The 144,179-nt window shown below is 37.8% G+C and overlaps 1 protein-coding gene, 1 long non-coding RNA gene and 2 pseudogenes across 4 annotated transcripts; 2 read left to right on the plus strand and 2 right to left on the minus strand.

Moving 5' to 3' along the window:
* The first annotated feature begins 17,241 nt into the window (after positions 1-17,241).
* Positions 17,242-33,338, plus strand: LOC110350788 (uncharacterized). Of its 2 annotated transcripts, none has more exons than XR_002397656.2 (4): positions 17,242-17,378; positions 25,568-25,673; positions 30,842-31,045; positions 32,248-33,338. It is a non-coding gene; the product is annotated as an uncharacterized LOC110350788 (long non-coding RNA). The 2 variants fall into 2 exon arrangements; XR_002397659.2 differs by having other exon boundaries at positions 32,253-33,338.
* Positions 33,339-73,806: 40,468 nt separating this feature from the next.
* Positions 73,807-74,333, plus strand: LOC101724934 (protein BUD31 homolog pseudogene; annotated as a pseudogene).
* Positions 74,334-78,978: 4,645 nt separating this feature from the next.
* Positions 78,979-108,554, minus strand: LOC101698660 (cell surface glycoprotein CD200 receptor 1). Of its 2 annotated transcripts, XM_087215463.1 has the most exons (6): positions 108,229-108,554; positions 94,918-94,983; positions 92,305-92,622; positions 91,934-92,185; positions 81,701-81,809; positions 78,979-79,223 (listed from the first exon to the last, which is right to left on the minus strand). In XM_087215463.1, exons 1-5 carry the CDS (start codon positions 108,293-108,295, stop codon positions 81,718-81,720), a joined length of 795 nt encoding a protein of 264 aa, XP_087071589.1. In that variant the 5' UTR covers positions 108,296-108,554; the 3' UTR covers positions 78,979-79,223; positions 81,701-81,717. The 2 variants fall into 2 exon arrangements, with proteins under 2 accessions (XP_087071589.1, XP_087071583.1); XM_087215457.1 differs by lacking the exon at positions 81,701-81,809 and having other exon boundaries at positions 108,229-108,553.
* Positions 108,555-113,266: 4,712 nt separating this feature from the next.
* Positions 113,267-114,882, minus strand: LOC101724580 (tubulin-specific chaperone E pseudogene; annotated as a pseudogene).
* Between the last annotated feature and the right edge of the window lie 29,297 nt (positions 114,883-144,179).

Raw genomic sequence — 144,179 nt, forward strand, 5'->3', positions numbered from 1 at the left:
TTTTTTCAGTACTGGGGAGTGAACTCGGGTCCTTGCACTTGCGAGGCAGGCAGCGGAACAACTGAGCTAAATCCCAGGCCCCTGTCTAAGAAATTTTTGCCTACTCCAAGGTAGCAAAAATTTTCTTCTGCCTTTTTTTTTATATTTTATAATTTTGGGTTTTATATAGAGAGTTGGCATACATTTTTATATAATTTTTATTATGAAATATGGTAAAACTGATTTTTTTCATATTGATATCCAGCATTAACTTTCAAAAAGACATTTTTCCTCATTAAATTGCCTTGGCACCTTTGTAATAAATCAATTGACCCTGTGTGTGTGGGTATCTTTCTGGGTTCTATTCTGTTCAATTAACAGGTAAATATGTAATTTTTTGGTAATGCCAAAATGTCTTGATTACTCTAACATTTTAGTAGATTTTGAACTTGAGTAGAATAAGTCCTTCAATTTGTTCCTCCTTTTCAAAAATTGCTTTGGTTATTTTAGGTCTTTTGTACATCCATATATAATTTCAAATCAGTTATCCATTTTCCACAAAAAAATTCTTGCAAGAATTTTTATTGGCATTGAACTCACAAATTTGGGGATATTTGAAATTGGGGTAGGGGACACTTCACACTGGGGAGATACGTTCCCAGCCCCTTTTTTCATTTTCTATTTTTGAGACAGGGACTCACCACATCACTGAGTTGTCCAACCCAGACTTGAACTCACTTTCCTCCTTCCTCAGCCTGTCAGAGTACTGGGATTGCAGGTGTAAATCTTAATAACATTGAGTCTTCTAATCCATAATCACAGTACTTGACTTATTTTAGGTCTTCTCAAATTCTCCAAACAATATTTTTAAATTTTCAGTGTAGTGATCTTGGATATCTTCTGTTAAGTTATATTTATTTAAGTATTTTGTATTGTTTGATTACTATTGTAAATAGGATTGTATTTCTTTAATTCTCTGGCTTCTTGAGAGTAACATATAAGAATAGAACTGATTACTGTATCTAACCTTCTATTTTGTCACACTGCTAAATTCATTCATTAATTCTAGTAGTTGTTTTGTACGCCTTAGTATTTTTACCTAAGCAGTCCTATCATCTGCAAATACTTCTTCCTTTCCAAATTTCTGTTTTTTTCTTTTAGTTTTATCATACTAACTAAAACCTGCAAAAAAAAAAAGGTGAATAAAATCTATTAGACTGACCAGGGAACTTGTTCCTTATTTAAAAGAATAATATAGTCCTTCACCATTAAGGGTGATACGTGGAGATTTGTTTTTAAAGATACACTTTATCAACATGTGAAAGTTTACTATGATTTTTAGCTTTTTATCATGAAAGGGCATTAAATTTTGCAAATCTTTACCTGAACATATTGAAACAACATGATTCTTCTCCTTTATTCTGTTAAAATAGTAAATGACATTGATTGAATTTTGAATATCAAAACAAACTTGCATTTTGGGAAAGAAAACCTCCTTGGTCATACTCTATTATCTTATTTTTAAATGAATTTTATTCGTATATTTCAGGTGTACAATATAATGACACTCATCATTGCAAATTTGCACCTTTACATAATCTCTCTTGGTTCTAATTTTTCCCCCTTCTCCTGCCATCCATTCAACCCCTCCATCTCTCCCTATTTATAAAGACTTTGTTTCCATTTTTTCATTTTCTCATATTAATTCCATTCCCTTCTATCCTTTCCCCTACCCCTCCCACTTCCCCTTCCCCTTTGCCCCTTTTCTTCCTATGTCACATTATCTATTATACATTTTAGTCCTTATTTACACTTTCAGTTTCTCACACTAAAGAAAATATTCAGTATTTATACATGTGTGTCCTATATATTTCACTTAAGAGTATCGCCTCAATGTGCATCCACTTAGCTATAAATGTCTCTAATTTCTCATTTTTTATGGCTGAGTAGTACTCCATTTTATAAAAAACCAAATTTTCTTTATCCAGTCTCCAGGTGATGGGGAAGTGGGCTGCTTCAAAGATTTAGCTATTACAAATTGTGCTGCTATGAACATGGGTGCACATATATCGCTGTGGTATGATTCTTTTAATTCTTTGGGGAAGATCCCCAGCAGTGGAATAGCGGGGTCAAATGGGACTTCCAGTCCTAGTTCTTTGAGGTATCTCCATACTGATTTCCACAGTGGTTGCACCAGTCTACACTCCCACCAGCAGTGGAGCAGGGTTCCTCTTTCTCCACAGCCCCACCAGCATTGGTTATTGGTTGATTTCATGATAGCAGCCATTGTTTCTGAAGTGAGGTGGAATCTCAGCATTGTTTTCATTTGCATCTCTCGAATGGCCAGTGATATTGAACATTTTTTTCATGTATTTATTTGCTATTTCTACTTCTTTGTCTGAAAAATGTCTGTTCATTTCAGATGCCCATTTTTGGATTGGGCCTTTAAATTTGGGAGGTCTGATCTTTTTAAGTTCTTTATACATTCAAGATAGTAGGCCTTTATCTGAGGAAAAGCAGGTGAAGATTTTTTCCCACATTGTGGGTTGTCTCTTCACACTGCTGGTGGTTTCCCTTGCTGTGAAGAAGCTTTTTAATAAGAAGAGATCCCACTTGTTGATTGTTTGTGCTAGTTCACGGGCAACTGAGGTTTTGTTCATAAAATCTTTTCCTATACTAATGTCTTCAAGAGTTCTACCTAACCTCTGTTCCAGCCAGTTCAACATTTCTATTTTAATATTTAGATCTTTAATCCATTTTGATTTTAGATTAGTGCATGGTGAGACATATAGGTCTAGTTCTAATCTTTGGCAAGTTGAAATGCAATCTTTCCAACACCATATTAAAAAGGCTATTTTTCCTCCAGTGTGGGTGTTTGGCTCCATTATCAAAAATAAGATGGTTGAGTTCTCTGGAATAGTTTCTGCATCTTCTAATCTGTCCCACTGGCCCTCTGTTTTGTTTCTTTGCCAGTACCATGCTGTTTTTATCACAGTAGCTTTGTAGTATAGTTGCAGGTTGAGGATTGTGATATCCCCTGCCGTGTCTCTGTTACCTAGAATTGCTTTTGCTATTCTGGATCTCTTCTTGTTCCAAATGAATTTTTGGATTGTTTTCTCAAGGTCTGTGAAGTATGCTGCTGGGATCTCAATTGGAATTGCATTGAATCTATGTAGCAGTTTTGGAAGTATGGCCATTTTCACTACATTGATCCTTCCTACCCAGGAGCAGGGGATGTCTGTCCATTTTCTGATATCATCTTCAATCTCTCTTTTCAGAGTGTCATAGTTTCAGAGAAGAAATCTCTGATTTCTTTCATTAGGTTGATTCCTAGGTATTTCAGTTTTTTGGATGCTATTGTGAAAGGAATTGTTTGCCCTATTTCTCTCTCAGTGAGTCTGTCATTTGTGTAGAGGAAAGCTATTGATTTTCGTGTGTTAACTTTGTATCCAGCTACTTTACTGAATTTGGTTATTGAGTCTAGAAGACTTTTGGTGGAGTTCTTGGGGTCTTCTATATAGAATATCATGTCATTTGCAAATAATGACAATTTGACTTCTTCATTTCCTATCTTTATTCCTTTTATTTCTTTCTCTTGTCTAATTGCCATGTGTAATGTTTCCAGAACTATTTTGCACAAGAGTTGTGATAGTGGTCATCCTTATCTTGTTCCTGATTTTAGTATGAAGGATTTCACTTTTTCACCATTTAGTATGATACTGGCTCTTGATTTTTCCCAGATGGCTTTTATCAGTTTGATGTAGAAACCATCTATTTCAATTTTTGTAGGATTTTTATCATAAATCCATGTTGGATTTTGTCAAATACTTTTTCTGCACCTATGGAGATAATCATATAGTTTTTGTCCTTGGCTCTATTGATATAGTGTATTACTTTGATTGATTTGTGAATGTTGAACCATCCCTGCATCACTGGGATGAAACACACTTGGTCAGGGTGTGTGATCTTCTTGATGATCTTCTGTATTCTATTTGCCAGTATCTTATTAAGGATTTTTGCATCTATGTTCATTAGTGAGAGTGACCTATAGTTCACTTGTTCGTCTGGGTCTTTCTCTGCTTTGGGAATCAAAGTGATGCTTGCTTCCCGGAATGAATTTGGGAGTATTGCTTCCCTTTCAATTTCACTGAAGAGTTTAAACAGTGTGGCAGCAGTTCCTCTCTAAATGTCATGTAGAATTCAGCAGTGAAGCCATGAGGACCTGGGCTTTTCTTAGTTGGTAAGTTTTTAATTACATTTTCAATTTCATTGATTGATATTGGGTTGTTTAGAATTTATAGGTCTTCTTCATTCAACTTTGGTAATTCATACATATCTAGGAATCTGTTCATTTCTTCTGTGGTTTCCATCTTATTGGCATATAGGTTCTGGAAATAGGTATTGATGATCCTGTGGATTTCTGCTGGGTCTGTTGTAATTTTACCCTTTTCATTCCTGATTGCATGGATTTGGGCCTTTTCTTTCCTTTTTCTGATAAGGTTGGCTAAGGGTTTGTTGATTTTGTTGATTCTTTCGAAGAACCAATGCTTGGCTTCATTGATTTTTGTATCATTCTCTTAGTCTCCATTGCATTGATTTCTCCTCTGATCTTTATAATTTCCTCCCTTGTATGAGCTTTGAGTTTGTCCTGCTCTTCTTTTTCTAGAAGCTAGAGGTTCAGCATCAGGTTGTTTAATTGGGCTCACTCTATTTGCCTAATATGAGTATTCTTTGCTATGACTTTTCCTCGTAAGACTGCTGTCATTGTGTCCCATAGATTCTGATATGTTGTTTTGTCATTGTCATTTAATTGAAGGAACTGTCTAATTTCTTCTTGAATTACTTCTGTGACTCATTGGTTATTCAGAAGTGTGTTGTTCAATTTCCACGTGTTTATGAAATTTTTGCAGTTTCTTTTGTTATTGATGTCCAATTTCATCATGCTATGGTCTGATAATATACAGGGGATATCTTCAATTCCTTTGCACTTACTTAAACATGCTCTATGAGTGTATAGGTGGTCTATTTTGGAGAATGACCCGTGTGCAGCTGAGAAGAATGTTTATTCTGACTTTGTGGGGTGGAAGACTCTGTAAACATCTGTTAAGTTCATTTGTTCAAGAGTTCGATTGAGTTCTAGTATTTCATTACTTATTTTTTGTCTAGTTGATCCAACTATTTGTAACAGTGGGGTATTGAGGGCCCCCACTATAATTGTGTTAGTACACATATGACTTTTCATGTGTGTTAGTATTTGTTTTATATAATTGGATGCAGTAGTATTTGGTGCATAGATATTTATGATTGTCATCTCTTCCTGTTGAATTAATCCCTTTACAAGGATATACTGTCCTTCTTCGTCTCTCTTAATCAGTGTTGGTTTGAAATCTACTTGATCTGCAAAGAGGATAGCTACTCCTGCTTTTTTTTGGTTCTCATCACATGGAGTTTTGTTTTCCACACTTTAGCTATCAGTCTATGAGTTTCATTTTGAATTAAGTGTGTTTCTTATATGCAGCATATTTTTGGATTTTGTTTCTTGACCATTTCTGCCAGTCTATTTCTTTAATTTTTGAATTGAGACCATTAACACCGATGGTTATAACCGATACAAATTGACTTATCATTGTCATGATTATTTCTTTTTGTTGGATTCTCCCCCTTTATATTTAATTTCTTGTTGCACCCAATGGGTTCATTCTGCTGTGCTTCCTGGGGTTCTGATCCTCATTGTGTGTTCCTAGGATATTGTCTAAAATTTTTTGGAGTGCTGGTTCGGTATTCATGAAGTTCCTAAGGTGCTCTTTGTCATGAAAGTATCTTATTTCTCCATCAATTTTGAAAGATAGTTTTTCAGGGTCCATCAATCTGGGTTGGAGGCTGTTTTTCTTTAGGGCTTGAAATATGTCACTCCAACTATTCTTGCCTTGATGGTTTGTGTTGAGAAGTCTGCTGTGATTCTGATGGGCTTTCCTTCGTATGTGATTTGTTTCTTTTCTCTAACTGCTTGCAGAACTTTGTTCTTCTGTTGAGTTTCTGGAATCTTAACAGTTATATACCTATGTGTAGATTTTTTTGATTAAGGCTAGCTGGAGTCTTACATGCCTCACTTATCTGTATGTGAAGTTCTTTTCCCCTCCTTGGGAAGTTTTCTGCCATTATTTCTGTGAAGAGGTTTTTTATGTCATCTCCACTCTCTCCTGATTCTTCATTGACTCCAATCAGTCTTACGTTATTCTTCTTTGCATCATGTATCCAGCAGCTGCTGGATTGATTTCTCATGATCCCTTACAATTTTGAAGCAACTTTTTTTCCTGGTCACTAATTGCAATCTTATCTTCTATATCTGAAATTTTGTCCTCACATTGGCTCATTCTGCTGTGTATACTTTCAGTTGAGTTTTTGATTTCCTAGAAATCTATTTGCATCTGTTTTATAGATTCCATTTGTTTCCTATGTTGGGATTCCACCATGTTCCTCAGCTGCTATCTAGATTTATCAGTCATGTTTTGCACTATGAGCCCAATCTCTGCTGTTATCTGAGAAATTATTTCTAACTTCATTTTTTCCAGATCCTCTTTTGTTACCAGTTCAGAGAGTCCAGGTGGTTGAGTATCAGAGTGTTCCATCTCATTTCCCTTTGGGATTGCTGTAGGTGGTCTGGAAGTCTGGTTTTGAGACTAGTTTACATGTCTTTTCATTTTGATCCAAGGGGTGGGGGGTGCTGTTGGCATACACGCAGCTCACCTTCTCTGGGCTGGGAGTGGTGGAATGGCAACTCAGAAGCACCTGCCTCTGGGCTAGGAATAGCTGGACTGACAGCAGTCAGAAGTCCCTTCTTCTGGGCCAGGAGGGGCAGGACTCTTTTAATTATTTTGGGACAATACCCAGTAGGGTAATAGCTAGATCAAATGGGACCTCTACCCCTAGTTCTTTGAGGTGTCTCCATACTGATTTCCACAGTGGTTGCACCAGTCTGCACTCCCACCAACAGTAGAGATGGCTTCCTTTCTCCCCACACCCCCACCAGCATTTGTTATTGGTTGATTTCTTGATAGCAGCCATTCTTTCTGGGGTGAGGAGGAATCTCAGCATTGTTTTCATTTGCATCTCTCAAATGACCAGTGATGGTGAACATTTTTTCAAATGTTTATTTGCTGCTCTTACTTCTTTGTCTGAGAAATGTCTGTTCATTTCAGATGCCCATTTTTGAATTGGGTCTTTGAACTTGGGGGTCTGATTTTTTTTGAGTTCTTTATATATTCCAGATAGTAGTCCTTTGTCTAAGGTACAGCTGCTAAAAATTTTTCCCCACATTGTAGGTTGTCTGTTAGCTCTGTTGGTGGTTTCTCTTGCAGTGCAGAAGCTTTTTAATAAGAAGAGATCTCAGTGGTTCATTCTTTGTGCTACTTCCCATACTACTGAGATTTTGTTCATAAAGTCTTTTCCTATGCCAATGTCTACAAGAGTTCTACATAACTTATCTTCCAGCAAGTTTAGTGTTTCTGTCTTAATATTTAGATCTTGAATCCACTTCAATCTTAGTTTAGTACATGGTGATAGATATGGGTCTAGTTTTAATCTTGGACAGGTAGAAATCCAGTTTTTCCAACACCACTTATTAAATAGGCTATCTTTCCTCCAATGAGGGTGGTTGGCTTCTTTGTCAAAGATGAGGTGGCTGAGTATGTCTGGAGTTGTTTCTGCATCTTCTAATATATTCCATGGATCCTCGGGTCTGTTTATTTGCCAGTACCATGCTGTTTTTATCACAGTAGCTTTGTAGTATAGTTTCAAGTTGGGGATTGTGATAGCCCCAGCCATGTCTCTGTTGCCTAGAATTGTTTTTGCTCTTTTAGGTCTCTTCTGGTTCCAAATGAATTTTTGGATTGTTTTCTCTAGTTCTATGAAGTATATTGTTGGAATTTCAATTAGCATTGCATTAAATCTATATAGAAGTTTTGGAAGTATGGTCATTTTTACTACATTGGTTCTTCCTACCCAGAAACAAGGGATATCTTTCCATTTTCTTATGTCCTCTTCGATCTCTTTTTTCATTGTGCTGTAGTTTTCAGTGTAGAGGTCTTTTCCTTCCTTTGTTAGATTGATTCATGGATATTTCTCCTTTTTTTGGATGCCATTGTAAAAGGAGTTGTTTCCCTAATTTCTCTCAGTGAGTCTGCTATTTGTGTATAAGAAGGCTATTATTTTTTGAGTGTTGACCTTATATCCAGCTACCCTACTGAATCTGTCAATTAAATCTAGAAGTCTTTTTCCCTGCTTTTTTCTGGGTTCCTGTCACATGGAGAACTGTTTTCCATCCTTTTACTTTCAGTCTATGAATTTCTTTTTGAGTTAGGTGTGTTTTGGGTCTTCTATGTAAAGTATCATATCATCATCAAATAATGACAATTTAACTTCTTCCTTCCCTATCTTTATTCCTTTTATTTCTTTCTCTTTTCAAATTACTGTGCCTAATGTATCCAGAACTATATTGAATAGGAGTGGTGTTAGTGGGCATTCTTGTCTTTTCCTGACTTTAGTGTGAAAGTTTTCAGTTTTTGACCATTTAGTATAATGTTGGCTATAGGTTTTTCATAGATAGCGTTAATCAGGTTGAGATAAAGACCATCTATTCCAGTTTTCTGTAGGATTTTTATCACAAATGGGTGTTGGATTTGTCTAATGCATTTTCTGCATCTATTGAGATGACCATATGGTTTTTGTCCTTGACCCTGTTAATAGAGTATATTACATTTATTGATTTATGAATGTTGAAGCATCCTTCCATCTCTGGGATAAATCCGACTTCATCAAGGTGTATGATCTTCTTGATGAACCTCTGCATTCTGTTTGCCATTATCTTGTTGAGGATTTTTGCATCTATGTTCATTAGGGAGATTGGGCTGTAGTTCTCCTTTTGGGTTGGGTCTTTCCCTGGTTTTGGAATCAAAATAACACTTGCTTCCAGGAATGAATTTGGAAGTACTGCTTCCCTTTCAATCTCCTTGATGACTTTAAAGAGTAATGGTGATAGTTGTTCTTTAAATGTCTTGTACAATTCAGCAGTGAAGCCATCAGGACCTGGCCTTTTCTTTGTTGGTAAATTTTTTATTACATTTTCAATTTCACTCATTGTAATTGGGATGTTTAGAATTTCTAAATCTTCTTCATTTAACTTTGGCAATTCATATGTATCTAGGAATCTGTCCATTTCTTCTGTGTTTTCCATTTTATTAGAGTACAGATTCTCAAAGTAGGTATTGATGATGTTCTGGATTTCTTCTGGGCCTGTTGTGACTTCACCTTTTTTGTTCTTAATTGCATGGATTTGAGTCTTTTCTTCCCTTTTTTTTTATAGGGTTGGCCAAAGGTTTATCTATTTTATTTGTTCTTTTGAAAAACCAACTCTTTGATTCATTGATTTTTTGTACTGTTCTCTTAGTCTCCATTGCATAGATTTCTGCTCTGATCTTTATAATTTCCTCTCTTGTATGAACTTTGGGTTTTTCATGCTCTTCTTTTTCTGTAAGCTTGAGGTTCAGCATTAGGTTGTTTATTTGAGCTCTGTCTGTTTTCCTAATATGGGCATTCACTGGTATAAATTTCCCAGGTAGAATAGCTTTCATTGTGTCCCATAGATTCCTGTATGTTGTACTTGCATTATCATTTACTTGTAGAAACTGTCTAATTTTTTCTTTAATTTCCTGTGTGACCCATTGGTTGTTCAGGAGTGTGTTATTCAATTTCCATATGTTTGTGGAAGTTTTGCAGTTTCTTATGGTATTGATCTCCAGTTTTATTGCACTATAGTCTGATAATATACAGGGGGTTACTTCAATTCTTTTACATTTACTTAAACATGTCCTATGAGCTAGCATGTGGTCTATTTTGGAGAATGACCTGTGTGCAGCCAAAAAGGATGTATATTCTGATATTGTGGGGTGAAACACTGTGTAAACATCTATTAAGTCCATTTGTTCAATAGCTTCATTCAGTTCTATAATTTCATTGTTGATTTTTTGTCTAGATGATCTGTCTATTTGTGATAGTGGGGTATTGAGGTCCTCCACTACAATTGTATTAGTGCTTATTTAGTTTTTCATGTCCATTAATTTTTTTATATAGTTGGGGGCATACATATTTTTCTTTGTTATTCCTTGCGCTTGGATTGTTCCGTTCACAAGGATGAAGTGACCGTCTTTGTCTCTCTTAATTAGTTTTGGTTTGAAATCTACTTGTCTGCAAATAAGATTGCTATCCCTGCTTTTTTCTGGGTTCCTGTCACATGGAGAACTGTTTTCCATCCTTTTACTTTCAGTCTATGAATTTCCTTTTGAGTTAGGTGTGTTTCTTGTATACAGCATATTGCTGGATTTTGCTTCTTAATCCATTCTGTCAGTTTACTTCTTTTGATTGGTGAATTGAGGCCATTAACATTGAGAGTTATAATTGATAGATATTGACTCATCCTTGCCATGATGTTTTGCTGTTGTTGGCTCTTTTATTTCTTATTTTTCCCCCTTTCCCTTTAGTTTCTTACCTTGCCTGGTGGCTTCCCTCTTCTGGGCCTCATGGAATTTTGACCTTCATTGTCTTTTTCTAGGCTATTGCTTGCAATTGTTTGGACTGCAGGTTTGGTGTTCAAGAAATTTCTCAGGTGTTCTTTGTTGTGGAAGAATCTCATTTCCCCATCAATTTTGAAAGATAATTTTGCAGCATACAACAGTCTAGGTTGGAAGTTATTTTCTTTTAGGAGTTGAAATACTTCACTCCAGGCTCTCCTTGATTTTAGGGTTTGTGTTGAGAAGTCTGCTGTGATTCTCATGGGGTTTCTTGTGTAGGTGATTTGTTTCTTTTCTCTAAATGCTTGTAGGATTTTGTTCTTCTGTTGAGTTTCTGGGATCTTGACTATTATGTCTAGGTGTAGATTTTTTTTGATGGTGGCTAGTTGGAGTTCTATATGCCTCAGTTATCTGTATGTCCAATTCTCCACCTCTGTCTGAGAAGTTTTCTGCTATTACTTCTGTGAACAGTTTTTTATGTCAATTGTACTTTCTCCTGTTTTTTTGTGGACTCCTGTCAGTCTTATGTTATTCTTCTTTGCATCATCTAGCAGCTGCTGGATTGATTTCTCATGGTCCCTTACTATTTTTAAGAAATCTCTGTTTTTGTGGTCCTTACCCACAATCATGTCTTGTATATCTGATATTCTATCTTCACTTTCCCTTTATCTGCTATGCATGCTTTCAATGGGGTTTTTAATCTCCTGACTATCTGTTTGAATCTGTTTCATGGATTCCATTTCTTTCTCATGTTGGATGATCATGGTTTGCATTTCTTTCTTATGCTTGGCATTCATGGCTTCCAGCAGGTTTCTGAGCTCATCTATTTTTTTAATCTGTTTCTGTTCTAGAGCCTGTAATCATGTCTTTCACTCTGTTCACCATCTCTGTAGTTACCTGGGAGAGTATTTCTGCTTTGATTTTTTCTAGAGCCTCATTCATCTGTTTTGTTACTTCCTGTGGTATCAGTTCAGGGTGTCCAGGTGGTTGATTATCAGAATTTTCCACATCATTTCCCCTGGAATTTTCCTTTTGTTGGGTGGAAGTCTGAGTTTGTGCCTTACTTAAATGTCTTCTCATTTTTGTTTTTGGTTCTTTCCTTGGTTTAATTCCTGGGTTGATACTTTGAAGTTGCTTATTGTAAGTATCTTTGTTGATGTATTTAGAACACCTATGGAATGATTGCTTCTCAGAGGTGTCTTCCAGATATAGCTGGTCTTTAGGTTTTGAGTTTCTAATGGCTCTGAGGCTATCTCATTTTCATTATACCAGGAAGGACAACTGATTAGATCAATCACAACACCTTAGCTCAAGTGATTCAGCAACACCATAGCATCAAGTACCTCTTAGAAAATGACAATTTGTGGTAGTTATTAATCTATCACCTTTGACTATGTTAATTAAATCAAAATCAAGTACCAACCCAACATATATTTATAGTGAATAAAGTCTTCAATAAAGCAACTTTACCCTTCGGGATGGGGAGTTAGAAGGAATTGGGGAGGGAGGAATAGGTAAGTAGAAGGATAGGGGAAGGTTAGCAGTGAGACCAGAGGGCACAGTCAAGAGAAGAAAAGAAAGATAAAGAAGAAATACAAATTAGGGGCAGAACAGGAACACATAGGGAGATGAAGAACAATGTGGGACAGCAAGGGAGCAAGGCAGAGAGAGAGAGAGAAAGAAAAGAGAAAAGAAAGAAAAAAGAGAAAAATAAAAAATTTAAAAGAGCAAGAGCAAAAAAAAAATAGTGGTAATGTTAAAAATAACAAATAAAAGATAAAAATGAAGGGCCTCCTTCAGGGTATGTCTCTGCTGTCACAATAGACAACATAGGCAGCAGTGTGCAGTTATAAGCCAATGAGTCTCAGCAAGCCAGTCCCAGACCTGTGAGATTCAGGCAGATTTCTGGCTGCAAGTCCCAAGTTGAGCTCCCTGTCCTCCTGCAGTGTTGAACTCTGCAATGTTCTTTCTTGAACTCTGCAAGGAGCTCTGCAGCTGCCCTTCCCCTGAAGATAATCCAGGTTCTGATGGGAGGTGATGATCCCTCCAATTTACCAAGCACAGTGGTCTGGTGTGCCTTTATTACAGAGATTCTCTTCACTTTTCCAGTGGGTTTCAGTTTTCATCAGGAAGCCTGAGAGAGGCCCTTTCTCTGTTGTTCACTTCTGCAGCTCAGGACAATGGCCTTTATGCTCCCCTGTGCCTCTGTAGTGTGGATCCAAGTAGCTGTACAGCCAAGAGCCCGGGGCAGTGGGGGAAAATCTGGAGGCTGATGGGAGTGCCCAGTGGTCCTCACTGGCTAGGTCTCTGGTTAGGTCTCTGGCTAGGTCTCCTGGTCAAAAGTCCCTGTCATGAGCTTTTAAGAAAAGCTAAAGTGGGAGTCCGCAGTATCCCAATCACTCACACGATAGCTGTTTGGGCCCAAGCTAGTTGGGGAACAGCAAGGACAGCTCAATTTATGGGCTGACTTGGAAGGTTTAACCTTCAATATGAGTGCTTAAGGTTCCAGGTGGCCTCTCTTGGGACTGATGTTCTTTCAGCACAGACCATTTTTCTAGCTTATAATGTTTTTGGTCACAATTTGTGTTGATTCAGCTGCAGGCACTCAGTTAGCACAGCTGTGTTGTCCTCTAAAGAGTGTTGATTCCCATATAAATGTAGTGATATAAAGCTTTGGTCTGGGTCTGTCTGAAAAATAAGTGAACAAATGTCCCCACTCCAAAATTAAAAAGGAGTCTCCTACTCACTAGTAGGAGCCTACTACTAAATCTAAACAGCTTGTGCTATTTAATGCTCTATGAACCAGGGTTTAAATTGTGCTGTTCAGGTTATTCTTTCTTATACACACCCCTCCTAAAACTCCCCTCTACTCTGCCTCAGACATTTCAAGAGTTATGTGGGATGCAGCCAGCAAGCACCTCCCTTTTGTATAAGGAATGACTTACCCAAAGTAAAGCAGGACCAGAACTCAGAAAGAGGAAGTCCTCATGCAGTGACCTTGGCTAGACACTGTGGCCCATGCTTGGCTAAGCTATGTAAAGTATGGAAATGGATGTGTCATTTCCACAGAATTGACAGTGTGTGTCAATCCTACAGAAATGTATGGAAAAAGAAATACTGTATTCTGTTTTCTGACAGTTCCCTATAGGTTCCATATACATTTGCTGCAGATGCCATATCATGCAATCACAAACTTGGAGGCTTAAAGTAACAGAAATTCATTCTCTCACCACTCTGAAATATTGAAGTCTGAAATTAAAGTGCCAGTGGTGTTGGTTCCTTCTGTAGCTCTGAGGGAGGATCAGTTCTGAGCTTCACTTCTAGTTTCTAGTGGGTGTTGGTAGTTATTAGTGTATAATTGTCACTGTGCACCTGCCTCTGTCCCCTCTGTGTGCATGTGTCTCTCCTCTATGTGTCTTTTTAAAAAACACCTGTTACTGAATGTGGAGCCCATCTGGATGATCCAAAATGATCTCCTCTGAAAACCCTTAACTTAATTACAGCTGTTAAAAAAAATCCACTTTAGGGCTGGGGATTTAGCTCAGTGGGTCCGGCACCTGCCTCAAAAGCACAAGGTTCCGAGTTCAATCCCTGGTACCAAAAAAAAAAATCCACTTTTTTTCCCCAAATAAAGTCACATTCACAGGTTCTGGGATTAAAACATGGACATATCTTTGTTATTTTGTGCGAGTGGATAGGCTCAGTCACCATGCTATAGATTCCCTGTGTCCTATTCCTTTGAATTTACTTGTGCAATATTGGACTTGCTATATATTAAAGTTAAGTAGAATACCAGAGTCCACCACTACTTTAATTAAGAAAATGTTTACTGAGTTTCAAATATGAGACAGAAATTCAACTAGGAGCCACGACATAAAAATAGATATGATATATCATTATCCTTCTTGCTGTAATCTACTATCAGTCTCACAGGCCACTGATGAAAGACACTGGCGGGGTCAAGTATAGCAGCAGATATTAGAGACTCATCCTACTGGGGTTGTACTTAGCACATATGAGCAATTTAACAATAGCAAAAATCTCTCTTAAAACCACACTCAGCATTAAAGGAAATGACATCATTTCCCTGGCCCTCAGTATGAACCCACCATACGAGAGATCATAGCACAGGAAGTGGATAGTTCAACATGCCAGCCCTAACCCTTTGAGGAGATTTCGTGTGGTATGTAGGAAAACTTTGGCCACTTTCATCTCTCTTTGATTCCTGAGGCCAGACACTATTAAAGTAAACATGGGCAAAAAACCTTCATTGTGTCAAGTAATCAACAACCTAAACTTTTTTCAAAAGGCAAGAGAGAATCAAAATATGGGAAATGCATTGGCCACAGTGAAAAATAACTGCTTAAGTCCTTTCTCCTGTGCAGCAAAGGAAACAAGAACAAATCCCCACAGAATACCACTTTCCTAGTTAAGAGACCACTCAAATTTTCTGTCAATATGGATTTTATAGTAATTCAATGACAAGACCCCTAAATCACCTTAATTTATAAGAATCAAGGTCATTTAATGAATTTTATCTAGAAATAAGAGAGTATCAATTATTTTTCCCCTGCTACTGGAGATAGGAACTTAGGCTTCAGGTATGCTATCCAAGCACTCTACCCCGGAGCTCCATCCCCAGCCTAACCAAATGCTTTTAATTCCACTTCATGCTCCATTCTCAGGTAGGGCATCTAGTATTTTTTTTTCTGGTATTCTCAGCTCAGCAAGCCTGTCTCATTTTAGGAGCAGACGCTTGTGAATTCTTTCACAATGTAATGACCTCCAAAAAGACTACAGAAAGGGAAAAGAACAATTTATGCCTCTGTGGATTCATATTCCTCAACTTTGCAACAACCATCAGAAAAGGTTTAAACCCATATAATTCTAGAAGAGTAAAATAAAAGCAGTGCTTGAGTAAATCAGTGTGTGGTACCACCAAGTTTCTGGCACAGGCCATGAATGAGATCAGGGCCCAGGACTTCTTGGTTTGGGCTTCACAACAGTTGGAAAAAGAGGGGAGGGAGATAGAAGAGCAAGGAAGATAAGGAGAAAGAAAAAGCTCTATAAGCAAATATCTGACCTGATTCAAGGCCCAACTTGCTACAGCAGTCAGGGCCAAGGGTTCAGAGACTGAAATCAGGATGGAGGTGCCCACAAGATAAACTTTGATTCAGAGTCCAATTTCAAATTGTATTAACAGATGAGAGGAGAGTGTACTTTTTGTTGGTTCTCCCTAGTGTTGGTATGACTAGACTTCTTTTTGTCCACATCCCTGTTTTATTAGTTGGTTACATTTGATCTTGAGGTCATGAATTCCACTAACTGATTATACCCTTTCAGATTCTTAATGGGAAATCCAATGTGGCATTACACCAAATGGGAAGCTGCCTTGTGGTATTTATTTCTTTTACTGCAATGGACTTCCTCCCCAAAAGTAAGTCTCCTATGTTCTTCTTAGTCTCCTTTATAATTCTTTGGCTTTTCTACTATAGCAGGCTTCCTATCAGTCATCTGGAGATTTCTTTCGGATTGTTTATCCTCAAAGTCACGAGGACAAGAGAGGCTTTTCCAGATCCTGCCCGCTTTCCCCTTCTCTAGGCCACACTCAGATATTCCTATCATACTTGTAGCTATAGCAGTATTACTTGTGCATGCAACACTACAGCTTTGACAGTTGCTTAGTAAAACTGCTTAGTTTTCTAGGAATATGTTCCAGATGATTTGTGCCCTCAGATTTGGTTTTTCAGTCCACAATAGATATGCTTCTTAGAACTGTCTGGGATTTTGCATTCAATGTTTTTCATCTATGGGGAAATTAGTGCACCTTGGGCCACATGAGATTCTCCCTCACCTATCCCTTCATGATACCAAGAAGTGTCCAGGAAAAGATTGGAAAAAGACTATCACTATTCCTCTCCCTATTACACATTGAGGCCCAAACTAGCACAGTCACAATAAAACTTTTTAGAAAGACAAGCTATAAAACACAACAGTGGAGGAAAGGGAAAGAAGAATAGAAGATGATGGTTTCATATGACAGAATTGTCATGCTGGTATGTGCCAATCTTTTTCGATCTTCATTTGCTTTCTTTTCTCCTTGTGTTTTCACATTAGTAAGTTTGCATCATAGTATAAGTTTTAGAGAGTCAGAGAAATGTCCTCTTGGATAACCTTTGAAGTCAACTAGCATGAAGCTGTGATCAGTCAATTCACATGAACATGGGAATAAAGAGAACATCCCAGAATTGAAGTCAGTTTTAAAAATCATTACAAAAAAGGTAAGTTTTTTAGTGTAGTCCCAACTTCTCCATTTTGGCAGCCCTCTTCCTGAACTTGTATGGGTTCCTTTGATTACATAGAAAACTGTCCTTCAGACATAGAATTTCAAAGACCAGAGCTCTTTAGTCACTGTGTTCTGAGCATTCTTTAACTTCAGTTATTAAGAATACTTTACTCCAGTCCACTGGGAAACTCATCAATTAAAAAAAAAAATGAACTTGAAAGCTCACCCATTGGGCTGGTTAATTTTAGATGTAAACACGAAGGGAATAAGGAATACCTCGGGAACTGGTAAAGCGTTACTGATTGGTGTGGTTCTGAGGGTGTTTGGAGAGGAGACTGGTGTGTGAGCCAGTGGGCAGAAAGGGGAAGATCTCCTCCAGTGTGGGCGGCACCATCAGAGCACAAAAGGCAATCTCCTCTCACAGCCAGGACATGCCAGCTCCTGCCCTTGACTTCAGCATTCCAGGCTCTCTGGATCCAGGACTTATTCCAGTGGCCCCTTCAGGTTCTGAACTCTTTGGACTTGAGTCAAGCTGCTGGCATCCCAAGGTATCCAGTTTACACTGCTTGTCTTGGGACTTCTCAGTCTCTGCAATCACATTCCCCTAAAAATCTCCTCTCCTCTTTCCTCTATTTTTATGCAACCATGAGCTGTACAGTGATGTTGCAGTCAGTGACAGGCCACATATATGATTGTGGTCTCATAAGATTATAATGTAGTTAAAAATTCCTGTTGCCTAGTGACCTATAGCCATCACAACATCATAGTACAGTGTATTGCTCAAATGTTTGTGGTGATAGTTGTATAAACATACCTACAGAGCTGAGAGTCATACAAATGGGTGGCATAACTTAGTTATGCACAGTATAGAATACTTGATAATAATGATAAATGACTATGTATTTACTACACTATGCATATTGTCATATTTTAGTGCTATGTATTTTTTTATTTTAATATAATATGCCATGTTATTTATGCTTGTCACAAGCTCATATGTCTCATGTTGGTTGCGTCAAGAGGCCACATTAAATGACTGACTTTTGTCATCTAGATGTGTGCAAGTACACCCTGTGATGTTCACACAATGATGAAGTAGCCTAAGGACATATTTCTCAGAACATATCTTCATAGTTAAACAACACAAGAATGTATCTATATGTCTGTCTATCCTAATGGGGCTCCTATTGAAGAACCCTAACTAAATATAACTGTATTTTGCCTTATATGAAGAAAGATAATGGGGTTGACCTTTAAAAGATGGACCCAGGCTGGGGATTTAGCTCAGTGGTTCTGCCTGCTTCACTAGCCCAAGGTCTCAAGTTCATTCCTGGGTACCAAGAAAAAAAAAAAGATGGACCCAACAGAAATCAAGTGGAAATAATTGCTACAGTAAGGAACTTCTCGTATCAGAAAGGTATTTCGGCCTTTTAAAAAAAGAGGGATAAAATAAACTCATACAAGCAAAGTAGTTTGAGATGGTTGGAATGCTATTTCTTCTCCTGACTGGCAATAGTTCTCTAGTGTGCAATGTTTGTTTGTTTGTTTTAAGTAGGATGTATTAAGTTCACTTTTCATTAGAAAAGCAATATAAGATCACTTGAAAAAATACCAAATGGGAGGAAGAAATTCCAAGGCCACCCCCCTGTACTCCCAATAGATTGGAAATCATTTGAGGAGTCCATGGAATTTTGTGTTAAGAACATGACATTTGGAATCAGAGAGAGCTGAATTTAAATACAGTTCCAAGTAGGAGACCTTGGGCAAATCCCTTCAAATTAGGCAGGTTCATAGCGAGTAGAAATTCAACAACAAATCTGATCGTTTTTACATATCCTAGTTACTGATGAATATATTCCCCTTTCCTTGTCATGTACCCTACTTACTAGGTTCAGGATCAATGCTGAACTTCCTTTAATATTCTTTTGGGGCTTATTTATTTTTCATTGTTGTAAGCTGAACTCCACATTCCTGGCACTCCCATTACAGGCTTATTTTGGCTAACACTTTTGTCATCGAAATTTGTGTTTTCTTCCTCTCATTCTCACTTTGAAAAGGGGCCTCTCAAGAGGCCGCAAGATCTTTTAGCTGTTCAAGCAAACAAAGATTAAATATAAGTGGTTATTATAAGTCTTAACAATGTTGTGTTTTTAAAAACTTCTAACAGCATTATGCCAACATGATAAAATGTTAATCCAGAGTTCAAATGTTGGAAGAATTACTCCACCTCTCCCTCATTGCACTCTCTAGTTTGACTTCTTGCTTTGGAAGAGGTCCAAAAGCTTGCTCCTTCCCACACAACTTGCAAAGCAGCCATAGGTCCTGGGGCTGCCCTTACTAGAGCAAGGAGAATGAAGATCTACACAGAACCTCTCTACCTAGGCTGCTAGAAAGCCTTCTAGAGCTCATGGATAAAATTCAAAAAGATCAAGCAGCACTGAAATCCTGAGGCCTATTAAAAACCAAAGTAAAGTAAAACAAGTCTATCTTGCTTAGCAATACCCTTCCTGGGATGAGGTGAAGTAGTATTTTCTGAAAAGTCCTGAATTACGAAGTTAATTTGGTAGATGTAGTTCACTATTTTTAAAATAAAAGCATAAAAATAAAAAGCTAAAATAGAAAATATAGTTGATATTCTTACTGAGCCAGGTCCATTTGCCTACTGCTTAGCATGCCAGTCATTGAAGGGTATGTTTTGCAAAAGAGAGTTTATGCATGAGACATAAATGTGTCAAATCAGGAGATCCAAATGTTAAGCCTGTCTTGCAGAGGACATGGTTTAGGAATATTAATGGGATAAAGAAAAAAGTTGGTTTGGAGTGTGAGGGAAGGTGACTGAGGGCAAGGAAAAGTGAAGTAATTAGATGCGTGTTCAGAAAACGGCACAATTAGCATGCTCTGATGGTGGAATTCTGATGCTCTCACATTCAATGAAGCGATTATAATTTGAACATAAGAAAATTTGAAGTTTTATGTCCTTGACCACCCACATCATGTATTCTCCAAACACTGCAATAGCCTTTCCTTCAGTAGGATCTAGTTAAACTACATCTATTTCTCAAGGCTCTCTAAGTTGATCAGGGAGTGTATGTGTGGTCTTTGGTCCTGCATCTTGGTCTCAGGTTGTACCTCAGTAGGTTGGAGTCAAACAGTGAGCTAAAGCCACAAGAGTCTCTTCTAACTCTTCTCATTTGGGTACATTTGACATTTCCTCACATATCTTAACATAGGAACTTCACAGAGAGAATGTGAGAGTGAGGTTGGGAGTGCTTGGGGAAGGAAAGGTGAAAAGGGCTCGCCCCTACCACCAGCCCAGAAGTAGGTTTAGTGCCAGGTAGCAGCAGCCCTGGGGTCTTTTCAGCTGCTGAGTTTCGTAGGCCTTCTCTAGCCACTTTCCCTTCCCTCCGAGGGGGCTAACAAAAGACTCATCCCTGTTCTTCGCTCTTCCTTCTCATTATCCCCACCACCACCACCACAGCCCCACATTTACCCGCACCAGGCAGATGTTCAGCTCACCTCCCCTGGGAAGCCTCTCCAGGAACTTTGTTTCTTCCATTACCCTCTGAAGGTCTTATTTCTGTTTAATTTTTGCCTGCCTAGTAGCACTTTTAATTGTTTGCATAAAGAGGGCTGCCAGGGTGCCAATATTGTTGTATTTCTTGATCTAGAGAGTGAGTCCACAATTGTGTTCTCTTTGTGTGAGAGTTCACTGAACAGATTGAGTACATAGGATTTTGTCCTTTTGTGGTCATCCGTTATATTTCAGTAAAAAGATTTTAAATATTTTTTATTTCTCCAATAGTCTATTCCCTGAGGACTATTCTCTTTACGCCCCATAACTTGCTTTAAAAAATGCCTGGCACTCAAAGAGTTATCAAGAGGCATTGATTTAAATGCTCATAACCCTTGTTATAGAAGTGGCAAGGTCAAGCCAAGAAAATTAAACTAGAAACATAGAGACTTGAACCCTGGTCCTAGGCCTGTTGTTATTTAGCTAAACTAAGCAACACTGGCAAGTTCTTTGGCTCCTCTGGATTCAGCTTATGCAACTGTAAAACTTATTCTGCTGCACTTTTTTTTTTTTACCTCACAAAAATCCTGCCAGGAATCAGATGAGGTTTTCTATATAACAAAAAAGAAAGGTGTAAAGTGCAAGGCAAACATGGGTGTGCTAGTTAATCTTAATTGTCAACTTGGCTGAATACAGAGACCCTCAGAGAGCTGGTTGGATCATGAGGACACTCTATACTCCTCAGTGGATTAATTCATGGCATTCATGGGTGAATGTGCTGCTAGGAGATAAGGCCTTGTTGGTGGAGGTGGGTCACTGGCAGCATGCCTTTGAAAGGCTCATCTCTTGCTGGCTCTCTTTCCCTGTGCTCTGCTTCCCAGCTGCCATGAAGTAAGCAACTTTGTTCCAACATGTCCTTCTACCATGATGTCTGTATGTTAGAGCCAGCCAGTCAGGACTGAAACCTCTGAAACTGTGAGCCAAGTCAAATCTCTCCTCCTTTAAGTTGTGAGCTTTTGGTATTTTGTCCCAGACATTACAAGGCTTTATCAAGAGCACCCTACTTACAAACATGTCACTTGGTCTGGATTGGATGGCAAGAGGCCAGGGATGAGAACTTTGTGCCTCTCTTTGCACAGTAGAAATGGAAAAGCATTTACTTTATGCAGGATAACCTTGAAAGAATGTCCCCTCCTCCACCAGCCTGGCTCCCTACATTGCTTCACAGAGCCCTCTTCATGATCTCTCTGAGCCCCCCAAGTTTGAGTCATGAGGACCCCTTCTGACCTTTCCCAGTACTTGCTCAGTGATTAGCCTGCAGTATTAGGGACATAGCTGGCAGGAAGTTCAGCAGTGGACCTTTTAGAAAGATACTGACAGTGGAGGGAGGAAAATGGGTATGTACAGAGGCAATAAAGATATCACAAAAGAAAGAGCCAGATCACCATCGCCATAGTTTGACATGTAAAGAAAGGGCCCCTTTAGACTGAAGCTTCTGAGCTTCTCACTCAGAAGCCAACTGGTCAATCAAAAAGTAATGCTAAGGGCTGTAGGTTTAGCTCAGTGGCACCAGTGCCTGCCTGGCAAGCACAAGGTCTTGAGTTCGATCTCTGGTTCCAAAAAAATAAGTAATGCTAAATGGCCTTGCTATCATGGAGAAAAGAAGTGGGACTCTCTAGAGCAAGGCTAAAAAGCCAGTCTAAGGACTGAGAGAAGCCATATAATGGGAAGGCTCAGGGTGCTAAATTTGAACCAGATAGACCTCACTCTTGGCTCTGGAGCTTTCTATCTGTGTGGCCTTGATCTCTTTAAGCCTCAGGTTTGCTCATATGAAAGTGCACTCTTAGGTTATTGCTGGATTTTTAATGAAATGAATGGCAGAATTTATGGAAAGTACTTAGCATAATGCCTGGCACAAAATAACCACTCAATAAATATTAAAAATAGTTATTATTATTGTTAAATAAAATTATCTGTGGTTCAAATGTTCCCCTCAAAACTCATTGAAATTTAACCCCTGCTGTGAGGCATTAAGAGGGAGGACCAGCTGGAACCTTTAAAAGGTGACTAAGCTATAGATTAATGGGTTATCGTGAGACTGGACCTGTTATAAAAGCCAGTTTTTCTCTCTCTTATAAATGTTTTCCTCTCACCATGTGATGCTGTGCTACCTCAGAACTCTGCAAAGAGCCCCCATTACCAATAAGGTCCTCATCAGATGAAACACACCCCCCCCGCCGCCCCAGCCTCCAGAACCAAGAGCTAACAAAAGTTTTATTTTTTAAAATAAATTATCATGTCTGTAGTATTCAATTATTGCAACATGAAATAGTCTAAGACAATGACCATTGATTTGAACTTAGCTCCTGAAGTAGGCCCCAACAGACCAGCCCAAAATGAATTACTCATGCTAAGGCTCCACATCACCAAACCAAAAGCTAAATTGTTTGCTGTAAGATCTGAATTTATGAGAATTCAGGGAAAAGATGATAGCTAAATCCCCAAACAGACCAATTTTACCCTTATAAGGATAAAAACTTGAAGTAACAAAGATGTTTTTGAACTGTTCTGTTTCCTTCTTCCTTACATAAATCAACTGTTCTGTTGGCTTAACGGTGTCTTTCTGTTTCATAGATGGGAAGCTGCCCAATTCATGAATCACTAATGAAATAGCTTAGATTTGCTTTGGTGACATAAAACTTCAGCATGAGTGACTCCACTGGGTTTAGTGCAGAAGCTCAATTCAAACCAATGAGCTCCTATATATCTTATTCACCAGAAGTATATGTGTTCTAGCTGTACGTATGCATACCCAAATGCCAAAAAGTCTACTCCCTAGTGCTCAAGAATAATCATACAACGTTGTTCACAACAGCCCCAACTGAAAATAGCCCAAGTATCTATTAAGAAAGGAATAAGTTAGAAAATTGTGATAAATTTATTAAGTGGAATATTATTTAGTGGTGAAAATGAACATACTACTGCAGATGAGACTCAAACATAATGTTAAGTGAAAGAATCCCAACACAAGAGAATTTCATTTGTGTACAGTTGAAATAACAAAAACAACCCATGGTGATCACATTTAAACTTAGTTATCTTCAGGAGAGGGAAAGGGTTTCTGAGAAAAAGTGGCTATTTCTATAGATGAAACCAGTGGCTTCCAGGACCATTACATGGTGTGCTGTAAACCACAGGGCTGAACCTCTGATATGCTGATAATTTGCAGTTCGCTTCCTCTCTGAACCACTTCTCATCTGTGAAATGGAGATAATTGAACTTACACCATAAGGTGGAGTAATACCCCAGGTAGAATGCACACATACTGCAGGACTCTGGGTTCACTAGATGGAGCCCTGAGGAAGAGAAAGCAAACATATATGCTTTTTCTGATCCTCTCTAAAGATGGGCTGGAACATTGGATTTAGTTTCATAAAGAAAATTATGGTGGGGGTGATAAATTATAGGAGAAAACAACCAAGTACTTCCAGTCATCCCAGATAAAGCTCTCTTGTTCTGTTTCATTGTTGTACATGTCTTCTTTATCCCTGGGCTCCTATTTGTCAGTTCTGGCACTCTGATACTAATATGTCCTTGGGTGTGTGCACATAGTATATATTTGAATTTTTATGATTTTGCATTATCTCTGTAAACATTAAACATATATATTAGACTATGGAACTCATTTTTTCTCTTGCTTTTCTTTTCATTCAGCACTATGCCTTTAAGATTGTCCATGTGCTTGATGCACACTACTCCAGGGAAGTCACAGGATAGACTATAATCCATGATCCCTGAGAGTGCACCCTTGGGGGCCAGACTGCCTGGCATCATAACCTATTTACCAGCTGTGTTAATTTATCTCATGCTCAGGCAGCTCCCCAACTCAGTTTTCTTATTTCTAAAATAGGGATATTAAAAAGATCTACTTCATGGGTAGTGGAGAATACATATTTTGTATCATAAGCATCTAGTGAGTGAAAGCCATTATCAGTATCATCATGATCATAGTTACCATTCCTATACCCGGTGCTACGGTGAACATCCTCACACACAGCTCTTTATGGCCTGAGGCCTGGGTTTCTCTAGAGCGTAGAGTCCAGGGAGGATTGGCTGGGTCATAGGGCGTAGGCACACTTAATTTCACCATGTACTGCCAAATTTCTCTCCAGAACAACTGCTCCAGTCTACATTCCTCATCAGCTCCTGAGGTCCTTGGAAAAGTTTCGCACCCAGTAAGAACCCACATTTTAACAAGTCTCCCTTCCAGTGTCACTGACATCATCTGTCTGTGGCATTTCTTTCCAAGTTGGACGGAGAAACAGCTCTACATATGGGCAATTTAGCAGTCTGTGCTAACCTGCACCCTACAACCCACTAAGCCCTTCAACAATTATCAAATAAGAGGGACTCATAATCACCGTAGGGTGGGGAGTGAGGTCCAAAGTGCTTCCCCAAGGTTTCTAACATACACAGTCTAGGAGAATGTAGATCTCCTCCCTTGCCTGAGTAAGAACTTCTGATCTAGGAGCCATTCCCTGATAAAGTTGTCAGCCAAAGACAAAAGGCAGACACCTACTGAGGAAAGGTCAAGGAGGCTGTTAATGTGATCTGGTGGGACAGGAGACACTGAACACTCCTTTGTGCAGAAAAGTCTCCTATTGTCAAATATCTCTCCAGGGCCTAAAGAACACCAGAAATGCCACTATTTAATTCAGTCTTTTGAATTAGGCCTGCATTTTCCCTGGAAGACTGTGCCCTATTGATGCCTCACCAGATAGGGCTATAGGCTCAACACCTGTTAGTCCCAGAGGAAGTAAGCATTTTAGCTGTAGTCCTCGAGGGAATAGGATTTCTGATAAATACTTGGGAGGTAAAGTATGGTAAATGCTTGACAGGGTTGGGAGATGTGTCTCTCGGTGTCCTTAACAATGATGAATATAGCTCCAGGGGAGATTCTGGGTCCACTTAAAGATGCCACTTATATCCAGCTTGACACTTGTCTCTTCACAAAGTTGCTAAACTTAATGGTTTCCAGTAATCCTGGATCTGGCTATGGAGTTCAATAACCTCCAAAATACTCTTTTTATGAGAGGTGTGTTCTGTGCCTTTGTCTCCCTTACAAGAATCCATTAAGATTCAAAACCAGAAACTAGATGATTTACCCATTGCCTCACACACTGGTGAGTTGTTTCTTACACAGGATTTGTTTCTCCTAAACTGCAGGCTGCCAATTGGGCTGAAGCTATGAGAAGGTGAAATTGACACTTGGCTATATGAAGGTGTACAGTCCTTGGGGATGAGAGGAGTAGAGGAAGAAACCCTGAATCAGGTAATGAGCAAGCAGTCTCCTGCCCAGTGAAGTAACAATCATATGGATCATGTGGTGCAATTTGGCTTAAGGATTTCACATTCTGGCCTGAGCAGTATCTGGCACCTAAGTAACAAACATTAATTTCTTTAGAAAAAAATTAAATTGGCATAATAGTGGGTCACTAATTTTTAAATATTGTTCTGTCTTTTTTAGTATTTTTATTCTAATTTGTGTGCATCAAGCAAATGACATCTGGTAGATTATTGGCAAATATTTGCTGATAAGTGGGTGATGAAGGACAAGACCTACTCTATTCTCAGATCTCTCCAGGGCTAAGATCACCTTCACCTCCTCATATGGTCTCTTGATACATTAAGGCATATGTTAGTTAAAATTCAAAACACAGTGTCAATATCTGATATAAAAATCTCACCTGGAGGTTGGTAAATTCCCAGCTGAAGATCTAGCCTGAGGTGGGGCGGGGTGGGATCTGAGGGCAGAAGCCAGGTCAACAGCTGGCTCAAGAGAAAGGTCCTGGGGACCAGTGTTTGGCAGTGAGTTAGGCTGAAAAGCAGTGATGATTACAATGGACCCCGGATGTAGGACACATGCTGCAAAGGCAAGGCTGAAGCAAGCAAAGAGTATCTGATGGAAGAACCAAGTAGAAAGGTGTTTGGACTTAGGGACAAGAATTAGGTGTGCAAGGGCCAAAAGGTGGTGGTAAATAAAATAAAAGAAGCTAGAACTTGAGGCCTGGGTCTAGAGGTCAGAGAGGAAGGTTCTACTACAGTTCCCCTTATCCATGTTTTCTCCCTGCACAGCATATTCAATCCCATTTCCCCTGCACTACCACATATGAAAAGCAGGACTCAAGCTAGACACCCTGGCATCTAGGGGAAGACATCTTCTGAGGTTGTGCCTCCCTAGTTTATTACAAAATCAGTACCACTAAGTGTCTCTGCCTCTGCCTTCTGGAACCAGGCTGTAATGGATCCCAATGTCCAGGGCCAGTCACATGAGATCTCCTCCAAACCTCCACCCAAAGGCTTTCTCTGCCCCAGAAGAAAGAGCTTTTCTAAAGAGAAAAATTTAAGCCAGTCCTACTTGGCTATCTTGGTCCTGTTCCCAGTCACTGTGACCTGAAATGTATCCCTGACTTTGATTTCTCCCCCAATTCTAAAACTTGGATCTTAGTTTGCATTAAAAAGAAATTTATGGAACCCTTACTATGAGCCAGGCACAGCCCCTAGCCTCAGGGAGACTGCAGCCTGGTGAGAGACAGGGCCCAGTGAATAGGCAGTGTTGGTACGAGATGATGAGTACTGGCACGGGGAAATGGAAGCATGTAGGAGGGCAGCTAACCAAACTGGAGGTGGGGAGGGTGGGGCAGGAAGAACTTCTGGAGGAACTGAGAGCTAAGCCCTGATGCAAAGGTCAAGTAGAAGTGAACCAGGCAGAGAAAAGGTCTGTGGGTATGGGTGGGGTAATAATGGAGGAAGGAACAGCAAGTTCAATGCCTCAGTGATTAAAGAAAGTAGGACAAGTTTGAGGATTTGAACATAATATGGCTGAAGTCACAGAGAATGCCCCACTTATTTGCTCTGTGAGCTTGAACAAGCTGCTTGAGATACTTCCTCAAGCTTCTTTGAGACACATTCTCCCATTTGAAAAACAATACATACAGAGTTGTGAGAAGTAATGACAGAACACAGTGATAGAATCTACCCTGGTGTCTATGGTGTCTAACTCATAGTAGATGCTCAAGGTAGTTTTTTTATATAAAATGAGAATTTAGCAGCAAACATAAACATGCATATATGCTAAAAGTGATTGGCTATTATAATACACCTCACAACAGAAAACTGTATATGTTAGAGTAACCTTGCTTCCCTACCACTAAACCCTGACAACCTTTGATTCTGAGTCTGCAAAGTGCTGCTTCATGTTTTGAGGACAACCTTGACCTTGTGCAGGAGGGTGGTGGTGAGTAATGTGGTCTGTGGTAAACCTTAACTATACATCTGTTCAATCTTTTTGGTGATCCCGTTCTTACCTTGGGGTTCTCAGGATAACTTAGGAGGAAAGATTCCGAAGGAGAGTTAATAAAAAGAGGATCAAACTTATCAGTGGGCCTAAACTTTGAATGGTGTCAACGAATCACCTATACCTTTGCAAGGCCTTCTGTGCCCAGTGTTTCATCCTTGTCTGACCGTCACAGGAGCCAGGCCCTCCACAGCGGGTAAAGGAAGCAGTGATTGCCCTTGAACTCTGTTCTCACCTGTCTCTGACATTTCTGCCTTGGTCTCTGTCATCATGCACTATTGCAGGCCTTTCACTGACAGGATACCTCTAATCTGGTGCTAATCTTAACTCTCAGAGCCAACTGCACCCTGTTTTTACTTCTGCATCATTCACCTTCACACTATCAGGCAGCTGGAAAGCCCAGCTCAGAAGCTGTTCCTTTTGGTTCTCAAGCCCTTTGGTTCTTTTGGATAGCTGTTTTTCATCTCTCTTATTTTCACACATATGAATCTAGGAGCTTATAAATTTAAGTGCATATTCCTTGTACACATGTTCTTGACTTTACTAAATTTACATTACATTTTCTTCCAGGGACTTGAATCATAAAAGTTAACTGGAGCTTTACCTTGTTCTCCAGAAATATGATCTATTGCTATTTCCCCTAGAGACCTTGGTTTCCTGCCTAAGAACCAGGATCACATGGCTCAGTCCACTGTGGTTGATGGTCTATTCTCTATCTACCCCTGCTTGCCTAGAAAATGTTCTTCCTATCTCACTGAGGCTTACAGTGACTCCATGAATCTTAGCATCAGTTTGGGTCTACAAACATACGTTGGAAGTAATTCTCCTACCTTCACACTAAAGAACTTATTGTTGTATGCTTCTCACACTCTCCCTTGGCCTTGTCTTGAAGTTTCACACTCAAGCCTTTACTACATCCTGACAACCTGATCTGCCATTCTTCTCTGATCTTATCAGTCTAAAACTGCAATAATGATAACTAAGTCAGCTTCACTTTTAGACTGAGAGACACAGATCCCTCCACTGTGATGTAGCAGTAGTGGTAACGATCCCATTGGCACTTTAGTCTCTGAAGACAGTGTCCTTTCAGTCAGGCCTCTCCTTAATTCACACTCTATGAGAGAATTTTTAAGTAAAGCCCAGACAATGATTCAGAAGGACTTGGCATGTCAGGTCCATGAGGTAGAAACTTCTTTGTCTTATTCATTACTATTTCCAATATCTTGGCCAGAACCTAGCACTGTTCAGTCAAACCACAATGAATGAATAAGAAGAGTGTCTAAAAGGATTACAAGTTTAGAAAAATGTGAAATAAACACAATAAAGATATTTGGACTCCTTGATTTAAAGAAAAAAACATTTTAAGAGAAATTTAAGGTTTTGATTTAAAAAGCTGAAGGTCTTCATTAAGGATAGAATATACAATGGACCTTTGACTTATGAACTCAATTCATTTTTGAGGGCTGGTTGTAAATCAAGTTGATCAATTGAAGTCTCAGACTCCTCTACACAGCCTTCAAAGTCTCTCTCCTGTATACAAGCAGATCTCACACAGGAAAGGGTGTTGCAATGTTCCTGATGCTAAACCTCAAGCTTCTAGAAAAAGAAGAGCAGGACAAACCCAAAGCTCATACAAGAGGGGAAATTATAAAGATTAGAGCAGAAATCAATGCAATGGAGACTAAGAGAATGATACAAAAAAATCAGTGAAGTAAAGAGTTGGTTCTTCAAAAGAATAAACAAAATTGACAAACTGTTAGCCAACCTTATCATAAAAAGGAAAGAAAAGGCCCAAATCCATGCAATTAGGAATGAAAAGAGTGAAATTACAATGTTCCTTCCAAAACTCTTTGAGGATTAAATCTGCATCTGAGACCATCTGGAAGCATAAGCAGCTGGCATTCAGGTCATAACTCAAGATTTTGGTAGTAAGTTAAAATTAAAATTCCAGTCATAACCCAAGTTGTTCATATGTCAGGCCTGCCATAACTCAGAGCTCCACTGTATAAGGCAGTATTAGATAGTGTCAATAGTTCAAGATTCAATTCAGACTGCCAGGGTTCCAATCCTAGTTTTAATGCATGAGGTAATACATGGAAGGGACACATCAATTCAGCTGCAGAGTTAGCCCCCATCATTGTTGGCTCTTGTCAGTAACAGCACTTTTTGCTAGTAGTGGCACTATTTCACCCCAACACTAGTAGTTTGGTAACGGTTTCCTAGAGGTCTGTGTGGAAATGTTTCCTCTGAGCATCTAGGTTTGAAAGGAAAAAAACAGTCATGTCTGCTCTGGACTAGATTGTAAATTTCTTGAAAGTAAAACTGTGATTATTCATCTTTGCAGCTAATAAGTATTTGGGTCTACCAATAAACCTTTGTTCAAGTGTTTATTCTTTCCATTGGATAACTAATAGTTTTACTCTGCCTGTAATTCCACATGATGAATCATTGCAATGATAGTAAATATTGGAACAAACCCTGGTCTCATTCACGTGGTAGTGGTATGTTAATGAATCACAGGCATCAACAAAATTGTTCCACATTCCATTAAGTTCCATACATTCCAAGAGGGATTACAGCTATAGCAGTATTCCCCTACATAGTACCACACGTGGACACTGATAATTTATGTCTCCCTCTTCAGAAGTTTTTTTTCCATATCCCATTTTAGTTACATAAAAATGCTTTGAGGGTATCGCAGTCTGGTAGCGATAATCTGGCAATGACTCAGGTATATTTCGAAATTAAATACCCTGAAAAGCATTATTCACAAAATTGCCAAAGAATTCCTCAGTCATCTTCTGTATGACCTATGGAAATAGCAATGCTGTTTTCTATCATCATCAAAGATAGAAGACTCGAAGAGCAGCTCAATTTTAAAAAACTATCCAACACCAAAATAATAAAGCAGAACTGAATGATCTGGTTTTTATATCTAAACATAAATCCCAGATTACTCCAAAATACACTGGCACTTTCCTGATTTACTACTAAGCTCATAAACAGAAGAATATTTCTAATAAGAGGTCTTAGGACAGGCAGAAAGTAGTTTTAGAAATGAGGCATTCTAAGCAGTGAACAAATTGAGTTGGAGTAACACTGTGGCTTTGAATTTAAGTGAGAATTGTTCTTTCTCTTTTCAGAAAAGAACAAGAACTCAGAACTCCAGGATACTCTGCTTAAAATTCATCAGATTCATCTGGTTACTTCTTCAGGACAAAGCAAGTAATATACATCTGCGGACCTCACACTGAATGTGCTGTGGCTGCTGGGTAGGACAGGAATAGATGTAAAGACAAGATCTTCTGGAGGAGTTGGAGTTGATGAAATCCAGAGATATATGAGAGGTAAGAGGTGGATATTCAGGGGGAAAGTCAGCAACACTTAGCTTTTGCAATAAAGCAATTGTCTTTATATAGTACCACCTTCTTGGTGGTGGTGGGTTGGGGAGAGAATTTACAGTACTCAGAAGATAAAAATTTTGAATTAGAAGAATCATGTGGTTAAGCATAAAATGAGGATGAAATCGGTGGTTGGAAAGTTTTCAGTTATATTTCTATTTCACACCAGCGTATCTATTTTAAAATTTTTAATTCAGAAATGTTTTGTTAAAGAACATGTTGATGGCAATTAATCAAACTTCAAAATGACTAGAATAAGCAGAAATTTTTAAAATGCTGAATGATTTAGCTGTTCAATATGCTGCCTTTGGCAATCTGGAACAAAATAAGCATAGAAATTCTGGCTTTAAAGAACAGAGAATTATTACTCTTTGAAAGAACTTTGAACCAAAAAACCTCTCATGACTGACCTAGTTACAAGCAAAGTGGGATGGTCCCTAACTATGAAGGTCCAGCCTGACTTTTTTCTGGAAGAAATAGAACCACACAAGTAAAAATCACTGGAGACTTCAGTATCAAAGATCCCTACACTGGATATCGTATATAAAATTGAAAACACCCTCACCTTTTCAGGAGACCCCAGTCCCTTTCACTTTGCTCTCTTTTATCCATAGCACTTATCATGTAACAACAGACTACATTTACTTTTTACTGTCATATGTCCTTACCAAATGTAAGCTCTACAAGGGTTAAGGACTTTTACCGGCTTTGTTTACTGGTGTATCTCAATTTTCTAGTAGAGTGCCTAGTACATAGTAGCTTGGATTAAATGGAAGTCAATCAGGTATATTGAAAAATAAAATTAATTTTTCTGGTAAATGAAAACACAGATCATTGAAATGGTCCTTTCCTCCTCTTCCTATCTGCAATGTGGACATGAATGCTGGTGACCCTCTGGTCATCTCAGATGCCTGAGGAAAAGGCCAAGGAATTTCAAGTTTCTCAGTCTTTACCTCATACACTGCTATAATCTGGATCTTGGAAGTCCCCGAAGGTCCATGTGCTGTAGCCTTAGTACTATTGGACAAAAGTGGTTGGATCTTTAGAAGATGGAGCCTACTGGGATAAAGTTAGGAAGTTAAGTCTCTAGGAGCACGTCTGTAAAGCAGAACTGTAGAATATGAATCTCTTCCTCTCCCTCTTTTCAGTACAGGTGGCCATGAGGTGAACAGCTTTCTCTGCCACATGCCTTCATCATTATATACAGTACTGCTTCACCAAGGATTTAAAAGCAGTGAGCCAACCAACTGTGAACTGAATCCTTCCAACCTGTGAAACAAAAAAAACCTTTACTCTTTCTGCATTGATTATCTCAACATTTTGTTACAGCAACAGAAATCTAATGCAGACATGAAACCAGCATTATCAAGTGTCTACCTCCAGATCTCTTATTAAGTAAGAAAAACAAATCCTCTTTATTTAATCCACTGTAATTGTAATTCATCTGTTTGTTTCCAGATTTATGTCACACTCTGGATATTCCAAATGATATTTCCAAACTCTGTGACCAGTTGGCTCTAGCTAGCTCAGCAGTAGCAGCACTAATGGGAAATTGGAGAATGCAAAGAAAAGAGAATCCAGGGAATTTCTTCCCTTTTTCCTCTAGTTCAGGCAGTAATTCCAGTATTGGTGTTGTCTCTTGCGTGATCCTAGATGAGCCCTCTTCCATGTTCCCAGCTCCCACCCAGCAGACATCTTAAACATCTTATAGATCCAATGGCTCTTTCTACTGAAATCTGATACACACCATCTCCTTCAGTTGTCCTTTCAGCATTGTGGGTGGTAGTGGCTTCCTGCTGTTACTAATCTCTAAACTGCTAATCTCTAAGAAGGCGTATCTGCTTTCTCAGCTCTTCTAGACCCTTAGCAGCTAATAATGCTCTGTACTAAATTATTTCTATTGCAAAACTTGACATGGTCTAGGTTGTCCCAACTGGATCCTGATTGATACAGTATCTTAGGTGAGTTTTCTATAACTTTCACAAACCACTTTACAAATTTATTCAAACCTTAGAAAAAGCTTCTTTATCTTGTGGAGTAGAAGTTTTCTACCATTTCTTCTATTTTTTTTTTTTTTTTTTGTACCGGGGATCGAACTTGGGTCCTTGCACTTGTGCAGCAGGCAGCGAAATCACTGAGCTAAATCCCTGGCCCTACCATTTTAAAAAAATGTAATACAAACCTTCACAGTTTGGTGTCAAAACTATAGGACTAAACATAATAAAGCCTGTTCATCCTTCTTAGATTGTTCAATTCTTGGGCATGATGTTGAATTAGGTTGAATTAAAAGCCATAGAAAAATTTTGAAAATTCATTTGTAGATTCATGATTTGGTTGTGAGTTTGAATCCTTAATCTATAATTCTGGCTGACATATGAAATATATGACTTCCTCCCTTATTGTTGTGCCAACTTCATGAATCTCATGCTCAGAGGAGTAAAACAAAAATTATAAATACCTCAGAGACATGTTTCATGAGCTTTAAAGGGTCATATAAATAAAGCAATTACAAAGGGCCTAGCATCTCTTCCTCTACTTCCCTAGTGAATGTGTGTATAATAAATTTATCATCCATGTTATGTGAATGTCCTTTTATTCCAGAGTCTCCAATCTAATCATAGTTAAGCTAAAAAAGGGGATTATAGCTTTATCAGAAGTTTGTTTTACAAGACTGCCACATAACTCTGCCAGATATGGTATCCTGTTTTCATTTTCCCACTACACTGACCCCAAAGATCACATTAAATAAAGGTGAAATCATTATGTAGAAATGTAAACAGTTTGCTCAGTGTAATTTGAAAATATGTTTTATTTTAGGGAAAAGTAATGTGCCGCAGACCAGCTGCAGTCGATGTAGGGTAGGAAGGGGAGAGGTCCTGGGCCGGCGATGAGAAAAGAACCTTCACAAGCAATGTTCAGGTTCCCTCTGAGAAGTCTCAGGGTCTGATTTATTTTTATATCTTTAAGCAATAGCTAAGAGGCATTGGGAGGAATATGTTTACATTTTTGGTTACCTTAGCAATATCTAGTGAGGTAAAGGTTATTTTTTACTAAACAGTATATTTTTTCTAAGCTGATTCATTTCATTGAACATCATGAATACATTTCTTAAAAATTACAATTGTCCCCTTATTTTCCCATACCTAAGTAGAACAAAATGTAACTTAATCAAAATCTCTATATCAGTGGGGGTACAAGCAAGATTTAATTAATTAAATGTCAAACTTGTGGTCACCATCTAGCCCTTGAGAAACTGCACAATGGTTAATATAGTTTGCTATTAGCTCTCTACTTTCCTATACCACTATTTATCTTACCTAAGTGTCATTCGGGTTCATAGTTCATGAGCAGGAAATATTTTCAGCACTGTGAGAAATATTGAATAACTTGCCCCCTTAATGTATTTGTCTGTCTTAACTTTCTCTCCATTTCTCATTTCCCACAATTACTTACATCTAAAGTCTATCCTTCTAATTTCTTCATAAGACCCCTTTAGTAAAAGGAACATCAGCAATAAGAGGGGGAGTTATAGTTAGTGGGAAAACAGAGGGAGTTTTAGGAGAGGTTTCTTTAGAAGTAGATGAGGTAATAGAACTAAGAGAAACTGGAATTTGGGACTTTTGAGCCAGATCAGATTTCAATACATCATTGCCAATTTGCCTCATGGAGAGTTTGTTGTTAGTCACAAACACAATGACTCCTGTGACCAGAGTAACAATTGTAAACATTATGGCATGAAAAAAATAAAACATGAGGGTGCGATGTGTTCCACCCTTCTTTTCCCCCAGCTGGAACTTTGTCAAGCAACCTTGGAGGTCGGATGGGCTTCGCCAGTAATGTTTTAGTACTAAACACTGTTGACCTTATAGTACAGAAACCTGAATAGGACTAGTTTGGTCCTCAAAATGGTCAGATAGATGGTCTGTGCCCAGATATGATTCAATCTAATCAGCCACTTTAGCCAAAGTAAAATTATTCTCACTTCTGTATAAACTTGTGGATGTAAATATCAGGAAAGGGATCTGTTGTATCCCTTCAGACTTCCATGCACTATCTTTCTACTGATAGTCATAGGAATTCAAGTCGAATTTCAGGTGAAATTTCTATGAGGCACTGATGCATGATTTAGTAGGAGATGGTGGCTGTGGAATAGGCTCTTCCAAAGGACATTAATAATCTCATTAACATAGCAGTTTTGTTCACTAACATGGTGGCTACACAGGCAGCATGGTTGATTCTCTCTACACGATTAGAAAGGCTGCATTTCCCAAAATGACTGCAACAGTATTTTCCAAACTTTTATGTGAGCTGGCCCCTCCTCCATCAAGAAAGGAGTCTAACTCCACTTGGTTTGAATCTGGGCAGGCCATGTGGTTGCTCCTACTAGCAGAATGTGACAAAAGTGATGCTCTGTAACTTCCAGGACTGGGTCAAAAAAGGCTATGTGATTTTGCTTTGTTGACATTTGGAGCTCAAAGCTGCCATGTAAGAAGTTCAACTTCCCTGAGGTCACCATGCCATTAGGAAGTCAAATCCATGGAAAGCCTACAACTAGATACTAAATTCAACAGCCCCAACATCATTCCCAGCAGCCAGTACCAACTGCCACTCCTGTGAGTCATCTTGAACATCCGGCTCATTCTGACCTTCAGATGACAGTGGGCCCAGTGACATCTGACTTCATTGCTTCAGAGATCCAAACCAGGACCATCCAGCTGAGCTCTTCCAAATTCATGGCTCAAAAAATCAGGAGCAAAACAAAATGGTTGCATTAAGCCATTAAAGTTTTGGGGTAATTTGTTATGCAGCAGTAATAATCAAAACAGAACTAGTTCAGAATTACCTTACTTTTACTATTTTGTTTCTTAGGCTGTTTCAGAATCTAAGAAAATCAGAAGATTCTGATCACTCTCAGGGAAGGAGCATTTTCTCTGGGATACTTGACCTCTGAACTTTCTAATATCCTGGCATCTCTACAATTTGCTAACATTGAATGACCCTGATAAGCAGCCACACTATTATGGAATTAGGCAGGGAAAATTATATTTACCAGCATTCTTTTAAGAGAATTGTTCTACATATTTGGGAAAATACACTATAATCTACATAGTGCAGACGAGATGAAGGTAGAGGAGAGTATGAAACTCAAGTCCATTTTCAAGTAGTTATAAATAGTTGCTAAACTTCCTTCTATGGGGTGAGAGAGTCCCTTTTTTGCTTTGTTAGCACCTAAAGATTGTAAGCATAGAGGACAAACTGAATTATTCAAAAAAGTAAAGAAGTTTGGACCTTGCTTGGAAAAAGTAAAAAGAGGAACACTCCATTGCTGCAATGAGAACTTTGGAGAACAAAGGTATTTAACAATGTTTTGAAAGTGGAGTGCATAAGGAAACTTTATCCTATGTCATCTTTGGCAAGTTTCAGTAAATAATATATTGCTACATAATTTTCTTGTTATTAGTGATTAGGGAAATGGAGAGATGTAGAAGTTAGCAAAGAGAGGAAAGGAACTAACTACATTCAGAGACCATCAGAAATCCAGGATACCAACACATTGGTAGAGCTGTAGCAGGGACATAACATTATAAGAGAAAGGAAATCACAAAGAAATAATAATTCATTTTAAGTTATTACCCAATCATGCAGGGCCTGTTTTCAATGAAAAGTCTTCTGAAGGTTCAGAGAGAGGCTAGGTGTACATGCAGGAATTTCTAAGCACTCATCAATATTTTCTACCCAGATGTTAATGGTTGTTTAGTTTTCAAGGAAAAGAAATGTGTGAGGAAAAGGTGGCCAGCAGAGGGACAGATAGGGACAGACAGAGGGACAGACAGTCCCATGCGAAAAGTCTGATGCTTTTGGCAGCTCTCCTAGTGAGCCTTCAACTCTTGCTATCTCTTCCAAAAGTTTCAAGTTTCCCTTACTTGTCCATTTGATGAAAAAATCTGCATTGGATTGTTAATAGTTGATAATAAATGAATGTATTTTATATATCTCAGGATCATTTGCATCTATAGCCTATGTGAAGTTTACTCTCATAAATTCAGATATAAGAGAAGCATTGTTTTCTTTCTTCAAATTAAATCCAAATTTGAGCCTGAAATGTATACTACTATGTGATGTACTACTATGACTATACACTATGTGATGGTTTTTCTGAGCTATCCTTATCTGCCTACAATCAGAATCTCCCCAGCAATTCAATTGTCATAAATTCTCTCCCTGAAAGTTTTATAGCTAGGGAAGATTGACTCCTATGGCTGGTGAATAGAGGTGGCACTAGGTAAGAAATCACCTAAACGGACACTGCCCCACAGCTCTTGGTGTTTGCCACCTATTCTCCTAAGAACCCTCTTCCCTTTCCTAAAAGTCACTTGCTTTCCTTTAACTGCCCTTTCTCTCTCTTCCTTTCCCCTCTTAAAATGGTATAGGAAGCTTTCCAACAGCTACCAGGACAGGATGAGGAAGACACCCCCCCCCCCGCAACCCAGGCAGGCCCACCAGCTGAGGGCTAGGCAGAATGGAGCCTGCGTGGCTGAGAGGGGCCAAGCGGTTGCAGGCTGACTGGGACCTGCTTGCTCGGGCTTGCTCCACCAGCTTTCTACCAGCCACCAGGACAGGGTGAGGAGAACCCCCACCCCCACCCCGGGCAGGCCCACCAGCTGATGGCTGGGCCATGCCAGGGCCTCCAACAATACTCCGCCACCCGGCCTCTGGCCTTTTGGCTGTCCAGCTACTTGGTTACACACTGCAGAGGCACAGGGGGACAAAAGCCATTGTCCTGAGCTCCAGAAGTGAACAACAGAGAGAATGCCTGTCTCAGGCTCCCTGATGAAAACAAGCCCACTGGAAAAGTGAAGGGAATCTCTGCAATAAAGACACACCAGGCCACCGTGATTGGTAAGTTGGAGGGATTATCAGCTCCCATTGGAAACTAGACTTTCTTCAGGGGAAAAGCAGCTGAAACCTGCAGTGGAAACTTGCAGAGTGCCACCCTACAGGAGGACAGGGAGCTCAACTTCGGACTTGGAACCAGAAATCTGCCTGAATCTCACGGGTCTGGCACTAGCTTACTGAAACTCATTGACTTATAACTGCACACTGCTGCCCATGTTGTCTATTGTGACAGCAGAGACACACCTTGAAGGAGGCCTTTTATTTTTTAAAGGTGAAAGATTAATAACTACCACAAATTGTCATTCTTTAAGAGGTATTTGATGCTATGGTGTTGCTGATTGTATGACTTGGGCTAAGAAGTCATGATTGATCTAAACAGTTTTACTTTCTGGTACAATGAAAATGAGACAGCCTCAGAGTCATTAGAGACTGAAAACTTAAAGACCAGCTATATCTGGAAGACACCTCTGACAAGCAATCATTCCATAAGGGTTTTAAATAGACCAACAAGGATACTTAAAATAAACACCTACATAATATCAATCCAGGAACTAAACCAGGGACAGTACCAAAAACAAAAATGAGAAGGCATTTAAGAAAGTCACAAACCCAGACTTCCACCCCACAAAAGGCAATTTCTGGGGGAAATGAGGTCTGATAAAAAACTACCTGGAAACCCTGAACTGATAGTACAGGAAGTAACAAAACAGATGAATGAGGCTCTAGAAAAATTCAAAGCAGAAATAATCTCCCAGATATCTACAGAGATGGTGAGCAGAGTGAAAGACATGATTAGAGGCTCTAGAACAGAAACCAATAAAAAGAAATAGATGAGCTCAGAAACATGCTGGAAGCCAGGAATGCCCAGCGTAAGAAAGAAATGGAAACCATGATTGCCCACTGTAAGAAAGAAATGGAATCCATGAAACAGATTCAAACAGATATTCAGAAGATTAAAAACTCCATTGAAAGCATGTAGAGCAGATTAAGAGAATCTGAAGATAGAATATCAGATATAGAAGACAGGATTGTGGTTAAGGACCATGAAAACAGAGATTTCTTAAAAATAGTAAGGGACCACAAGAAATCAATTCAATAGCTGCTAGATGATACAAAGAAGAATAACATAAGACTGATAGTAGTCCAAGAAAAAAGAGGAGAAAGTACAATTGACATAAAAAAAACTGTTCACAGAAGTAATAGTAGAAAACTTCCCAGACAGAGGAGGAGAATTGGACATACAGATAAGTGAGGCGTATAGAACTCCAACTAGCCATGATCAAAAAAAATCTACACCTAGACATGTAACAGTCAAGATCCCAAAAACCCAACAGAAGAACAAAATCCTACAGGCAGTTAGAGAAAAGAAACAAATCACTTTTAAAGGAAAGCCCATCAGAATCATGTCAGACTTCTCAACACAAACCCTCAAATCAAGGACAGCCAAAAGTGAAGTATTTCAAGCCCTAAAAGAAAATAATTTCCAACATACACTGTTGTATCCTGCAAAATTATCTTTCAAAATTGATGGGGAAATTAGATACTTCCATGACAAAGAACACCTGAGAAATTTCATGAACACCAAACCTGCAGTCCAAACAATTCCAAGCAATATCCTAGAAAAAGGCAATGAAGGTCACAACTCCATGAGGCTCAACAGAGGGAAGCCACCAGACAAGGTAAGAAACTAAAGGGAAAGGAGGAAAAGGAAATAAGAGCCAACAACAGTAAAACATCATGACAAGGATGAGTCAATATCTCTCAATTATAACTATCAATGTTAATGGCCTCAATTCACCAATCAAAAGAAGTAGACTGACAGAATGGATTAAGAAGCAAAATCCAGCAATATGCTGTATACAAGAAACACACCTAACTCAAAAGGAAATTCATAGACTGAAAGTAAAAGGATGGAAAATGGCTCTCCACGTGACAGGAACCCAGAAGAAAGCAGGGGTAGCAATCTTATTTGCAGACAAAGTAGATTTCAAACCAAAACTAATTAAGAGAAACAAAGATGGTCACTACATCCTTGTGAAGGGAACAATCCAAGCGGAAGAGATGACAATCCTAAATATTTATGCACCAAATATGAATGCCCCCAACTATACAAAACAAATATTAATGGACATGAAAAACCAAATAAGCACTAATACAGTTGTAGTGGGGAACCTCAATACCCCACTATCACAAATAGACAGATCATCTAGAAAAAATTAACAACAAAATTCTAGAACTGAACCAAGCTATTGAACAAATGGACTTAATAGATATTTACAGAGTGATCCACCCCACAAAATCAGAATACGCATTCTTTTCAGATGCACATGGGTCATTCTCCAAAATAGACCACATGCTAGCTCACAGGACATGTCTAAGTAAATGTAATAGAATGGAAATTACCCCTTGTATACTATCAGACCACAGTGGAATAAAATTGTAGATCAACAACATGAGAAACTGCAAAATTTCCACAAACACCTGGAAATTGAATAACACCCTCCTGAACAACCAATGGGTCACAGAGGAAATTAAAGAAGAAATTAGACAGTTTCTACAAGTAAATGATGATGCCAGTACAGCATTTAAGAATCTATAGGACACAATGAAAGCAGTTCTATGCAAGAAATTCATAGTTGTGAATGCTCATATTAGGAAAACAGAGAGAACTCAGATAAATAATCTAATGCAGAACCTCAATCTCCTAGAAAAAGAAGAGCATAAGAAACCCCAAACATGCACAAGAGATGAAATTATAAAGATCAGAGCAGAAATCAATGCAATGGAGACTAAGAGAATGATAAAAAAAATAATGAATCAAAGAGTTGGTTTTTTGAAAGAATAAATAAAATCAATAAACCTTTAGCCAACATTATCAAAAACCGGAAAGAAAAGACTCAAATCCATGCAATTAAGAATGAAAAAGGGGAAGTCACAACAGAACCAGCAGAAATCCAGAGGATCATCAATACCTACTACAAGAACCTGTACTCTAATAAAATGGAAATCACAGAAGCAATGGACAGATTCCTAGATACATATGAATTGCCAAAGTTAAATGAAGAAGATATGGAAATTCTAAACACCCCAATGACAATGAGTGAAATTGAAAATGTAATAAAAAATTTACCAACAAAGAAAAGGCCAGGTCCAGATGGATTCACTGATGAATTCTACAAGACATTTAAAGAAGAACTATCACCACTATTCTTTAAACTCATCAATGAAATTGGAAGGGAAGCAATACTTCCAAATTCATTCCTGGAAGCAAGTGTTACTTTGATTCCAAAACCAGAGAAAGACCCAGCCCAAAAAGAGAACTACAGACCATTCTCCCTAATGAACATAGATGCAAAAATCCTCAACAACATACTGGCAAACAGAATTCAGAGGGTCATCAAGAAGATCATACACCCTGACCAAGTCAGATTTATCCCAGGGATGCAAGGATGGTTCAACATTTGTAAATCAATAAATGTAATACACTCTATTAATAGAGTCAAGGACAAAAACCATATGGTCATCTCAATAGATGCAGAAAAGGCATTTGACAAAATCCAGCACCCATTCATGATAAAAAAAACCCTACAGAAAATTGGAATAGAAGGTCTTTATCTTAACCTGATTAAGACTACCTATGAAAAACCAACAGCCAACATCATAGTAAATGGTCAAAAACTGAAAACTTTCGAGTTAAAATCAGGAACAAGACATGGATGCCCACTATCACCACTCCTGTTCAATATTGTTCTGGAAACATTAGCCAGAGAAATTAGAAAAGAGAAAGAAATAAAAGGAATAAAGATAGGAAAAGAAGAATTTAAACTGTCATTATTTGCTGATGATATGATACTTTACATAGAAGACCCAAAAAACTCTGCCAGAAGACTTCTAGACTTAATTGACAGATTCAGTAGAGTAGCTGGATACAAGGTCAAAGCTCAAAAAACAATAGCCTTCTTGTACACAAATAACAGACTCACTGAGAGAGAAATTAGGGAAACAATTCCTTTTAAAATAGCTTCCAAAATAATGAAATATCCATGAATCAATCTAACAAAGGAAGCAAAAGACCTCTACACTGAAAACTACAGCACTCTGAATAAAGAGATTGAAGAGGATACAAGAAAATAGAAAGACATCCCTTGCTCCTGGGTAGGAAGAACCAATATAGTGAAAATGGCCATACTTCCAAAACTTCTTTATAGATTTAATGCAATGTCAATTGAAATTCCAACAATATACTTCACAGAGCTAGAGAAAACAATCCAAAAATTTATTTGGAACCATAAGAGACCTAGAATAGCAAAAGCAATTCTGGGCAACAGAGACATGGCTGGGGTTATCACAATCCCCAACTTGAAGCTATACTACAAAGCTACTGTGATAAAAGCAGCATGGTACTGACAAAGAAACAGACCTGAGGATCAGTAGAATATATTAGAAGATGCAAAAACAACTTCAGACATACTCAGCCACCTCATCTTTGACAAAGAAGCCAACCACTCTCATTGGAGGAAAGATAGCCTATTTAATAAATGGTGTTGGAAAAACTGGATTTCAACCTGTCAGAGATTAAAACTAGACCCATATCTATCACCATGCACTAAACTGAGATCTAAGTGGATTAAAGATCTAAATATTAAGACAGAAACACTAAACTTGCTGGAAGATAAGTTAGGTAGAACTCTTGAAGATATTGGCATAGGAAAAGACTTTATGAACAAAACCTCAGTAGCACGGAAACTAGCAGAAAGAATCAACAACTGGGATTTCATCTTATTTAAAAGCTTCTGCACTGCAAGAGAAACCACCAACAGAGCTAACAGACAACCTACAATGTGGGAAAAAAATTTTAGCAGCTGTAACTCAGACAAAGGGCTACAATCTACAATATATAAAGAACTGAAAAAAATCAGACCCCCCAAATTCAAAGACCCAATTCAAAAATGGGCATCTGAAATGAACAGACATTTCTCAGACAAAGAAGTAAAAGTAGCAAATAAACATATGAAAAAGTGTTCAACATCACTGGTCATTTGAGAGATGCAGATGAAAACAACACTGAGATTCCACCTCACCCCAAAAGAATGGCTGCTATCAATATCAAATGCTGGTGGGGATGTGGAGAGAAAGGAACCCTTCTCCATTGCTGGTGGGAGTGCAGACTGGTGCAACCACTATGGAAATCAGTGTGGAGATACCTCAAAGAACTAGGGCTGGAAGTCACATTTGACCCAGCTATTTCCTTGCTGGGTATTTTCCCAAAAGAATTAAAAGAATCATACCACAGTGATATATGTGCACCCATGTTTATAGAGGCACAGTTTGTAGTAGCTAAAGCTTGGAAGCAGCCCAAGTGCCCATCAACTGGAAACTGGATAAAGAAGATGTGTTTTCTTTATAAAATGGAGTACTATGCAGCCATAAAGAATGAGAAACTAGAGTCATTTATTAGCTAAATGGATGCATATTGAGGCCATACTGTTAAGTGAAATAAATAGGACACACATGTGTAAATACCGAATAGTTTCTCTAGTGTGAGAAACTGAGAATGTGAATAAGAACTGAAAGAATTAATAACTAATAATTGATACTTTTAAATAGGAAAAGGTCCAAAGGGGTAGGAGTGGTGGGAGGAGAAGGGGAAAGGAAAAAATGGAAAGGAAAAATTATGAGAAAAGAAAAAAAAATGGAAACGAAGTATGTAAATAGGGAAGGGTTTAGGGGTGAAGGGCGCACAGGTAATGGGGAAAAAATGAGAACCAAGATACATCATATACAGGTACAAGCACCCAAAGATAAATATAAATGTATTGTATACCTAAAATGTACCAATAAAAGAATTTAAGAAAAAAATGGTATATGAGCCCCAAATTCTAACACCTCCTTGAGTCATTTTTCTGTGAACTCCTGCATACATACATAGCCAACAACCTATATTGTCTCTCTTTTTAGAATTCTTTTTTTTTTTACTAGTACATGTTTGCAGTACATGCAGTTTGTAATTGTCTTGGGGAGTGGGTACATGTACTTAATATAGCTTGATTCTTTTTTAATCTCCTTCCCCTCCTCCTGCCTCCCTCTCTCCTCCTTTGAATCCCTTTCCCCATTTTCATTCTTGCTGATATTATTAATCTTATCTCACATTTACAACATATTTTTGTCAGTATAATTTGCAGGCCTGTAAGTGCTAAACCCATGAAGGTAGAAGAAAATTTTTCCTGTCCAACAAGGCTATTCCCTTCTAAGGTTGTAGAAGAATTCAACTCCAATTATTACTGACATCAAGGTGAAACATAGCTCTTGCTCCAAAGAATATAAGAGACAGTTTATTCTGAGCAAAACAGACACAGATTCAGGTTGCCCTGAATAACGGGTTCCACTATGCATGAGGTCACAATCACTTGTACAGTCCCAGAACAAAAGAAAGTTAAAAATCAGTTCATTTACCAATTACATTGGTGGGTGCCCTGGGTAAGCAGGCTATAGTAAAGTGAGAAAATATTTCCACACATATCAGATGTTACTTCAGAGCATTCTTAGCATTGGTATTGGTATAGGGTAGAGGTCTGCTAAGCTTAGCCATACATTCCAGGAGTTTTACCTAATAGTTACAAGAATGTTAGGTCAGACACAGAGGTTGAAAGTAAATGGCCATTAAAAACCCTAAGATAGCCCAAGATAGTTTTGGCTCTCAACTTGCAACATTCCATCTCTCCATAGTCATGATGTTTTACTGGCCAAGGTCAAGCAGTCTACAGGATCTCTAAAATACATGCTGCTTCTTCAGAGAACTTCAGCTCTATGCTAGGATTGGTAGGGAATAGACTTCTCCTCAGGCTCCTGCTATAGTCTAGCAGCCTGATGTGGTTCTTGGAAGTAGAGAAGAGTCACCTGCCTTTGCCCATCCTTCTGCTGAGATATACTTATTGTTCATATAGCACTGCTCCTGGTGTCCTCAAGATTCCCCTGCTGTGTGTGGGTAGGGAAATTGTAGCTAGGGCAAGAGCCCCATGCAAGTGTCCAAACTCCGTAGGAACAGCTTTCTTCAATCCTGTCCCCTCTGAGTCTCTTCATGGTGCAAGGAGGACATCTTGTCACTCTTTGTGCAGATTTCCAATTCCTTCCAGTCTTTGTAGTTACTCTTCTCAAAGAATACTCACTTCTTTCCCATCTCCTTAGCGTATTTCTCTCAAAGAGCTCAGTTCTTGGAGACAGAAAAGCCAGAAAAAGCCATTGTCTATAGTAATTTGCTTCCTGTATCTACAGCTCAAAACTGCCCAGTGGCAAAGGTGGAACTTGAGAGAAAGCTGCCTTCCTAGGAGAGAGAAAAATCTTCTACACAAAGATAGCATTAAAATCTCAACAAAACACAGAGACAAACAAGATACTGCAGGTATAGTAAATATAGCTAAAAGTAGGAGCATCTGGAGCCAAAGGAATGAGATTTTTAGTGCATATTACTTATATGGAGTAGTAGGTTTCATCTGCTATATATATATATACACATATATACATGTATGTATGTATACATACATATATACATGTATATATGTATGTATATATACATATATACATGTATACATATATACATGTATATATGTATATATACATATATACATGTATATATGTATGTATACATATATACATGTATATATGTATGTATATATGTATATTTTGGTACCTCGGTTCACAAACTCCATTCTCTCCATGATTCTGTTTGCTGAACTGGACAAAAACTGAATCAAATTTTCTCATAAGGTCAACATTAAACCTAACTATTGAATTTGATTTAGTTTTCATCCAAATCAGTTTGTGACCAGAATCATGGAAAGAATTAAGTTCATTAAATGAGTACATATATATGTATATATATAAACTATATATATGTATATATAAACTATATATGTATATGTAAACTATATATATGTATATATATAAACTATAAATATCCCCTTGATTACCTTGGCATTCATTTTTATACAGAGGCATGAAAAGAGTATATCCCCTTGATTACTTTACTTTTACATTTGTTTTTGTACAGAGTGAGGCAGAAATCTAATTTCTACCTTCTGCACATTGGCATCCAGTTTTCCAGTACCATTCATCAAAGAAGTTGCCTTTTCTCCAATGTTCTATTTTTGGCAGTTTTGTCAAAAACCAGATGGCAGCAGCTGTATGGATTTGTTTCTATGTCTTCTACTCTATACCACTGGTCAATGGAAAATGAAATAAATCAGATACACAAGCTTAAATATTGCATGATTTCTCTTAATATGAGAAACCCCAAATTTTAAAAATTAAAGGACAAAATAAAAGATAATAGGAAACAGAGAAAGAGCTTTTGCACAGCGGAGAGGGACCATGAAATGGAGGAAGGGAAGGGGATGAAAAAAAGAACTAAGTTGTGTTATGTACATGTACAAACTCCCCATAATGATGTAATAGTAGCACAATTTTGTACTGCAAACATGTATTAAGCAAAATTTAAAATTTTTTTAAATCAATGACATTCTTTAAAGAACTAGAAAAAACAACCCTAAAATTTATATAGAAACCCAAAAGACCCAGAATAGCCAAAGCAATCCTAAGCAAGAAGAGCAAGGTTGGAGGAATAAGCTTCTTAAAATGGGTCTTGTGGCTCTTCAGGTTGTACGGTGGCCCCAAACAGAAAGACCAAAGGATAATGTGCTTGAGAAAGTCTGAATCTACATAAGTTATTCTGAGACATATTTCTCATCATACCCAGCACTCGTGAGGATTTCATTTCTTCCCAGCAGAAAATTTGGAGCTGAAATTCTCACTTTAAAAGTAACACCACCCATGGCAACCTGCGCTCTCTGAGTACAGTGTCCTTGCTCCTTTCTAAGCCCGGATTTGCCCACCTTCCCCACTGCGTTGGTTTTCCCTGCCCACCAGGGCCTCGCCCCTGAGAGAGGAGACCTTCTTGTCAGGAGACAGTCTAAAATCTCTCAGAAGTAAGTATTTAGGAGGGCATTTTCCTGCCCCACCCTCGCCCTCCGGGACAGAGCAGCAGTAAATTGGGGTTAGTGAGCCAAAGGGAGGTCCTGTCTTCTTCAACTCCTACCAGAGACAGCTGCCTTTCAAAACAGCAAAAAACAGCTTTTCCTGTGAGGAGAAAGGAGCTCAAGCCCTGGCACTGCGGGGACTTCACACTTAACCTCAAACCACTTTTTTTCAGGCGGCCAAGGGGAGGGGAAACAAGGTCAAGGAGCTGCTGCTGCTGCCCTCCTCACTGGGCCCAGGTGAGCCGTGAGACAGCCTCCAGAGCCAGACAGTTTGTTCGTTGTCCCCTCCCTGTGAGACTTAAACAAGGACATGTAAGGTCAAAGAGGTTCTGCCAACCCCTCCTTGCCTTTCCTGCAGTGGCACACTGAGAAGGAGGAAAGGATGTAGATTTGCATATCCCAACTAAGAGAAAGAATCTAAAAGAATGCGAATTACATTTTCCAAATGATACTTTTTTGAATTTCACTTTGGTCCAGCTTCCAGCATCCCAAATCCCTCGTTTCTTTTAGAAAACCCACTTCACAGAATAGGTAAACTGAGGTTCAGGGAGATTCAGTGACCATTTACCTCAGCGGTTCCAGCGCCTGCCTCAGGAGCACAAGGTCCTGAGTTCCATTCCCAGTACCAAAAAAAAAAAAATAGATGCTTCAAAAATACTAAAATTTCCTAATATTAAGAGGGGCTGAATTCCTGTTAGGAAAACTAGACAAAGTATTTATGAAATTCTAAGCAAATTAATATCTTTGAGAGACACCAACAGATTACAGTTGGCAAAAAAAAATTTAAACCAGTCTATTATCTTACACAGAGTTGCTTTCTGTTTATAATCTGTTAGTTCAGTTTAAGCATTAGTGTACGTATTGGGTGTGCTTGTGTGCATGTCTTAGAGGTGTCTGTGGGGTAAACAAATAAACTTTAATATAGAGCAAGGTAAAACCAAAGAATAAGCATACTGTATACAACAGAACAACTAGAGTGTTCTGCAGCCTTGAAAAACATTGTGGCCAAACAAAATGTTCTGCCAGGGGCAACATGGGTTAGCTCTCCATCATCTCAGTGGGGGCAGGTTATATTTTCTACTGGCCTTCAGGACCTAGCCAAATACACTAGGTTCTTGTGTGGCTGAGTTGCCCTGTAAGACCAACAATTCCATTTAGGGGCTGAGAAAGGAGGAGCTAATTTAGTTCCTTTCACAGACCTGTATCTTTTCCAAAGAAATCCTTAGTCCTCAACAAGTGCCTCTAAAGAGAAGAAAACGAAGCATGTTTTCTTAGAGAAGCTCTAGCATTTTAAAAGCTTTTTTTTTTCAACTGGATGAGGGTATCATACAACCATGTATTGGTAACTATCCTAATTGAAGGCACAGGTATCATTCAGATGTGATCTCATTTAATCTCCAAAGAAAGCTCTTGATAAAGGTAATATTTGTCATATTTTCAGATGCAGAAACTAGGGTTCAGACATTTTAACTAATTTTCTTAAAAAGACTCCATGGAAAGTAAGAGAGCTCTTTTGACCCCAAAGCCTTAACCACTGTGCTACACTGGCTCCCAACACAGTGTAAACTAGGATAAATTATCCACAAGGGATACATGGCAGTCAACACTAGTGCCCCAAAACTAAGCTGTGAGCAGCCAGCCTTGTAAATTAGAGGACAACTTAAATATTGATCTTCACTTTGAGGGCAACTCTCCACCATAAACATATTCAGTATTTTTCTAGTTTTTAACCGGATATGGTTTTTTAAAAGATAATAAAATTTTGGGGTAAAGGTGTAACTAAGTGATAGCATACATACCTAGCATGCGGGAGACTGGTTTCAATCCACAACGCTGAAACAAAAAAAAGGTAATAAATTAAATTGCTTTGTAAAACACATTACTTCTTTTACCTCCTGGTGCAAGAGAATGTCACTTAAAATTATATACAAATTATTCACAGACAAAAACTTCTAAGTTGATCACATAAAGATTATTTTGGCCTATAGGAAGATTGCGTGGAAGTTCAAATATACTTAGAGACCTCTATGGATATATTGCTGCAAGTATCAGTGATATTGATAGTTTTAAAGTACAGTAGTCTTCACAGAAAGTCCATTCCAATGTTCTTGAAAAGAAAATATGGTGGGATCAAAAATTATAAAATTATAATTAGTTTTATTTATTTGACATTACCAATACTCAGGTCAAGATATAAAGAAAACAAATCACAAATAAAAATTATTTGCAATGCATACACAGACAAAATGATTATATCCAGAGCACATAAAGAATATCTATAAATCAATAAGAAAAAAACAGTAACCCAATAAAAATATAGACATAAATACAAATGAGAAAAAAATGACTAATGACCAAGTAAAAGCCACTCAACATCACCCATAATCAAGGATGAGCATTTTAAAATCATAAGATACTCTTTCAGTTCTTCAGATAAACAAAAGGTAAAAAAAATCTAACAGTATTAGATATTGAAGAAGATATGGAAAAGATAAAATTATGGACACAGCCAGTTAGAAGAACTGGAATTTAGGAGAATGTGGTTATATTTATTAAAATTGAGATTTTTTTCCTAACAACTTCTAGGCTTGTCCCCAAGAAATCTTTATATACATATAACAAGATACGTAGAGGATTAGTAGTATTTTTGTCAGATAGAAATGTGGGAGATATCCACCCATTGTAGAATCTCTAAACAAATTCTGTACAATTTAGCTACAGCTACACACGTCAACATGGATGAGTAATGTATATATAATGAGGAGCAAAACACAAATTTCAGAAAAATACATCAATGAGTCCATTTCTATAAATTTCAAATATACCAAATGAAGTAATCTGTACTATAATTATACAAACATGTGGAAGATCTAGAGCAGTGGTGATGAACCTGTCTCACAGGAGCTGCTGTAGGCTCACAGTCGGCACACCAGCCAAGTCTTCCCAGCAGCAGTGGAGCATTGGATATTCAGGTTTAATTGCAGTGTTGGCATTTTGCAATAAGTGTGTTTTGGGTTTCAGCTTGAGCATTCGATCTCTAAAAGGTTCTCTATCACTACTCTAGGAAATTTCAAGGCAGTGACATACTTTAGATTTGGAACAGAGGTGATCTTTATAAAGGAGAAATATGAATCAGGGTGGGGCACACCAAAGGCTTAAACTGGGTTTGTCAAATTTTGTCTCTCAAGCTGAGAAGTGGGTGAGGTATTTCTCTTCTATTGTTCACAATTTTTGGTTGTTTAAAAAAAAATGATTTCATAATTTGTTACAGGCACCCCCCCCCCAAGATCAATACCCTTCCTCCAAATAAATAAGCAAGGAAAAAGCCTGCTTGTTACCTTTGGAATGTAATGCTTTCATTTGACTGTGGTTGTGACTGAGCTCCTGAGAATTTACATTTCAGATTGAAGACAGAAGAGAATTCAGAAGCTCATTGTGTATGAATGAAAAACTACCCGAAATTTACAGCCTGAGCTTGTCTCCACCACCACTTGGGAACCCCCTTGGTGGATTCCATGTTTTGTGCTAGCCTGGCAGCCAGCATAGGAAGGAGCACTAATTTTAGAGACAAAGATGGACTTAGGTTTTAATTCTGGCCTTGCCCAGTTTTAGCCTCAGTTTTTTCCTTATACGGTGGAACGAATAAGGCAAACTACCTCACTGGATTTTTATAAGGATGGAATTAGTTACTTCATACAAAGTGTCTGACGTGCAGTAAGCATTCATAAATAACATGGTCATGATTTATGCAAATCCCCAGTACAAGAGAGTCTGTTCTGATTCTTTTTTTTTCTCCCAGATGTCTGCCATTTCAAATTTATCCTATAGTTAAATATTCTTATTCATATCACCTTGCTGAAGCTTATGGTAACATGTAACCTACCTCATTGTTTAGATAATCAATTTTCTAGTTATTTCTTTAAAAAAAGAAAAGAAAAAAAGTGTTGTACTTAATCATGTTTCTTTCTTCCTTAAAAGCACTGGCTGAGGTCATGAGACCATTACCTCAGAGTTCTCAGACATTATTAAAACAAATTACTCTGCATCAGTATGAGGGGGCCCTAACACTTATTCCAGCAGAGGGGGTGGGGGGAGGCCCTGAGGAGTAAAAGAATAGATGTCTTTTTGGCTCACACATGACATTATTTAGAAATAGTTTGTTTTGTTAATATGACCAGATGGGTCCCAGGTATATATATAAACACCCCAAACCACCAGATTTTCCTGACAAATGTTCCATAAAAGGCAATTAACCCAGACTGAAGGGCATGAGTCTATTTAGGGAAAAATTTTGTTCAAGGGTTATATCGTCTACTGACAAGAGCTATTACTTAGCATTACTAAAATCCCAATGAAAAGTACTTGGTTGAGCAAGAAATTGTAGGTTCTAATGTTTACTCCTCCACTTCCTGGTGAGGTGGCATTAGTAAACTGCTTCATTTCTTTATTCATAAACAGAGACAATAACAGCTCACAGAGTTCTGAGAAGATTGAAAACATATTACAAAAGACTCTGGAATGGAGCCAGATGCCGGGTAAACATTCAACATGTGTTAGGTGAAATATTAGCTGACTCAGTAGACCAATTTGGACACGTCTTCAAATTTTAGATCCTAGTTTCAACATGGTAAGGATCATAGTAGAGTGTAAAAAGCTTTAGACTTACAGTTGAGGAAAAAAGCTAAATTGCGCTTATTTGATAGATAGCTTCTGTCAAACTTCTCATGTTTTTTGAATCTATTTTTTTTTTCCTGTATTGGGGATTAAACTCCAGGCCTTTGCACTGAGCTATATCCCCAGCCCATCTTTATTTTTTCTTTTTTTTGTATTAAATTATTTTGTTGGTACATTGTAGGTATACAACCCACTTACATTTCTCATTGGGAACTTGTACCTTTACATAATGCATCTTGGTTCTTATTTTTTCCCCATTCCTAGCCCTCCCTTGACCCCCTCCACCTTTTGCTATTTACAAAGACTTTATTTCCATTTTTTCCATTTCTCAGCATTTTTCCTTTCCCTTCTTTCCTTTCTCCTGCCCCTCCCACTACCCCTACCCCTTTGGACCTTTTATTCCTATTTTACATTATCAATTATTCATTCTAATCATTGGTACATTTTAGGTATACACCATAATGACATTCATCATTGGAAATTTGCACCTTTATGTAGTCTCTCTTATTTCTTATTATTCACCCTTGCCCAGTCCTCCCTTCCACCCCTCCATTCCTCCCTATTTACCAAGATTTTGTTCCTATTTTTCCATTTTCTCATATTAATCCCATTCCCTTCTATCCTTTCCCCTAGCCCTCCCACTTCCTTCCCCTTTGCCCCTTTTCTTCCTATTTCACATTACCTATTATACATTTAGTCCTTATTTACAATTTCAGTTTCTCACACCAGAGAAACTATTTGGTATTTACACATGTGTGTCCTATTTATTTCACTTAAGAGTATTCCCTCAATGTGCATCCACTTAGCTATAAATGTCTCTAATTTCTCATTTTTTATGGCTGAGTAGTACTCCATTTTATTAAAAAAAAAAAAAAAACATTTTCTTTATCCAGTCTCCAGTTGATAGGCATTTGGGCTGTTTCCAAGTTTTAGCTATTACAAACTGCGCTGCTATGAACATAGGTGCACATATATCACTGTGGTATGATTCTTTTAATTCTTTGGGGAAGATCCCCAGCAGTGGAATAGCAGGATCAAATGGGACTTCCAGTCCTAGTTATTTGAGGTATCTCCATACCGATTTCCACAGTGCTTGCACCAGTCTACACTCCCACCAGCAGTGGAGCAGGGTTCCTCTTTCCCCACAGCCCTGCCAGCATTGGTTATTGGTTGATTTCATGATAGCAGCCATTCTTTCTGGAGTGAAGTGGAATCTCAGCGTTGTTTTCATTTGCATCTCTCGAATGACCAGTGATGTTGAGCATTTTTTCTTGTATTTATTTGCTATTTCTACTTCTTTGTCTGAGAAATGTCTATTCATTTCAGATGCCCATTTTTGGATTGGGTCTTTAAATTTGGGAGGTCTGATCTTTTTAAGTTCTTCATAGCTTCGAGAGAGTAGACCTTTGTCTGAGGAAGAGCAGGTGAAGATTTTTTCCCACATTGTGGGTTGTCTCTTCACACTGCTGGTGGTTTCTCCTGCTGTGCAGAAGCTTTTTAATAAGAAGAGATCCCATTTGTTGATTGTTTGTGCCAGTTCACAGGCAACTGAGGTTTTGTTCATAAAATCTTTTCCCACACTGATGTCTTCAAGGGTTCTACCTAACCTCTGTTCCAACTGGTTCAGAGTTTCTATTTTAATATTTAGATCTTTAATCCATTTTGATTTTAGTTTAGTGCATGGTGAGAGATATAGGTCTAGTTTGAATCTTTGGCAAGTTGAAGCCCAATTTTTCCAGCACCATTTATTAAAGAGGCTATCCTTCCTCCAGTGAGGGTGTTTGGCTCCTTTATCAAAGATGAGATGGCTGAGTGTGCCTGGCATTGTTTCTGCATCTTCTAATCTGTTCCACTGGTTCTCAAATCTGTTTCTTTGCCAGTACCATGCTGTTTTTATCACAGTAGCTTTGTACTAGATTTGCAGGTTGGGGATTGTGATAGCCCCTGCCATGTCTCTGTTACCTAGAATTGCTTTTGCTATTCTGGGTCTCTTTTTTTTCCAAATGAATTTTTTGATTGTTTTCTCAAGGTCTGTGAAGTATGCTGCTGGGATCTCAATTGGAATTGCATTAAATCTATATAGCAGTTTTGGAAGTATGGCCATTTTCACTATATTAATCCTTCCTACCCAGGAGCAGGGGATGTCTGTCCATTTTCTGATATCATCTTCAATCTCTCTTTTCAGAGTGCCATAGTTTTCAGAGAAGAAGTCTTTGATTTCTTTCATTAGGATGATTCCTAGGTATTTCAGTTTTTTGGATGCTATTGGGAAAGGAATTATTTGCCCTATTTCTCTCTCAGTGAGTCTGTCATTGGTGTAGTGGAAAGCTATTGATTTTTGTGTGTTGACCTTGTAAGCAGCTACTTGACTGAATTTGGTTATTAAGTCTAGAAGACTTTTGGTGGAGTCCTTGGGGCTTCTATATAGAGTATCATATCATCTGCAAATAATGACAGTTTGACTTCTTAATTACCTATCTTTATTCCATTTATTTCTTTCTCTTATCTAATTGCTGTGGCTAATGTTTCCAGAACTATATTGAACAAGAGTGGTGATAGTGGATATCCTTGTCTTGTTCCTGATTTGAGTGTGAAGGATTTCCGTTTTTGACCATTTAGTATGATATTGGCTGTTGGTTTTTCATAGATGGCTTCTATCAGTTTGAGGTAGAGACCATCTATTCCAATTTTTTGTAGGGTTTTTGTCATAAATGCATGTTGGATTTTGTCAAATGCTTTTTCTGCATCTATGGAGATAATCATATGGTTTTTGTCCTTGGCTCTATTGATATAGTGTATTACATTGATTGATTTTCATATATTGAACCATCCCTGCATCCCTGGGATGAATCCCACTTGATCAGGGTGTATGATCTTCTTGATGATCTTCTGCATTCTGTTTGCCAGTATCTTATTAAGGATTTTGCATCTATGTTCATGAGTGAGGTTGGCCTATAGTTCTCTTTTTCGGTTGGGTCTTTCTCTGCTTTGGGGATCAAGGTGATGCTTGCTTCCAGGAATGAATTTGGGAGTATTGCTTCCCTTTCAATTTCATTGAAGAGTGTAAACAGTAGTGGCAGCAGTTCCTCTCTAAATGTCTTGTAGAATTCAGCAGTGAAGCCATCAGGGCCCGGGCTTTTCTTACTTGATAAGTTTTTAATTACATTTTCCATTTCATTGGTTGATATTGGGTTGTTCAGAATTTTTAGGTCTTCTTCATTCAACTTTGGTAATTCATATGTATCTAGGAATCTGTCCATTTCTTCTGTGTTGTCCATCTTATTGGCGTATAGGTTCTGGAAGTAGGTATTGATGATCCTCTGGATTTCTGCTGGGCCTGTTGTAGTTTCACCCTTTTCATTCCTAATTGCATGGATTTGGGCCTTTTCTTTCCTTTCTCTGACAAAGTTGGCTAATGGTTTGTCGATTTTGTTGATTCATTTGAAGAACCAACTCTTGGCTTCACTGATTTTTTGTATCATTCTCTTAGTCTCCATTGCATTGATTTCTCCTCTGATCTTTATAATTTCCTCCCTTGTATGAGCTTTGGGGTTATCCTGCTCTTCTTTTTCTAGAAGCTTGAGGTTCAGCATCAGGTTGTTTAATTGGGATCGTTCTGTTTTCCTAATATGTGTATTCACTGCTATGAATTTCCCTCATAAGACAGCTTTCATTGTGTCCCATAGATTCCGATATGTTGTATTGTCATTGTCATTTAATTGAAGGAACTGTCTGATTTCTTCTTTAATTTCCTCTGTGACCCATTGGTTATTCAGAAGTGTGTTGTTCAATTTCCACATGTTTATGAAATTTTTTGAGTTTCTTTTGCTATGGATCTCCAATTTCATTGCACTATGGTCTGATAATGTACAGGGGACAACTTCAATTCTTTTGCACTTACTTAAACATGTTCCATGTGTGAGTATGTGGTCTATTTTGGAGAATGACCCATGTGCAGCTGAGAAGAATGTATATTCTGATTTTGTGGGGTGGAAGACTCTGTAAACATCTGTTAAGTTCATTTGTTCAAGAGTTCGATTGAGTTCCAGTATTTCATTACTTATTTTTAGTCTAGTTGATGTATCTATTTGTGACAGTGGGGTGTTGAGGTCCCCCATTACAATTGTATTAGTGCATATATGACTTTTCATGTCCATTAGTATTTGTTTTATATAGTTGGGTGCACTAGTGTTTGGTGCATAGATGTTTATGATTGTCATCTCTTCCTCTTGGATTCTTCCCTTTACAAGGATGTAGTGTCCTTCTTCGTCTCTCTTAATCAGGGTTGGTTTGAAATCTACTTGATCTGCCAAGAGGATAGCTACTCCTGCTTTTTTTCGGGTTCCCGTCACATGGACTACTGTTTTCCACCCTTTAACTTTCAGTCTCTGAGTTTCCTTTTGAATTAAGTGTGTTTCTTGTATGCAGCATATTGTTGGATTTTGCCTCTTGAGCCATTCTGCCAGTCTATTTCTTTTGATTGGTGAATTGAGACCATTAACATTGATGGTTATAACTGAAATGTATTGACTTGTCATTGCCATGACTTTTTCTTTTTGTTGGGTTCTCCCCCTTTACATTTAATTTCTTGTCATGCCAGATGGGTTCATTCTGCTTTGCTTCCTGGGGTTGTGATCCTCAATGTCTGTTCCTAGGATATTGTGTAAAATTCTGTGGAGTGCTGGTTTGCTATTCACAAAGTTCCTAAGGTGCTCTTTGTCATGAAAATATCTTATTTCTCCATCCATTTTGAAAGATAGTTTTGCAGGGTACATCAATCTGGGTTGGAGGCTGTTTACCTTTAGGGCTTGAAATACATCACTCCAAGCTCTTCTTGCCTTGAGGGTTTGCATTGAGAAGTCTGCTGTGATTCTGATGGGCTTTCCTTTGTATGTGATTTGTTTCTTTTCTCTGACTGCTTGGAGAACTTTGTTCTTCTGTTGTGTTTCTGGAATCGTAACAATTATATGCCTATGTGTAGGTTTTTTTGATCAAGGCTATTTGGAGTCCTATATGCCTTGCTTATCTGTATGTCAAGCTCTTTTCCCCTGCTTGGGAAGTTTTCTGCCATTATTTCTGTGAAGAGGTTTTTTATGTCATCTCCACTCTCTCCTGATTCTTCATTCAGCCCAATCAGTCTTATGTTATTCTTCTTTGCATCATCTAGCAGCTGCTGGATTGATTTCTCATGTTCCCTTATAATTTTGAAGCAATTTTTCTTTTCCTGGTCACTAATTCCAATCTTATCTTCTATATCTGAAATTCTGTCCTCACATTGGCTCATTCTGCTGTGTAGACTTTCAATGGAGTTTTTCATGTCCTCGAAATCTATTTGCATCTGTTTTATGGATTCCATTTGTTTCTTATGTTGAGATTCCACATGTTCCTGAGCTCCTCTCTAGATTTATTAATCATGTCTTGCACTAGGGGCACAATTTCTCCTGTTATCTGAGAAATTATTTCTGATTTCATTTTTTCCAGATCCCCTTTTATTGCCATTTCAGTGGGTCCAGGTGGTTGAGTACCAGAGTGTTCCATCTCATTTCCCTTTGGGGTTGCTGTAGATGATCTGGAAGTCCGGTTTTGAGACTTATTTACATGTTTTCTCATTTTGACTGGGGCAGGGGGCTGTTAGCACCTGCACAGATTACCTCCTCTGAGCTGGGTGAGGTGGGACAGGGGCCAGGAGCAGTGGTAGGGATGGTGACCCAAAAGCCCTTTCCTGTGGGCTGGGAGCAGCCGGAGGGATGGTGGCTGGGAAGCCCCTTCCTCTGGACCAGCAGCAGTAGGATGGTGGCTCAGAAGCCCCTCCCTCTGGGCCGGGAGCGGTGGGAGGGATGGTGGCCTGGAAGCCCCTTCCTCTGGGCCAGGAGTAGCGGGACAGAAGGTGGCCCAAAAGCCCTTTCCTCTGGGCTGGGAGCAGCAGGAGGGATGGTGACTGGGAAGCCCCTTCCTCTGGACCAGGAGCAGTGGGACGATGGCTCAGAAGCCCCTACCTCTGGGCTGGGAACAGTGGGACTCAGTACCTTGGTCTGGTGCTCTGGTGTCCTCTGCGTCTTTGTAGTGTGGAATCAGGTGGCTGCCTGTCTGCAGCAGGGTGATTCAGTGTCTTCCCCGTGACTCAGGACCTCGGTCGGGCATGCACAGCCCTGCCTTTCTGCAGCAGGCTGATTCGGCATGTTCTGTGCAACTCAGGACCTCGGTAGGGCCTGGGCAGACCTGCCTGTCTGCAGCAGGGTGATTCGGCATCTTCTGCGCAACTCAGGACCTTGGTAGGGCATACACAGACTTGCCTGTCTGCAGGGGGCTGATTCGGCGTGTTCCACACGACTCCTCCAGCCCATCTTTATTTTTTTATTTTTTGAGACAGGTTCTCACTGACTCACCAAGTTGCTTGGGCTGAGCTCAAACTTTCAATCCTCCTGCCACAGAGCACTAATACTTGGTAGCATGTGCTACCAAGACTGGATGTGAGTTTTATTTTCTTAGCGTGTAAAAATCAGGCATGATATCTCCCATATTTACTTTTAGGATTGTTGAAGGGGACAAAATTTGTTACTATGTGTCAACAATATTTATATTCTCCTTTCTTTCTGTTTCTAAAATTAACCACCATTGTTAAACATGTATTTGTATTTTCTCAAATTACTAATGTCTGCTGGAAAAGACAGAGTTAAGAAAATCTAGAATTATAGCAAGGTTCTGGAATTCTTCCATCTGCTCCATGCAAAGGCAGACAGCAACTCCACTGCAGAGCAATGTTGAAGATAAATACCTGTCTCTGGAGAAACACTACCACCTTCCTTGACTGTATGCTTTCGAGTTCAATAAGATGGAATCATTCCTTAAGAGTCTAAATCCCAGAACTAGCTTTGTTCAAACTGAGTCTGAGTAATAGCTTCTGAACACTTGAGAAATCAAACTTTATAACCAATTGGCTACATTGTTGGATAAATCATAGGATAAGGCTTATGAAAGCCTGAATTCTTTAATGGTCTATGTGCACTAAGTTGGGGGGTATTGTAGCATGTGAGTATGCATGGATGCTTACATAACATTTCCTGAAAGAAGCAACACAAGTTAGATTTCAGTTTCATCAAATAGAAAATCCTCAAACTATCTTATCCTCTATTAGAAAAAAATCTCTTTACTATTTAATACATTGTTACTAAAAAATGTAAATACTATAAACAAAGTTTAAGTCTTTTATCACCTTTTCAAAGGTGACTACTATTATCAGTTCATTGAGTATCTTTCCAAAACTTTTTCTTCACATTTTCTTAATCAATGTGTGCACATACAAAAATATATAGTTTTGTTAGTATGTATTTGTGCATAAATAATTCAAACTATTCTATAACTAGTTTTTATTCTACTGTATGCATTAGAGATAGTGCCATGTCAGTTCACAGATATCTTCCTCTTTCTTTTGAATTGTTGCATAATACTCCATAATATGAATGAGCTATCTTTTGTGTAACCATTTTTTGTGTTGTATAGGTGCCACAGAAGCCTAGAACTTTAGGAGTAAAGTAATTTATGTAAGAATTATCTAACCTAAACTTCTCATTTTATACATGAGCAAACTGAGGTATGGGAGAACTTAGTACCTAAAGCCTGGCACTAGAAGACAACTCTTCATGGTTTTAATTTGGATTCTTTCCATTAAATTATGTAACTTTCTATCAGGGCAGTATTTCATAAATGAATTCTAGTAGTTTTTTTCCATATCAATCTATTGAAAGAGGAAAAGAAGGTAGTGCCATTATCAAACATTCAATCTTTATTCTCTTAATGTATATAATAAATTTGAGACAATAGTTTGAACTCCGGAGTCTCTTACATATTTATACTGTGAGACTCTGTGAGAAAGATGAGAATAAAAACGTTCTGGGCTACAATAGTATACAGTATACTTTTTATTTGCTGTGCACCTTTTGGGCATCTGAAATTTTTCAAGTTTCAATCTAAATGTAATCTAAAGACTTACATGTTGAACACTTGGTCCCCAGCCTTGATGCTACTAAGAGGAGGTAGAACTTTAGGAGGTGCTGCCTCATGGAACAAAGGAAATTAGGTCTTTGGGGGCAAGTCCTTGAAGGGGTATTGGAATTCATTCTCCCTCTCTCTCTCTCTCTCCCATCTTTCTCTCTGTCCTTCCCAGCTACCATGATCCTCCACCAGGTGTTCCCTTCCACATAATTTACTGTTCTACTACAGACAGAAAGGAATTGGGCCAAGTGACCATGGATGGAAACCCCTGAAACAATGACCAAAAATAAACCATTCTTTCTTTCTTTTTTAACCATACTTTAAGTTGTTTTTCTCTGGTATTTTATCACAGTTACAGAAAGCTGACTAAAACAGATGATGCTGCATCTATAAGCATAGATGGGCAAACATGATTGAATGAGCAGTGGTAATTATTGCAAGGCCTCCTCAGGAACAGATGATTCAAGCTCCCCTTTGACTGGGACCTTTCACATCCTTTTTCTGCACTCAGACCTGGGAGACACATGAACAGTGGATATTAAGAGCCATCTTGTTTCACCTACTAGTTCTTTTCTTTGCTGGAACAAGAGGACAAATGGTTTCACCTGTGTCATAAACTTCAGTGGAGTTGCAGCTACTCCTAAAATGACAGAAATAGGAAGCTTCTCTTGCCTCAACATCATCTGGATTTTGAGCCACAATGAGAAAACAACTCAGTGTTTTGACTCATGGCCTTAGATCCTCTTCAGGATCAGTCAAATAACAAGAAGAAAAGAGTCTGGTACAGGCTCATGAGTCATAAAGCCTGATTGAATAACTCCTAATTAATTATTCCTGGGTTCCAAATTTGGCCACCTCACAGCCTGCATGTGCTCATTTGCAGCCTTCAGGCAAAATTTTTAAGCTTTTTTGTTGCATTTTCCATCTCATCTTGTTATAAATAATAGGTCAGAACACATTTCTTAAAAGCCTAAGATCTAAAACATATGTATGCACAATAGACCACAGAGGTAGACTACAAAAATTGAAGCCATTGTATTTTTAGCAGGGATTTTAAATGTCTGTTGAACACATTAATTTAAAAAGTAATTGTTGTTCATCCAATATGCCATGCTGTCAAGAAACAGACCACCAAGACAAAGGCCAAGATCCTGCCCTCTAGGATCCTGTAATCTTATTCCACAATGACCTTCCTTCATGTCCAGGAAGTGCCCATTCAAAGAACTAGAGGTCCTTGGGAGTAAAGGCAAATACATCCCCCCCCCCCGCCCCCTTAATCAGGCTCAAGCTGGAGAGGAATTGAAGCAATTTCCTTTGGACCCTTTAATAGGATTGTAGCATAGCTCCGTGGACTTGTCAAATATATGAGCTGGCCCTGTTTTTTTTTGGGGGGGGGGTGGTGGTACCGGAGATCAAACTCTGGACCTTGGGCTTGCTAGGCAGGCAGTGGAACCACTGGGCTAAATTCCCGGCAGCCCTGGTTTAATTTATGAAAATGCTCCTTTGTTTCCTATTAGACTGTAGTTCTTCTATGTACACCTTTCCTGGATCTGAAGCAGAAATTTAGACACAAATCCATTTTTTAGTTGAACCTATCTTTCTCTCTCAGTGAGGAAAGTTCCTTCCACTCAGATATTCTTACTTTGAACTCTTGTCTTTCTTCACTAATTTTATACATACTTCCTTGCTCCTCTTCGAGAATTCTGGTCCCAGAAAAATTCCATTTTGCCTTTCTTTTCTTTTTCCCAATTTACTAGAAGGTTGTCTAGGAAATAAAAATGTTATGGAAAAACTGAGTTAGGATCCTGGTACCACTACTACTTCACAATGGGAGTTTCAATATTCTTGATTGTAAGGTGGATAATAAGATTAATAATAGCTACCTTCCTCAGCAGACTGATGAAGTCATTAAAGTATGAGAAGCAGCTGCCTTGATAATTACTGGGTCCTGTTTTATTTTCCTAATTAAACCCCAATTTCCTCCTTTAAGGAGTAAAGCATCCCACTCTGGTTTGTTATCATCTTTCTTGTTTTAAAAAATTTTTCCTTGGTTCTTATCCCTGAATGTTTTCCTGGACCAGTTCTCTCTGTGCTGTGAGCATTACCTTCAATTTGCCCAACAGATTTATGCCCCAGAGAAGCTTGGCTTTCCCACCACTACCAGCATCATGGGGTGTTTATCAACTCTACATCCTAGTACCACCTTCTCAGGATATCCCCACTATCAGCCTCCCTACAGGACCCATGTGATATGTTGACTTACTGCCTTTTATCAATGTGGGTGGAGAAAGAGTTCTAATGACAATGTAGTATACATATTGCACCATAGCCTACTTCCAGCTATTAATTGTTTAATAATCAGCTTGCAAAATACCTGAATATTTAATAGTAAATATTATAGGCCAGAGAGACTGGACTCCACCACGTGGCAGATACAGATACCTTCTTTTGGTCATGAAATTTCATAGGACTTTCTACTATGTTCAGATTTCAACATTAGGAAAATCTCTTCTTTACATCTATTTCCAGTACAATATTTATCCACTTTCCCATGGATGAGACACAATATCCAACATCCACAACTTAAAGGAGGAAAGATTTAATTTAGCTCACATTTTAGCTCACTTAGGAAAGTCAGTACATGGTCAGCAGTTTCCAAGGAAGAAATGTGGATAAAGGCATGGCAAAGCAAAGCTGCTTAGTTCTGGGAAGCCTGAAAACAGAGAGGGAGGGGAGGAGCCAGGGACAATAATGCCCAGTAACCAGCCTTTTCCCACCCACCTCCACTACTGAAGAGCATAGTCAGCTGTGAACTCATCAATGGATGATTGTAGCACCATTGTGATCCAATCACCTTGCAAGTGCATGTTACTTTGGGTGATATTTTAGATCTAAACCATAACAAATGCTGAAATGATTGGCATATCCTTAAGCTTGGAAAATCCCCTGGTCCTTGCTGGACTAAATTCTTTTTCCCCTAAGAATTTGATTATTGAGAAGTATTTTCTTTCTTTTCTTCTTTCCATCTTAAATGCAGTGTTACTATTTAAACTCAAAGAGACATACTATAGGCTGTGCCCCCCCCCCACAATTTATTTGTTGAAATTCTAATCCTCAGTATAATGTAGTATTAGGAGATGGAGCCTTTGGTTGGTGATTAGGTCATGCAGGCAGATTCCCTTAGAAATGAGGCTCCAGAGAGGTCCCCTGCCTCTAGAACTATGAGAAATAAATTTCTGTTTCTATAATATCTGGTCTCTGCATTTTTATACAGCCCCAATAGGCTAAAGTAGACAAATACACAAATAAATTCACTTAAGTTCCCAGAAAGAGAAATTTATCTAAATTCTCAAGCAGTAAGATTATAAGAGGCAGAGTCCAGTCATGCGGAAGACACCGAATCACTCCGCTGCAGACAGGCAGCCACCTGATTCCACACTACAAAGACGCAGAGGACACCAGAGCACCAGACCAAGGTACTGAGTCCCACTGTTCCCAGCCCAGAGGTAGGGGCTTCTGAGCCATCGTCCCACTGTTCCTGGCCCAGAGGAAGGGGCTTCCAGGCCACCATCCCTCCCACCGCTCCCGGCCCAGAGGGAGGGGCTTCTGAGCCACCATCCTACTGCTGCTGGTCCAGAGGAAGGGGCTTCCCAGCCACCATCCCTCCGGCTGCTCCCAGCCCACAGGAAAGGGCTTTTGGGTCACCATCCCTACCACTGCTCCTGGCCCCTGTCCCACCTCACCCAGCTCAGAGGAGGTAATCTGTGCAGGTGCTAACAGCCCCCTGCCCCAGTCAAAATGAGAAAACATGTAAATAAGTCTCAAAACCGGACTTCCAGATCATCTACAGCAACCCCAAAGGGAAATGAGATGGAACACTCTGGTACTCAACCACCTGGACCCACTGAAATGGCAATAAAAGGGGATCTGGAAAAAATGAAATCAGAAATAATTTCTCAGATAACAGGAGAAATTGTGCCCCTAGTGCAAGACATGATTAATAAATCTAGAGAGGAGCTCAGGAACATGTGGAATCTCAACATAAGAAACAAATGGAATCCATAAAACAGATGCAAATAGATTTCGAGGACATGAAAAACTCCATTGAAAGTCTACACAGCAGAATGAGCCAATGTGAGGACAGAATTTCAGATATAGAAGATAAGATTGGAATTAGTGACCAGGAAAAGAAAAATTGCTTCAAAATTATAAGGGAACATGAGAAATCAATCCAGCAGCTGCTAGATGATGCAAAGAAGAATAACATAAGACTGATTGGGCTGAATGAAGAATCAGGAGAGAGTGGAGATGACATAAAAAACCTCTTCACAGAAATAATGGCAGAAAACTTCCCAAGCAGGGGAAAAGAGCTTGACATACAGATAAGCAAGGCATATAGGACTCCAAATAGCCTTGATCAAAAAAACCTACACATAGGCATATAATTGTTACGATTCCAGAAACACAACAGAAGAACAAAGTTCTCCAAGCAGTCAGAGAAAAGAAACAAATCACATACAAAGGAAAGCCCATCAGAATCACAGCAGACTTCTCAATGCAAACCCTCAAGGCAAGAAGAGCTTGGAGTGATGTATTTCAAGCCCTAAAGGTAAACAGCCTCCAACCCAGATTGATGTACCCTGCAAAACTATCTTTCAAAATGGATGGAGAAATAAGATATTTTCATGACAAAGAGCACCTTAGGAACTTTGTGAATAGCAAACCAGCACTCCACAGAATTTTACACAATATCCTAGGAACAGACATTGAGGATCACAACCCCAGGAAGCAAAGCAGAATGAACCCATCTGGCATGACAAGAAATTAAATGTAAAGGGGGAGAACCCAACAAAAAGAAAAAGTCATGGCAATGACAAGTCAATACATTTCAGTTATAACCATCAATGTTAATGGTCTCAATTCACCAATCAAAAGAAATAGACTGGCAGAATGGCTCAAGAGGCAAAATCCAACAATATGCTGCATACAAGAAACACACTTAATTCAAAAGGAAACTCAGAGACTGAAAGTTAAAGGGTGGAAAACAGTAGTCCATGTGACGGGAACCCGAAAAAAAGCAGGAGTAGCTATCCTCTTGGCAGATCAAGTAGATTTCAAACCAACCCTGATTAAGAGAGACGAAGAAGGACACTACATCCTTGTAAAGGGAAGAATCCAAGAGGAAGAGATGACAATCATAAACATCTATGCACCAAACACTAGTGCACCCAACTATATAAAACAAATACTAATGGACATGAAAAGTCATATATGCACTAATACAATTGTAATGGGGGACCTCAACACCCCACTGTCACAAATAGATACATCAACTAGACTAAAAATAAGTAATGAAATACTGGAACTCAATCGAACTCTTGAACAAATGAACTTAACAGATGTTTACAGAGTCTTCCACCCCACAAAATCAGAATATACATTCTTCTCAGCTGCACATGGGTCATTCTCCAAAATAGACCACATACTCACACATGGAACATGTTTAAGTAAGTGCAAAAGAATTGAAGTTGTCCCCTGTACATTATCAGACCATAGTGCAATGAAATTGGAGATCCATAGCAAAAGAAACTCAAAAAATTTCATAAACATGTGGAAATTGAACAACACACTTCTGAATAACCAATGGGTCACAGAGGAAATTAAAGAAGAAATCAGACAGTTCCTTCAATTAAATGACAATGACAATACAACATATCGGAATCTATGGGACACAATGAAAGCTGTCTTATGAGGGAAATTCATAGCAGTGAATACACATATTAGGAAAACAGAACGATCCCAATTAAACAACCTGATGCTGAACCTCAAGCTTCTAGAAAAAGAAGAGCAGGATAACCCCAAAGCTCATACAAGGGAGGAAATTATAAAGATCAGAGGAGAAATCAATGCAATGGAGACTAAGAGAATGATACAAAAAATCAGTGAAGCCAAGAGTTGGTTCTTCAAATGAATCAACAAAATCGACAAACCATTAGCCAACTTTGTCAGAGAAAGGAAAGAAAAGGCCCAAATCCATGCAATTAGGAATGAAAAGGGTGAAACTACAACAGGCCCAGCAGAAATCCAGAGGATCATCAATACCTACTTCCAGAACCTATACGCCAATAAGATGGACAACACAGAAGAAATGGACAGATTCCTAGATACATATGAATTACCAAAGTTGAATGAAGAAGACCTAAAAATTCTGAACAACCCAATATCAACCAATGAAATGGAAAATGTAATTAAAAACTTATCAAGTAAGAAAAGCCCGGGCCCTGATGGCTTCACTGCTGAATTCTACAAGACATTTAGAGAGGAACTGCTGCCACTACTGTTTACACTCTTCAATGAAATTGAAAGGGAAGCAATACTCCCAAATTCATTCCTGGAAGCAAGCATCACCTTGATCCCCAAAGCAGAGAAAGACCCAACCGAAAAAGAGAACTATAGGCCAACCTCACTCATGAACATAGATGCAAAATCCTTAATAAGATACTGGCAAACAGAATGCAGAAGATCATCAAGAAGATCATACACCCTGATCAAGTGGGATTCATCCCAGGGATGCAGGGATGGTTCAATATATGAAAATCAATCAATGTAATACACTATATCAATAGAGCCAAGGACAAAAACCATATGATTATCTCCATAGATGCAGAAAAAGCATTTGACAAAATCCAACATGCATTTATGACAAAAACCCTACAAAAAATTGGAATAGATGGTCTCTACCTCAAACTGATAGAAGCCATCTATGAAAAACCAACAGCCAATATCATACTAAATGGTCAAAAACGGAAATCCTTCACACTCAAATCAGGAACAAGACAAGGATATCCACTATCACCACTCTTGTTCAATATAGTTCTGGAAACATTAGCCACAGCAATTAGATAAGAGAAAGAAATAAATGGAATAAAGATAGGTAATTAAGAAGTCAAACTGTCATTATTTGCAGATGATATGATACTCTATATAGAAGCCCCAAGGACTCCACCAAAAGTCTTCTAGACTTAATAACCAAATTCAGTCAAGTAGCTGCTTACAAGGTCAACACACAAAAATCAATAGCTTTCCACTACACCAATGACAGACTCACTGAGAGAGAAATAGGGCAAATAATTCCTTTCCCAATAGCATCCAAAAAACTGAAATACCTAGGAATCATCCTAATGAAAGAAATCAAAGACTTCTTCTCTGAAAACTATGGCACTCTGAAAAGAGAGATTGAAGATGATATCAGAAAATGGACAGACATCCCCTGCTCCTGGGTAGGAAGGATTAATATAGTGAAAATGACCATACTTCCAAAACTGCTATATAGATTTAATGCAATTCCAATTGAGATCCCAGCAGCATACTTCACAGACCTTGAGAAAACAATCAAAAAATTCATTTGGAAAAAAAAGAGACCCAGAATAGCAAAAGCAATTCTAGGTAACAGAGACATGGCAGGGGCTATCACAATCCCCAACCTGCAAATCTAGTACAAAGCTACTGTGATAAAAACAGCATGGTACTGGCAAAGAAACAGATTTGAGAACCAGTGGAACAGATTAGAAGATGCAGAAACAATGCCAGGCACACTCAGCCATCTCATCTTTGATAAAGGAGCCAAACACCCTCACTGGAGGAAGGATAGCCTCTTTAATAAATGGTGCTGGAAAAATTGGGCTTCAACTTGCCAAAGATTCAAACTAGACCTATATCTCTCACCATGCACTAAACTAAAATCAAAATGGATTAAAGATCTAAATATTAAAATAGAAACTCTGAACCAGTTGGAACAGAGGTTAGGTAGAACCCTTGAAGACATCAGTGTGGGAAAAGATTTTATGAACAAAACCTCAGTTGCCTGTGAACTGGCACAAACAATCAACAAATGGGATCTCTTCTTATTAAAAAGCTTCTGCACAGCAGGAGAAACCACCAGCAGTGTGAAGAGACAACCCACAATGTGGGAAAAAATCTTCACCTGCTCTTCCTCAGACAAAGGTCTACTCTCTCGAAGCTATGAAGAACTTAAAAAGATCAGACCTCCCAAATTTAAAGACCCAATCCAAAAATGGACATCTGAAGTGAACAGACATTTCTCAGACAAAGAAGTAGAAATAGCAAATAAATACATGAAAAAATGTTCAACATCACTGGCCATTCGAGAGATGCAAATGAAAACAATGCTGAGATTCCACTTCACTCCAGAAAGAATGGCTGCTATCATGAAATCAACCAATAACCAATGCTGGCAGGGCTGTGGGGAAAGAGGAACCCTGCTCCACTGCTGGTGGGAGTGTAGACTGGTGCAAGCACTGTGGAAATCAGTATGGAGATACCTCAAATAACTAGGACTGGAAGTCCCATTTGATCCTGCTATTGCACTGCTGGGGATCCTCCCCAAAGAATTAAAAGAATCATACCACAGTGATATATGTGTGCCCATGTTCATAGCAGTGCAGTTTGTAATAGCTAAAACTTGGAAACAGCCCAAATGCCCATCAACTGGACACTGGATAAAGAAAATGTGTTTTTTTTATAAAATGGAGTACCACTCAGCCATAAAAAATGAGAAATTAGAGACATTTATAGCTAAGTGGATGCACATTGAGGCGATACTCTTAAGTGAAATAAATAGGACACACATGAATAAATACCGAATAGTTTCTTTGGTGTGAGAACCTGAAAGTATAAATAAGGACTAAATGTATAATAGGTAATGTGAAATAGGAAGAAAAGGGGCAAAGGGGAAGGAAGTGGGAGGGCTAGGGGAAAGGATAGAAGGGAATGGGATTAATATGAGAAAATGGAAAAATAGGAACAAAATCATTATAAATAGGGAGCCCTGGAGGGGTTTGAGGGAGGGCTGGGCAAGGGTGAAAAATAAGAACCAAGAGAGATTATGTAAAGGTGCAAATTTCCAATGATGAATGTCATTATATTGTATACCTAAAATGTACCAATGATTAGAATGAATAATCGATAATGTAAAATAGGAAGAAAAGATCTAAAGGGGTAGGGGTAGTGGGAGGGGCAGGGGAAAGGAAAGAAGGGAAAGGAAAAATGCTGAGAAATGGAAAAAATGGAAATAAAGTCTTTGTAAATAGGGAAGGGTGGAGGGCGTGAAGGGAGGGCTAGGAATGGGGAAAAAATAAGAACCAAGATGCAGTATGTAAAGGTACAATTCCCAATGAGAAATGTAATTGTGTTGTATACCTACAATGTACCAATAAAAGAATTTAATACAAAAAAAAATAGAGACAGAGTCAAACTCTTGAGAGCTAAATGAGAAAAGGCTAAAGTATTCTAAAACATGAAAAGCAATGGTCTTTGTCTTTTGCCATCTATGACCTAAACTGCATGATTGCTCCTTACTCCAGGCAAGAAAATTAACATTTTAAAATAATTTACCACTTTCCAGTCAGGCAAATAATGCTACAAGAAAAGCAAATCCTCTTAATTTTATAATTTGTCATTTTATTCTGACAACTTTGGAAAAGTAAAAGAAAGAAACTTTCAATGAAGAAATTCCAAATTGGCTTCAACTGAAAAAAATTCTTAAATCTATTTGATACACTTTGAATTTCTGGGTTTTGTTTAATTATTCTAACTTAACAGATTCAGCTAAACTTTTGGCTTTCAAATCCAGTAATTATGACAGCCTCATTACAAATATGTGTGCATACCTCAGAGTCACCTGGATTTTCAATTCTGACTACAAAATATTCTATTTGGCTTGCATCCTGGTTGTCACACCCTAGTGTAGGCTTTTCCTACACTGACTAGGAATAAACAGTGTAGTCAACAGAATATTGTGCATAAATATCATAAAAGACATAAATGCTCCTGTTCCTCATTTTTGGATCCCTATCAGCTTCCACATCATGAGTACAGTCAGAGAGCCCCATGAAGAGTCTACGTGGTGAGGAACAGACACTTCCTGTCAACACCAGACATCCCATCAGTACATGAGTAACCCATCTTCAATATAGATCCTCAAGCTCACATCACACCTTTCGATGACTGGAGCTTTAGCTAACACCTTGGCTCAACCTCATGAGAACCCTCAGAGAAATCCATCTAAGCCATCCCAGAATTCCTGACCCACTGTAACTGTGTGAAATCAAAAGTGCATATTTTTGTTTTAAACTGCTAAGTTTCAGGGTAATTTGATATGCAGAATAGAAAACTGATATACTCAGGTAGGAATTTAAAACCCAATATTGAAAGAGCCAGTGTTTATAAACTTCTCAGGTTCAGTAAGTGCAAAAAGGCTGAGCTTTAATCCTTTTGATAGACATTATTGGGTTTTTGATACTCCTTGGCTTTTGAACTCCTCTTCTCTATATGTGAATTCTCCACTTGTTGAGTTCCACACAATAAGAAGTAGAATATTTCCTTCTACTTTAGACATAGAACATGCAAGGTACTTACTTTGCCAGTTTCCCTGACAGCTTGGGTTAGAACAAGTGGCTCAGGCATGTCTCATCAGGGATACTTGACACTATTGTGTTGACTGAAGAGTAATGGATGCAAGCATGCAGACAATGAGACTTGGAGGACATGTCCAATACATGTGGTAAAATGGTAAGCTATGGCATCCTCTCTGGTCTAATAATTCTGATATTAGTGACCTTCCTCATTAGACTTCTTTGTTCCTGACCACTTCACATACTGATTTTCCAGGCCCAGAGAGTCTATGAACTATTCAATATTCCTTAATAAATGTCTTTTTTGCTTCAATATGCGTCTACTGTATGCACATTACAACATGGTAGGTGCAATGAAAATCACCCAAGAAGAATCAGATACATCAGAATATCTGCTGTCAACAGGAACTGCCTAAGAGAGATTATCACACTCACTGATTTGATCTGTCTTCTGAAGCACAACTTCATGGACAGAAAGAAACCAAGTAATGTGATAGAAAGATAAAAGTTAAAGGGCACAGTTTCTTAAATAAACTATTATGGATATTTATAAATGTACTAAGAGCTTGAGATTCTCAAGCACTAGTGATTTACAAATGGAATGTTTTTCAATTTAAGTTCTTCTCCTTCAGTAGCTTTATATTTTAATGTTTATCACCTGACTAAAAATAATTTTGAACTTTTCATGAACCTCAAGAAACAGAAAACATCACAAAATGAAAAATAAAATTTAAGGCCATCCTAGTTAAAACAGAAATAAGAACGTGACATTTAATTTGCACACAATGTAACATGCTTGGAACTGAAAACAGCTATAAAAGTATGAGATAGTCATAAATATCAGATTTTTATACTGCTTGCCCAAATAATTAAGAAAGTGTATCCATGACAGAACTTGGAATTCATATTTCATTTTTCTCCTCATATGACTTTAATTCTCTAGTTACAGATTCTCATAACTTCTGGTACTTTTAGGCTACTAAATAGATCTGTAGGCAGGCCAGAAAAATGACCCACATGAGGAAAAAAGCAAAACTGCAGAATCACAGCTTCCTGTAGGTCAGATTTGGTCACCTACACCACAGCCTTATTTGGATCTGCCCTTAGAACCTGTCAGTTTTCAACTCAGCCCCTCCTGTGGCCTTAGCAAATCCTATAGTTCTTCCCTTCCTTCTACCAAAAAAGTACAGTAGATTGTTTTACTTCCTGTTTTGGAGGGAAATGAATTTTAATTACATGGAATACATGAATACATTCTTGGTACAAAATTCAAACATTACCGATCAAGCCTCTGTCCATCACCACCCAGATGTTTTTTCATGTACATATTGAAATACCTAGGTACAGTGAAAAGCTTAGCTTCTATTCTGGTTTGCAAGAAAAATTATTAATATTTGGAATATTTACTTAAGAACACCAAAATAATTACTCATAGTCCATTGGCTCCTTCCCTCTTCTTTTCCACCAGGTATATCTAAACTTGGTTTTAGTTACTAAAGCATCTGATTGTTCCTGCATGTCATCTCTGTCATGGGTACTTCAGGAGAAAACCTTTGGTTCCATCTGCCTGGGTCTTTAGAACTAATGATTGTCTTTGCCACATCGCAGTTGGAAGTCTTCTCCCTGGAGTGCCTACTAAAGCCAGAGAACTCCCTTAGTTCCATCCACATTTTTTTCTAATGAAAGTCCTCCTCTGTTCTTTCATTTTTGGTGCCCTGCAAGGGAGAGATAGCTCCCCAAATCTCCATATGTCTTACTCTTTTCAGTTCAAGGCAGTTTTGTTAATTTTTTAGGGTGAAGTGGTAGGAAAAGGGAGAAAACTCGGAATTCCCCCTATTCCCTAAGAATGTCCATGCTTTTAAATCCAGAGTTAGCCGGTTACATGTACATGACATTTTAACCACCTCTCCACTTTATATCTTTTGGCAGAGACAATGAACCCAGTATGACCAAGTTAGAAATAAGAGGAGATGGTAGAATTATTAGAATGATATTAAAAAATTGTTTTTATTTAATCTACATGAATTATATCATCCTATATGTATTATTTCCTAACTTGCTTCTTCATACCAATATGCCTTCCAAAGCTTTCCGTGTTGTTACGTTTAACTCAAAATTATTCATTCAATAATAATTCACTGACCCTCTACTATGTGCCAGGCAATACATGCCAGGGGCTGCATTAATATGTGTCACTGAAAAAACAGGATAAATCTTTATGCTCATTAGTTTTACATTTTTAGAGGTGGTGAAAGATGATAGACAATTAAGCATGCACATAACTAATATAATAACATGAAAGAATAAGTACTATGAAGAAAAAGAAAGTGAAGTAAAGGGATATGGACAAGGCTGGTGTTAGGACAGTTAGGACCTCTCTGCTAAGACAACCTCATTCTTTTTAGCTGCTGAATAATATCACATCTCACCAAAAAAACAGAGTGAGGCTCATTTCCCATTTTTGCTATTATGTCATGTTGTAATATTTAACCTCCTTCTGCACATAAACAGTAGTATTTTGAGTAGGCACTGAAAAATAGAATTACTAAATCATACTTGCAAGCTGCTCTCTGAAATGGCTGTATTAATTTATTCTCGCGTTGGAAATTGCTCTGTCCCTCATACCACTCTTAACAGTTGACATTATTAAATTAATTTTACCAACCTGATGTGATGTGTAAAAAATGGTATCTCATTTTTTAAATTGACATTTCCTTGATTACTACTTAGGTTAAATATCACTTCATATATTTATTAGACATCTATATTTCCCGTCTTGTAAAATGGCTATTCATATCCTTTGTCCATGCTTCAGTGGATTTTTGTCTTCTTTATTTAATTGTTTAAGTTAATGTATTCAAGTTAATATTTTGTCTTATATACATTCCAAAATATTTTCTCCCATTTTGTCTTTGACATATATAACTTCATTTATTTGGTATCCATATATCCTCTTAATGATTATATAGGTCTGTCCTCTTTTGTTGTTGTTGTTGTTGTTTTTAAATTCAAATTCAGTGTGCAATTATTAAGCACACACTCTCTGAATATGACATTATGCTAGGCAGTTAGGAAGACAAAAGATAAGTGACATGTGGCATCTGTCCTTGTCGATTCCAGAATTTAGATTTGGAGACAAAGTACATAAATACTTGTGAAGTCTAGGGCCCTAATATATTTTAGTATATGTGCTGCCAAAGCAAGCACAGTCAAGGGCCTTAATAAACCACAAAACATCTATTTTTTAAGTTCTATGGAGGGGCCATGCCTCATGCAGAGCAAGGCCTCCAGAAGGGTATCAGAGACACAACCGCACTGAAGAGATGGCAAGAGTGAGAGTAGAATGCTCCATCTTAGGGGGAATAGCAGAGGCAGAGGCTGAGAATAGCTAGAAAGAGCTAGAGCAAAATTTCTGGAAAAGTTGGACAGTGGGTGCAAATACAGTATAAGAATAAAAGGAGCACAGTGAGAGACCACCTTAAAATGGTAGAGTGCACCTATCTTAATCATTTTACCCATAAATAAAAAAATATGGTAATAAATTCAACACTTTCTAGTCTCTTTGAAACAGAAGTCACTAAGAAAAGGATACTTGGCGGGCCTCATCCCACAGAGACCTGAAGGGGCGGAAGCAGCCTGTAGAGAAGCGAAGGCCCTAGGTGCTCAGGCTTTTGATCTCTGCAAATTATCTTGTAAGGGAAAAAAATGCTTAAAGTCAAAAGAAGCCAGAAAGCTCCCCCAGATGGCTGGGAGTTGATTGAACCAACACTGGATGAATTGGATCAAAAGATGAGAGAAGCTGAAACAGAAAAGAACCTCATGAGGGAAAGAGGAAAGTGGAGTCTCTGCGGCCCATCTTCAGAATCCACCACCAGAAAACCCGCTATATCTTTGACCTCTTTTACAAGCAGAAAGCCATAAGCAGAGAACTCTATGAATACTGTATTAAAGAAGGCTACACAGACAAAAACCTGATTGCAAAGTGGAAAAAGAAGGGGTATGAGAACTTGTGCTGCCTGCAATGCATTCAGACTCGGGACACTAGTTCTGGGACAAACTGCATTTGCTGGGTTCCCAAAAGCAAGCTGGAAGTGGGTTGCATCATCGAGTGCACACACTGCGGCTGCCAGGGCTGCTCTGGCTGAGGCCATCTGGCTCTGAGCCCTCTCCATCCTGGACTTTGGACCTTGCGGGTTCCTACTGTGCCACCCCCTTCCTGGGAGCAACTCTTCTTTACCAGCACTCTGGGCCCAAGTTGGAGTGTGGGCTCTTCAGGTGAAGGGTTGGTGTTCACCAGCTGTGATTTGTAACAATAAAACCTTTAAAGCTCTTGAAGAAAAAAAAGAAAAAAAAAGAACACTTGACTATAAGAAGTTAAATAAAAATTGGGAGTGGTGGGACAAAGGAAGTCTCAACCCCATGCTTGATGACAGCTGAAGACAGTTGCTACACAGCCAATCCAGTGTGTGTGTGTGTGTGTGTGTGTGTGTGTGTGTGTGTGTCTGAGTGTGGTGTGTGTGCATAATGCCTGAGGATCTGCTGGATTTTGCCCAGCCAGAGCCCTTACAGCCAAAGAACTGTTGTGATTTGCAAGTCTTATGTCAGTTTTACCATCCTGCAGTGGTAAGAGTGGGACAATTTATGCTCTATGGCTTCATAGCCCTCTGGGGAGGCTGCCAAAAAAAGCATGTTTGGGATAGGAATCTGAAAAAAAAGGAAAAATAAAATAAAATTTTAAAATTTTAAAACCCAAGTCCATTTTGACATAGGGGTGAGATTTCATATCCAGATCCCCCTCAGGTTCTGCCATTTAATCATTCTCTAGGATCCAGGCCTGTGATAGGTAATGGTGGACAAAGATAGGCCACCTCAGGCTGCATCACAGACACCATCTTCCGCTAGGCAGGTGAAGAGTAACAGAACTTGGGTCTGAGTTGCAAAAGAATGGTGGAAAATGTTACCAATAGCTGACCTTCTTCAAACTCAGTGACATGGCAGCCTTCCTCTGCTCATTTTATGTTGCTGTGGGGAGAATGACAAAAGATAGATGCTTCTTGTTGGAATGCTAGTTGTTTAATCATTCTTTCTAGTCCCAAGACGTTGATTGTAGCTTCTTAGAGCTATCTTCGGCTTCTCCTTGGTTTTCAGTGTCTTATAAATGATATTAAAATTTCCCATTACATGGGATACATGGAGATCTATGGCAGAGTGTTTTGTTTTGTTTTTTCAAGTGTTATGTCACAGATGGTATCCTTGGGCCAAAAGCCTTAGAATTGAGAATGGAGGAATTTTTTGTAAACACATAAATTGTAAGTTCTTATAATGAGACCCAAAACACTTAATCTGGCCTGGCTCCTAGCTCCCACAAGCCTTGGTCAAGCCTAAAAATGTGTTCACATCCATTGGAAAGCTTGACAGCAGCACACCAGGATAGTCTTCCCAATAACATGGCATGCCACACAGCACTCATGAAGGAGGAAATCACCTCCTCTCTAGGTTCTGAGAACCCCAAGGAACCCCAGGACATTGAATGGCAGAAAAGATGCCCTTCAGAATTGTAGTAGCCACACACCATCCTCCACCATAGGCCTCTTGCTCTCTGTTTTCAGAAGAATAACAAAGAGAAACTGAAAAGGTGTGATGCACTCCAGCATTTCCATCATGTCAAAGAGCAACAGTAACTGACTAGTCTCTCACACAAAGCTTTGTTTTCTTAGAAGGACCCCATTATTACTAACAGGCAAATCATAGCTACAATTTGCAAAGTGATTCATTTCTCTTTCTCTATAAGTCATAACATTTAGTTGAGCTTCATAATTCCTCTTGTTTTAGTATATCACGTTACATTTACTTTTCCTATGAGCTTGTGAATGTTTTTTCTCTTCCTCTAAAGTTATAAATTCTCTTGCCTCACTCTATGCCCTCCCTCTACTGTGTAAGACACTGATTTGTTTGATGTGCCTCTGAAGAGCTCTCTTCTCAATATGTGAGGGCTGAGGAGAGGATAAGCACACTGGAAATAGGATCTTTGCCTGTGGTATACATGTGTGGGCCATGTGTCTCACACAGGTGAGAAGTCTTAGGGAAGAACCCATTCAAAAAATTTTACTATATATGTATGTGCATGAGAGGAATATGAAATCAGGTAAGTGGAATAACAAAATTGTGTTTCTAAAATACTTTTCACAAGGTCACTTATGAACATAAAGATTATCTTCAAACTCTTCAGCTGAATTAAGCAAGAAATATTTCCCTATTTCATGAGCGAAAACTAGAATAAGAAATTTCTCAACTTTTCCAGCTTCATCAAACTCAGAAAGTGAGTCCCATGATCCCTCAGACCAACTGCCTCTCCCAGACTTGCTCTGGTTCTCTACTGTGTATAAACCAATGTTCTTGGCCTTTTGTTTGATCATGAGTGAATCAGTCATAAGATTTGGACATTATGTTCAGAGAACATGATAAATTCATCAAGATTTGCTGGATCTGCAAAACCCTCCTGGCGTTCATAACAGAATAACTATCTTCTATCCCCAGATGACTTCAAGAGATTTAAGATTTGTGTGTGGAGATGATACAGCTTTCCACTTGCCCTGAGAGAAACCCATCTTGACATACCTCTCTTCTTTCGCCCAGGTTGTCTTCTCTATTTGATCTGCCTTTCTTTCCTCCCCTGTCCACTGAAAGGGTTCTTAAAAGCATCATATAAAGCTCAATTTGACTATCATAATCTCCTTCAGCAAGACTTCACACACTTTCTCCAGTTCTGCCTTCACAAAGCCCCAATTTTGTTCAGGTCTCCACTCACTCCTCTCCTGCCAGACAAGTGTTTTAATCTTAGTTTGCTCCAGCTCTAGAAAAAGGCATAATCAACCTGAGCATCATGTTTCTTTGCCAGAAATTAGATAGAAAATTGTCACGTGGCCTGGGCCAATTAGATAAGAGAAGAAACATATGGGGCTCTTGGTCCTCAGTAGAGTCCAAGGAGAAGATTATCAGTCTCTATCCTCTGGAAGTGCATTGCCTGGCATTGACCTCAGGATAGCTGCCTTTCTCTTAGAAGCAAGCAAAGTAGACCATCTGGCTTCTTAGTCACACCCAATGGCTGTTTAAATCTGAGAGTCTCAATTTCCTCTTTTTGAAATGAGGAAATTAATCTCATTTATCTGTAGCTTCTTTCCAGTTTTAGAATACCATGTATGCCTCTAACACATGATGGAGGAAAGCCTAGAAAGTGAAAAAGGATGGAAAATTGTAACTGTAGCTCAAAAAAATCTGAAGCCATTAACAATTACAAGCAATCTGCTTTTTTTTGTACCAGGGATCAAACTCAGGTCCTTGCGCTTGCACAGCAGGCGGTGAAAACACTGAGCTAAATCCCTGGCCCAACAATCTGCCTTTTAATAATCAAGTGATCTCAACTCTCCAGAGAAGAAATGAGTACTAATCTTAGTGTAGTCATGAAGATATCCTTACATTCTCTCCTATCTCATTTGGTAAATGGTTTCTACTACAATTAAATGCAAAGAGTAGTACAAGTTTAGGAATGGAAAATTTTTTCTCTTCTTAATCTGTTTTGTTGGGTTTTTTTTTTTGGTACCAGGGATTGAACTCAGGACCTTGTGCTTTCGAGGCAGGTGGCGGAACCACTGAGCTAAATCCCCAGCCCTCTTCTTAATTTGTTAAACTATTTCCCCTTCCTTGTGTAATTGCTCCAAAACCACCCATGAAGACCAAAAGAATTAGTAAATGGTAGAGTTGTTATATTGAAAAATTAAAGAAAAAGTGCAGGATTTCTCTGCCTGAGGTAAAGTAGATTTTAACTGGCTTTAAAATGCTAAAAGAATTAAGTTGAAGCACCACCTAGTGGTTCTCAAATGTGTTTTGATGAAAGTTGTTCCCAATTTTCCTCAGTTTGAGACATAATTGATTTCTTATGCACATATATGTGTACCCATATGTAAGTTCAAAATATTAAAATAATTGGTTTTTTCTTCCATGTGTATGTAAGTATAACAAGATAGGTATTAGGGGAGAGTAGCTATAGCTTTTTTATTCTTCCAATTTAATGTCATCCAGAAAACCATGGATATGAGAACGGGACAGAGAAGGGTGATGAATTCATATAAATCTCACCCACTAATGAATGGAGTTCATTCAGTGAAACAATAATTAAGTCAGTTGAGGAGGCCCACACCTGTAATCTCAGCTACATGGGACAGTTGGGGGAAGAGGATCTCAAGTTCCAGACCAGCCTAGGTTACTTAGTGAGATCCTGTCTCAAAACTTACAACAGGGCTGAGGATGTAGCTCCGTGGTAGAGCAATTGCCTAGTACGAGCAAGGACCTGGGTTCAATCCCCTGTACCCAAAAGAAAGAAAAAAGAATTAATACAATAAAGTCCATAAAGCATAATAGATCTCAGTTCTTTTTCCTACTCATATCCTCTCTAAGAGCCCACAACTGTATCTTCATCTTCCTAATCCTGCAATGCAGACATGTCCTTACATGTCTAGGGATTGGCTGGCTGGCTACTGGATGATCTTTGCACACCCCAAGATTCCCAAGTCCTTTCCCACCACAAACCCACAGCTTGCCTTGAACTTGAATGAACAAAAAATCTTCTGTAATTATTATAGAGATAACTCTTGTATTTATGATGCCTAGCTTCTGAAATTATGTCTGTTTCATTACCTCTAAGCAAGAGCAAAAAGAGCCCAAAACATGCAGATGAGTAGAACACAACCTGTTGTTGTAAAGTTGACAGCACACCTTCAAATTGGCCAATTAAGTATTTGTATCAATTAGGATTAAGTTCAGCAACATGTAGAAAAAAAATCCAAAACAGCAGTGACAGGAACAAAATGGTTTATTCTCCCTCAGACAAAACCAATAGGTAAATAGTGTAGGGTTGGCAAGGAAACTCCATGATCATCAGGCCCGGGGTCCTTCTATTTTTCCTTCTCTCCATCTTAGTGAGTAGCTGCCATCCTCAATGTTACCCATGGCTCAAATTGGCTGCTGGAGTTTCACTCATCACACCGGAAATAAGGAGGAAGCAAAAGAGATTCTTTTCTTTCTCTTTAAGAAGATTTTCTGAAAATATCATACAAGATTTATGTTTGTATCTCATTTTCCAAAACTGATGGTTATACTTAGCTGCAATGGAAACCAACAAATGCCTTTGTACATCCCCACAAATAAATAAAATTTGAGTTATGCCAGTAAGCAACATATTGGTTACCTCATGCCACAATAATGCTGTATAAGAAGCAACCACAGAATCTAGATGGTAATAATCCTCATATGTCTGGGATCAGAAGATGTCAGGTCTGATAATCTTAACCAAGCTTTCTTACATAACTGAGGATGACTGACTATTGGATCATCTATGCTGGCTTCGATGAGAGTTGGGGAAGTTGGACTGAGATGACTCAGCTGTGTTCTCTATGATTCTCATTCTCTAGAAGCTAAGGGTAGCATAGGTTTATGGAGTAGCAAACAGAAGCATACAGGACCTCTTGAGATCCACACTCAAAATGTATACACTGCCACTTCTGCCTCATTTCACTGTTCAAAGCAAATTACATGGGATGGGTAAACATGTATTCTGTTTATCAAAAAAACTTTGAAGTCAACTGAAATATTACATGAGTAGAGAAAGCAGCGAAGATTTAATTATGAATATAATCCTTTGCTGTAAGAGAAAGCCATGTGACCAATCTCTGTCTCAGTCTTAGACAGAATTATATTACTAGACTTCTTTCCTTTCTATGTCTTGTTTGTTTGTTTGGTTGGTTTTTGGTACCGGGGATTGAACTCCAGTCCTTGCACTTGCACAGCATGCGGTGAAACCACTGAGCTAAATCCCCGGCCCTATCTATGTCTTGTTTTAAACACAAAGAAATTGTAATAAAAAAGAGATACAAGAACTTATACATATGATATTATTCACTAATTTATTTCTTGACTCATTAAGTAACTAATAGAGTAGGTGTTAACTTTAGTACTTATCCTGTTCTTTAGGAACAGATTGGTTAGATGTGCATCCTGCCTGATTCCTTTTCCCCTCAAAACAGCCAAACTATATTTTCCAAGCACCACTCAAGTTGATATGACCATATATATGACTGAGGACGAGCCAATCAAATGTGAGCAAAAGTGATTGCTACTCCAGGGCTGAGCCATAAAATCCTCCCACATAAAATCCTCTTTCCTATTCACCAACTGAATAGAGAATATGCTGAGAAGGGAAGAGTAGTCACGGGATGAAAAAGATAAAATGACAGCTTATAGAAACACCTCTCTCTCTCCCCTGTCTGCCCCCACCAACAACACTGGAGTGTGACATGAATAAGAATCAAACTTTTGCAGTGTGCAACCAAGAAGCTAGGATGAAAGCCCCAACCAATTAGACTACCATAATCGTACAGTATCCTCTAGTATTGTGCATTCATTTTCTCCCCTAGAGTTTTACTGAAAATAAAAGTAGCCCAGATCACTTGCAACTTCACATAAGAGCTGTTCCATTTAAATTAAAAGATGTTTTTTTACTGTAGGGTTATCATCTATACCAAGTGGAGATAAGATCTCGATTTACAATACCCCTGAAAGATACTCAGGTTTTACCAATATCTTACTCTTTAAGACCTCAATCTCTGCAAGTTATACTGTAGACAATAAGGGAAATTGAGACACTGGATCTGTAAAAGGTAAGGGTATCTGGCATCTGCAGCATTGTCTTTGCTGGCAGTTCCTTAGGCAAATGACCAGAGGAGCATAGTAAAACTACCCAGCACTGTTAGTGTTCTGTTGCTGAAGCATCTTCCTCTTTAAGCTGAGAAGCAATGTTGTTTTATTTTTGCTAATAAGAGCTCACTAAGGGAAATCAGAGAGTAGATAAGTCATCCTTGAGCATTTATGACGGCAAGGGTGCATCCACTGTTTCAAGAGGTTGAAACAGGCTTTGCCAGCAATTACATTGATCCTCATAAACACTAAGGTTTGAAGAGTGTTGGCAGCAATTAAGCTAGACTTTAAACATGAAAGTTTATTGCAAATGGCTGCTTTCTTGTCATGTTTTACCAAGTCAAAATTGACTTCCAGGGCTGGGGATTTAGCTCAGTGGTTCTGCCACCTGCCTTGCAAGCCCAAGGTTCTGAGTTCAATCCCTGGTGCAAAAAAAAAAAAAAAAAAAGACTTCCAGCTTTTTTTCATTCTCTAGGAAAAACATAAAATATATAATTAAGCAGAAATGAACATAAACTCTCAGAGGAAGAGAAACTGGATATAAATGCTTGGAGAAGTCCCACAGCTTCATTTCTCCCACTGAATTCTGAAGGAATAGGCTCAGCTAGGAACTTCCTAGGTCAAAACTGCAGGGAAGCAGAAGCTCTTGTCCCAGGTCTGTAGGTTTTTTGGCATTATTCACAAAGCCTGATATCAAAGAAAGCACTGAAGGAACAAATACAGTGTGCTGTGAAGCTTGTCTAGCTTTTCCCAGCATATGCTGGATTAATGTCTTACAATGATGTTTTCCAACAAATATTATCATTTTAGTCTTTAGTTCCTACCTGCAAGTATTCATCTTTCAGGAGAAAGCAAATCCCACAATGACCAGAATGAACACAAAAACAGAGAGTTTCACATTGAGAATAATCAGTAAAGACGGTGCAGGAGATCCTGAGGTTAAATACAGGGTAAAAAGTCACTTCAAGTATTTTTTTAATTAACAAATTAAAATCAGTAGTTTAAAAGAGCATTTAAAAATATTCCTAAAAGTTCACAAATTGTCAAAATCAAAAAGCCTTCTAAATAATAATTCAAAATGTTACTAATACATTGTTATTTCACCATTTCATTGTTTCATTAGGAATCATGTCTGTGTTTTGGATTTGGTAAGTTTTTAACAAATATTTTCTAAAAAATATAAAAGCACACTCAACCTTAATACTTTTCAATTTTGTAAGAAAGATGAAAACTTTCCAGTGGTGCTTATAATCTTTTGAAAGACATTATTCTTAATATTTTGGGCATGATTGATAATACTTTCCATACACAGTGAAGTGATTTTGTCACCAAGTTGATATACAACCTCTGTAACAAAGTATTTTATGTCTTTTTACTTTCATTTTGTTCCTCTACTAAATGGCCCCTAACACTATTTTAAAATTGCACCAACTAGGACAATCATTCTGAAATCTTTTCTTCTATGAATATGGCAGCTTAGGGCAGATATGACTCTTGGCTCCAAGAAGTCGTTACATTTCATTGAATAACTCCATCAAAGACTAAACTGGAACGATATCAGGCAATCTCTCGGACGCTATTAGGGAATAAGAAGACAACATAATAGTCCTCAAAAACCTCAGAATCTAACAGTAGACATCAGGCCTCTACAAACGAAAAGTTACAAGAGCTGAAACAGTGTTAAGTATGCATCAACAATTAGAGAATGTGTAATGAATACCTGTTAAAGAAGGGGCTGAGGGAACAAAGGAGTTCGAATGGTTAATCAACTTTAGTGGGAGTTAGGGGAAAGTAGGATTTGAGATAAACCTCTCTGGTGTGGAATAAATAAGTATTTAAAAGTAGAAGAAAGGACTTTTCAAATGAAATGAAAAAGCTGAACAATGATTTGAAGAAGAGTTAACCTGAGTCATGTTCAGATAGAAAGAAGGAGCACAGAGGATATTTATAGCAGTGATAAAGTTTTGTGTGATACCATGAGGGTCGATACAGGTCTTTATATAATTGTCCAAACCTATGGAATTTACATCAGCAAGAGTTAATCCTAATGTAAACTATGGATTTTGGGTGAGAATTATGAGTCCACGTGAGTTCAGGGATTGTAATAAATGTGACACTGAGGTGCAGGATGTCCATAGTGGGGAGGTTGTGCCTGGGTAGGGCCAAGGGTTCTATGAGAACTTTCTGTACTTTCCATTCAATTTTACTGTGAACCTAAAACTCTTCTAAAAACTAAAATCTATTTAAAAATCAAAATATATGTGGTTCAAGGATGTCTCAAGTACATGAAATCCATTTCTCTCATTTTATTTTAAACATTTCTGAATTGTTTTTGTTAGACCCAGCGAGACAGAACCAACCAGAGACCGATATTAAATCCACACAGGAGTTTATTACCTCCCGGGACCCAAGCCAAGCATCGGACTCGAGCCCCGACTGGGGGAAGACACACATGTTTTATATACCTTTGAGGCCAACAGTTTCTAGGCCCCTCTATGGGATAGAACTAGCAAAGCAAGCGAAAGGTACAGAAGTGGACCGTTTTGCCATTAGAACATTTGTAAAACAATAGTTGATTAATTGTTATTTCTAAAGGGACCTTTTAAGGGGAGGAGGTTTTTAAGCTTCCTCCTTCTGAGTTCATCTAAAGGGCAGGCAGGTGGGTCAAGCAGCAGTATGGAGTTTGTTTTGCTAACTAGGGTCCTTCAGTTTTATCAGTTCAGACCCTAGAGTTTTCAACAAGACATCGTATCAGTCAGGTCTTTCTGCTTGAAGAATTCATGATTGGTAAATTCCTGTGGAAGAGATGTGAAACTCAGACCCAATTCTTACAATAAGAACAAATGGTTTTCTCACCTCTAACATTCAGAAATAAATAGGTTATCATAGGGACGATAATTGGAAAAATAACTCTAATTCTGAAATTACCTTTCTGCTGAAACACTGAAACTAAAGTGAACTCATGGCACCAAATTTAAATTATCTATAAGCTGCTGGCCACAGTATAATGCTCAGTCTAAGTGCACAAGTCAACAAGCGGTTGCCAACGTGAGAAGAGGTTTCAAAACTGTGCTCCGGGTTTTCCATGAATGTGGCTGAAGGGCAGTAGAAGGAAGTGAAGGGGAGGCTGAGCAAGCTGGTGTCCAGTCTTTCCACTTGTTTTTAAATCCTGAATTTCTCAGTATTTTTTTTATCTTAAAAAGTTTGGATTTACTCCTGAAAACATCAACAACATTGTTTTAAAACTGTCAAACTGCTGGGAGCAATGCTACATAATTTTAGGGGAAAACCACTTGATTAGGCCTAGTTCTCCTGCCTACAGGCCAGCTATGGCATTTTGAGACATAATTCCATTTTAGCTCCCAGTCACAAAGGAGACCTCAGTGATGCGATGATGCTGTGATGCTCCAGGACAAGATTACACCAGCTGAAGACATCCTGGGAGGAACAAAATCTTCATCTACTCAGTTCCTCATTGTTCTTGGATTGTTGTTACACTTTGTTTATGCCGATGTACTGAACTCTCTGCAAGTCATGTGTTACATTTGTTTCTCTGGATGTACTGATTACTGAATAAAAGGTGTGGTAAGCTGGGGGCTTTTGTCTTTGCTGCCCAGAGCAGCACTGATCAGACCCAAAGCTCAGCTTCTTCTCAAAGTCTCATTTTTCTACCTTTCCTATAATTCGCCTTGTGCTGCCGTGGCTCACAGAAGACTAGGACTTACTGCAGAGGTTCTAGTAACGTCCCCTTTCCCTGTTCCCTACATCAAACTAATGAAGCGTCTCTCATCCAATGTGCAAGGAAGACAGAGGAAATCCCTGCACTCAGTGGGAGTTTGGACTACAGGGTCTTCCAATAGTCTATAAGTAGGACATTATATTGTAACTGGATGGTGGCAGTTCACACATGGCCAAGGCACAATTAATATTCTCAGTAAAGCTTTATTCAAAAAATCACTTTAGGAATAATTTTCCCCTTTTCAATACTAGAGTTCAAACCCTGGGTTACTCTACCCACATCATTGACATATTTACTTATTTGTTTATTTGTTTAGAGACAGGGTCTCACTAAGTAGCCCAGGCTGGATTTGAACTTCCTTATTTTTTTTTCCTTAAATTCTTTTATTGGTACATTTTAGGTACACAATATGTCTACATTTATCATTGGGTGTTTGTACATGATGTATCTTGGTTCTTATTTTTTCCTCACTTCTTCTGCACCCTTCACCCTCTCCACCCTTCCCTATTTACATAGACTTCATTTCGTTTCCATTTTTTTTCTTTTCTAATAATTTTTCTTTTCCCTTCTTTCCTTTCCCCTTCCATTCCCACCACCCCTACTCCTTTGGACCTTTTCTTCTTATTTCAAATTATCAATTATTCAATTTAATCATTTCAATAATTAATTACACTTTCAGTTTCTCACATTAGAGAAACTATTTGGTATTTACACCTGTGTGTCCTATTTATTTCAGTTAACAGTATGGCCTCAATATGCATCCATTTAGCTATAAATGTCTCTAGTATCTCATTCTTTATGGCTGAGCAGTACTCCATTTTGTAAAAAAAACACATCTTCTTTAACCAGTTTCCAGTTGATGGGCACTTGAGCTTTTCCTGCACTTGAGCTATTACAAACTGTGCCACTATATACATGGGTGCACATATATCACTGTGGTATGATGCTTTTAATTCTTTTGGGATGATACACAGCAGGGGAATAGCTGGGTCAAATGGAACTCCTAACCCTAGTTCTTTGAGGTATCTCCATACTGATTTCCACAGTGGTTCCACCAGTCTACACTCCCACCAACAATGGAGAAGGGTTCCTTTCTCCCCGCACCCCCACCAGCATTTGTTATTGGATTTCTGGGGTGAGGTGGAATCTCAGTGTTGTTTTCATCTGCATCTCTCCAATGACCAGTGATGTTGAACATTTTTTCATATATTTATTTGCTGCTTTTACTTCTTTGTCTAAGAAATGTCTGTTCATTTCAGATGCCCATTTTTGATTTGGGTCTTTGAATTTGGGGGGCCTGATTTTTTTCAGTTCTTTTTATATTCTAGATTGTAGTCCTTTGTCTAAAGTACAGCTGCTAAAAATTTTTGCCCACATTGTAGTTTGTCTGTTAGCTCTGTTGGTGGTTTCTCTTGAAGTGAAGAAGTTTTTAATAAGATGAGATCCCAGTTGTTGATTCTTTGTGTTACTTCCGGTGTTACTGAGGTTTTGTTCCTACACCAATGACTTCAAGAGTTCTACCTAACATATCTTCCAGCAAGTTTAGTGTTTCTGTCTTAATATTTAGATCTCTAATCCACTTAAATCTTAGTTTAGTGCATGGTGATAAGTATGGGTCTAGTTTTAATCTTTGGCAGGTTGAAATCCAGTTTTTCCAACACCATTTATTAAATAGGCTATCTTTCCCCCAATGAGAGTGGTTGGCTCCTTTGTCAAAGATGAGGTGGCTGAGTATGTCTGGAGTTATTTCTGCATCTTCTAATCTATTCTACCGATCCTCAGGTCTGTTTCTTTGCCAATATCATGTTGTTTTATCACAGTAGCTTTGTAGTATAGTTTCAAGTTGGGGATTGTGATACCCCCAGCCATGTCTCTGTTGCCTAGAATTGCTTTGGCTATTCTAGGTCTCTTATGGCTCCAAATGAATTTTTGGATTGTTTTCTCTAGTTCTGTGAAGTATATTGTTGGAATTTCAATTGGCATTGCATTAAATCTATACAGTAGTTTTGGAAGTATGGCCATTTTCATTATATTGGTTCTTCCTACCCAGGAACAAGGGATGTCTTTCCATTTTCTTATATCCTCCTCGATCTCCTTTTTCAGAGTGCTGTAGTTTTCAGTGTAGAGGTCTTTTGCTTCCTTTGTTAGACTGATTCCTAGATATTTCATTTTTGGGGGATGCTATTGTAAAAGGAATTGTTTCCCTAATTTCTCTCTCAGTGAGTCTGTTATTTGTGTACATGAAGGCTATTGTTTTTTGAGTGTTGACCTTGTATCCAGCTACTCTACTGAATCTGTCAATTAAGTCTAGAAGTCTTCTGGTGGAGTTTTTTGGGTCTTCTATGTAAAGTATCATATAGTCAGCAAATAACGACAGTTTAACTTCTTCCTTTCCTACCTTATTCCTTTTATTTCTTTCTCTCTATTGTCTAATTTCTGTTGCTAATGTTTCCAGAACAATATTGAACAGGAGTGGTGATAGTGGGCATCCATGTCTTGTTCCTGGTTTTAGCATGAAAGTTTTCCGGTTTTGACCAGTTAATATGATGTTGGCTGTTGGTTTTTCATAGATAGCTTTAATCAGGGTGAGATAAAGACCTTCTATTCCAATATTCTGTAGGATTTTTACCATGAATGGGTGTTGCATTTTGTCGAATGACTTTTCTGCATCTATTGAGATGATCATATGGTTTTTGTCCTTGACTCTATTGATATAGTGTATTACATTAATTGATTTATGAATGTTGAACCATCCTTGCATCCCTGGGATAAATCCGACTTGGTCAGGGTGTATGATCTTCTTGATGACCCTCTGAATTCTGTTTGCCAGTATCTTGTTGAGGATTTTTGCATCTATGTTCATTAGGGAGATTGGCCTGTAGTTCTCTTTTTGGGTTGGGTCTTTCCCTGGATTTGGAATCAAAGTAATACTTGCTTCCAGGAATGAATTGGAAGTATTGCTTCCCTTTCAATTTCCTTGATGAGTTTAAAGAGTATTGGCAATAGTTCTTCTCTAAATGTCTTGTATAGTTCAGCAGTGAAGCCATCAGGACATAGGCTTTTCTTTGTTGGTAAATTTTTTACTACATTTTCAATTTCACTAATTGTAATTGGGATGTTTAGAATTTCTATATCTTCTTTGTTTAAATTTGGCAATTTGCATGTATCTAGGAATCTGTCCATTTCTTCTGTGTTTTCCATTTTATTAGAGTACAAGTTCTCAAAGTAGGTATTGATGATGCTCTGGATTTCTGCTGGGTCTGTTGTGACTTCACCTTTTTTTTCTTAATTGCATGGATTTGAGTCTTTTCTTCCCTTTTTTTTGATAGGGTTAGCCAAAGGTTTATCTATTTTATTTGTTCTTTTGAAAAACCAACTCTTTGATTCATTGATTTTTTGTACTGTTCTCTTAGTCTCCATTGCATAGATTTCTGCTCTGATCTTTATAACTTCCTTTCTTGTATGAGCTTTGAGTTTGTTATGCTCTTCTTTTTCTAGGAGATTGACGTTCTGCATTAGGTTGTTTAACTGAGTTCTATCTGTTTTCCTAATATGGGCATTCACTGCTGTGTATTTCCCATGTAGAACTGCTTTCACTGTGTCCCATAGATTCTTGTATGTTGTACTGGCATTATCATTTTCTTGTAGAAACTGTGTAATTTCTTTTTCAATTTCCTCTGTGACCCATTAGTTGTTCAGGAGGGTGTTATTTAATTTCCAGGTTTTGTTGTTTCTTATGTTATTGACCTCCAATTTTATTGCAGTATGGTCTGATAATATACAGGGGGTAACTTCAATTCTTTTACATTTACTTAGACATGTCCTATGAGTTACAATGTAGTCTATTTTTGAGAATGACCCGTGTGCAGCTGAAAAGAATGTGTATTCTGATTTTGTGGAGTGGGATGCTCTGTAAACATCCATTAAGTCCATTTGTTTAATGGCTTGGTTCAGTTCCAGAATTTCATTGTTATTTTTTGTCTAGATGATCTGTCTATTTGTGATAGTGGGGTATTGAGGTCCTCCACTACAACTGTATTAGTGCTTATTTGGTTTTTCATGTCCATTAATATTTGTTTTGTATAGTTGGGGGCATTCATTTTTGCTGCATATATATTTAAGATTGTCATCTCTTCCTCTTGGATTGTTCCCTTCACAAGGATGTAGTGACCTTCTTTGTCTCTCTTAATTAGTTTTGCTTTAAAATCTACTTTGTCTGCAAAGATGATTGCTACCCCTGCTTTTTTCTGGGATCCTGTCACATGGAGAACTGTTTTCCATCCTTTTACTTTCAGTCTATGAATTTCTTTTTGAATTAGGTATGTTTCTTGTATGCAGCATATTGTTGCATTTTCCTTTTTAATCCATTATGCTAGTTTATTTCTTTTGATTGGTGAATTGAGGCCATTAACATTGAGAGATATAATTGATAGATATTGACTCATCCTTGTCATGATGTTTTACTATTGTTGGTTCTTTTATTTCTTATTTTTTTCCCCTTGCCCTTTAGTTTCTTACTTTGCCTGGTGGCTTCCCTATGTTGGGCCTCATGGAGCTGTGACCTTCATTGTCTTTTTCTAGGCTATTGCTTGCAATTGTTTGGACTGCAGGTTTGGTGTTCATGAAATTTCTCAGGTGTTCTTTGTTGTGGAAGTATCTCATTTCCCCATCAATTTTCAAAGATAATTTTGCAGCATACAACACTTTAGGTTGGACATTATTTTCTTTTAGGGCTTGAAATACTTCACTCCAGGCTCTCCTTGATTTGAGGGTTTGTGTTGAGAAGTCTGCCATGATTCTGATGGGCTTTCCTTTATAAATGATTTGTTTCTTTTCTCTAACTGTTCTAGGATTTTGGTCTTCTGTTGGGTTTCTGGCATCTTGACCATTATGTGTCTAGGTGTAGATTTTTTTTGATCATGGCTAGTTGGAGTTCTATATGCCTCACTTATCTGTATGTCCAATTCTCTACCTCTGTCTGGGAAGTTTTCTACTATTATTTCTGTGAATAGTTTTTTTATGTCAATTGTACTTTCTTCTGTTTTTTTGTGGACTCGTATCAGTCTTATGTTTTTCTTCTTTACATCATCTAGCTGCTGCTGGATTGATTTCTCATGATCCCTTACTATTTTGAAGAGATCACTGTTTTCATGGTCCTTAACCACAATCCTGTTTTATATATCTGATAGTCTATCTTCAGATTCCCTTAATCTGCTTTGCATGCTTTCAGTGGAGTTTTTAATGTCCTGAATATCTGTTGGAATCTGTTTCATGGATTGCATTTCTTTCTTATTCTGGACATTCATGGCTTCCAGCATGTTTCTGAGCTCATCTATTCTTTTATCTGTTTCTGTTCTAGAGCCTCTAATCATGTCTTTCACTCTGCTCACCATCTCTGTAGTTATCTGGGAGATTATTTCTGCTTTGAATTTTTCTCTAGCATCATTCATCTGTTTTGTTACTTCCTGTGTTATCAGTTCAGGGTGTCCAGATGGTTGATTATCAGACTTTTCCACCTCGTTTTCCCCAGAATTTGCCTTTTGTGGGGTGGAAGTCTGAGTTTGTGCCTTGCTTAAATGTATTCTCATATTTCTTTTTGGTACTGTCCTTGGTTTAGTTCCTGGGTTGATACTTTGAAGTTGCTTATTGTAAGTATCTTTGATGATGTATTTAGAACCCTTATGGAATGATTGCATCTCAGAGGTATCTTCCAGTAATAGCTGGTCTTTAGGTTTTGAGTCTCTAATGGCTCTGAAGCTATCTCATTTTCATTATACCAGGAAGGAAACTGATTAGATCACAACACCTTAGACCAAGTGATAGAATCAGCAACACAATAGCATCAAATACCTCTTAAAAAATGACAATTTGTGGTAGTTATTAATCTATCTGGGTTTGAACTTTTGATCCTCAGCCTCTCCAGTATGCTGCTATGCTCAGCTGGGAATTAAAATTTTTTAATGGTGGCCTCACTATCATATACACAGACTTGCAGTCAGCTCTTCAGTGCTCACTTGGAAATCAATTGACAGCCAAAGATTACGAACAACTATATATAAAAGAAAGAGATTAAAAGAAACAAAAGGTAGAATGAAGGTACTCAGATGAAGTATATAGAAAATCAAGCAGAGGATCGAGGCAAAGAGATCATCCAGGCCAATAGTTGTGCAACAGGTCAAGTCACCAACCAGGACTGATGAGTCCAAGAGCATGGAAAAACTCAAGAAGGGATATCTTTGAGAAAAAAATGGAACTGATAGATTATCTAAATCTGACCTGTGGAAAACATTACTAGGAGTTCTTTAATTTTGTCACCGAGTTTCATGTTAATTCACAATAAGTACATACATGGGAAGTTTTTAAAAGTAAAGCAATTATGAAGAGTAGGAAAAAAAGTAAAAAAAGAGACCATGTATTGATTGATTAATAATCACATTTGCATATCCAAATTAATATAACCAGTAGATATTTGATTTAATAAAAATTGCTATATCACTGATATGAAGGGTGAGGGAAGGAATAAAGTAATGTTAAATGCTCATCTACTATAAGAGGAAGTGGCTGCATAAGATTTAAATTTGATAAATAGGAAACAACATTATGAGCATGTGGTTTAGGAAAATGGAGTTAAATACTACAAGAAATGCTTGCAGATGTGAAAGTACTTGCCTCTGGAGAGTTCAATGAAGACAAAGACAGAGACTTGGAAAGGCAAGGATTAAACTGGTGTTTTTCAAATAGGGCTTTATGGGACAATTTGTCTTTAAGCAATGTATATCTTATATTGTATATTGTATTGATTAAAGAAATATTTAAATATTTTGAATGACAAAATGAAAAAATATGGCAGTAAGATAGAAGCAGACAATGGAAAAACTAAGGCACAGATATTTTTATTAGATATTTAAGAAATTTCACCAGGAAGAGTCAAGAAGAGAAAAGCATCCCAGACTAAAAATTCATGAAGGCAATTTATAAATGACTTTATCTTTCTCCTAAAACCATAGGTATCTGTTTAAAGTCATACTTTATACTTCAATTAAAACCAGTATTCTTTTAAAACACACTACTTAAGTCAATTTAATACTAGAATAGAAGCAATCAATGTAAGCAGAATAAACTGAATTCTAAAATATAACTTTTTACAAAAAATGTTCTGTAATATTCTATGTAATACTATCTCTTTATTTTGCTAGGGGAAGAAGATAAAATGGAGGCTGAGAAAGAATCTTTGAATGAAACTTCCCTGCACTTATTTTCTTTCTTAACTCCAATAAAAAGTGGGGGAGATCAACAAAAAACTAGAAGAATTACTAACCAGAAGGCAGACCTTGGGAGAGACTCCTGTTGCCAGTCAAATGGGAGACCAAGCAGGTCACAGTGGATACATTACTGTCTGAGTAGCTGCAGGTACTTCTGACCATCACAGTGCCATCGCTGTTCTCTTCGTCCTTAGTCACACAGTGCCCCTCTGGAGTCCAGGAGATCTGCGCAGCTGGCTTGCCGGCAGCTGTCTCACACACTACCAAAGTTTTATTCTCACTGAAAAAGATGTTTGCTTCAGGGGGCACTACAGAGACGTGAGGAAAATTATACTTCAGCCTTAAGATCAGAGATGAGATTTAGAGCACTTTTTTTTCAATCACAAATATGGCAATGTGATATATCACAATATGTGGCAGCTCTTACCTAGCACTTGGAGTTGATACACATTGTAGAAATTCCCATTAAATGTTGCTGTTTCACAGATGTAAATTCCATCATGAGTGACAGCCACTTCATTAATCTGAAGGTCAGGACTCAGGTCAGGTCTGGAGGCCCAGGTTATTCTCCCATCAGTGCAGTTGGTGTCGATGGTCTTATTTGTTTCTTTTTTATGTGCTCTTGTGCAGAGAGACTGGCCTCTGAGGGTTATTTTCCATGTCATTAACATTACTTTTGCCAGTAGGACAGGAGGGCAACAGAGCACAGCCCTTGTGCCCATGGGTACAGACTCTAAAATGTTAACTGGACACACACACACACACACACACACACACACACACAGAGGAAGAAATGAGAAAAACAACTTCATAAAGAACTTTGTATGTTAACGTTCATCCACAACATATAACATGAAATAGTATTACAGCACTGCTTTGCTGGTGATCATATCAGAAATACTAGGCTTATATAAGCAATTAATGTTCATAAAGATACATAATGTATATTATATATAAAAATGAAATTCAAATATTAGGCGATTATCTTCTATATTTTACATTACAATGGAATCAACATGTATTAAGATATACTGAAACTGTTAGGAATTTTGATATATAGAAATAGATACAAATATAGAATTCTAAATTAAATGCTCTAAAATATATTTTGATAATTTGCAATATTGTATTTATCACACAATTCAAGCTCCTCAGAAAATAAAATGCTCCCCAGAAAAGAAAGTGCAATAGTTATGTGGTGTCTCCCCCTGAGTTTTAATAAGTGCAAAAAAAAATCAGTAACATCAAAACTAAATGCATATCACTAAGGTTGACTTTTCAGCCAAACATAAATGAGGAAAGTACTTTCATCAAAAGTAACTACTGTGGAATTCAGGTTGAACTAGTTTAAAATTCAAACTTTTTTTTAATTCTTTTCCTGGTACATTTTAGGTATACAACACATTTACATTTCTTATTGGGAACGTGTACCTTTACATGATTCATCTTGGTTCTTATTTTTCCCCATTCCTAGCCCCCCCTTCACCCCCTCCATCCTTCACTATTTACAAAGACTTTGTTTCCATTTTTTCCATTTCTCAGCATTTTTCCTTTCCCTTCTTTCCTTTCCTCTGCCCCTCCCACTTCCCCTACCCCTTTGGACCTTTTCTTCCTATTTCGCATTATAAATTATTCATTCTAATCATTGGTACATTTTAGGTATTCAATATAATGACATTCATCATTGGAAATTTGCACCTTTACATAATCTCTCTTGGTTCTTATCTTTCCCCCTTCCCCTGCCCTCCCTTCAACCCCTCCATCCCTCCCTATCTACAAAGACTTTGTTTCCATTTTTCCATTTTCTCATATTAATTCCATTCCCTTCTATCCTTTCCCCTACCCCTCCCACTTCCCCTTCCCCTTCCCCCCTTTTCTTCCTATTTCACATTATCTATTATACCTTTTAGTCCTTATTTACACTTTCAGTTTCTCACACTAGAGAAACTATTCAGTATTTATACATGTGTGTCCTATTTATTTCACTTCAGAGTATCGCCTCAATGTGCATCCATTTAGCTATAAATGTCTCTAATTTCTCATTTTTTATGGCTGAGTAGTACTCCAAAAATTCAAACTTTTTAAGAGAATAATGAATGATATCAACAGATCTTAAAATAAGTTATAATTTCATCAATTTAGCTATACCATGTAAATAAAAACTGATGATGCCTAGAAATATTTTTTTCTGGTGGAACACTTGCATGGTGTATAAATTTTAAAACAAGGAAAGACCAGATTTATTTTCCTTTGTAATTTTTTCATAGAAATAATTTTGTAGAAAAAGTGTGATACTATCAAATAGCTTTTAGATATTTCTCTTTGTTTAGTCACACATATATTACAAAAGAGTTTATCTGTGAATTGCACATCAATTTTGTTCCTACATTCAATCTAATTATTTGAAGTAAATTTACAAATGGAGCATTTGTGTTCAACTTTTAAAATAATGATTAAGCCCTGTAACTTAAAACCATTATCCGACACAGTACCTCACACTGCCCACAAACTGACATAAGGTGTCTCTGACTGACAGGGGTTTGCTTCAGGTGATTACTGAACCGAGCATCTGTCACAACTCCTCTATGAGAAAGGTGAGTATCAGTGATGTTGTCACTTAAATATGAGCAAGACCACCTATAGTGGGACAGACATTTGGTGATGAATCTTGTTTTTGTTAAATGCTTTATTGAATATTTCTCCTTTCCTGTTTTAGTGTCACTTATCTCTTCTGGGTACCAAGCCCTGGTATTTCATGGCAGAGAAAGACCACATGACTAGATGAAGAAAGAAGTTGGACTTTAATAGAGCTTTCCACTATCCCAACTAGGCAAATGTCTAGAGGCAAGTAAGACCATGCCTTGTATGGGGAACATCTGGAGAGTGGGTCATTCAGAAACCCTTATACCAAATACTCAGACCAACATATTCCTCAAGTAGTCAGAGGGCTGGACTTCAGACAGGGCATCAGCTACTGTTTCTAACAAGGTTCAACCCTCCGTCCCTTCGGTGCTGGCCACTAAATATGAAAGTGTATTACCTTCTGTAAGGGCGGAGGAATTGTTCTCCGTCATTTGCTTTCCATCCATACACGAATTAGCTGAAGCTAGAAAATATTTAGGAAAGAACAAGGAAGTTAATTTTTAATACTCAAATAGAGTGGAAGCCACTGTTGCTCCTCAAAGTCTTACTCAACAAGACAAGTCAACTAAAATTAGCAAAATGACTACAAGAAAATTTAGAAGTTATGCTATTCAGGGATAAAAAATGTTAATACCTTGAAAATTAAATTCATAAAGGATTAATCAATGATTTTTCCCATTTATGAGACATCTAATTTCTTCAGCAACTTAAATTTAGATCTCTTCTTCCTTCTGACTCCCTTCCCCAGTGAGGAGTGCAGAGGACCTTAATATTGATTATGCCCAAAGCAGGCTGGGAAGAGTTAACCCCACAATTGGCTTGTTTTGAGGAGTGAGTCTGGCCAAAGCCTATGTGCCAAGGTCAGAGTGACTCCCACAACTAAATTCAAATTCCACTCCCACAACTAAACCCTCTAATTTGAAGGACAGTGTTCTAATTACAGCCATATATTTTGTCTATTTTGTTCTAATTTGAGAATGGTTTGTCTTGTCTTTTATGAGCCTTGTTTACATTGATTCCCATAGAAACTGCACGTAGCTTGTCTTTACCCCAATTGATTGCTGATAAGTCAGTGCCTGGGACTGGCCAGGGCCTTTGTCTGCACCAGCATTGGTTGTCCTGGCACCCTGCTTCCTCTCTCTTAGTTCTATCTCTTAGTATATTTTTTCTCAAGCTTGTGTCATATACTGGGCAGATGGGTACTGGAACCTAACTGCAGGGGTCTCCTGTAAGGAGTGTCTGCTGTGGGGGGGTGGTCATATGAGTTGGTCTCCTTCCTTCTGCTGCCACTCCCTCATTAAAGTTGTTTGAAACAAAGGTGGGCACCTCATGCAGATGAATAAAATACTGTCTTTTCTCAAGAATATTACAGTCAGAACTGAGAAAAAGGCATGTATCTCCCTTCTTCCTTTTCATATTTTGGAAGAGAAAAGAAAAAAATATGCAGAATCTGAGGAACATAGATGAAGATCCTTACCTACTGCAAATTCCTACTTCCATAGTTCCTGAGATTCACATGCATTCCTCCCCTCCAGTTTTATAGAATGTCTTATCATCAAGATAGCCCTAATCACTTTCAAACTTGGTTCCTAAAAAATTGCTGTACTTTAGGATTTTTTAAAGCAATGATACAATGAACAAGAAGGAAGAACTAATATTATTTTGTTATTTAAGGTACTCACACTACCCATGAAATAGTAGTTTTATTTGAAGGTGGATTTGGACTAATTGTAAATGTGTGTTGCAAAAGCCTGAAAGTTAAAAATAATTCTAAGTGATATGCTAAACAAAAGGAAATAAAATGAAATCATGTGAAAATGTTCAATTAAAATCATAAAAAGTTACACAATGGGGTACTATTCAGCCATAAAAAATAAAATCATGTGATTCACAGGAAGTTAGATGGAACTGGAAAACATTGTCTTAATCAAAATAAACCAGACACAGAAGGACAAATACTGCTTGTCCCCTGTTATATGAGAGCGAAACAATGTCCTGAAAGTAAAAATGGTAGTATTAGTGCTGGGGAGACAGTGGTAGGGGGACTAAGGTGGAAGATGTGTAGATGTACATGATCAATGACTGATGTACACATATATGGAAATGTAACGGTGAACCCCAGTAATTTGTATAATTAATGTGTATCGATAATTATAAGAATAAAAATAAAGCCATAAAAAGCAGAAAGGAATGGAAGATGTGTGAACAAAAACATGAACAACAAGCAGAAAACTGTAATAGCTATAACAGATATTAATCAAGTATACAAGCAATCACTCTAACATCAAGGTTTGAGTGATTGAACATCAATTTTTCAGGGTATCAGGATGGATCACAAAGCAAGATCTACCTATATGTTGTCTATAAAAAGTCACCATAAATATAAGGACAAATAGAATGATTCACTGTTATAGATAGAGAGTTCAGCACTTCTCTATCAGAAATGGGCAAATTTAGAATGCACAGAATCAGACAAGACATAGCTAAACTCAACAAAATCATCAATGAACTGGATGTAATTGACATCTATGTACTTCTCCTTCCTAAACAACAGAATACATATACCTCTCGGGTTTATATGGAACTTGTGCCAAAATAAAGCAGGAATAATTACATAAATTTTGGACAGAGAAGAGTTCATGAGGGTAGTTGCTTTCTTTATCTCTCATAACTTACCTTGCTCTGAATTCTTCTCTGCCCCAAATAAACCCATTCTAAGCCATGAACACATCTTAGCAAATTTAAGAGAACAGAAATCAATGCAGTGTTTACTTTCAGACCACGTGGAGTTAAATTAGAAATCAGTAACAGAAAGGTAATTGAAAAATCCCAAAATTATTAGAGATTATATAACACACAATAATGCATGGGTAAAAGAAGAAATCTAAAAAACCCTGAACTAAATAAAAATTAAAATGTAATTCAAATTTTATGTTGAGTAAAGAAGTATTACTTACTGGGAAATCTAAAGTATCAAATGTTTAAATCACAGAAGAAGAAAGATTTAAAATCCATCCTTGAAATTCCAGCTTATAATAAAAGAAGTAGAAGAGCACATTAAATTCAAAGAAGCAGAAAATAATTAATAAAATTAGAGCAATATCAATGAAACTGGAAAAAGGAAATCAATAAAGAAAATCAACAAATTCCCAGCTAGTTTGATGAAAAAGAAAGACTTAGTAGGCCATAGCCAGACTAGTTAAGGAAAAAAAAGAGAAAGGGTGCAAGCTTATAATATTTTAAATAAAATAAGGGATATCACTAAAGATTCCATGACATTAAAAGGCTCACAGGAATATTATGAATAATTTCATGCCAAAAATATTATAACCCAAGTGAAACACATCAATTCCTTGAAAGATACAATTTGCCAGATCTCACACAGAAATAGGCAATCAGAATGGATCTATATTAATTGAGAAAATTCAATCAATAATTAATAATCTTCCAAAAGAAAAGCACCAAACTCAGATGCATTCATGGATAAATTTTTCCAAATCATTGAAGAACAAATTATACTGATTCTGTACAATCTTTCAGAAGATACAAGCACAGGGAATACTTCCTAATTCATTCTATGAAATGGGAATTGCCTTAAAACAAAAATCAGGCAAAGACATTACAAGAAAAAAAACTATAAATGAATATCTGTCATGAGCACACATTAAAAAATCCTCTACAAAATATTAACAAAAATCAAATCAAAGAATATAAAAGGCATTATACTCCATGACTAAGTGGACTAATCCTAGGTACACAGGGCTGGTTCAGCACTAAAAATTAACTAGTGTAATCTATTACATCAACAGACTAAAGGAGAAGAAATATGATTATTATCAATAGAAGCAGAAAAAGGATTTGACTAAATCTAGCACTTTCATGGTATTTCAAATTTTTCTCATAAATTGAAAATAGAAGTGAATTTTCTCAACTTGATAGTGGTTACCTACAAAAAAAACCCCTATTGTTTATGTTATAATTAGTGATGAGACACCAAAGCTTCCCTGTAAGACCTAAAACAGGGTAAGGAAGATTACTTCATCACTGTTTCTCAAACTGAAGCTCTAACAATGCAATTAGACAAGAAAAGAAAGCAATAGATAAAAAAATTATTTGTTTAAGAATGACACTAGCTGTAATCCCAGCATGCTGGGAGGCTGAGGCAAGAGGATCACGCGTTTCACACAGTTGGACAAACTTAATGACGTTTAAGACCCTGTCTCAAAATCTTAAAGGAGTCAGGGGAGGACTAGGGATATCACTCAGTGCGCGAAGGCCCTGGGTTCAACACCCAGTATGGGGTGAGAGTGGGAGGGGCAAACAAAACAAACCTCAGGAAACTAATAAGCAATTGTAGCAAGATTTCCAGATACAAGCTTAGTATATAAAAATCAATTATTTTCCATATACCAGCAATGAATATTTAACTATTAAGTGAATGAAAGACCGGCTACAGTTTGGGAGGAAGTATTTGCCAAAGATATATCTCATAAAGGATGGTTATTCAGAACATGGAAAGGCTTTTAAAAACTAATAATTACTAATAATAGGAAAATGAACAGATCAAAAAATGGGTCCAAAACTTTGAAGGACAGCTCAGCAAAGATACATAGATGGCAATAAGGATATGAAATATTCTCTACACCACATTTCAGCAAGGAAATGCAAAGTAAAACAGCAATGAGATACCACTACACACTGAAATCTGGGGAGGATATGCAGAAATAGGAACTCTCATTCACTGCTGGTGAGAATAAAAAATGGTAAAGCCACTTTGAAAGAAACTTTGGTGACTTTTTACAAAACCAAAAACACTCATACAACCCAGCAATCACATCCCTCTGTATTTAACCAAAGGAGGTGAAAACTTAAATCCACACCAAAATCTATGTACAGATGATAATAACTTGACTCAAAATGGTCAAAACTTCGCAGCATAAGATGTGCTTTAATAGTTGAATGGGTAAATGAAATGTGGTACATTTAGAAAATGAAATATTACTCAATTCTTAAAAGAAATGAGCTATTAAGCTATGAAAAGACATGGAGGAAATTTAAAAGCATATTAGTAAGTGAAAAAAAACAATGTGAAAAGACTATATACTGTATCATTCCAACTGTATGACATTCTGCAAAAATACAACTACCAAAACAGTTGAGATCAGGGGTTTCCAGAGGCGACGGAGAGGAGGTGAAGCAAAGAAAATTTAGAGGACAGTGAAACTACTCGCTATGATACCTAATAGTACAAACACGTCATTAAATGTTTGTCTAAACCCATGGAATATGTAACACCAAGAGTGAACTCTAATTCAAACTATGGACTTCAGGTGATGATAATGTGCCAAAAGTGTAGATTCTTCAACTGTGATAAATGTACCATTCTAGTGGAAGGTGTTGATAAAGAGGGATATTTTTCATGTTCACCATATATGGAAAATCTCTGTATGTACCACCAGGAATCTAAAACTGCTCTAATAAAAGTCTATTAATTACTTATCTTAAAATTAACAATAATGGCAAATAAAATTTTGGAGACAATAGGAGAATACAGAAAGTAAACCATTACAACCTATTATACCTGGGTTATGTAAGAGTATTCTCGTACATGTTTGAAAAACTGAAAATAATTTTTGTATGTTGAAATAGGTACTAATAAGCCTCGAAATAATTTCAGAATAAAAACTTACCAACACCCCAAAACATAAGGAATATCATTTAGATAATAGTCTATAAATACATATAAGGCAATACAAGATCCTAAAACACAAAAACTACATTATCATCAATCACTGTTATTTTAAAGTTATCACTGAAGGATAAGTATTACAGAAGTTGCCATTGTCTTTGCTCATTTCCTGCATTATTGAGTTGCTCAGTGAAAATAGGACCTTTCACTTCTGAACTTTAGCATTCTGAAAAGTGATATGTGGTAGAGAGAGGAATATGCACCACTAAATCTGACTCCTACTTTAAAACTACCTTTTTCTCACACTCTTCAGGCCATCTTTGGATTGCAATTGCTAATGAACATACGAATTGTATAGTCTAGCAAAAAACTCAGCAAAAACACTGCTCTAGTATGAACTCTAAACCTGCTCTCCTGTTTGGCATTGTGCTCTGGTCCAAGGTGACCCTGCACAGTCTCTCAGTTTATATTTCAAAACAGATATTTCTTCTTCCAGCCTTATATGTATTTAGTATATAACAAAGTGTGGAAAAGCAGATTTTACTGCAAGCACCAGTGAGTAAGTAAGGATTGTAGTGATGTGATGATCAAATGCTGGTATGAAACAAACAGGGGTTTCCTTAGCTTCACCAAAATCACCTCACATAGACAACTGTATATTGAAGTAACATTTTATAAGGCAAGCTCTTACTGGCAATTGTTAGTACTCATCTTTTAAATAAAAATTATTGCCAAAGTAAAAAAGGCATAAACACATCAAAACAAACAATAACCTCTTCTCTTTGAGGGTTTATTAAGTTCCAGAAGAGGCAGTAGCTACATAAGCAATTATAATATAAGGTTTTCAGTGCAATGATAAAAGTTATTCATATACAGAAGTTTGAAAGAAAAGATTTAGCCAAGCAAGGTGATACATACCTGTCATCCCAGTACTCAGGAGCTGAGGAAGACGGATCTCTGCATGTTGGAGGCCAGCCTGAGCTACATAGAGAGTTCAACCCTAGAATGAACTACAAAATAAGACAACTTTGGCTCAAAAAAAGAAAGAGGAGAGAGGAGAGGAGAGGAGGGGAGGGAAGGGGAGGGGAGGGGAAAGATTTTTCCTAACGGGAGTGTTCTAAGAGATTTAGGAAAGCTTCCTTATAATAGATAAAATTTGAACTGAATCTTCGGAAATAAGATTTCCAAAAACAGAGAAAGAAAAGGAAGTTGCAAACCAAAATATTGGCATTTAAAGAAAGCATAAGGCCAAATGGGAATTTCAAAGGGCTACAAATAGTTTGGTGTTCCCAGTAAGGGAGAAAAACTGGATATGTGATTTAAGTTTTGAAGAGATCACCAACATTTACAAATCAATAACTACTCAGGTGAAGAAAGAAACAGAACACAAACTTCTAATGTCAGGAATGAAAGAAGGAACACTAATATAGACCTGCACACATGAAAGAAATAATGATAGAATATATTTGAAGAAATTGAATTTGTTGCTAAAAAATCTTCACATCGAAATGGCTACACTGGCAAATTGAAGCAAACTTTTAAGGAAGAAGTTAATGCCAATTATATACAAACTCGGCAAACCAACAAGGAGGGAATGCTTCCCAACTCACTTTATGAGGGTAGAACTATTTATCAAAAGCAAGGACAAAAAATAAAGGATATATATCAAAAACAAAGCTGTCAAACTGTCCTTATCTATAGCTATTACTGTCAGGGATCTATAAAAGAACTCCTAGATCTAAATTAATTCAGCAAAGTCTAATATAAAACATTAATAATATTTTAAACAATATTTTTCTATACTAGCATAATTTAAAAAAGAAAATCTAAAATCAATTTTATTTGCAAATAGTACAAAAGAAAACATGGGAAAAAAACTTAACAAAACATGGGCAAGAGTGGTACACTGAAAACTGTAAAATACTATGCTGAGATAAAGAAACCCTAAACAAATAGAACAAAATACCTTGTTGCATGGAAAGACTCAATATTGTTGTCAATTCTCCTCAAATTGATACACAAATTCAACACAATCTTAGTCAAAATGAGTTCATCTTTCCTGCAGAAATTGAAAAATGACTCCTAAAGTTTATATGGTAATGTGTGACCATTAATCTTCCTATCTCCATTGGACTGGATTAACAAACCTACCAGATTAAAGCACAATTCAAGGTGTGTCTGTGGGATGTTTCCAGAGAGTGACATGTAGCCCAGCAACCTGAGGGGAAAAGACCCACCCTGATTTGGGTGGCACCAACCAACAGACTTGCAGCCTGGATGGAATGAAAGGGAAAGAAGGAAGTTGGCCTGCATTTAGAAAGCTCCATTGTCCTTAACCTGGTACATATTTTGGTACTGCCACCACTTGTCAATATCAGAGTCCAATTTCTTCAGCCTTTTGATGCAGGCTCATGCCAGCTACTTTCTAGATTTTCAGCCTAGCACTGTATCCTTGATCTCTCTCATTCTGCAACTTCTAACTTCTTGGACTGTGCAGCTCCTGGATCTTCTCATTCTCCAGCATACAGACAGCCATTGTGTAATCTCTTGCCTCTGATCCTATAATCCTACTTAATATACCTCCTTTTGTAATTAAACACGTGTGCATGTATTTCTATTGATTCTGTTCCTCTAGAAAACCTTTGCCAATATAGAATGCAGCCCTATATTACCCAATGAAATTTTTTTTTTAAAAAAGAAATTACCTGATTTTGAGGTTTGAGCTGAAGCTACACTAATCGAGTCTAGTATTGGTTAAAAGGTAGACTGTGAATCAGTGGAACAGACTAGACAGTTCAGAAATAGACTCACATAATCTGTTGATTTTAAGTAAAGAGGGTAAAGTGATTTAAAGTGGAATAAATGTCTCTTTCAACAACTGATGATGTGATAAATGCTTATCACATGAAGAAAAATGTTCAACCCTTCATATATGCACAAAAAATTACCTTCAACTCCATAATTGGCTTAAATGTAAAGCTATAGCATATAATCCAGTCACCTTCCAAAAGCCCACCTCTGAACACATGAGGATTTGGGGAGATGTTTTAGGTCCAAACCGTGACATTCCAATCCTGGCCCCCAAAACACTCATGTACATCTTTTTGTGCAAAATCCATTTAGTCTATCTGTAAGAGTTCCCAACATTTAAAAACTTCTAGCATTGCTGAAAAGTCCAAGTCCTATCTCCTCTGAAACTCAAGGTAAATTCTTAGCTATGACACCCTATAAGAAGCAAAAATGCATTTAGTCCATCTCTAAGAGTCACCAACATTTTAACAATGCCAGCATTGCTGAAAAGTCCAAGTCAAATACCTCCTCTGAAATCTAGGTAAATGCTTAGCTAAGACACCCCGTAAAAAACAAAAAGTCAGGTAAACACTTTCAACATACAATTACTTTGCATAATCATTCCCATTTCAAAAGGGAGAAAGAAGGAAAAAGAAAAAAATTGCGTCAAACAAGACTGAAACCCAGCAGGGCAAACATTAAAGTCCACAGAATCTTATCAGCACACAGGACCAGTGGGTGGCCCTCTCCTGGACTGACTTGGGCAGAGGATGCCTCTATGCACTGCCTACAGCTTTCTGTAGCAGATATTACACATTCCTGGCATTCCCAGATTCCTAGAGTCTCCACAGTCCTTTTGGCTTCACTCTAACATCTTCATGCACAGCCCTCTCAAAGGTACACTGCCTAGCCCCCCAGGTATTCTTGTGAAATCTAAGTAGATGTCTCCCTGACCCCACAATTCTTGCATTCTGCATGCCCACAAAACCAGTACCATGTGGATGATGCCAAAGTCTGCCACTAGCTTGAGCAGTAGCTGGGTCCCCTTGGGCCATAATTGAAGGGGCTTCTGAGTGTCTAGATGCCTGAGCACTGTGAAACAAATCACAGAAGATCAATTCCTTAGGCATCCATTTTCAAGCAGGCAGCCCAAGAGCTCTCCTCCCAAGTGAAATTTCTACCATTTAGCGTTCTTTGGCCTTCCTGATTAATGATATGCCTTCAAGTCAACTTTTCTATTCTCATGATTGCTTTTTAATACTAATCATTTTAGCAACCAAGCTCTCTTTGGCCCCAACTTTGCAGATGCTTTCTTTCTGGCCACAAGCAACACTTTTCCAATTTTTTTTTTTTTTTTTTGGTACCCAGGTATCAAAATTGGGAACTTGCACCTGCAAGGCAGGTGGACTTTTCCAATTATTTAACTCTGCCTTTTTCTGCTCATTCTCATGGTAGGAATAACTCAAAACAGCGAGCAGCACCTGTGCCACAACCTAAACAATGGACCGCCTTGCAATTTCTTCTGCCAGATTAATTAGTCTGCTGCCCTTAATGTCAGTCTCTTGCAGAGTCTTGGGATGTGAGCAAAATTTAGATAAATTTTCTGCCAGAGTTTAATGCACATGGTCTTCCTTTCAATGGAGTCCTTCTTCCCAACTGAAACCTCCTGAGCCTACATTTTCCTTATCATTCTGGTTTTCTGAGCTCTGACCAGAATCTATATCAAGCTCAGATTACACCATTCCAGGGCTTTTCCAGCCAGCAATTCCAAGCTTTCCAAACTCCACCCACAAACCAGTTCTAAGGGCTTCTGAATCACATGGTCAGGAATGGTCAAGGCAACAAATCCACTCTTGCTACCAATTTATGTCTTGCCCACTTTTCCTTACTGGGACAAAACTTACCCGTAACTTAAAGGAAGAGAGGTTTATTTTGGATCATGGCTTTTAGAAGATTCAGTCCATAGTCAGCTGGCTCAAAGGCAGGAAGAATAAAATGGAAGGGTATGGTGTAGGAAAGCTGCTCACATGATGGCAGCCAGGAAGTAGAGAGTAAAGAGAGTGTGTGTGGGGGGGTGTGCTTTTCCATGTCACACCCCTAATGACTCACCTTCAACCAGACCCCACCTCCTAACAGCAAGTCAGCTATAGCACCCCTATAATTCAATCACATTTTAAAAGCAACACCTCTGAATACGTAAAGCTTTTGGGAGACTTTTCAAATCTAAATGCTAACACTAACAATAAAGGAAATGAAGATTAAAAGCAGTAAGATAACTATTTCATCCCTAAAAGCATAGCAAAAACTAAAATGCCAATAAATTCTGGAAAGAAAGTAGAGCAAATAAAGTACATATCTTATTAATAGGAATGTAAAATACTATAACTACCCTGGAAAACTTCTGGTAATGTTTTCAAAATTAAGCATATGCCTACCATGTAACCTGGCTATTCCAGTAAGAATAATATAAGAGAATTGAAAATAGCTATCCACGTATGACATATGCATGATTGTTCACAGTGGCCTTACTCACAGATATCTATTCAGAATAACAAAAAACTGGAAACAATTTACTAACAGATAAATAGTTAAATTGTCCACACAATGCAATACTATTCAACAAGAAGGAAAACACAGTAACACTGATGAATCACAAAATCATTCTTAGTGAAACAAAATAATGCAAAAGAATATATACAGTAGTACAAAAAAATACTAAACTAATAAAAAATAAATATACTATGCTAACAAAAAGCAGAACAGTGGTTGCCTGCTCTGGAGGGGGGCGGGGCAGAGACGCACTGCAAAGATACTTGAGGAACATTTTGGAAATGATGAAAAAGTTTTGTATCTTGTTTGTGCTGATGATTCTCAAGTATTAACTGTCAAAGTTCAACAAATTGTGCATTTCTGCATTGCATGGAGTTGTCTATAAATTATTCCTCAACAAAATTAAAATGAGGTAATAATTAAAAGTGGTCCTAAAACATCATTTTAACACATTAGAAAATGCATGCATACAAATATACACAAACCAAAAAAAAAATCATAAACCCTGGAACTGCCAGGCATTGTGGTGCCTGCCTGTAACCCCTGCTATTTAGGAGGCAGAGGCAAGAGGTACAAAACTATAAGGTCAGCCTAGACAACTTAGTGATAGTGTATCTCAAAATGAAATGAAGATCTGGGGCTGTAGCTCAGTGCTCCCCAGGTTCAATCTCCAATACTCTCAATACTACGGGGGTGGGGCGGGGGGAAGAAACAGAGAGACAGAGAGAAAATGTAAAAAGCAAAGAAGGAAGGATGAAAGGAAGGAGAGCGAGGAAGCAAGGAAGGGAGGGAGGGAGGAAAGAAGGAAGGAAGGAGGGAGGGAAGAAGGAAGGAAGGAAGGAAGGAAATAAGAAAGGGAAAAGGGAGAGTGCTAAAACCAAAAAACCCTTGGCACTGAAAATAATGATTTGTAAAAAAAAAATTCTTTTCCATGTAAATCAAAATTGTCAAAAGAAATAAAAATATTATTTCCTACTATCATATAACACACAGTCTCTGTTCTATCAAGCTATACTTCTCTCTTTCCTTACCTACCGTGCCTTTGTTCTTGTTACACATCTCCTCTCAATTTGTTCCTCTGCTTTTCCCCAATTTATTCAAGCCTGTCATCCAAGGCCCAATTTAAGACCCTTCTCCTCTGTGAAAACTTCAACATGGCAAACTCACCATAATTTCACCTTTCTTCAGACTTTCATTAAGTTCTTATGAATTGCATGATATTGATTTTAAATGTTCCCAATGGTTTCATCTTAGCTTTGTCTTCCTCATTTAGTTGGCTAATAACTTGTAGGCACTATTTTTCACATACATATTCTTTATACATATTCAGTTCTTCTAAAATGGACTTTTATTAATTCCATCAGCACAGATGTTTAGAGGAAAACACGCCTATAAATTATTATAATGTATAAATTCACACTCACAAACTAGGAAAGAAAGATGGGACTGACATTAGGGAGAACAAATCCCTTTTTTTCACACTTGTTTTTAACTTCTTTTGCTATCTTGTGCAAATCTGCTGAAACTACCAACCTGGTCCTGATGTTTATCTCTTCAGTGTTGCTTCCTGCTCTCTAGTGGAAGGTAATGACAAATAAGTAAAACTCAAACCAAAGAAACACAAAATAAAATAAATGTTTTGTGATGCTCACTGACGTATAACTGAGTGTGACTCTGCCACATACTAGTCACCTCTAACCTGGAAAATCATTTCAGTTCTCTAAGCCTTGGTTTCTCTCTTTGTAAAGTGGAGAGCTGTCTTCTATGCCTACTGCACAGGGTTGCTCTTTACATCAAAGAAAAAGTGTGTGAAAATTCTCAACAGAAAGGTACAGTAGTAGAGGACAGTTGTTTTACATGTGCTCACCAGTAAGATCAATGTGTGATTTTTTTTTTTGCTGGAAGATAGACAAAAATAATTTTGAAGTCATTCAGAAGAGGGGGAAAATACCTTTTATTCTCTAAATTATCAAATCTGAAAAATTAAAACCAACTACACTGTAGCCTGGCAGCTGCCCCATTACTAAATTTGAAACCTGAAAATTCCCTCCCACATCAACTCCCACCAACGCTCTATAATGAAACAAGGACACCCCCGCAAAAGCCCCAAGTTCTCTTCAGCTGCTACAGAAACCTAGACATTGAGGACTATGTACTCAGAAAGTGTCTCCCACAGCCCACACATCTTCAAGATAAATACAGACACGTATCACAGACGCCAGCATAACTGTATGCATACTGTATTTTAAAAACACCTAGTCATTGAAAATAATGGAAAGTAATACTTTTCTAATTTATTCTATTCACTTCACAGGTCCAGATAGGATAGGATAGGATAGCTATTTAAATTTTTTTTCTACAAGGAAGAAGATGATAAATAGAACTCAGGAAATTTTCATTGCTAAGTGTAATTGTATTTTATTTATCCTGCCTTATCCAAAAACTAGAGAAGGGGGAGGAGGAAGTGACAGGAAAATTGTAGAGATGCCTATATTATAATAGAATACAAAATAAAATAAATAAGACAAAGCAGAAAGTAAAGATAATAAAGCCAACCTAACCCCTATATTTATAATTGCAATTGACTCACATTGTATAATAAAAAAGGCAAAGAAAGCTTAAGAAGAGCTAAGACCAAGTCTCTCATCAGTCTTTCTCCCAAAGAGAAGTCAGACTCACCCGCCACTGAGAAAACTGTAAACAGCAGGAGTAGCCCTAGGTCAGAAGTTCTCCAAGGGCAGAGCATTTCTCTTGTTTTCTGCCCTTCACTCAGTGTGTTTCCTCCTCACAAGTCAAGCAACAGCTGTGAGCGCGGCCAGGCTTTCAGCAACTTCTTGGTGCTGGATTTTCCTGCTCATGGGCAGCAGGGCACTCCTTTCCTCCTAGTCTTTTCCTTCAACTCGACGTGTTGTAGTCTGATTAGTAATTTGGAGAAGAAGAAACTCTTCTCTGAAACTTGACACAGCAATATATTTCCTGTATGAAGCCCTGAAGCAAAGACAGAGGAAATAGATTGATTGAGTTATCTTTCAGCTCATTGGTTCTTCTCTCACTTCTGCTGCTCACAGATAAACTTTAGAGTAAGGTGATGAACATGCCAAGATAAACGGATTTGTCAAATCTTGCATTAAAAAGTAAAACAGGACATTCATCTATTTGGGACCCGTGCCTGTAAATTTCCTAATCATGGTAACTTTTAGGTTAAAGGGGCATCCAGCCTTAGTATTCAAGTGTGGAATAAATCTCTTCCCCCTGACATTTTTTGGATGAAACTGGTGACTAGAATAGGAGGAGTCCACACAAAACTCTGGAAGTATCGTAAATGTATCAATTTTTATCACTACTCTAACTTAGTAACACAAACGTAGTGACCACAAACTTAGTAACACAAATTGAGTATCTTACTGTCTGTAAATCAGAAGCCTGAAACGGATCTTACAGAGTTAAAATCAAGGAATGGGTAAGGCTACATTTTTTCTGGAAGTTCATGGAGAGAATCTCTTCCTTGCGTTTTCCAACACCTGGGGAATGTGCATTCTTTGGCATCTGGACACATTACTCTGCCTTTGACTATACTGGCACCCACTTATTAGGACCATTTTATTATATTGGGCCCACTGAGCTAATCCAGGATAATCTCTCCATTTCAAGATTGTTAATTTAATCTTACCTGCAAAGTCCATTCTGCCATGTAAAGAAACATGTTCACAGGGGCTGGGGATTTAGCTCAGTGGTTCCGGTGCCTGCCTTGCAAGCGCAAGGTCCCAAGTTCGATCCCCAGTACCAAAAACAAAACAAAACAAGAAACATGTTCACAGACTTCACAAATTCAGACATAGCCACCTATGTTGAGGGATCGCTATTGTATATCACAATTCAGTACTCATAGGCATTTACTTTCTTTTTTTTTTGGTACCAGGGATCGAACTCAGGACCTTGCACTTGAGAGGCAGGCGACGGAACCACTGAGATAAATCCCTTGCCCTACTTTCACCTTTGAACACACTGATCATTTAACAAAATTTCAAAAGAATATTCATCTTGTTGTCACACATCTGGAACTCCTACCTTCCAGAAAACCTCTGCCTAATGTTGCTAGTTAATATTCAATTATATTTGAGAGGGGAAACAGTCTATGTTGTAAGAATCCCTTACCCCAAGACAACTGTCCCAAAACAGAAAGAAAACTTTACAAACAAGAAAAAGATTAAAGAGTGTCATTTTCCCCCAAGTGAGTGGCTCCATCTTTCTTTTTGCCAAACATTAAAGTATAAATATTTTTCCTCCTTCCCCTTTTCAAGTCTTCTTTCTAGTGAGTGAATTTGGCATGGAAGATGTCAGGATATTAGTTCTGACAATAAGTAGGCTATAGCAACCTTCTCTTCTGTCCAGTGTTTAATTAGGTGTCAAAAACTCAGCAAGGAAATGTCATTTAAAATATAACACTCCGGTTTCCCACCACATGAGGGGTCAAGAAGATGGTTTTGAGAACAGACAAACCTAAGTTCAGTCTCTATTAGTTAATTACAAGTCCAATGATACTGGGAAATTTCTTAATCAACTCTGGGTTTTTTCCCCCTTAACTTATATTGACATGAGCTTCTCCACACAGCATCAAAAAATTTTGATGATCATGTGTTTCAATGCCTGCTCAGTGACACAGCCCAAACAAAAGCGTGGAATGGCTAAATGCCCTGCTTAAAGTCTGAGTGAATTGGTAGCACAGCTGAAAGCCAAACATTTTGTGTTTTCCAGCTATAACTTCTTTGACTCTAACAAATTAATTACTGCAGAGGTACTATAACAAATGAGGTAGCATAAAAAATAAAATGATTGCTCTCCTGGCCATACCCCATTTTCTGTTTTCCAATTCACCTCTCTACAATCTACTTTGACCCAAGCTCTCAAGGCCCATCTGAAATAATGGACTTTCCCCCATGCATAGTCAGTAAACGTACTAATTGAAAACTTAAAAGAGCCTTAAAAAATGCATATTTCTGTTTTATGTCCTATTGTTATACTGCTATCTTCACATTTTTCACTTCTGATATGCAATTGATCTACTGGAACCACCCTGAAATGTTACCTGAAACCTCTACAATAGATTCCAGTCTCCTATTCAGTATACGACACAAGCCTGAGGGAAAAAAACTGAAAGACAGAACTAAGAGAGACAGAAAGCAGGGAGCTGGGATTGCCAATGCTACTTTAGCAAAAGGCACTGGCCCGTTTAAGCTGCTGATTTTTATTAGTAATCAATTGGGGTAAAGGCAAACTATGTGCAAAGGAAGGACTATGTGAGAAGATATGCAGTCACGTGGTCTCTATAGAAACTAATGTATGTAAGGCTCATAAAAGACTAGAAAGAGCATTTTCAAATTAGGAACAGAATAGACAAAATATGTGGTTGTAATTGAACATTGTCCTTCTAGTAAGGTTTTAGTTGTGAGAATGGAATTGAGGTGTGAGTTACTCTGACCTCAGCACATAGGCTTTGGCCAGACTCACTTCTCAAAACAACCCAATTGTGGGGTTAACTCTTTACAGCATGTATTGTTTACAGCCTGCTTTTGGCATAATCAACGTTGTGATCTCTTGCATTCATTTGTGTCACCTAATAAAATTATCCTTAGAAAGTTAGGAGAAATATATGTCACATGAGAGTTAATGATTTTTTTCATTATATTTGGATACATGCTACAAAAAGAAAAACTTAGGAATAGAAGTTTGAAAATATGTGCAATATCAAATAACTCCTATTTCTGGAAAGAAAGAAGTCACCTCCAATATCAGGCTATTAGGCTGGAACAATGTTGTCTGCAATATGGGACAGGGATATAATTTTCAAGTGGGTACCCACTCTGGTTGATACGGGTTTTGATTTTGTGGCTCCAAGGTATTGTAGCAAGGTTGAGCAGCCTTTGGAATTTGATGCAATGTTGGGCCTGGGAGTTTGAGTTGCAAATGCCTTTTCAAGTCAAGGGGCTTTACAGAAGCACAGTTAACAGAGGTGATGTCAGCATCTATGACACTTCAGTAAAGCATCAAAGCACCAGAACTGACTGGCATAATGAAAGCCTTTATGAAGTGTGGCCAAATCTAAGATGCCCAACAGTCTAAGATTGTCAGTGGTGATATAGGTTTTGCTGCAAATAGCATTTTTTCTTTTTTGGTGGTAGGGCATACTGAAAATTGAAGCCATGGCCTAATATATGCACTCTGTCACTGATCTATATCCCCAGATCCTTTGAAAATAGTTTTTTTAAATCAGATGTATTTGATGTAGATTGTTAACAAGGTGCCAGGTTGGTTGCTAGTTAAAATATCTGTGACTAAATTTGAAACGCCAGCTGCAGGTAGGCCCACCCACTTAGCCAACTGCTATAGATTCTTTGCTTCAATGTGGTTGGTGATAGATAAGCCAGTTGGATCCCTGAGCTCTAAGGTCTGCATTAGCCAAACTCAACAGTGTTGCAGTCCTCACCATTTGTCCTGTTTGGTTCCATATGGCTTGTATGGAGGATTTGAGTTTCAGAAACATAAATCTGCAAAATAAAACCAATAATAACAAGAGCAACTGGCAACAGAATAGTGTATAGACTCACTTGAAAGGTTTTTATTGGGCTGGGGATTTAGCTCAGTGGTTCCACTGCCTGCCTCGCAAGCACAAGTCCTTAGTTCGATCTCCGGTACCAAAAAAAAAAAAAAATAGAAAGGTTTTTATTGTCTGGTGCTGATTGTTTATTCAGCATTTTTTAGTACCAAGGCAAGTTTTCTGGTTCTATGATTATGAGATATGGTGTTGATTTTATTATTATCCCCAAATATGATTTTTATTTAGTTTGTGGATTTTTCTATCTTCCACCTTGGTATTCCAATCCCTCCAGTGGAAATGACACTAGGGAACTAATTTCAATTTCCCAGAGGGTAGCAGTAGGAAAGTGCAATAAATTATTCTCTCCTTTTGAGTGAATATTGAGGGGATTTTTTGAGTGGTGGAAGTTCAGACTTATATGGGTCCCATATCAGACATTATTAAAGAACTTCATATATAATGAGTGTTTATATACTAGAGGTAGGACATACGGATAAATATGGGTAAGAGCTACGGAAAGATTTTATTTTTAATTGGCGTGAGGTATAAGTAACCAAAGGGCCTTAATTAGACTAAGATCATGGTCAGTTAGGGACCCAGTTAAGGAATCATTTGCCAGATTGGACTTTTAAAAGGACTTGTTTGAGGAAATAAATATGTATTAATTGAATAGGCTGTCTGGGTCTTATTAGGGACATGACAGTTTACAGAATGCATTTTCAAAGAGCTCAACATTGTATATTTGAAAAGTGAGATGTGTGCCTTGGTTACCATAAATTATATTTGGAACTCTGAAGGGTATACAGAATAACCAAAGGAGTCCTTACGTTGAGGTTTTAGTATATAGAGAGACACTAGAAATATGTCTCTCCTTTTTTTTTTTTCATTACTAAAGCCTTTATTTTGTTTTGTTTTGTTTTTTGGTGCTGGGGATCGAACTTGGGACCTTGCACTTGCGAGGCAGGTGGCGTCACCACTGAGCTAAATCCCCGGCCCATACTAAAGCCTTTATTATTTCTATTACATACAAGTCTAGAAATGGTGTCTTCCCAACACATTGCACCCTTTGTTATAATCAGGGCAAATTTTTAAAGCTCATTTTTTGACAGAACGGTTCCAATAAATCATTTTCCGGTGAACCCCAGTCATGATGAGTAGTCTAGTCTCTAAATTTTATTAGTTGGTTGTTACTATTGCACTAACAGACAATCTCCATTCTCTACAGAATAAAACTGTAATGACTGTAGATCATTTTCTAGTTCAATTTCGCTGCCAGGCATTTGGGGACTTTCATAGGACAATAGAAGTTCTGACAAAGGAACTTTTCGGAGACAGCAGTCCTTTGACTTTTTGAACTGTCATGGAGCCTGGCAGTTGCTTCTCTAGGACTTTCTGTTCAAGTTGACTTGGACATTTTATCCTTAGTGTTAGCAGCTGATCTTTGTATTTTAAATTCCCCATCCTCAGGTCCTCCGTATTTGTGCAGAGGAACTGGTATCTAGGATGGGCTGCAACAAAGTCTTCATTTGGTCTGTTTTTGTCTGGATACTGATGTCCACCAGCCTTTTTCCATTCATTTCCAAAAGCTTTCTGGTAATCAAGCTCAGCTCCATGTCTTTACTCTGGAAGAATCTCACATGTGTTCAGGGTCTTCAGCTGACTAATTTCGGCAATGATGAACTGCCGAGTGACCTGAGCCTTTTTGCTTCCTTCAGTCAGGGGGTTTCTTAAGCAGGACAATGTGTGCAGGCTCTGTAGCTTATCCAGCTCATTGATAAATGACCAATGTGATATCTGGTTCTCATCCACTAAAAGGTACTGCAAGGATGGGAACATGGATGTCCTGCAGCCAATTCCAGCGCCCGCAAAATGTATAGAAGACATTTCAGTGGCAGAAAGTTTAGTCTTTCTAATCTAGGCAGATATGCAATCAGGAATAGCTGGTTTTCGTCAATTAATGGATTAGAGGAAAGGTCTAATAACTTGAGAGTTTGTAGAACATCAGTCGGTCTTTCTGAAATGCAAATCCTGTTTGCACTGAGATACAACTCCTCAAGGACTGGCCACCCAGGGGCACAACAGAGGACCTCTGCCCATGTTATTCCTGTTTGATTAAGGACTAAAACCTTCAGTGTAGAAAATGTTCCAGTTAGATATGGCAAAGCAGAAGGAAACTTCATTTTATTCTCACTCATATTAAGAATCTCCAGGTGCTCGAGCTGAAGGGCAATACAGATCACTTCATCCCAGGATGACAACAGGTTTTTTGACAAATCTAATACTCTAATATTCTGACAGGCTTTGGCGATTCCTCCTTTTTCACCAGCGCAACTCACTGCACAGTTCCTCAGAGAAACTTCTTTCAAATTGGTCAGCAGATGCGGCTGTTTTATAATAGAGTCAAAACCAACAGTTTCCACAGGTTTATTTCCAATTATAACAATATGCTCTTTTCTATCGTCCTCTGCTTCATACCAGTTCTTAATTGCAGTAAGAAAGTCCACTCCAAAATTTACCTTGTTTGGACGAATAAAGGATCCTCCTGTTAGGTGACTGCATTTAAAATACACAGTCCCTTTGTGGCTCCCATCATGCTTTCCTCTCTCAGGATTGTCCCACTCTACTCCCAACCAGAGTCCTGCCACAGGAGGGATGAGGCCAGAAAAACACACCGTTGCATGTCCTCCATTAACTTCAACTCTTCGACCAATGACACCTGATGGTAAAGTGTCACTCATTATAAGAATCCAAAAGCAGATCTGCCTGCGGCCAGCCTGGGTGGTCTGCGCGCCACACCCTCCTCATGAGGAGACCCACTAAGACTCTTCCAGAGAAGACACTTCCAGAGAAGACGCTTCCAATATGTCTCTCCTTAAACAGCACAGTTAGCTTCTTCTATGGATGAAAATGTCCCTCCAAAATTTGTATATTGAATCTTTCTCTAACCCTGCCCTCCATGTGAGGATACAATATGAAAAAAGTTATCTGCCAACTGGGAGGCAACTCCTCACCAGAAAACAGATCTGCCAGTGCCTTAATCTTAGACTTCTCAGCCTCCTATGAGAAATAAACATTTGTTACTTAAACCAGCCAGTGTGTGGTAGCTTTGTTGTAGCAGCCCAACTTGACTAAGGAGCCTCTTGTCCCAAGAGTCCCTTTGCATGGTGACATGCAGCAGCACTTGGTAAGGCCCAAACACACTGGCTAGTGGGATTGCGTTATTTAAGCAATTGAGTTTCTTTGGCAGGTATTGAGGTGGGGCTGGAGGTCTAAGAATGAGCTATTTGTTCCCTTGCCCTGGAGAGCTCCTCTAGATTAAACATAGGGCTACTGGCCTCCAAAGGTATGACCCACAATGTCTCTGACAGTGTGGGCAGCATGAAATTTGCTGGGAAGAGCAACCAGGGATGCAGAAGCAAAGAGAATGGGTAGGCTGCCGTCCCCATCTAGACAACTCCAATGATTCCCAGGACCCACTTATCTCTACTGTGGGACTGCCCAACCTACACTTTCTCCCCAGGGGTCACCCAAATCATAGGGACAAACTAGGGCTCTGCCATAAATAATAAACAGCAGTGCCAAAGAAATGAGGGCTCCTGGCATAGACCTCTGCTAATTACAGGCTGTCCCAGGAAACACACCTGAACGTCTGGTCCATGACACTGTGGCTCAGGAGGCCTGTGGCTCCTCTTGCTCTACAGTAGATTCCACCTGGGCTCTAGTCCTTGGAGTTTAGCTGGTTAAAAGTGTTCATTTTTAATATATAAGCACCAAGGAAATTTGAATAAGGAAAGATGTGGAAACCACTAGAAGACACAATACAAGCAGCAAAACTGAAGCACGACAGGTAAGTTTCTTCCCAAGCTTATTTGCGTAATCAATTAACCAACAGCAGACCCCCATGAAGCTGTGTTTGAGTCAGTTTCATGGTCATGTCATCTTGCTCACCAATCACTTTATAAAACTTGAAGAATCTTTTGACTGTGGGACACAACACTCGCTAAGATAAATGGAAGGCAGAACTCCTTTTAATGACAGTTTCAGTTTGGAGAAGGCAGTCATGCAGGGTCACAGAGGGGTTGCATCAGGGCCAGAGAAACAGAAAGTGTGAGCTGTGAGGGGGCAGCGTACCAAGGCAGGGCCGAGTGCTGCTGGGCTCCCTGTGCATTGACCACTCTGAATAACTTCATGGGCTCCAGAGCATAAGGGTCATGCCTAGCTGTGTGGCACAGGCTCCTGGGGCAGTTAGGGAAGGTGCACAGTGGCCAGGAGTATGAAAGCCCAGATAAGGGAAGTTGTTTAGGTTTGGCATCAGTCAGGTACACAAAAAGAATTTTTTGGCCTCTGGCCAGGGCTTCAAACCTGATTCAATATATCATTTTTTTAAAAAGACCTCAAAAGGAACTAACCTTCCTGACACCTTGACCTCAGACTCCTAACCTCCATGACAGTAAAACAATAAATATCAGCGGTTTAAGCCATTTAATTTTTGGTATCTTCTTACGGTAGCCTTAGCAAACTAAAACACTCTCAAACTAATAGTGGCATTTTCGTGCCCACCAGTTTCAAAGGGCCAGATACACCACATGGTCACCACATCTGCCAGTCCAATTCCCCACATTTCACATCAAAATTCAGATTGGCACTGTTTCAAGTGACTAATGGCCCTTGTGGCAGGTAGCTGACATATTGTTCACCACTGTTCTAGAGCACAAATTTGTTTTTTGTTATAATAATGCACCAACATATTCTGATAAAATTTTTTTCATGGGAACAAATGTGCTTAACTTTTTCTCAAACCATGAACATATTGCCAAAAAATTATTCTGAACTAGTTTTCACCATAAAAGTGTAGATGATACAAGTTTTATTCCTGTGGATTACATATTCAAATATATTTTTGTTGTTGTTGTTGTTGTTGTTTTGGGGGGGGGGTTGATACCAGGGATCGAACTCCAGTCCTTGTGTTTGTGCAGCAGGCAGCGAAACCACTGAGCTAAATCCCCGGCCCTCAAATATATTTTTAAATGAGCTGCTATTTAACATTAGCAACCACACAGAAAAAAGTTGAAAATTTCATTTTCTGTTATTTTTCAGTTTCTCTAAAGATCTCTCCCCTTGTCCTTCAGTCAACTAGCCAATTTTATTGATCTTTTCAAAGAATTATCTTTTGATTCTGTTGATTCTATTGTTTTCCTGTTGCTTAGGTTTTTTTAAACCCCCTTCTAAACATTATTGTTTCCTTTTCCATATGCTTTGGATTTGATTTGTTCTTTTCCAGTTATTTAAGATGTACAGTTGGTTATTAATTTGAGATTCTCTTCTTAATTTAATATAAGCACTTACAGCTATAAATTTACCACTGAGAAATGCTATCATTATAACCCATAAGTTTTATATATTGTATTATCATCCTTATTCATCTCAATGTAATTTTCTTTTGATTTCTTCTTTGGTCTACTACTTGTTTTATATTTATGAATTTCTCAATTTTGTTTCCATAGCAAATTGAGTGTTCCATTATGACCTAAGAAAAAACTACTTATATCAGTCTTTCTAAATTTATTAAGGTTTGTTTTATGGTCTAACAATAGTATATTCTGAAGAATATTTCATGTGCACTTGAGAAAAATTTATATTCTGTTCTTTTGAGGTGGAATGTTATGTATCTGTCTGTTGGGTCCAGTTGTTTTACAGGAAGAATGTTGGTCAAGATTTCTTTTTCCTTATTGGTCATCTTTCTACTCATTCCCTCAATTACTAAACATAAAATATTAAAATCTCCAACTATTATTATAGATCTATCTATTTCTCCTTTCAATTAAGTCACATTTTATTGCATGTAATTTGAGACCCTGATGTTAGGTGTTCATGTTTATAATTACTGACCATCTGTTAAATCCTGCGTATTCCACCCTTTATTGGTATGAAATAGCCATTTTTGTTTTTTCATTAGATTTTTTTTTTTTTGTAGTTCTGGAAATTTAACCCAAGGCCTTCACAGTGAGGTACATCCTTGGCCTTTTTTTATTTTATATTTTAAGGCAGAGTCTCACTAAGTCTCAAGTTGCCCAGACTGGGCTCAAATTTGTGATTCTCCCACCTCAGCCTCCTGAGTTAATAAATTTTTGAGTTAAAATTTATTTTGTCTGATCTTGAATATAGCCACTTAAGCTTTCTTTTGGTTACTATACACATAGATATATTTTCTAACTTTTTATTTTCTATTTGTGTCTTTGTATCTAAAGTTAATCTTCTATAAACAACATATAATTGTGTCATATTTCCTTCCACACACACACACACATACACACACACACACACACACATTTTGATACTCTCTGTCTTTAAATTGGAGAATTTAACCCATTATATTTAACATAATTGCAGATAAGAAAGGTCTGACCTCTGTGGTTTCTTGTTTTATTTTGTCTATGTCTCATGCTTTTTCCTCAATTCCTCACTAATGCTTTCTTAATTTTCATTTAGTGTAATATTTTGATCTCTTTCTCATTTCCTTTTTAATGCTGATGAGTTATTTTTGCTGTTATCCTCGAGATTAAAATTTAAATTTATTTTCCTAAGATATTGTCTAAAATTTTTTGGAGTGCTGGTTCAGTATTCATGAAGTTCCTAAGGTGCTCTTTGTCATGAAAGTATCTTATTTCTCCATCAGTTTTGAAAGATAGTTTTGCAGGGTACATCAATCTGAGTTGGAGGTTGTTTTCCTTAAGGGCTCAAAGTACATCACTTCAAGCTTAAATTTTAAATTTCTAACCATCTAGATTGAATTAATATAAACTTAGCTCAACAGCAAAAATCAAAACAAAACAAATAAAAAAAACCCTTACCTCCTGTACAACTTCATCTTTTTTCCTTTATGTTGAAATTGTTACAAGTACACATTTACATATGTGTGGCCATTTAACATAGATTTATAGCTATTATTTTATGCACTTGTCTTTTAAATGATATACGGCAAAATTACAAACCAAAAAGTTGGCTTTTATATTTACACATGTAATTATTTATCTTATTTCTTCACATGGATATGAGTTATTCTCTATGGGGAATGAATTTCTTCCACTTTTGTTTATCTGGAAATGTCTTGACTTCACCTTCAGTTTGAAAGATAGTTTTCCACTAGTGCACCCAACTATATAAAACAAATACTAACACACATGAAAAGTCATATACGCACTAATAAAATTGTAGTGGGGGACCTCAACACCCCACTGTCACAAATAGATAGATCAACTAGACTAAAAATAAGTAATAAAATACTAGAACTCAATCGAACTCTTGAACAAATGAACTTAACAGATGTTTACAGAGTCTTCCACCCCATAAAATCAGAAGACACATTCTTCTCAGCTGTACATGGGTCATTCTCAAAAATAGACCACATACTCACACATAGAACATGTTTAAGTAAGTGCAAAGGAACTGAAGTTATCCCCTGTATATTATCAGACCATAGTGGGATGAAATTGGAGATCCACAGCAAAAGAAACTCAAAAAATTTCATAAACACGTGGAAATTGAACAACACACTTCTGAATAACCAATGGGTCACAGAGGAAATTAAAGAAGAAATCAGACAGTTCCTTCAATTAAATGACAATGACAATACAACATATCGGAATCTATGGGACACAATGAAAGCTGTCTTACGAGGGAAATTCATAGAAGTGAATAGGCATATTAGGGAAACAGAACGAGCCCAATTAAACAACCTGATGCTGAACCTCAAGCTTCTAGAAAAAGAAGAGCAGGACAACCCCAAAGCTCATACAAGGGAGGAAATTATAAAGATCAGAGGAGAAATCAATGCAATGGAGACTAAGGGAACGATACAAAAAATCAATGAAGCCAAGAGTTGGTTCTTCAAATGAATCAACAAAATTGACAAACCTTTAGCCAACGTTGTCAGAGAAAGGAAAGAAAAGGCCCAAATCCATGCAATTAGGAATGAAAAGGGTAAAATTACAACAGACCCAGCAGAAATCCAGAGGATCATCAATACCTACTTCCAGAACTTATATGCCAATAAGATGGACAACACAGAAGAAATGGACAGATTCCTAGATACATATGAATTACCAAAGTTGAATGAAGAAGACCTAAAAATTCTGAACAGCCCAATATCAAGCAATGAAATTGAAAATGTAATTAAAAACTTATCAACTAAGAAAAGCCCGGGCCCTGATGGCTTCACTGCTCAATTCTACAAGACATTTAGAGAGGAACTACTGCCACTACTCTTTAAACTCTTCAATGAAATTGAAAGGGAAGCAATACTCCCAAATTCATTCCTGGAAGCAAGCATCACCTTGATCCCCAAAGCAGAGAAAGACCCAACCGAAAAGGAGAACTACAGGCCAATCTCACTCATGAACATAGATGCAAAAATCCTTAATAAGATACTGGCAAACAGAATGCAGAAGATCATCAAGAAGATCATACACCCTGATCAAGTGGGATTCATCCCAGGGATGCAGGGATGGTTCAATATACGCAAATCAGTCAATGTAATACACTATATCAATAGAGCCAAGGGCAAAAACCATGTGATTATCTCCATAGACACAGAAAAAGCATTTGACAAAATAAAACATGCATTTAGGATAAAAACCCTACAAAAAATTGGAATAGATGGTCTCTACCTCAAACTGATAGAAGGCATCTATGAAAAACCAACAGCCAATATCATACTAAATAGTCAAAACCTGAAATCCTTCACACTCAAATCAGGAACAAGACAAGGATGTCCACTATCACCACTCTTGTTCAATATAGTTCTGGAAACATTAGCCACAGCAATTAGACAAGAGAAAGAAAGAAAAGGAATGAAGATAGGTAATGAAGAAGTCAAATTGTCATTATTTGCAGATGACATGATACTCTATATAGAAGACCCCAAGAACTCCACCAAAAGTCTTCTAGACTTAATAACCAAATTCAGTCAAGTAGCTGCTTACAAGGTCAACACACAAAAATCAATAGCTTTCCTCTACACAAATGACAGGCTCACTGAGAGAGAAATAGGGTAAATAATTCCTTTCACAATAGCATCCAAAAAACTGAAATACCTAGGAATCATCCTAATGAAAGAAATCAAAGACCTCTTCTCTGAAAACTATAGCACTCTGAAAAGAGAGATTGAAGATGATATCAGAAAATGGACAGACATCCCCTGCTCCTGGGTAGGAAGGATTAATATAGTGAAAATGGCCATACTTCCAAAACTGCTATATAGATTTAATGCAATTCCAATTGAGATCCCAGTAGCATACTTCACAGACCTTGAGGAAACAATCCAAAAATTCATTTGGAGCAAGAAGAGACCCAGAATAGCAAAAGCAATTCTAGGTAACAGAGACATGGCAGGGGGTATCACAATCCCCAACCTGCAACTATACTATGAAGCTACTGTGATAAAAACAGCATGGTACTGGCAAAGAAACAGAGCTGAGGACCAGTGGAACAGATTAGAAGATGCAGAAACAATGCCAGGCACACTCAGCCATCTCATCTTTGATAAAGGAGCCAAACACCCTCACTGGAGGAAAGATAGCCTCTTTAATAAATGGTGCTGGAAAAATTGGGCTTCAACTTGCCAAAGATTCAAACTAGACCTATATCTCTTGCCATGCACTAAACTAAAATCAAAATGGATTAAAGATCTAAATATTAAAATAGAAACTCTGAACCAGTTGGAACAGAGGTTAGGTAGAACCCTTGAAGACATCGGTATAGGAAAAGATTTTATGAACAAAACCTCAGTTGCCTGTGAACTGGCACAAACAATCAACAAATGGGATCTCTTCTTATTAAAAAGCTTCTGCACAGCAAGAGAAACCACCAGCAGTGTAAAGAGACAACCCACAATGTGGGAAAAAATCTTCACCTGCTCTTCCTCAGACAAAGGTCTACTATCTCAAAGCTATGAAGAACTTAAAAAGATCAGACCTCCCAAATTTAAAGACCCAATCCAAAAATGGGCATCTGAAATGAACAGACATTTCTCAGACAAAGAAGTAGAAATAGCAAATAAATACATGAAAAAATGTTCAACATCACTCATCATTCAAGAGATGCAAATGAAAACAATGCTGAGATTTTCCACTTCACTCCAGAAAGAATGGATGCTATCATGAAATCAACCAATAACCAATGCTGGTGGGGCTGTGGGGAAAGAGGAACCCTGCTCCACTGCTGGTGGGAGTGTAGACTGGTGCAAGCACTGTGGAAATCAGTATGGAGATACCTCAAAGTACTAGGACTAGAATTCCCATTTGACCCTGCTATTCCACTGCTGGGGATCCTCCCCAAAGAATTAAAAGAATCATACCACAATGATATATGTGCACCCATGTTCATAGCAGCACAGTTTGTAATAGCTAAAACTTGGAAACAGCCCAAATGCACATCAACTGGAGACTGGATAAAGAAAATGTGGGTTTTTTATAAAATGGAGTACTACTCAGCCATAAAAAATGAGAAATTAGAGACATTTATAGCTAAGTGGATGCACATTGAGGGAATACTCTTAAGTGAAATAAATAGGACACACATGAATAAATACCGAATAGTTTCTTTGGTGTGAGAACCTGAAAGTATAAATAAGGACTAAATGTATAATAGGTAATGTGAAATAGGAAGAAAAGGGGCAAAGGGGAAGGAAGTGGGAGGGCTAGGGGAAAGGATAGAAGGGAATGGAATTAATATGAGAAAATGGAAAAATAGGAACAAAATCTTTGTAAATAGGGAGGACTGGAGGGGTTAAAGGGAGGGCTGGGCAAGGGTGAAAAATAAGAACCAAGAGAGACTATGTAAAGGCGCAAATTTCCAATGATGAATGTCATTATATTGTATACCTAAAATGTACCAATGATTAGAAAGAATAATCAATAATGTAAAATAGGAATAAAAGGTCCAAAGTGGTAGGGGTAGTGGGAGGGGCAGGGGAAAGGAAAGAAGGGAAAGGAAAAATGCTGAGAAATGGAAAAAATGGAAATAAAGTCTTTGTAAATAGGGAAGGGTGGAGGGCGTGAAGGGAGGGCTAGGAATGGGGAAAAAATAAGAACCAAGATGCAGTATGTAAAGGTACAATTCCCAATGAGAAATGTAATTGTGTTGTATACCTACAATGTACCAATAAAAGAATTTAATTTAAAAAAAAAGAAAGAAAGATAGTTTTGCCTGGAATTATTGGTTTGCAAAGGTTTTTTTTCAACATTCTAAATACCAATAGCCTTCTAGCCTTCATGATTTCTGATAAATAACTGCCTGATAATTTTATTACAGGTCCCTTGTACACAATGCCTCACTTCTCTTTTACTGTTTTTGAGATTTTCCTTCTCTTTTGACAATTTAATTTTAATGTGTGTCAACATGGCTCCCTTTGAGTTCATCCTACTTGAAGTTTATTGAACATGAGGATTCCTATCTTTCATCAAATTTTATTCCTTTCATCAAATATTATTCCTTCAAATATTCTTTTGCCTCTTTCTCTCTCCCTTCAAGATTCACATTGTGCATAATAATTCCCTTGATATTCCACAGGCCTCTTAGTTTGTTCCTTTTTCTTCTTCCCCTTCTCTTTATCTTTCTCCTCCTCCTCCTTTTTCTTCTTCCTGATCCTCAGACTAGATTGGCTCCACTGAGATTATCATTTTCTCTGTTTCAAGCTCTCTGTTCAAGTTCCTATTTCTTTATGTTCTTTGTTTCTGTTTTCTGCCTGCTTAAATCTGCTGTTGAACCTCTCTAATGAATTTTTAATTTCAGTTATTGCACTTTATGGCTTCAGAATTTCTCATTAACCCCTTTTTACATATTTATCATCATCAATAGTTTTTACTTAATGAGATTATGCTCCTCTGGTTTTCTTTATTTTTTTTATATGGTTTTCTTTAGCTCTTTGATGATATTTAAAATACTAGATTTAAAGCCTTTGACTAGAAAATTATGTTTTCCTTAAAGATAATTTCTAATTACCTTTTCCCTGTGTATAGACCGTAACTTTCTGTTTCTTTATATTCCTCATAATTTTGTAATTGTTGAAAACTAAGCATTTAAAATATTATGATGCAGCAACTCTGAAAATCAGATTTGCCTCTCCCTGGGGGTTCTTTGTTGCTACTTATTATTGTTCTTTTTGTTTGTGAATTTTGTGAACTAATTTTTACAGTTTGTATCTTTATCGTGTATGCCTACAGACATCTCTGTTGCATTAGCTTCTGCATCTTCTATTGATTTGAAGTAATTTCTTTAAGCATCTGCATCAAAAGAAAACATCTCCTAGGCTTTGCAGGTGAGTCAAGGAACAGCTTCAGCACTCATTAGGCAGTTTACAATCTGCCTTAGACTTCATTTTCTGCTTCCCTGAATGTTAGTCAGAGGTGAGAACTTAGAGCCTTTTCAGATCTTCCTGAGCAGGTATCCAGCCCTGGGCTGCAGGTGGCCTTTTGGATTCTTCAGTAAATATGGGAGCTTTACAAAGTTCATAGCCTAAATGTATCTGCTTTCCCAGCCTCTTCCTTCCTAGGCTGGTTAGTCTGTCTACCACTTGCCTCATTTTTTACCCTTCACCCAAAGCAGCTGCCACTAAAATATTTGCTATTAAGTGGCTCTTAACAAATACCACTAGGCAGGTTGCTCCATCTCTGAGATAGTCCCAACATGGAAGAAACAAAGGCAGGCTACTGTGAGAATCCATCATAGAGCCACTAGACAAGTCAAAGCACACAACCACAATTCATTTCCAATACAAGATCTGTATCCAAACACACACAGTCACCATAGACACTGTCCATCCAGGCTGTGGGGGATGGTAAGAGATTAAGTTGGAATGACATATCCCTCTCTTGCTGAAGTTAAGCAGCTTCTGTCTTCATTAAGTATTCTGTTGGTTGTGGTTAGTTTTTAAATTTAAATTTCAGAGTCCCAAAGAAGTTGAGTCTCACAGCCCACTTACTTGTTGCTTTAGTAAAGGAACAGAAAAAAAAAAAAAAAGAACAGAGTTTTGGAGTTTCCTACTCCAACACTCAATATATTTGCTATTAAATAGTCTTTGACCATTTCTACACCACAGCCACCGACCACTCTTTGCATTTTGTAATTTACTGCAGTCTTGCTGTCCTGTAAAGTTCAACTCTTTTTATTCACATTGGATATGATCTGCTTACTAAATGGAAAATATGCTCACTTTCAGTGCTATTTTTGGAGACTTTATAGTCTTTCACAAATACAGCTTCACCTTCTTCTGTGTGACATGTGAGGGCCTCCTGTGACTACACAACCATCCACATTCAGCTTGTGTCCCCATCGACCACAGCTGTAGGCAGCATTTTTCCTATCTCCTCCACTTGTCTCGCTAAAGTGGATATTTTAGCACTGACATAGCCACATGAATTTCCTGTTTGGTTTGATGTTATTGCAGATATTTCCACCACTAATACAAACATTTCATATAACAGCATTAATTTCACAAATAACATATGTGAAAGGCAGGTATTAGGTTCTCGCAGTGTGGTCACGTGCGGTTATTATAAGCTTCATAGCTTAGAATACAGTCATTTCTGGGGTTTTTTTTCTCATCTGAAGCACAGATAGGACTCTTTTAATGTTACCACTTCTATATTTGCTTTAAAATTGGAGAAAAAATACTGTTTAATCAAGTCTCTAAAAAGCTTTGATAATCAGTCAGAATTTTGCTTTATTCCTGAGGGTTTGAGATTTTTGTCTTTGGTTTCTTTTTTCTTTCTTTTTATCCACACTCATAATAAAAACTAATCCTGTTGATTGCCTCATGATTATATTGTCAGGTAACAGATCCCACCATATAGTCAATGAATAGCATGGCAGAGAGAAAGAAACATTCTGAACTACAGTGAGCAATACTAGGTTTTATTTTATCTTAGCTATAGATTTGTAACAAAAAGAATAGGAGAACATTTTTAAATAGATACAAACTCTCTCTCTTTTAATGCTTGTTCTTCCCTTTTATATTCCTCTAAAACAAACAGACTAGTGATGTCCCATCAGCCAAAAGACAAATCAAAATAAGAAACTGTTACTGATGATGAACAATACATCCATTTAAATACGTAAATAAGACTAAATGTTTCAAGCAATAATTGCTAAAGAACAAAATACAAATGCTTTAAACATTCAAAATGTAAAAATACTAACAAATATAAAAGTGGAAGGAAGGTTTGAAGAAACGCAAATTTCTTACAATTTCTTATCTGTTATACCATAGTTCAAGAACAGCCTGGGCTTCTTACCAACTTATTGAGATTCTGTCTCAAAATAGAAAATAAGAAATGGCTGGGTGTGTAGATAATTGTGAAGGCCCTGTGTTCAATTCCTAGTACCACATACACAAGCCAAAAATTTCTTTATTTGTAAAATTAGACAAAAAATGTCTAAAACAAAGAGCAAGCTCCACAGTCAAGAACAAATCTGACTCTTAACCACTGGAATTGCGTGTTTTTATAACTTCAAAAACAAAGACCACAGGCCAATTCAGATAAACCAGTTAAGGCAATTTGTAAATTTTCTTTAATTTTTTGCTCTCGACAATATTTTATAACTTTATATAATGTTTAAAGTAATGTTCCCCAACATTAAAACTAACTCAACCTTAAGTGGTCATAATATATATGTCTTATCAATTATAACAACTGATAAAATTCTCAGATCTTTTTCTTTTTCTACAGATTTTTTTGATATCTGTATCCTTTGTGCTCTTCAGGTTTATTAAGGATCCAAAAGAAGGGACTTTAGAAAAATCAGAAAAACACAAAAGTATATAAGGACACATTTTATAAGCCATCAAAGCAATAACAATATTAACCTATACCATGTGGCATTTAGAAAAATCTATTGTGTACTCAGGAGAGTATGTAAAGGCAAAAAGCAAATTGTATCTTAGCATTATTAGGAAAATAAAAACAACCTTGAGAATTTCTTCAAGGGGACCATATTTGGTTCTTACTTCATATTTTAACTACAGTTGAGCTAAAAAGAAACTTCAAAGCTCCCCAAAATTATTATTTTCTGACCCTCTTGAGTGACAAAAACATTAGGAAACAGAAAAAAATCTAGAAAAAGAAAGAAAAATGTAATTTTATTTAGTATTAAATATTCTCTGCAAATCTTTGAATAAAAAACTTTTTCACTTATAAAGGGAAACTTGTTTCTTTTTTAAGTTATATTCCCCCACAAAGTTCATGGCAAAAGTAAATTTTAAAAATTTTCCACTTATCAAGAGAAACCTGTTTCTGTCATTTTCTCTTACAAAGTTCATAACTGCCCCCTGACTTAGCTCAAAATTTTTCATGTAAGATATAAAATCTTTCACACAAATGACCAAGTTACCATCAATCTTTAGTTTCATTCCTGTTTTTAAAAAAAGATTAGGTGAAATCTCTTAGAATTTGGTGATTCTAAAACAAATTAATAAAATACACATTCCTTAGGAATGGCACCTTGTGATTCTCATGTTTCTTCCATAATGCTAAATATAGCATTATTCATGGCCAGATACACTAAGCCACCCAGGGGTGACCTTCAATAAATGAGAACAAAGACATCAAAAAGACACAAGTCTCTGCTATTCCAAGTTTATGAAGAAATCCAAGGGCAAGGCCAATCCAAGAAGAGCAGCGAGGCTCTGTCAGATCCACTTTCCTCCAAATGATCCCACAAATAGCTAATGAGTTTAACAAGAATGTCTGTAGGGTTTGAAAGACTGACCTCTTCACAATCCCACTTTATTTAATGTTCCAATGAGATTTATTTTTCCTTTTAGTTGATATAAATCGGTTTGCTCCTACTCCAGATATATCAAAGTCAGAACCTCAAAGATGAGGATAAAATACCATAACAGAAACTTGACTACTCTTCACAATTTCCACTCTTCTCTACATGAATGTGTACATTTACATCCATACACATTGTTGGTGTTTATATATGCATGTCCCCGCAGAGCATCTCTTCTCATAGACAGGGGATTTCACCACTGTTCTGTGTGACCCCTTTGGACTCCCCTGTGTTATCTCCCCACTTATGAATCTTCCTAGTACTTCTGCCCTAGTACTTCTCACCACCCATTGCCTCCATTGCAGTTCTTCTCTAGCCAACAAGAAATTTCATGATTCTCTGTCTTTACATATATAATCTCCTTTATTTAGAATGGCTTCTTCCCACTGTGCCAGCCTAATTAACTTCTTAAACTCCTACCTTTCCTTTACCCCCAGTTCAAATTCATAATTTTCAAAGTTGCTCTTCAAATTCTTCCCACCCTCATTGACCATACAGCTGTCACTATGTCTTCCATAATTCCACAACTGTATTACAGCAATCCACAGGAGAATTGGCAACACAATAACTAGAAATGATTGGACAGTGCAAAAGCCACCATAAAATAGTATATGGATAAGATGATTTAAAAAGAAAAGAAAGAACAAAATAAAAGGAAAGAACTAAACTTTTTAGAAATGAAAAATATAGTTATTGAAATTAAATGTCAATGATGAACTTAAAAACAGAGTAGAGATAGTTGAAGGGAAATAGTAAAGGGGAAGACTGATCTGAGAAAACCCATTTCAGTGCAACGAGAAAATATATAGAAAAGGAAAACATGAAAGAGGGAATAAAATAAATGGAGAACAGAATGAGAAATTTATAAGTCAATTAGAATTTCCAAAGGAGATGATTCAGTGAATGAAGAAATTTTACTACTCGGATCAGTAACTACAAGCCTACTTACCTATTGCTAGACTTGTTTCCAGACATAAGATACATTGCTGCCTGCTCAGTGACCTGTGCTCTTCACAGTCACTTTCCCGTCCATTTTATCCTCATGTTCAGTGTTGTAATTTCCACCTGGGACCCAGGAGATCTATACAGCCTGCTTCCCTAAAACTATTTTTGCACACTGAAATTCTATTCTTCTCTGGAAGAGAGGTCAACTCTGGAGATTCTGCACTTGAGGAAAGTTGCTTCAAGCTTATTATTTTAAAAGTAACTGAGTTTATGAGTAACTAGTGAGGACTGTTATCAGATTATCTGGCTTCAAATTCTGAGTGTCCTTAAAATGTATGATTATATGGTGAATGACCCAAGCCAAATAGCATCCAGTGGGAAAGCAGGCTTGGAAAAACATTATAGTGTATCTTAATTCACTTCACCAGATCTGGCACCTTGCAACTTCTGGCCATTCTCCTAACACAAAATAATCATGAAAAGTAAATGTTTTGAGTTGATTTAAGACATGAAGGTAGGCACTACTATGCAAGAAAAGACAACAAAGACTTTCAGAACTGCTTCAGAAAGTGTCAATGATGATATCATAAGTGTGTTAAAAGTGAGGGTGAAGGGGCTGCTGGGAAGACAAAAGCAATAGCCAGCATTATAGAAAGCCAGCATAGAGAAACACCATGGAAACTTGGGCGGGAAGAGCTATACAAACAAAGAGCAAAGAAATGAGAAAATTTCTACATTATATATTCACTATCCACTGTTAAAAATCAAGACTTACAGGAGAAGCCTTTTGGGATGCCTTACCACCACCCCAAGTGCTGAGGAGCAGAGCTGCGTGGGTACCAACAGCACATGCCCCCCACCTTGAAATGAGAAGACACATAAACAAGTCTCAAAACCAGACTTCCAGATCACCTACAGCAACACCAAAGGAAAATGAGATGGAACAATCTGATACTCAACCACCTGGACTCCCTGACCGGGCAACAAAAGAGGATCTGGAAAAAATGAAATCAGAAATAATTTCTCAGATATCAGCAGAGATAGTGCCCATAGTGCAAGACATGATTAATAAATCTAGAGAGGAGCTGAGAAACATGATGGAATCCCAATATAGAAAATAAAAGGAATCCATAAAACAGATGCAAACAGATTTCCAGGAGATTAAAAACTCCATTGAAAGTCTATGCAGCAGAATGAGCCAATGTGAGGACAGAATTTCAGATATAAAAGATAAGATTGCAATTAGTGACCAGGGAAAGAAAAACTGCTTTAAAATAGTAAGGGACCACGAGAAATCAATCCAGCAGCTGCTTGAAGATGCAAAGAAGAATGATGTAATACTGATCAGACTCAATGAAGAAATAGGAGAGAGTGCAGATAACATTACAAAAACTGTTCACAGATGTGATGACAGAAAACTTCCCAAGGAGGGGAAAAGAACTTGACATACAGATAAGTGAGGCATAGAGGACTCCAGCTAGTCTTAATCAAAAAAAATCTACACATAGGCATATAATTGTTAAGATTCCAGAAACCCAACAAAAGAACAAAATTCTACAAGCAGTGAGAGAAAAGAAACAAATCTCATACAAAAGAAAGCCCATCAGAATCACAACAGACTTCTCAATGCAAACCCTCAAGGCAAGGAGAGTTTGGAGTGATATATTTCAAGCCCTAAAGGAAAACAGCCTCCAACCCAGACTGATGTGCTCTGCAAAACTATCCTTCAAAATTGATGGAGAAATAAGACACTTTCATGATAAAGAGCACCTTAGGAACTTCATGAATACCGAACCAGCACTCCAAAACATTTTAGACAATATCCTAGGAAAAGGCAACAAGGATCACAACTCCAGAAAGCACAACAACATGAATCCATTGGGCATGACAAGAAATTAAAGAAAAGGAAGAGAATCCAACAAAAAGAAAAAGTCATGACAATAATAAGTCAATGCATATCAGTTATAATCATCAATGTTAATGGTCTCAACTCACCAATGAAAACAAATAGACTGGCAGAATGATTCAAGAAGCAAGATCCAACATTATGTTGCATAAAAGAAACACACTTAATTAAAAAAAAATTCATACACTGAAAGTTAAAGGGTGGAAAATAATACTCCATGCAAGAGGAACCTGAAAAAAAGCAGGAGTAGCTATCCTCATTGCAGATCAAGTGAATTTCAAATCAACAATGATTACGAAAGACAAAGAAGGACACTACCTCCTTGTAAAGGGAGCAATCCAAGAGGAAGAGATGACAGTTATGAACATATGTGCACCAAACACTAGTGCATCCAACTATATAAAACAAATATTAATGGACATGAATAATCAAATAAGCACTAATACAGTAGTAGTGGGGGATCTCAATACCCCACTGTCACAAATAGATAGCTCAACTGGACAAAAAAATAAACAACAAAATACTAGAACTCAATCAAACTCTTGAAGAAATGAAATTAATGAACACAGAAGAAATGGACAGATTCCTAGATACATATGAATTACCAAAGTTGAACGAAGAAGACCTAAAAATTCTAAACAACCCAATATTAACCAATGAAATTGAAAATGTAATTAAAAACTTATCAACTAAGAAAAGCCCGGGCCCTGATGGCTTCACTGCTCAATTCTACAAGACATTTAGAGAGGAACTACTGCCACTACTCTTTAAACTCTTCAATGAAATTGAAAGGGAAGCAATACTCCCAAATTCATTCCTGGAAGCAAGCATCACCTTGATCCCCAAAGCAGAGAAAGACCCACCTGAAAAAGAGAACTATAGGCCAACCTCACTAATGAACATAGATGCAAAAATCCTTAGTAAGATACTGGTAAATAGAATGCAGAAGATCATCAAGTAGATCATACACTCTGACCAAGTGTGATTCATCCTAGGAATGCAGGGATGGTTCAAAATATGCAAATCAATCAATGTAATACACTATATCAATAGAGCCAAGGACAAAACCCATATGATCATCTCCATAGATGCAGAAACAGCATTTGACAAAATTCAACATGCATTTATGATAAAAACCCTACAAAAATTGGAATAGTCAGCCTCTACCTCAATCTGATAAAAGCCATCTATGAAAAACCAACAGCCAATATCATACTAAATAATCAAAAACTGAAATCCTTCACACTCAAATCAGGAACAAGACAAGGATGTCCACTATCACCACTCCTGTTCAATATAGTCTTGCAAACATTAGCCGCAGCAATTGGGCAAGAGAAATAAATAAAAGGAATAAAGATAGGAAATGAAGAAGTCAAACTGTCATTATTTGCAGATGACATGATACTCTACATAGAAGACCCCAAGAACTCCACCAAAAGTCTTCTAGACTTAATAACCAAATTCAGTCAAGTAGCTGCTTACAAGGTCAACACACAAAAATCAGTAGCTTTCCTCTACACAAATGACAGACTCACTGAGAGAGAAATAGGGCAAATAATTCCTTTCACAATAGCATCCAAAAAACTGAAATACCTAGGAATCAACCTAACAAAAGAAATCAAAGACCTCTTCTCTGAAAACTATAGCACTCTGAAAAGAGAGATTGAAGATGATATCAGAAAATGGGAAGACATCCCTTGCTCCTGGGTAGGAAGGATCAACATAGTGAAAATGGTCATACTTCCAAGAGTGCTATATAGATTCAATGCAATTCCAATTGAGATCCCAGCAGCATACTTCACAGACCTTGAGAAAACAATCCAAAAATTCATTTAGAACAAAAAGAGACCTAGAATAACAAAAGAAATTCTAGATAACAGAGACATGTCAGGAAGTATTGCAACCCCCAACTGAAACTATACTGCAAAGCTACTGGGATCAAAACAGCATGGTACTGACAAAGAAATAGACCTGAGAACCAGTGGAACAGATTAGAAGATGCAGAAACAACTCCAGAAACACTCAGTCAGCTCATTTTTGACAAATGAGCCAAATACCCTGACTGAAGGAAAGATAACCTCTTTGATAAATGGTGCTGGAAAAATTGGGTTTCAAATTGCCAAAGATTAAAACTAGACCTATATCTCTCACCATGCACTAAACTAAAATCAAAATGGATTAAACATCTAAATATTAAAACAAAAACAATGAACACATTGGTGTAGAAAAAGATTTTATGAACAAAACCTCAGTTGTCCGTGAACTAGCACAAACGATCAACAAGTGGGATCTCTTCTTATTAAAAAGCTTCTGCACAGCAAGAGAAACCACCAACAGAGTGAAGAGACAATCCACAATGTGGGAAAAATTTTCACCTGCTGTCCTTCAGACAAAGGTCTACTATCTAGAGTCTACAAAGAACTTAAAAAAATCAGACCTCCCAAATTTAAAGGCCCAATCCAAAAATGGGTATCTGAAATGAACAGACATTTCTCACACAAAGAAGTAGAAATAGCAAATAAACATATGAAAAAATGTTCAACATCACTGGTCATTCGAGAGATGCAAATGAAAACAATGCTGAGATTCCACCTCACCCCAGAAAGAATGGGTCCTATCATGAAATCAACCAATAAAAAATGCTGGCGGGGCTGTGGGGAAAGAGGAACCCTGCTCCACTGTTGGTGGGAGCATAGCGTGATGCAACCACTGTGGAAATCAGTATGGAGATACCTCAAAGAACTAGGACTGGAAGTCCCATTTGACACAGTTATTCCCCTGTTGGGTATCTTCCCCAAAGAATTAAAAGAATCATACCACAGTGATATATGTGCACCCATGTTCATAGCAGCACAGTTTGTAATAGCTACAACTTGGAAACAGAAAAATGCCCATCATGTGGAGACTGGAAAAAGAAAATGTGTTTTTTTCTTTTATAAAATGGAGTATGATACTCTTAAGTGAAATAAATAAGACACACGTGTAAATACTGAGTAGTTTCTCTAGTGTGAGAAACTGAAAGTGTAAATAAGGACTCAAAGGTATAATATATAATGTGAAATAGGAAGAAACAGGGCAAAGGGGAAGGGGAAATGGGAGGGTAGGGGAAAGGAAAGAAGGGAATGGAATTAATATGAGAAAATGACAAAATGGAAACAAAGTCTTTGTAAATAGGGAGGCATGGAGGGGTTGAAGAGAGGGCAAGGGAATGGGGAAAAAATAAGAACCAAGCAAGATTATGTAAAGGTGCAAATTTCCAATGATGAATGTCATTATATTGTCCACCTAAAATGTACCAATAAATTTAATTTATAAAAAGTGAAGGGGAGGTGCACCCAGGGGTGTGAGGGCACAGCCTTGGCCCGACTTCTGGAGCTCAAGCCTGAACCTCGAGGGCTTCTCCACAGCTGTGGGCTGCTGTGGGCCCTGAAGGCTGGAGAGGCGAGGCACAGGCAGGTTTGGAATGTCATCTTAAAAGCCCCAGAGCTATGGAAGAGAAAATGGAGAAATACCAAGCCAAGTTAAGAATTTGCTGTTACAAAAATGGCCCAGAGAGAGTGACCAGAGTTCAAGAAGGGGCAGGGGAGTGCAGAGGGCATTTCCACTCTCACACCTGCTCCTAGGGCAGAGAAGCTCAGCCCATCCCAGCACCTGGAAGGAAGCTCCCCGCCTCCATCCCAGGCTCCTAGAGCAGAGAAGCTCAGCCCGTCACAGCACCCAGAAGAAAGCTCCCCTGCTGCCATCCCAAGCTCCTAGGGCAGAGAAGGTGAGCTGCGTGGGCGCCAGAAGCACCCTCCCCCCGTGAAAATGAGAAGACACATAAACAAGCCTCAAAAACAGACTTCCAGATCACCTACAGCAACCTCAAAGGGAAATGAGATGGAATAATCTGATACTCAACTGCCTGGACTCTCTGAACTGGCAACAAAAGACGATCTTTTAAAAATGAAATCAGAAATAATTACTCAGATAACAGCAAAGATTTTGCTCATGGTGCAAGACATGATTAATAAATCTAGAGAGGATACAGATAAAAACATAGAGGATCTGAGGAACATGATGGAATCCCAACATAGGAAACAAATGGAATCCATAAAACAGATACAAACAGATTTCCAAGAGATTAAAAACTCCATCGAAAGTCTGTGCAGCAGAATAAACCAATGTGAGGATAGAATTTCACATATAGAAGATCAGATTGTAATTAGTGAGAAGGAAAAGAAAAACTGCTTTAAAATTGTAAGGGAACATGAGAAATCAATCCAGCAGCTGCTAGACAATGCAAAGAAGAATAACATAAGCACTCTTGAGTCAATGAAGAAAGAGGAGAGAGTACAGATGACATAAAAAAAACTGTTCACAGAAGTAATGGCAGAAAACTTCCCAAGGAGGGGAAAAGAACTTGACATACAGATAAGTGAGGCATATAGGACTCCAGCTAGTCTTAATCAAAAAAATCTACACATAGGCATATAATAGTTAGGGTTCTAGAAATCCAACAGAAAAATAAAATTCTACAAGCAGTGAGAGAAAAGAAACAAATCACATACAAAGGAAAACCCATCAGAATCACAGCAGACTTCTCAATGCAAACCCTCAAGGCAAGAAGAGCTTGGGGTGATGTATTTCAAGCCCTAAAGGAAAACAGCCTCCAACCCAGATTGATGGACCCTGCAAAACTATCTTTCAAAACTGATGGAGAAATAAGATACTTTTATGATAAAGAGCACCTCAGGAACTTCATGAATACCAAACTGGCACTCCAAAAAATGTTAGACAATACCCTAGGGAAAGACAATGAGGATCACAACCCCAGGAAACCCAGCAGAATGAATCCATTGGGCATGACAAATTAAACGCAAAGGGGGAGAATCCAACAAAAAGAAAAAGTCATGACAAGACTTTTAAAACTTTTAACTTCATCTCCCTAATGAGTGTATAATTCAATCTTATTATTGTACAGATTAGTATTTTCCTGATTCTAGAATTGCACACCATTCCTTGTGCTATATTGTCTATTTATCATCTTATGTCTACATTTTAATTGGTTGTTTATTAATGAGCTCTAAGATTTCTTTATATATTCTGGTCATAGGTTATATGCATTGTAAATATGGTCTGTTTAAGGACTACTTTTCATTTTAATGATGTCATTTAAAGTTCTAAATTTTGATGGAATTTCATTTACCAATTTATTTTCTTTTATACACCATGTTTTTTGTATCCTAGGTAGTTCTTGCCTACACTGAATTCATAAATATTTTCTCTTATAATTTCTTCTTAAGTTTTACACTTTTAGGCTTTCTTATTTAGGTTCATAGATCCCTTCAAGTTATTTTCATGTATGGAAATAAAGGGTTGAGGTTAATTTTTTGTATACAGATACCAGGTGTTCTAGTGTCATTTGCTGAAAACACTATCTCCTCCTCGGCTCTTGAATTGAGTTTGTATTCTGTAAAATGCTAATGTTAAGTAATCTTTCAAAACTCAGTGGATCATATATGTGTAGTTCTATTTCTAGATTCTCTGTTTTATTCAAATGATCTATATGTCTTTCCTTATACCAACACTGCCTTGATTACTGTAGCTTTGGAAGAAGTCTTAAAATTAGGTACTAAACATCTTCTAACACTGTTTTTGTTTTTGTTTTTAACTTTTCTAGGTCCTTTGTACTCCTACATAACTTTAAAATTTCAATATCCAATTCTTCATTTATAGCAAGTATACACAGACCTGAATTTTTATATATATATATATATACCTTGTGTTTTCTAATCCTGCTAAATTCAAGTACAAGTTCTAGAGCCTCCTAGAGATTTCTTAGCATTTTCTCTTAGATGATCATTTCATCTACATATAAAGATTTTGCTTCTGCCATGCCAATCCTATCCTAGTTGTGTCATTTTATTGCCAGACTATTTTGGTGGGGACTAGGTTTCAAAGTTTAATGGACAGATAAAGAGTAAGCATATCTGCCCTTGTTCCCCACCTTAAGGAGAAAGTATTGTATCTTCTCCATTCATATAAGGCATTCTCTCTGGAAGTATGGAGTACATGTCTTTGATCTGTTGAGAAGTTTCTGTTCTACTTCTAGTCTCCTGATAGCTTTTACCATGAACAGCTGTAGAATTTAGTCCAATACTTTTTCTCCAACTACTGACAGGATCATATGGCTTTTGCCTTTCCTCTGTTAAAATGATGACTTTTGGGGGTGGATCTTCCAATGCTAAACCAACACTGCCATCCCTATAATAAAACCACTTTTTACATCCTGCCAGATCTGACTTCTAAGAGTTCATTTTGTTAAACAAATTTCTATCTATGTTCATACTTTTTTCTTCTATTATCTTTATCCAGTTTTAAGATTAGCACAATGTTGATTTCCTAAAATGAGGGGAGAAGTGTTCCTTCTTTTTTCTGCTTTAATTGTTTGATATAATTTATCAGTTAAAATGTTTATGAGCCTGCTGTTGTCATATAGGTAGGTTTTCAAGCTAGGAATATACTTTCTTTAGTAGGTGCTATTCAAATTTTATATTTTCTCCAGAGTTAGTTTCATTAATTTGTCTTCCAAGGTACTTCTTAGAAGTTGTCAAATTTATTTCAAAACAGATTTTTGAAATATGCTTTCTATATCCTTTTAAATTCTGTAAAATCTGTGGTAATGTCTCCTAGATCTTAATATTGTAACTTTAAAAATGTATAATTGATATTGTGTAACAGGATGAAAAGGTCTAAAGGAACAGGGGAATTGGGAGGGGTAGGGGAAGGGAAAAAAAGGGAAAGGAAAAAATATGAGAAGAGGAAAAAAATGGAAACAAGATCTTTACAAATAGAGAAGGGTGGAGGGGGTGAAGGGAGGTCAAGAGAAGGGGGAAAAAATAAGAACCAAGACACTCATGTAATGGTACAAGATCCCAATGATGAATGTAACTGTATTTTATACCTAAAATGTACCAATAAAGTTAATGGGGGAAAAAAAAGTGAGGGGGAGTATTTTAAAGAATAATAATGGTAATATGTCTTATATTGTAATGGATTTTTAAATTTAATTACTCACTATATTTTTCAATCACAAGTCATAATTATAAATGTACAAATAAATTCTTCAAAAGAATGAAACAAAGAAATAATAAAACTAATATTTATTGAGCATCTACTAGGTGAGAAGAACTTCTATATTCAGTACTAAAAAATTTCCATGAGGACAAAATGGCTATCCTATTTTACAGATGGGGGATCTGCTTCTGAAGGGACAGAGCAGATTCAAATCCAAAGTTTCCAGAGTCAGTCTGAGGAGCACAGAGACGGTACATGCCTTCTCTATATCACACTGTCCCCCGACCTCTTTTCCTTTAAAAAAAAAAAAAAAAGAATTATCCCTTAAAGTACATTAAAGAACATATATCCACTTATAAAGAAATTTGTATTCAGGTGAGAATTTGTTCTTAAAAACTTCATACATTCATTCATTCTTACAGATAGTACAAGACATACCCTAAGGATTATCACAGCTCTCTCTTTTTACACAACAAGATTTCAAGATCTTACTATTCAAATGTCATCAGTAGATCAGCATCAGAAAGCTTGAAACACAGAACATTAGGCTCCATCCATGAACTGTTCCAAAATTTCTTAGTCAAGACAATAAGAGAATAAAGCTTTTTTTTTTTTTTTTTTTTTTTTGGTACTGGGGATGGAACTCGGGAGCTTACACTTGCCAGGCATGCGCCAGAACCACTGAGCTAAATCCCCAGCCAATAAAGCATTTTTGAAGACATGAAAACACCTAGTAGAAAGTTTCTAATATCTCTTTCTCACCATGGTTTCCTCTCTACTCTTACCCCTATCATCTCTCAACCACCCCAATTTCTCTGATAGACTTAACAGTTATGGAAAGGAGAAAAATTGTGACAAGTATCCCAAAAGCTGAAGCTGTTTTTCCTATTGAGTTTCTTCTACTTGTTTTCCTATTCTTACCTCTGTGTTTTCTTGCACCATACCGTAGACCAGACTGTGGTCTTCAACTTCTCTTTACTGCCCCATTAGCACTGGTAAGGAAGCTTTCACTCTCAATCCGTTGTGTTTCTAGTCCATGAGAAATTAAAAAGAAGCCTTTTCTATTTGCAGAGTTATGGCTTGTGTTTAGACATCCTCCCACCCAAAGCCGCATCCTTTTTCAGAGGGGGCTGAATCTGGAGGGTGTGATTGATTTATAGTAGGGCTCAGCCCAAGGGCACAAGGATTAAGGGTATGAGTGATTCCCACCTTAAGTAGTCTGAATAGGATAAAGGGGAGCAGAAAGATGCTGTTAAGGTCTCTTGGTGCTTTTGTTGTATTCTGCTGCCATAAACTGTTGCCCTTCTGCCATCCTACCTTGGAGCCAGCCATTTATGGACTGAAATCTCTATGAACTGTAAGCCAAATAAATCTTTCCCCTTTAACTTTGGGTGTTGAGTATTTTGTCTCAGCAATGAGAGAAAAGTGACTAAGACAGAAGTGACTAAGACAGGGGGACAGAGATTAAATTTCCTGAGAATCATGTCCATTTGATCCATGATTCAAATTCAATTGTAATTAGTTGAACTATGCCAAAACAGTTATGAAACATATTTCATTTTATCCATTTTTATAAATAAGGAAGTAGAGCATCAGAAAGGTTAAGAAATTTATCTTAGGTCAGCAATAGGACAAGGTAAGAACCCACGTCTTTTCTGTGTGTATTTCTGTAGATATTTGTTTGGTAATTTGTTGTGTAGCTTGTAAGATAAGCTAAAAATGATCTCTCCTTGTAAGGATATGCACTTTAATATGGAAAACACTGAAACACAGAGTATTTAAACTACTCAAAAAACTCACAATACATCTAATTCTCCACCCAAATGACAGCTTTAGCCTCTTTTGTTTCATTTCTCTTTAGGGAAAGCCTGGTTAATGGCTTCTCTTCAGACACACTTGCACAAAGCCCTGTGGTCAGCACTAGTCATGCTCGTAAAATCCATACCATCTACTGAGCACCAGTATTTTACATTTGAACTCAACTAATCCTCAAATAGGCCATATGAATATTATAAAGTATGAATGAAATATATGGTGAATATTTTTTAAATTACTACAGTAAAAAACACATTGCCATTAATCGCTCTCAAAATATCCCTGTCACTTTGAATGTACTTATCTCATTGTTATTCCCACTTTCTAAAGCAGTTCTGGAAGTCTTCTTTTGTATCTTTAGTTGTGCTGTCATGGCTGCCTCGATGTTCTGAATCCATTCAAAACATTTACTCTTTATGGTCTTTTTGATTTGGGGGAAGAGCCAGAAGTCATACAGTGCCAGCTCTGGTGAATAAGGTGGATGAGAATACACCAACACTCTGGTAATGTTTTTATTTGTAGGACAACCTACAAGTTTATCCCTGACTAGGGAGTCAAACAAGGACTGAAGACAAAAGACACAGAGAAATTTGGAAGAAGGAGGACCCGGGAACTCTTGCCTCTAGTGGACAAAGAGCCCTGAAGTGACAGTGCTCCTCACTTTTATTAGACTCCTACAAAGAAGAAACAAACAAGCATGTGATCCAGGGTTCAAGGAAAATTCATCAGGCTCTCATAATTTGAAGACTGCACCCGAATGTGTATATTCTTTAATCAGACTTCAGCTATAGTTGTTTCGCTCCTTGAAACTGATTGATGCTGGTATGCTAGCGAACAGCGCCAGGGAGGGGGGGCTTGCTGGTTTCCCACATTTATTGTTTTTACTAGGCTGGCTTTCCATTGGATGGCACTGGGTAGTAACACTCATTGTATTATTTTTTATCACAGCTTATAAGGTCACTCATGAAAGAGGACTTCTAGAATTGTTTTAGAAAGTGGCAAGTACAATGAGATAGGTGTGTCTGAAATGAGGAGAGTATTTTGAGAGAGATTAATTGCAATGAGTCTTTTACTTAATAAATTTTTAATTATTCACTGTATATTTCAGTCACATTCCTATTTAGTAGATATCATTATCAACTTCTTCATATCAAATCACTATTAAATGGCAGAAATGAAAATCAAATCCAAACACTCTGATTCTAGTCTGTACTCTTAACTGCTACCCTCTGCTTTAGTCTCCCCACCCCCACCAGATTCCTAAAGAAAACAATACCAAGAAAGAAGGGAGAAAAACAACTGACAGTAAGGAATCAAGCAACTGACCCTTGAGAGTGTTAATACAGGAAATAGAAAATAAATTTTTTAAATTTAGGGCTTCTATTTCTGGAAATATTGTTAATTGCACATTGTGAAAATATTAATTTTATTAGTAAAAAGACCAATAAAAATGATTAGATTTGCTTGTACCACCAGTAGTACAAGCCACACACTGAGACAGTTAAGCTGGCAGAAATGTGATAAAAGTTGTAATAAGCTAAGGTTACTGATGCTTGTTGGAGTTGTACCCTTGCTACAATGCCTTGATTTCCTATTAGATCAATATTAGCTAAGCAACTATATGTATAATCATATAATCCGATAAGCTAATTATAGTTTCACCCATAGCTGCCCAAGTTATGAGTTTACTCTATAAAATATCCTTGACTTGGCAGCACATTTTCCAGTCCCTCTTCTGTCTTTCTTAGAAGCTATCTTTCTCTCAATAAATTTTCCAACTCTTAATTTCCATTGTTCCTAGATATCTAGCAGATTCCAGAGTTACACCTATTCCCCCTATATCAATAGGATGACTAATTTGACACATTTTAAAATATAGGTTCTGATATAAGCATGTCTTCATAGAAAGAAAAAACTGGATGAGGCTGGGACAACTCCCTTCGACTATTCCTGCAGAGATTTCTTGAACTAAGTTGGGTGCAATGCTTATGTCAGTGTTCTGATATAAGCAAGAAATTAACTTATTGCAAAGCTATTGGTTGACTCATGAGATCATGGGAAGTTCAGGGAGTCAGAAGAAGAAAATGAGCAGGAATAAATATTGGTATCAGTAAAACAAATAAAATGATATGAAAATATGAGATTAGACTTTGTACAAAATTACGTGATACACAGAGCTGCGCGGGCAGAGCGTCCAGGACTGACTAGTCCAGCTCTGTCCGGCTGGCTATGCCTTGTGATCAAGAGCTGGTAAGGACCCCCCGAGCACACCCACCAGCTGCCCATGGAACTGCCCTAGTGGCTAAAACAACAGAGGCCCCCTTCTGGCCCCCTGCCGCTGCCTCCGGCCACTCGGCTGTGCAACTACCTGGTTCCACACTACAGAGGCACAGAGGAACATAAAGCCCATTGTCCTGAGCTGCAGATGTGAACAACAGAGAGAGGGCCTCTTTCAGGCTCCCTGATGATAATTGAACCCCACTGGAAAAGTGAAGAGAATCTCTGCAATAAAGGCACACCAGACCACTGTACTTGGTAAGTTAGAGTGATCATCACCTCCTGTCAGAACCTGGACTATCTTAAGGGGAAAGCCAGCTGGAACCTGCAATAGAACCTTGCAAAGTTCAATCCTGCAGGAGAACAGGGAGCTCAACTTGGGACTTGCAGCCAGAAATCTGCCTGCATTTCATGGGTCTGTGACTGGCTTACTGAGACTCATTGACTTATAACTGCACACTGTTGCCCATGTTGTCTGTTGTGACAGCAGAGACATACCCTGAAGGAGGCCCTTCATTTTTATCTTTTGTTATTTTCAAAATTACCACTTTTTTTGCTCTTATTTTTACTTTTTTCCCTTCTTTTTCTACTATTTTAAAATCTTTACTTTTCTCTTTTTTCTTTCTTTTCTATTTTCTCTCTCTTTCTCTCTCCCTTGCTCCCTTGCAGTCCCACATTGTTCTTCACCTCCTTTTGTGTTCCTGTTCTTGCCCTAATTCATATTTCTTCTTTATTTTTCTTTTATTCTTTTTCCTTCTCTCATCTCTGTCCTCTGGCCTCACTGCTAACCTTCCCCATCCTTCTACCTACCTATCCCTCCCTCTCCAACTCCTTTGAACTCCCCATTCCAAAGGGTAAAGTTGCTATATTGAAGAGTTTATTCACTATAAACATATGTTGGTCCTTGATTTTGATTTAATTCATACAGTTAAAGGTGATAGATTAATAACTGCCACAAATTGTCATTTTCAAAGAGGTACTTGATGCTATTGTGTTGCTAATTGTATCACTTGGGCTAAGGTGTTGTGATTGATCTGATCAGTTGTTCTACCTGGTATAATGAAAATGAGACAGCCTCAGAGCCATTAGAGACTAAAAACCTAAAGACCAGCTATATCTGGAAGACACCTCTGAGAAGCAATCATTCCATAAGGGTTTTAAATACGTCAACAAAGATACTTACAATAAGCAACTTCAAAGTATCAACCCAGGAATTAAACCAAGGACAGAACCAAAAACAAAAATGAGAAGACATTTAAGCAAGTCACAAACCCAGACTTTGACCCCACAAAAGGCAAATTCTGGGGGAAATGAGGTGGAAAAGTCTGATAATCAACCACGTGGACACCCTGAAATGATAGCACAGGAAATAACAAAACAGATGAATGAGGCTCTAGAAAAATTCAAAGCAGAAATAATCTCCCAGATAACTACAGAGATGGTGAGCAGAGTGAAAGACATGATTAGAGGCTCTAGAACAGAAACAGATAAAAAAAATAGATGAGCTCAGAAACCTGCTGGAAGCCATGAATGCCCAAGATAAGAAAGAAATGGAAACCATGATCACCCAATATAAGAAAGAAATGGAATCCATGAAACAGATTCAAACAGATATCAAGAAAATTAAAAACTCCACTGAAACCATGCAGAGTAGATTAAGGGAATGTGAAGATAGACTATCAGACATAGAAGGCAGGATTGGAGGTAAGGACCATGAAAACAGAGATTTCTTAAAAATAGTAAGGGACCATGAGAAATGAATCCAGCAGCTTCTAAATGATGCAAAGAGGCACAACAAAAGACTGATAGGAGTCCCCAAAAAAAAAAAAAAAAAAAAAAAACCAGGAGAAAGTACAATTGACATTAAAAAAAAAACTATTCACAGAAATAATAGTAGTAAACTTCCCAGGCAGATATAGAGAATTGGACATACCGATAAGTGAGGCATATAGAACTCCAACTAGCCATGAGCAAAAAAAAAAAATCTACACCTAGACATATAACAGTCAAGATCCCAGAAACCCAACAGAAGAACAAAATCCTACAAGCAATTAGAGAAAAGAAACAAATCACCTACAAAAGAAATCCCAGGGCCAGGGATTTAGCTCAGTGATTTTGCTGCCTACTACGCAAGTGCAAGGACCTGAGTTCAATTCCCGGTACCAAAAAAAAAAAAAGAAAGAAAGAAAGCCCATCAGAATC

This window comes from Heterocephalus glaber, unplaced genomic scaffold, assembly GCF_053883595.1.
Source record: "Heterocephalus glaber isolate CG9 unplaced genomic scaffold, H.glaber_assembly_v1.0 deba00000122, whole genome shotgun sequence".
NCBI classification, from domain to species: Eukaryota; Metazoa; Chordata; class Mammalia; order Rodentia; family Bathyergidae; genus Heterocephalus; species Heterocephalus glaber.

Coding starts and splice junctions, on each gene's coding strand:
- LOC101698660 (XM_087215457.1), bottom strand. CDS start 108,295: ATGCTCTGCCCTTGGAGAACTTCTGACCTAGGGCTACTCCTGCTGTTT. Junction 94,984..108,228: donor TACAGTTTTCTCAGTGGCGG/GTGAGTCTGACT, acceptor AATATTTTCTAG/CTTCAGCTAATTCGTGTATG. Junction 79,224..91,933: donor CTCCCAAGGTCTGCCTTCTG/GTTAGTAATTCT, acceptor TGATATTTTCAG/AAAATCTTCTTAAAGAGAAA.